We start from the raw sequence: 115,000 nt of genomic DNA, 5'->3' as shown, positions 1-115,000 counted from the left end.
CTGTCTCCTCCTGTGCAGCCTCCTATCTCCTCCTCTCTCTGTCTCCTCCTGTGCAACCTCCTCTCTCTGTCTCCTCCTGTGCAGCCTCCTCTCTCTGTCTCCTCCTGTGCAGCCTCCTATCTCCTCCTCTCTCTGTCTCCTCCTGTGCAGCCTCCTCTCTCCTCCTCTCTCTGTCTCCTCCTGTGCAGCCTCCTCTCTCCTCCTCTCTCTGTCTCCTCCTGTGCAGCCTCCTCTCTCCTCCTCTCTCTGTCTCCTCCTGTGCAGCCTCCTATCTCCTCCTCTCTCTGTCTCCTCCTGTGCAGCCTCCTATCTCCTCCTCTCTCTGTCTCCTCCTGTGCAGCCTCCTATCTCCTCCTCTCTCTGTCTCCTCCTGTGCAGCCTCCTATCTCCTCCTCTCTCTGTCTCCTCCTGTGCAGCCTCCTCTCTCCTTCTCTCTCTGTCTCCTCCTGTGCAGCCTCCTCTCTCCTCCTCTCTCTGTCTCCTCCTGTGCAGCCTCCTCTCTCCTCCTCTCTCTGTCTCCTCCTGTGCAGTCTCCTATCTCCTCCTCTCTCTCTCCTCCTCTCTCTGTCTCCTCCTATGCAGCCTCCTCTCTCCTCCTCTCTCTCTCTCCTCCTATGCAGCCTCCTCGCTCTCTCCTCCTCTCTCTCTCTCCTCCTATGCAGCCTCCTCGCTCTCTCCTCCTGTCTCTGTCTCCTCCTGTGCAGCCTCCTCTCTCCTCCTCTCTCTGTCTCCTCCTATGCAGCCTCCTCTCTCTCTCATCTCCTATGCAGCCTCCTCTCTCCTCCTCTCTCTCTCTCCTCCTATGCAGCCTCCTCGCTCTCTCCTCCTCTCTCTCTCTCCTCCTATGCAGCCTCCTCGCTCTCTCCTCCTGTCTCTGTCTCCTCCTGTGCAGCCTCCTCTCTCCTCCTCTCTCTGTCTCCTCCTATGCAGCCTCCTCTCTCTCTCTCTCTCCTCCTATGCAGCCTCCTCTCTCCTCCTCTCTCTCTCTCCTCCTATGCAGCCTCCTCTCTCCTCATGTCTCTGCCTCCTCCTGTGCAGCAGCACCAACAGTAATGACCTCCCTGTGCTTGCAGAGCACCTTCAGCCTGGCCGTGGGCTGAGGCAATCTGTCGCTTGTTTGTCAGTGACATCTGCTCCCATGGGGACCCGGCGGATTACTTCTCTCTTTTCCATGCCTCAGTGTGTATCGAGAGAGAGAGATAGAGAGAGAGAGAGATAAGAGAGAGAGAGAGAGACAGAGAGAGAGAGAGAGAGAGAGAGAGAGACACACAGAGAGAGAGAGAGAGAGAGAGAGAGAGAGAGAGAGAGAGAGAGAAGACACTTATATAGCTGTTGTCAGGTGAAAATTACAATTTGAACAATATGGGTTTTCATTCTTGCCAGAAGTGTAAATATAATGCATAAACAGTGTGTGTGTGTGCGTGTGTGTGTGTGTGTGTGTGTGGGGGGGGGGGTGTATAGATGTGTATAGATGTCAAATGTGTGTATTAGTTCTTCTGACATGTGGTGTTGAAGAGCTCCCACTGCTTGTTCACACTGAGAGCTAATTGGCTGATGTGTCACTCGATTCTGATCCAATTGCATCTGTGGAGTGCGATCTGCAGTGACACAGTTTCACATCAGCTGTTTGACTCACGCATGTTAGTTTGGCTGCTTTTCACAGTCACTGAAAATAAACTAAAACTAGAGACCATCTTGTGATGGGATCACACCAGCTGACTTAAAACAAATGTGGGCCAGGGGCATAAAGTGTGTGTGTGTGTGTGTGTGTGTGTGTGTGTGTGTGTGTGTGTGTGTGTGTGTGTGTGTGTGTGTGTGTGTGTGTGTGTGTGTGTGTCTGTGTGTGTATTCGAACACTGTAACGTGAGTGATGTCTTTAACTTCTTTATAGATTCCTTGTTTACAGCTCCTGAGTCTGGCTCATTCATGCACTGACTCACACGACGACCGCAAGAGGACGCATTCGTAAACATCGGTCGTTTTAACCACCTCGAATATTGACCGGTGTTGGAATGCCATGGTCATGAATGAATGAATGAATGAAGTCATATCCATTCATGCTTTATTTACATTCCGATGAGTTCCATTCTGTGAAAAACACTCTGAGGTTTGACTCTGTGAGCTTATTTCTGCTGCAGAGAAAGGTTTGTTGAACTCAAACTCGCAGTCTGCTTTAGGAAATGCAAGGAAATGCATGCAGCCATGAAAGCCTCATGGAGAGGATGATTACCGAAGGCTCAGCAGGAGCACCACACATGAAGACAACAAACAGATTGGAACGAGTGTGAGCAGGAGGAAAAGTGTGAGTTACAAGGATCCCTGTCTGTAACAAGCAATGTGTTGAGTAGAGGGAAGAAAAACTTAAGTGTATAGAGACCCGAATGTCCGTCCGTCCATCACTGAGTGAGTGATGGAGTTACACGATTGGTCGGCCGTGCCCATGACACGTGGTTCAACCATACACGGTGTTTCGTTTGCATGAGTTGGCACATGTACACAGGTTTTTGTACACAGGTCAACTATTTCAGACTATACTACTCCCCTGCTTTACAATATACTTGTTATTGTATTGGATTCATGAGAGAGTGTGCTGTTACATCTTCTATGAAAAATGTATTCGGTCATTTCCAGGTCTTGAGTAGTTTGGGAATTACAAAAAAATTGCCCGTACATTTTCTTTTTGGAAAATGTTGTGGATCAGGTCCGATACACGCATAATTCTAGCTTTTATGTTGTCGTTGCAGAGCCACTTTGAGTCCACAGTTTTTGTTGATGTGAAGAGTAATGTTCAGATAAGAGCTCTTATGACCCAGCCGATGTCAGCATGCATTATATCAAATACCCACCAAAATCAAATCAGTCAAGAACATGGACACGAACCAGCCTATCTCGCTGCGCGCTCTCACTTGAAAGACGAGGAAGTTACCAGTTAAATACCATACCCTAAAAGTCTAAAAATAAAAAGTAGCCCTCTGAAGGACATTTCCAGTGGCTGTTTTCTGTGCAAAGCTAACTGAATCTCACGTCATATTTAATATCCATCTGCAGATGGTCCACAGACTTCCTGACGAACAGGAAGCAGCACTTACGGCTGGGGAAGCATGTCACCAACTCCCGGACCATCAGCATCGTAGCTGCCCAGGGCGGCGCCCTCTCTCCATACTTCTTCTTGCTGTATACACCATCAGCTGCACCTCCAGCCATCAGTCCATCAAGTTCCTGAAATTTGCAGATGACACCACCCTCATAGGGCTCATCTCTGATGGAGACGAGACTGCGTACAGGCAGGAGATCGACCACCTGATGACTTGGTGCAGTTGGAGCTCAATGCTCAAAAGACAGTGGAGATGGTTGTGGACTACAGGAGGAACACAGCCCCACCTCCCCGCTGGGTGACTGACTACCCAGTCAACACTGTCCTTTCACTTCCTGGGGTCCATCATCAGCCCAGGACCTGGAATGGAAGCTGAACATTAGAGCTCTCCCCAAGAAGACACAACAGAAGATGTACAGTATGTGGACAGATGTATAGCACATCATCCGCAGTGCTGAAAAGGTGATCAGATGCAGCCTGCCATCCCTTCAGGACTTGCACACTGCCAGGATGCTGAAGCGGTCTCGGAAATTCATGGGCGACCCCTCCCACCCAGGCCACAAACTCTTTGAGGCAATCCCCCTTGGCAGAAGACTAAGATCTGGCAGAACCAGAACCTCTCGTCAGAGGGAGAGTTTCTTCCCAACTGAGTCTTCAACCATACCCGAAAGCATTTATCACTCCTGGGAGAGCGCCAAACGATGTCTGTCTCATCGTCTGTCATCGTTTTTGTCTGTCGAGCATTAACGAGTAACAGTAACAGTAACAGCAACGAGCCTGTTTTGAAAATGTAAGGAGTAGAAAGTACAGATATTTGTGTTCAAATGTAGGGAGTAAAAGTAAAAATTTGTCAGGAAAATAAATACTCCGTAACAGATACTTGAAAATTCTACTTAACTACAGTTACAAAGTATTTGTACTTGGTTACTTCCCATCTCTGAAAGCACATATTTTCATTTGTATATATGATATAAACGAGTGAAGCTAAAAGAGATGCTAGTGGGTTCCTCAGGCAGGGCTTATGAGTGAGTCTGGTCTGCTGACAACACGCTGGCTGCTTGTTTGCTGTTTAGCTGTGATGACGGCGCCCGGCGCCCGCGACTTGCAGGAATTTGTTTTGAAGCTGGAGGAGTAATGGAGCAGAGGAATGAATCTCTTCAGTTCACACAGATCCAACAGGGCCTTATCAGCCTTGTGTTCAGCTACGCATGACACACGTTGTTCTGCACGACTATGCTGAGGGCTGCGGGGGGAGGAGAGGCCGGTACCACTTGTTACTGTCTCGGAACACAAACAAGATGGACACGGCAGGACAGAGATAGCCTAACAGCAGACGGGTTAGTTAGACCGATGTATTCGTTTGGTGGTACAGCAGGTCGACACTGGCCTTTTATTAAGAATCAGAACAAGTCCGTGTGGTCCAGTATGACGGCGGTTCCTCCCTGACCACAGCCAGTGAATATGTTCCAATATTAGTATTTTATTTCAGATAGGCTATCTGACCACAGAACTCATTCCAGTGTGCAGCCGGCGGGAGGATTTTACTCAACAGTCTGCAATGAAACCTGCCTCACCCTGCCTTTAACGGATAGCCTAGACCAGCGGTGTGCAAACTTTTTTGAATGGGGGCCAGATTAGATCATGTGAAACTACCATATCATATAAAAAAAAGATCACATACAATACAATTGTAACATAAGGATTTTGTTTACCATCTGAAAACATTAGTTCTGCCTGTGTTGTTCCTACTTGGTGCTTGTCTACAAACTGTATGATAGTGCTGTCATCGTTAGGTGAATAGAAATTATGAATTGAACTTGCTTGATTAACCAATACTGTGTGGAGGGCCACATAAAGTATGTTTTGAGAGACAAGCCGAGGGCCGCTTAAAATCAGTCCGCGGGCCGCAATTGGCCCCCGGGCCGGACTCTGGACGTACCTGGACTCTGGACGTACCTGGACTCTGGACGTACCTGGCCTAGACAACGTTTTAGAAGATTGTCCTATTCGTCAACACAGCCGTTAAATCAGGGGTGTCAAACTGGATTTAGTTCATGGGCCACGTACATGTGACCCAATTTGGTCTCAAGTGGGCCAGACAAAGAAAATCAATGCATAACAAAACCTCCAAATGTTCCTTTTCTTTTAGTGTAAAGAATTACAGGTAGGCTAGCCTACATTTTAAGAACGTGTTTTCACAAAGGGTTAACTCTCAGTTACTACAGGTCTGCAGCTGTGCGTTACAATTGATGCCAACTGTGCAATTCTCTATAGTCAAGGGTAACGAAAATAGTTTAGTGGTAAATACAGACAACATGAATAGGCTACTTATTATTTAACTTTCTCCTGAATCCTCCTGATACCTCTTAGCCTTCAAGTGCATCACATTGGACTGAAGGACTTCTCAGTGCAATTGTCACACTTTGCAAAAGTTATCCGGTGGGCCGGATTGGACTCTCTGGTGGGCCAGTTCTGGCCCCCGGGCCATACTGTATGTTTGACATCCCTGCGTTCAATTATGAGAACTAAACACCAAAATCATCCGCATGTCCTCGGTATAAATGGCTCTGGTGCTCCATGCTAGCCATATTTTGCATATTTGCACCAGCTCAGTGGCCTTGTGGTCTGAGTGTCCGCCCTGAGACTGGGAGGTCGTGAGTTCGATCCCCGGCCGAGTCATACCAAAGACTATAAAAATGGGACCCATTTGCCTCCCTGCTTGGCACTCAGCATCAAACGGTTGGAATTGGGGGGTTAGATCACCAAATGATTCCCGAGCGCGGCGCACGCTGCTGCTCACCGCTCCCCCAGGGGATGGGTCAAATGCGAAGAACAAATTTCACACATTGTGTGACAATCAGTGGGACTTTACCTTTACCTTTATTTCATGGCTGGTATTAGCGCTCGACTCGCTCTTTTGTCTCATTCCACCGGTCAAAAACCAGGACAGCCCGGGTTGAGTCGTGCTACTTTTGGTACCACCTCTGTCGAGGTTCCAGCCGGTACCATACGGTGACCACTGCAGACGACTGATTGGTCAGGCAGAATCGTGTCTACTGTGTCTACCGTCAATGCTCGACACTAGTTCAGTGGCACTTACTTTTGTCTTATTGCTGCCTTCAGCTAATCTGCAGCCTTCACCTCTCTCTCTCTCCACTCGCCTCTCATGGATCTCAGCTGTTTTCTCCGGCGTCCGCTGTGGAGATGAAACATTCTCCACATTCCTGGCTTTTGGCAGCGAAGGCGGCCGGCCTCTCTTTGAGGTCACCGCCTCCTCCTGGCCTCGCTCAGACCCCTGGCTTCATTCACAACAACAGATCGGCAGCCAGGGCCGTCGTCGTCGTCGTCGTCGTCGTGGGCCGGAGAGGCGGGACAGATGAGTGAACAGCTGGTTGCTGTGTCTGAGCCACGCAGCTGAAAACACACAGGACTTGCGTTTGCGAGGTGTTTCTTTTGGGGGAAAATCAACACAATTTCTCATCGGAGTGCGCTGCTTCGCCGAGCTGTTGCTGTGTGTGACAGAAACCAACGCTGGCCGCTGATTGGACTAACCTTCCCTCATCCGCCCCCCACCCCTCGCTCAGCCCCGCCCCCACATCAGCAAATTACAACTCAAACCCTTGTATCCTTTTACGACGCCTGTCATCCAGTATGTGCTATTTTTATGCGCTTTTTATGACTCATAAGGAAGATGCAATCAATTATGAGCTGTTCCTCAGTGGGGTGTGAAAGTAATAATCCGTGATTTGTTCATATAAATAAATGTGCGTTTTGCTGCTCTGCCGTCGCAATATAGCACTGTGCACTGTGTCCTCTGTTGTGCGTGTACTAGGCTACTCACAGCGTGTGTAGCCTACTGTAGACTATACCTCAGAGTGTTGTCTCACAGCACATGCACAGGTGTCTGTAGGTCAGGAAGTGAGGCGCTTGACGTTTCCGGTTTGTTGACAGATTTTATACAGTGGATTCTCAGCATGGGGGGGGGGGGGGGGGGGGGTTCTTGCCACATGTCTGTCAGTTCAGTTAGTGACTCATGCTACACTGTGCCTACGCATCGATCCCTCTGTTGTCCACCAGCTTTCTCTGTTTGTGTCTTCCCTCTCCATCCCTCACTGATGTTATCTCTCTCTCTCACACACACACACACACACACACACACGTAGGCCTACAGACTCACCCCCCCCCCCCCCCCCCCCCCCCCTTTAGCTAGAACACAGTATTCTTCGCCGCTGCCACCAATCTGTGGCCTGGTTTTAAAGCGATCTCCTGCCTAATTCACTCCGTTACGTAACAGACAATTATACAAGCAATCCAGCGTGCTCCTCAAAGACTAGCATGGCAAGCGCACTTCAAGCACAGCGGGGGGAGGAGGGGGAGGAGGGGGTAACGGCGAGAAGGGAAGAGCAGAATGTGTGTGAATAGTTTTAATAAAGCGATGGAATCAGTTAAAGCCTATCATGAGCTAATGATAGGAAATGAATAAGGGTGGGGGGGGGGGGTCAAATTGTCAATTAGGATTTTCTTCCTGCGGTTCAGGGAATCTGAGCCAGCCAGTAGCAACAGTGGTCCAGTGCTATATGTAGATCACAGAGTCCTGGTTTGGCTCCTCTGTAAACTGTGTGGCATACTGTATGCTGTGTTCATGTGCTATTCCCGCATATTGTATTTACCGTATTTATGGGTTGCGAGCACATGAACGGCCCTCAAATGTCGTATTTACGAGAGGGAAATTGGGAAATTTCCATGATACCCGAGTTTCAGAGTTGTGACGTTGCATCAGGCTTCGGGGACTACAACAATGGCGCAAAGTATGGAGTCCGTGTCACCAATTCACTGTAAAAAGTTATATATTTCATTATTCTGTTCATATTAGCTATATATAATTTATTTTTAGTAGTTGCACATTATGGCCAATGTAATGAACCCACCACTTGCTTTTGGTAAGAATAAAACAGCAGCCAGGAGAAAACAACCTTACTTCTGGCGTCCGTGTTTGTTGCTCTTTCTGACCAAGAGCACTTGGAATGCTGTCATGTCGTAATTACCACTTCACAAGTGGTAAGTAGGAGCGTCGGAGGAGCACATGAAGGCAGCATTACGGCTGCATGTGTATCTGGGCTGAAGGTAAACTGCAGTAGCCTGGTAAACCATCCGGTCACGTGGACTCCCGTTTTGTTTTGTTCTGCGGGATCCACGAAAGAAACGACACAGAATGTGACTTCCTGGATCCGGATGGTTGTTAACCAGGTTCAAACTGCAGCAGGTCCTGCAGCCTGACGTGGCTTTACTGGAACGGATGCAGTGTAGCGGTCAGGGACCTCTCCTCTACTCCTATCAGCAGTTATCCCAAACACTGGAAAACAGCTTGAGTTGTGTCGCTTCCTGGACATGATACAACCCCCCCTGAAATCGGCCATCCCCTGGTATCTGTTGCTCTGAGGCTCTGTGACAGCAGGCAATTGGAGAATTGCTCTCTCCATTCACTGGCATTGTATAGAGGAAGAGGTCTGAAAATCACACTTCTTGCCCCAAAAAGGCAGCAAACAAAGCAGATTCTGACAATGTACTGTATGCGGTTAGCTCTGGCCTAAACATTTCAGATTGAATGTGCAACACTGAAATCCAATCAGAGGGAATTTTAGCATTTCTATTAATAAAATAATAGGACGGCACGGTGGCTCAGTGGTTAACACTGTTGCCTCACAGCAAGAAGGTCCCGGGTTCGAACCCCGGTCCGTCCCAGGTCCTTTCTGTGTGGAGTTTGCATGTTCTCCCCGTGTCCGTGTGGGTTTTCTCCAGGTCCTCCGGTTTCCTCCCACCATCAAGAAAGACATGTATGTTAGGGTTAATACTCCTGTCAGTGCCCCTGACCAAGGTACTGGCAAAAAGAACTGGAGTTGGTCCCCGGGCGCTGCACAGTGGCTGCCCACTACTCCTAGTTCTAGGAAGGTTCCTAGTAGAGGATGGGTCAAATGCAGAGGATGAATTTCCCCAAGGGGATAAATAAAGGATAACTTAACTTAACTTAACTTAACTTAATAGGAATTGTATTGTTACGGAAGCAGGATAATAACGTAGCGTAGCCCTTTAAGACAATGCGGCGCTCCTGATTTTACGTAGCGAGTGAGTGGTGGAGCGAGAGAGAGAGAGAGCAGTAGCCACTTGGCTGCTTCCTTGTTAAGCCAGGAGGGCAACCAATCCTGAAACCAGGCCACCCATAAAGCAGGCCTGTCCAAGTCCGTCCACAGATGAGCTGGCCTGTCCAAGTCCGTCCACAGATGAGCTGGCCTGCAGGGCTCCTCTGCTGTTTTCATGCTGATGACTGTGAGGTTCCTGCTCGCTCACAACAGAGGATGACATTCCAGGGAACATGTGATTTTCCCCTCTGCCGCGCCCCCACCCACCCCCCACCACACACACACACACACACACACACACACACACACACACACACACACACACACACGGGCCACGTGACCACAGGCCTGTTACTCACTGCAAAACAGTCCAGCTGGGGAGCTGCAAGCACTGGAACTGGAAGGAGAGCACGTTGCAATGTGGAAAATGTTTACTACTAGCCTACTACAATGATCTAACTACAAATGAAATGACTACTAATACTGCTACTACCCATGGTAAGAAACCACACAAGTGCTACTGGTTTAGCCAGCCTCACCTCCTCGGGTAGGTTTGTTCCTCGTCGATCATTTACAGTTCCAAAGGCGCCATTGAAATATGGACGCTTCGGGACTGTAACAACAGTTTACTCAAACAGAAATAAAACACAAGACCTATTACTGGAGGCCGGCCGTCCAGATGGATGTCAGAATGGGTTTGACTGGGATTAGTCTGCATCACTCATAGCCACTAAAGATGGCAAATGAAACAGCTGTGGTGCACCAACACTCCAATCGTGTCCTAGCCAACGTATCCAAGAAGGTCACTAGGCCAGCTGTTAAGACTTAGCCACACATCTGCTCCTTTGAGGAAGAGAAACATACCAGCCCACTTGGGGAAGAAAAACATGAAATATGTTACAAAACTGGGAAAGTCTTCTCTGACTCTCTGTTGTTATACTACATGCCAAGGTTAAACGGGTTTTGTGGGGGAAAATAACGCACATTTTACATCCACAAATACTTCCATAGCGTTTGCCGAGGGTGGAGATGTAGGCTATTCTCCGGAGTGATGGCTTGCCAATATATCAGGATGCTACTAACATTCTGGGTGAAACACTAAAGCTGCCTTCACATGATGAGCGATCTTCTCTTCTCTCACCTCGCGAGGTGGAGCGGAGAAAGCTCGGCGGTATAAGTAGGCCAGAGTTTAAACAATTTGAACTTTGACCTCAGCGCACGGTGGGAGTTTCGAGCGGTGCGCGACGCCAAGGGTAGCGCTGCCGCATAGTTGGGAGCTCTCCCCATAGGAAAACAACAGCACAGCGGGGGCAGAGCTGTTTTGCCACTTTCAAAAAAAATACCTGGCAGGTGATTGGATGAACCATCTGTCTATCACGTCTATCACGGGCCGGCTCTCGCTAGCTGCCTCTGGAAGCTGATTGGTTGCGAACCACTGGTGGTTGGGATTGAAAGCAGTTGATTGGTGCGTGGCAAGATGGATTTGTCATGTGATCATGATCTTGCGCGACTCCAGCTGCCTCGCGAGGTTATTTAGATCCAATGTTTTAGGACATCAGTTTGCCAAATAGCATTTTTTTTATTGTTTTTATTGACAGAAGAGAGAGACCATAAACGGAGGGATACCATTTAGGAGCTTGTTCCTGTTTGGGAGAGCGGATCTAATTTTAGTGTAAACCAAGAATAAAAATGCAAGAAGAGGACGGACCCAGGATGCTTTATTCTGTTAAAAGTGGGATGTGTTGTTGAATCTGTTCTCCAACGTGTTCAATGTCAGTTTTCAGCCTATTTTCCGTGGCCTCATTCAGCCTCATTCCAGCTGCATCTGAACTTGGTAGTTTATATTCTGGTGTTCATGGTGGTCACGTGTCAAATAACCGCCATGTTAAAACTAAGTGGAATATTGCTTTAGAAGATATTGAATATCGGTACAAACAATGTGGTATATCGGCTGCCTCAATCCAAAAATAATATCTGTATCAGGTCGACCTTACTGGTCCAGTGCTCCATGGTGTTTTTTCTCCTTCAGCTGTCTCCTGCAGGGCGGTGACAGGGTACGGAGGCTCCGTGCAGCCTCGCCCTCGCCAGCTGCACAAGAGGACGAGCAGCTTTTGGGGCGTTCAGCATCGTCATGGTCAGGACCCTTGGAAAAACCCACATGAGAAAAAGCACAATCTGTCATTGGGCGGGAACGCGGACGTTGTGGCCCGCGTTCGGATACAAACGACGACACCAGGGTGTCCGGGTAGTGCACCGGTGGAGCCCCTGCCAATGAGGGTCACGGGTTCGAGCCCCGTGGGTTACCTCTGGCTTTGTTCGGGCGTCCATACAGTACAGGCACAATTGGCCGTGTCTGTGTGGGCGGGGAAGCCGGATTAAGGGTATGTGTCCTGTTGTTGCTGCACTAGTGCCTCCCTCTGGTCGGTCGGGGCGTCTGTTCGGGGGCTGCGGGGGGATTAGCTGGGGGGGAATAGCATGATCCTTCCACGTGCTACATCCTGCCGGTGAAACTCCTCGCTGTCAGGTAAAAAGAAGTGGCTAGTGACTGCGCATGTATCGGAGGAAGCATGTGCTAGTCTACAACTCTTCCCAGATTGGCAGAGGGGGTGGAGCAACGACCAGGACAGCCGAAAAGCCCCCCACACACCACACACGCCCCCCATGTGGTAAAACAGCTCTCTGGACCCGCTGGGCCGTTGTTTTCTGTGGGGAGAGCGCGCGCTGCCTCCCGACTATGCGGCAGCGCTACACTTGACGTCGCGCCCCCGCTCAGATTGTTTAAACTTTGACCTACTTACCGCTGATCTTTGTCCGCTCTACCTCGCAGGGAGAGAAGAGAAGATCGCTTATCATGTGAAGGCAGCTTAACAGGGGGAATTGGTCAAGTCCAACTGAGGAGAAAGCGGGGGTGGGGGGGGGCTTGATTAATAAAAAGAAAAGAAACGAAACCAAGGACAATGTGGACCTGCATACACCAATAACAGCCCCATACCCTGCATAATATGATGGTGTAATCCTAACGAGAGGTTGGGAGCAGCATAGGGGATAGAGAGAGACATCATCACCATGGTGTAAGACAAAGTAATGTGCCCATCCCCCTTCACAGCTCACGCGCTCGCATGTCAAGGCAGTCCTGAGCAGTGGAGCCTTGCAGGGGTTAACCCTGTCAAGGCAGTCCTGAGCAGTGGAGCCTTGCAGGGGTTAACCCTGTCAAGGCAGTCCTGAGCAGTGGAGCCTTGCAGGGGTTAACCCTGTCAAGTCGGTCCTCAGCAGTGGAGCCTTGCAGGGGTTAACCCTGTCAAGGCAGTCCTCACCAGTGGAGCCTTGCAGGGGTTAACCCTGTCAAGTCGGTCCTCAGCAGTGGAGCCTTGCAGGGGTTAACCCTGTCAAGGCAGTCCTCACCAGTGGAGCCTTGCAGGGGTTAACCCTGTCAAGTCAGTCCTGAGCAGTGGAGCCTTGCAGGGGTTAACCCTGTCAAGTCAGTCCTGAGCAGTGGAGCCTTGCAGGGGTTAACCCTGTCAAGTCAGTCCTCAGCAGTGGAGCCTTGCAGGAGTTAACCCTGTCAAGGCAGTCCTCAGCAGTGGAGCCTTGCAGGGGTTAACCCTGTCAAGTCAGTCCTCACCAGTGGAGCCTTGCAGGGGTTAACCCTGTCAAGTCAGTCCTCAGCAGTGGAGCCTTGCAGGAGTTAACCCTGTCAAGGCAGTCCTCAGCAGTGGAGCCTTGCAGGAGTTAACCCTGTCAAGGCAGTCCTCAGCAGTGGAGCCTTGCAGGGGTTAACCCTGTCAAGTCAGTCCTCAGCAGTGGAGCCTTGCAGGAGTTAACCCTGTCAAGGCAGTCCTCAGCAGTGGAGCCTTGCAGGGGTTAACCCTGTCAAGGCAGTCCTCACCAGTGGAGCCTTGCAGGGGTTAACCCTGTCAAGGCAGTCCTCAGCAGTGGAGCCTTGCAGGAGTTAACCCTGTCAAGGCAGTCCTCAGCCGTGGAGCCTTGCAGGGGTTAACCCTGTCAAGTCAGTCCTCAGCAGTGGAGCCTTGCAGGAGTTAACCCTGTCAAGGCAGTCCTCAGCAGTGGAGCCTTGCAGGAGTTAACCCTGTCAAGGCAGTCCTCAGCAGTGGAGCCTTGCAGGGGTTAACCCTGTCAAGGCAGTCCTCACCAGTGGAGCCTTGCAGGGGTTAACCCTGTCAAGTCGGTCCTCAGCAGTGGAGCCTTGCAGGAGTTAACCCTGTCAAGTCAGTCCTCAGCAGTGGAGCCTTGCAGGGGTTAACCCTGTCAAGTCAGTCCTCAGCAGTGGAGCCTTGCAGGAGTTAACCCTGTCAAGGCAGTCCTCAGCAGTGGAGCCTTGCAGGGGTTAACCCTGTCAAGTCAGTCCTCAGCAGTGGAGCCTTGCAGGAGTTAACCCTGTCAAGACAGTCCTCAGCAGCCTGGAGCCTTGCAGGGGTTAACCCTGTCAAGACAGTCCTCAGCAGCCTGGAGCCTTGCAGGGGTTAACCCTGTCAAGTCAGTCCTCACCAGTGGAGCCTTGCAGGGGTTAACCCTGTCATGGCAGTCCTCACCAGTGGAGCCTTGCAGGGGTTAACCCTGTCAAGGCAGTCCTCAGCAGTGGAGCCTTGCAGGGGTTAACCCTGTCAAGGCAGTCCTCAGCAGTGGAGCCTTGACAGGGGTTAACCCTGTCAAGGCAGTCCTCAGCAGTGGAGCCTTGCAGGGGTTAACCCTGTCAAGGCAGTCCTCACCAGTGGAGCCTTGCAGGGGTTAACCCTGTCAAGGCAGTCCTCAGCAGTGGAGCCTTGCAGGAGTTAACCCTGTCAAGGCAGTCCTCAGCCGTGGAGCCTTGCAGGGGTTAACCCTGTCAAGTCAGTCCTCAGCAGTGGAGCCTTGCAGGAGTTAACCCTGTCAAGGCAGTCCTCAGCAGTGGAGCCTTGCAGGAGTTAACCCTGTCAAGGCAGTCCTCAGCAGTGGAGCCTTGCAGGGGTTAACCCTGTCAAGGCAGTCCTCACCAGTGGAGCCTTGCAGGGGTTAACCCTGTCAAGTCGGTCCTCAGCAGTGGAGCCTTGCAGGAGTTAACCCTGTCAAGTCAGTCCTCAGCAGTGGAGCCTTGCAGGGGTTAACCCTGTCAAGTCAGTCCTCAGCAGTGGAGCCTTGCAGGAGTTAACCCTGTCAAGGCAGTCCTCAGCAGTGGAGCCTTGCAGGGGTTAACCCTGTCAAGTCAGTCCTCAGCAGTGGAGCCTTGCAGGAGTTAACCCTGTCAAGACAGTCCTCAGCAGCCTGGAGCCTTGCAGGGGTTAACCCTGTCAAGACAGTCCTCAGCAGCCTGGAGCCTTGCAGGGGTTAACCCTGTCAAGTCAGTCCTCACCAGTGGAGCCTTGCAGGGGTTAACCCTGTCATGGCAGTCCTCACCAGTGGAGCCTTGCAGGGGTTAACCCTGTCAAGGCAGTCCTCAGCAGTGGAGCCTTGCAGGGGTTAACCCTGTCAAGTCAGTCCTCAGCAGTGGAGCCTTGCAGGAGTTAACCCTGTCAAGGCAGTCCTCAGCAGTGGAGCCTTGCAGGGGTTAACCCTGTCAAGGCAGTCCTCACCAGTGGAGCCTTGCAGGAGTTAACCCTGTCAAGGCAGTCCTCAGCAGTGGAGCCTTGCAGGAGTTAACCCTGTCAAGGCAGTCCTCAGCAGTGGAGCCTTGCAGGGGTTAACCCTGTCAAGGCAGTCCTCAGCAGCCAGGAGCCTTGCAGGGGTTAACCCTGTCAAGTCAGTCCTCACCAGTGGAGCCTTGCAGAGGTTAACCCTGTCAAAGCAGTCCTCACCAGTGGAGCCTTGCAGGGGTTAACCCTGTAAAGTCAGTCCTCAGCAGTGGAGCCTTGCAGGGGTTAACCTGCAGTGTTGTTATGTGCATGTTATGTTGTTATGCATGTTTCCTGCTGGATGAGCAGGATGAGGCTCTACCCATGCACTAATATGATGGATGAGACAATGTGATGAGATTGATGTCTCATCACAGGCATCACAGGCAGCTGGATTCGCGCAAGATCACGAAATCACATTGGTGTGACGGCAGCGAGAGCAAGCCCGCCCAAACGGTTGTGTGAAAACAAACCATCTCGCAGCGTCAGGGTAAGACAATCTTGCCTATATCTCTGAAATGGGCAACAGTGCCCATTGAAATAACTTTTTTTATGAAACTATTTCAGTGGTGGGAATGTTCAATAAAACCCTTATATGTGTCATTAAGTGTTTCAAAGAAGAGTGTCCCGATCGTCTGTGGTTCTCAAACTTTTTTAGCTTGTGACCCCACTTTGACGTCAGAAAACTCTAGTGACCCCAGACATTCAAAACATTTTTTGCTAAAAATTTATTTGTGTTTGCTCATGTAATAATTACATGTCTACATTACAAGTTATTACTGCAATCGTTTGTAATACTATGGTGCAAGTAAACGTTCAATTTAAGACCACATTTAGGTTGTTTAGTGTGGAATAGCCAGGACCCAGCCACAGATTAGTTTATTTTCCCAGTGCAGGATATGTACAGGTGAGCTTGTATTTACAAGCCTGCAAATTAATGCTGAACAAACAATGACTCAAATTAAACAATGAATAACCCCAAGGTCTGGTAAGCCTGCGGTCTAAATATTGTTTCAGAGGCTTTTCCACCCTGACAGGAATACACATTATTTTTCTTTTTTTATCATTATTATTATTGTTATTGTTATTGTTATTGTTATTGTTATTATTGTTGTTGTTGTTGTGATGGGTTTAAGTCTGGCTCATGCATTTTTTTCTTTATTCTATCATCTAGAAAATACGGCGGGAGCTGCTAACTATTGGCCCAATCCCACCGCAGCTAGTAGCGCGGTCCCGCTCCGCTCGACTCGACTTTTGGTCTCATCCCACCGGTATAAACCGGCCCAGCTCGGTTTGATTTGGGGCTGAGCTGGGCTACTTTTAGTACCTGCCTCGTCGGGGTTCTATTCTGCCAACCCGGGTCCATACCGTGACGTGAAAACATTGTAGGCGACTGATTGGTCAGGCAGAATCGTGTTTACTCTCTATATCCTACTGACTGTCAATGCAGCGCTGCATACCAGTTTACCTTCTTTTCTCTTCTATTATGCTTTTCTATCAGTCTTTTGTTTTGCTGCCTTCGCCTCTGGTGAAATAAAATCGGCGCGGTGGTTTCAATTGTCCAAAAGTCCGCTGCTCTGAAGCGCTTGTGTAGTTAGTGCTGCGTCGGCTCCGCTAGGCCGCAGGCGCCTGGTGAAGCCGCGGTTTTGCCTGGTGAGAGGCCGCGGGGGTAGAGGCTTCACTCTAGCGCAACCCCCGTCCCTCGCGCCCGTCCCTCGTGCAGCGCTTGTGAGTTTTGACTAACAACAAAGTGATATCCATTCTCCTGGTCGATTGTCACTTTTGCCCATGTACACTGTAACACCCGCCCAACATGCTGTGATGCTATGAGCTGGCTGCTCAGGCCAGGATCAAGGACTGTGATCATGCCAGCACTGCTCTCTCTCTCTCTCTCTCACACACACACACACACACACACACACACACACACACACACACACACACACACACTGTAGGTAATTTAGAGGCACCAGTATTTCATAAACAGTTTAAAAGTTCTGTGTATGGATTTAATTGTAACGTTATGTTATAGCCTATTTCAGAACATGGGTGGAGGGCAGATATGCGGTCGCTGTGACGACCAGGTGTGGGCGGGGGCAGATGAAGGGCGGTCGAAGCAGAACGTCCATCGGGTTGAAGCAAGTAGAGCCGAGTGGTGACGGGCTGTGCAGGGCTGTAAAATGTGGTGGAATTGAGCCATATACGGACAGCACACAGAGCAGGCTGCTGGAGGCACGGAGGTACGTTAGAGTACACTCTGATCTCGTTCTCTCGCTAACGTAATAAGCATATGAGCCGCTGTGTGTCGGAAAATAAGCTATTTACATAAATACAGGCATTTCACATGCCCTGTTTTCCTCGTTTTCAGGTCGCAGTTCAAACTGATGATCGTTTCTGCTGATGCTAACCAAACGCAAGTTGTCAGGGTGACTTAAACATCATATTTAAAGCTGGAAATGAGGTCCAGGGTGTAAAACACCAGAATTCTCCTTTAAGGTTAGGCAAAAAAAAACTTGGTTAGGGTTAGGGTTAAGGTTAGGGTTATGGTTTGGGTTAGGCTTAAATATCAAACAAAAACAATTAAATGTGACTCACAGTTGAATGTAGACTTTGGACATGATGGGACTTGAACACGGCCCTGCGGTGTGAAAGGCAAGTGTGTTTATGACCGCCATCCCCCCTCCGACCACAACACCCTTACTGGCCACCGTGCTATTTCAATATCGGACTCTATGATGTGTATGATATACCCGTATCTAAATGTTGATATACAACATATTTTGGTTCAGAAATGCTGACACTGAATGTAGCCTATCTGTGGTTTGAAGACACATAAACTGCCAACATGTTATTCAGGCGACCAGGCTGTCATGCTGGCTCTGGCTTAGCCACCCCTGATATTGACTATACTCTTCAACATGGCCTGATTTGTAGTGATTTTCACCACAGTTAATGCTGATGGGCTCATAGAAAGCTGCGTGCTACGCTGTGCCTTGTTTGTATCAAACGGATGTAGGTGACTGTAAGTCCTGTACTGTATACTGTATACTGTACTGGATAGTAGATACTGTGAGCTACTGCAAGTTCTACCGGCTGAATTCCCCTGAAATCATGCTGAGGAATAAATAGCACTTTGGTCCGTGACATCTGTGACTTTATGCAACTGAGCCGTGTCGGGAAGTGTGCGGTTTGTAGTTTGCTTATCTATCAAGTCATCTGCAGTGAACTGGAATAAACAGGAGTGCGCCAGAGCCGGCCGGGCGGGAATGTTGTCAACTTTGGCTTCCAATTTATTCCAAACAAACTGGAAATGTAAAAACAATGTTTTCATTTCTTTTCTGCGAGGAAAGAGCTACCAGATACAAAGGTTGTTGAAAACAGCGGATGTGAAAGCTTTCATGATCTGCAGTCATGGTGGGATACATGTGACTTTAACATTGTACACTGTGCATGCATATTAACATGTACACTGCATATTAACATGTACACTGCATATTAACGCTGCACGGTGAAATCCTTGTATTTCCCAAATGTCCGCTTCTCTGGAACTCCGAAAACACAGCCTCGTTTTCCTGATTGACCGCCCTGCATTTTGGTATTGATCCAATGAGGTTTTGGTTTGTCAACACATAGGGGAAGAACCACAGAACCTCAACTGATGTTAAAAATAACATCAAAATAACAAAAAGTGATGTTCCAAGGGTTTTCACACGACATGCAATATGTTTTGACAGAAACCCAACAAACACTGACTTGTGTTGTCAATATGTACAATACAGGACATTTGGGAAGACCACAAGTTGCACTAACAGTAGACACAGATGGAATTATTGCCCAACACATCCTCATACTGAAACGACAGAATAAGCTGATTTATAACTGCTCCCAAAATGACATAAATAAAACAGAAACAGTTTGTGCAGGTGATACACCTTACACGGTTAATCGCTGGTAGTTTTACCAGTAGGTTAATTACCGGAAGTTACCAGTCCACCAATCCCTCCCCCTTCCGTCAGCGATCTATTTCAATATCAGACTGTCATTACGTTAAGAACCAATGAGAGGTTGCCGCTACTTCCTGGTTACAGCTCCCAACTCTGGCGTATGCAAGAGGTCACTTTCATAAATACGACCACAAGAGCGAGGTCGCATTCGTAAACATGACAATTATTTTAACCTCCTTGAAAATCGACTAATCTTGTCATTTTCCTTGTCAGGACGGACTGATATTGCCTTAAAATTAATGGAAGAACAACAGTCTGCTCCATCTCTCTATGCTTGTGCATTTCCAACTGCTCTCTCTCTCTCTCTCTCTCTGTCTCTCTCTCTCTCTCTCAGTCCCCACCTGCTGCTCCTCTTCCCATCTCTAATCGGAGGAAATGGCTTGTGGCGAGCAGGGGATCCAGCCCTTCTGTGGGAGTTTAATTCAATCAGAGCTCCGGTCAAAAATGAATTAAAACTCTCTCATTAAGCGCATGTGTTCCAGAGGCTGCTCACAAGTGGCGTTGTGCTGCGCCGCACACAGGAGCATCGGTCCGCTCCGCAAACCGTTATCTGTCTCTGAGTCAGGCAGCCATCAGTCACTCAGTCGATCTATTTTTTTTTAACTGTAATTTGCAACGCTAGCACTCGCCCACACAGTGCACCCATTGAACCCGATGGCAGATGATCGAAACAGCAGCAAGTGGCCGTCTTGTTGTCTAATCTGAATGAGTGGGGAGTAGACAGCTGACATAATGGAGACTGCAGCGACTCCCTGTCTGGACTTCATATTTCAGTGAGCACAATGAGGATAACATAGTGCCATCCACACATCACAGGACCATTGACCTTTCCACAGTGCATTGTAACTAACCACTTTGGACCACGGCCATTTATCATGGAGCAGGACAGCATTGAGCGCTATGTTGTGTTAGGGGCAAAATGAGGAACCTGTGTGTTGAAACCCGTCTATGTGTCTCTGCCCACTCAGTTCGTTTCCCAGCACTGTCCTACATGGTCACAGAGTCTTGACACTTGCACTCGTCTGTATGGGTTGCTTAATGGTGATGATCCAGGATAAGCGTATACATGCTGTTGTTGCAATCGTAGTAGCCTAAGTCGCTCCAGATGCTGATGAAAAAATGTGAAATGCAAGAAGACAATTTTGTGAGAAAACGAATAAACAAACCAATAAAAAACAATTTTATAAGTAAATTAATGAAATAAACCAATCAATGTTATTTTTTCCCCTCTGTGACTTTGCAATATAATTTGAAAGATACAATCCAAAAGTCATCTAATACAATCGTGTTATACTTTATGTGTCTCAAAGCCTTTATGCAGGAAAGAAATGCTATATTTATTTCTTCTTTTTTCCAGTTTCCTCAGTAACCTCCAAGTAAAAGTCAATGTAAAGCAAGAGCGCCACCTGCTGTAATAAAAAGTGAACGCACCTCTTGTGATGCTGCCTTCAAATGCTGTCGGAAATACAACAATTTGGGGGCATACTCTGCATGCATACCTATAATAATAATACATGCTGTACCGTAGCTCCCTGCACATATGCTGTAATTTACTGTGTTCACATTTAACATAATCAACCTTTGGTTGTCAGACAGTCACGCATTTGTGTGCATCATTTTACACTGTAAGTATGTTTGGTGTTGAAGGAACAGCATCTGCAAATATTTACCCTGGGGTTTATTCATAATCAGAAAGACTTTAATGACCCCCGGGGGGAAATTGGGACAATTAATTATGCTGTATAAAGGCATGCTGAATGTATACAGCAACCTCTGCTCTGGCTAATATGTTCACTTACATGCATGATTCTCTTCTTCATTCGACTGTTATCAAGTAGCTCTGTGCCACAGAATGCAGCATGTGAGATTTACGAGGAGTACCTGAATGTAGCGCAATGTTTTGCTATGTTGTGCAGTGAGTAGTCCACACACGTGTACCGTTAAGAGGAATGTGATGCCTGGATGGATGTTAGGAGAACACAGGAGTAGCAGAGTATTTGAACCTACGTTTAATCGCTCGTAAAATATCTTGTCAACCGTTTTCGCCATTGACAATCTGCTGTGAGAAGCAGTTTTGGAAAGAGATATTTTGGTGAGTTGAAATTTGATGCTGTAAGCTGTAAACAGAGAGACTGCTAGCTAGCTACCTAACCTAGCCCAAATTGCATAATGTCAAGTTACCCTGAATAAAGCAGCATTACTTCCGATTATTTATCTCCAAAATAAACCCCGTATTGAAATACTTTTCATCGACTTGTAGTCTAATTCCTGTTTTATTTTTCCAACAACGGTTTTGTTACAATAACATTCCAGAAATGACCGCGACTATTTAGATACAACAATTGTTGTTAGCGGCAGGCACACCCAATACGTAAAAGTATCGCTGTTATTTTGAATGCTAATTCAAACTTCCGGTATTACTCTCTGGGCTTCTGTTGCTAGCTTGCTGCAGGTGTTGATAAAGCTAGCGTTAAAGATGGCATGGTAGTTTTGTCCGCTTTGAACACGGCAAACAATATCACATGCGTTAATTTTGCGCTTTTCGTATAGTGACATTAATATTACAAACGGGTAGCTAAGCTGAAGGGTAACCGTGGCCCGGCGCCATTACTTTGTTCTCGCTTACTTTGTAGCCTCTTCACTGAATTAGGTTAGGAATGAAGAATTTCCCGCCTGTCGGCTTATGTTGTCTTGTTAAACGAGCGCTCTAAATGCGCCACCATGCCTCCATAAACCGGTGTGTTTTGTAAACAATAGAACACACTTTCCAACTAGCTAACGTTGCTAACGTTACACAGATGTTAGTACAAGTTATGTGGCTTTGCAGCAAGGTTCATATATTTTGAATGAGGGTTGGTTACTCAGGCTCTTTCTATGTTCGTCTCAAGACTTCACTGTAGTTAGCCCCAGGAGTGACCCTACTAACGCTACACAAGTGTACCCCATATTATATACATTCTCGTACAGTAGTTAGGGTCACATAGCGTTCTCATAGGGAATAAGGGGGGAAGGCTGTTCAAAACGTTCTCCTACCCGTCTCCGACGTCCGATTGCAGATCCGAAGATATGATACGGAAGCCAGTAATTTAGCCGGTGCTGTTAAAATGATACTGCTGCGTGAAACAACCATTTAAAATCAGTCTTTCCACAGCCTGTGCCGTATTGAGGAGAAGCTTCCTAGTGCCGACAGGAACCTTGGGAGTTTGAGTATTTCATGACATGTTTTGCTTCCCAGGTGCACTGGATTTTCCCCATGTGACTGCATTTGTTTGCTCGCCACGTGCACCATGATAGTGAGATCAAACCATGGACATAATATATAATATTATTATAAGATGGACTGAGCATTGGTCCAGTTCAGTGAAGCCGCTGCATGTTAGATCGCCGCTCTGGCGGTTGAATCCAGTATTAGGTCACAAGGCCCGCCTCCCCATGTTAGTGGATGGGAAAATCACAACCGAAATAATGACAGTATACGTCAGATAATTTTTTTCCAAAGGTGGTTTGTATCATTTTAGATAGTCATTATCATGCTAATGCCTGTGCAAGTGGTCACACCGTGCTGTAAATTCAGCACAGGCTGTGGAAAGACTGCTTTCAAATGGTTGTTTCACACAACGGTATCATTTTAACAGCACCGGCTAAATTACTGGCTTCCGTAGGAGGACTATCATATCTTCGGATCTGCAATCGGACGTCGGAGACGGGTAGGAGAGCGTTTTGAACAGCCTTCCCCCCTTATTGCCTATGAGAACGCTATAGAGACAGTCCGCATGTCTGGGAACGCCCACAAAATGTTAAACGGCTGGCGCGCGAGTGGGGTAAAACCGCCAATATATCTCATGGGCTGACTCACCAAAAGACGGTGCTGCGGCTCTAAACTACATGTTTGGGGGTTCTAGAGCAAAACACAAGGCGTCTGCTCAGATGTGCATTTACTGAGGTGGTTAAATCCCCGATCGTGTCTGCCTGGGCTGGGCTATCAGCTCAATTCTAACTTTGCTGAATGGATAGAATGGGGGAATTTACCCCACCCTGACCCCGCCCCCAGCCAGGCTGAGCCAGCTAACCCAGCGTCTATTGTGGGCATTCCTAGAGCCTGTATGGGCGTTCCCAGACATGCGGACTGTCTCTACTGTATGTGACCCTAACTACTGCAATAGTATATATAATATACGGAGTACAGTAGTAGGGTCATTTCTGGGGCTACACTGTAGTAAGAGCCCTCACACCGACCATTCATTTTTCATTAGACAATCTGTGTTGGGCATTAAACTCACCTCATTTCTGCACTTTGAAGTCACAGGTAGGGTCGGATGGGGCAAACTAATTATATCTGAAGCCTAGTTGCGCCAAAAAGTGAGCGGTTGTTCTTCTTTTTAAATGCATTGCAGAATGTATGTAGAAGACGAAGTGATGCCAGTGTGCATGCGTCTGAACCCCGTTTGAATGAAAAATGAATGGTCGGTGTGACCGCTCTTACTACAGTGAAGTCTTGAGACGAGCATAGAAAGAGCCTGAGGGCTAGGGTTCGTGTGACTTTGTCTCCATCGTATCCCGTACGTGCTGTTCTCTCCCTCTCAAGAGAACAACGTGTACTGTACTAGCATTATTTGGCAGACAACCAGCCGTTGACAAATACATCACTTTGTTGCGGAACAAGGAGGAGTCATCAAGGAGAGGAGGGGAGACTACCTGGGCAAGACAGTGCAAGGTAAGGGGAGACTACCTGGGCAGGACAGTGCAAGGTAAGGGGAGACTACCTGGGCAGGACAGTGCAAGGTAAGGGGAGACTACCTGGGCAGGACAGTGCAAGGTAAGGGGAGACTACCTGGGCAGGACAGTGCAAGGTAAGGGGAGACTACCTGGGCAGGACAGTGCAAGGTAAGGGGAGACTACCTGGGCAGGACAGTGCAAGGTAAGGGGAGACTACCTGGGCAGGACAGTGCAAGGTAAGGGGAGACTACCTGGGCAGGACAGTGCAAGGTAAGGGGAGACTACCTGGGCAGGACAGTGCAAGGTAAGGGGAGACTACCTGGGCAGGACAGTGCAAGGTAAGGGGAGACTACCTGGGCAGGACAGTGCAAGGTAAGGGGAGACTACCTGGGCAGGACAGTGCAAGGTAAGGGGAGACTACCTGGGCAGGACAGTGCAAGGTAAGGGGAGACTACCTGGGCAGGACAGTGCAAGGTAAGGGGAGACTACCTGGGCAGGACAGTGCAAGGTAAGGGGAGACTACCTGGGCAGGACAGTGCAAGGTAAGGGGAGACTACCTGGGCAGGACAGTGCAAGGTAAGGGGAGACTACCTGGGCAGGACAGTGCAAGGTAAACTACTGCAGGTCTATGAGTCAGTCATCAACAAGGAGAGGAGGGGAGACTACCTGGGCAGGACAGTGCAAGGCAAACGACTGCAGGTCTGTGGCGGCTCCTGAGCTCGATTTTTTTTTTTTTTTTTTTTCTTTTGCAGTTTGAAGGCAGATTTAGAGGAATATCTCATTTTAATTCAGCATTAGGATTAGACTGTTGTGATGTCATTATTCCGTTTTAACCATCAATAATTGTTCCTTTTCCCATTAGAGTAAATATTGTATATTTATTTAGAGATTTCTGTCAATTATTTGTGCTGTTATGGTTATTATTAGCTTAGTCACTCACTTCTACACTATCTTAGATTGTGTTACTTATGGATGGAATTATAGTGAAAATAGATTATCCCCCCTTTTTGTTGGGGACCCCCCCTTTGAAAACCACTGGCTTATAGGCTACCACTGTTAGCAAGAAGCTCGTGAATTTCCGCACATTTTCAATGCAGATTGAGGAAAAATAAGATGGATGAAACGGCTGTCATCTGGTGCATTTTTTGGCCCAGGAGAAACGGAGTTGAGGTGGGAATAATTTCTGGCTGAGTAATGCAATGCACCTTTACATTTACAGTTAGTTTGTCAGTAAAAGGTTTGATGAATAAATCAATCAAAACTACTGTACTGGTGACAGTAGCTGTCGTAAAGACGGGGAGTGACTATCAGCTACTGTCAGCAGCAGTACAACTCAACTACCAACATGCTCGTTATACTAGCGTTATTTGGCAGACAACCAGCCATTGACAAATATATCACTTTGCTGCTGAATGAAAAATAAAAATCTCCTGTCCTGATTGAACTAACGTTAAAGCCTGTTATATAATGGAATGTCACCACTCCTCATCTGCATTATAATGATTCAAACAGCTTCTATAAACCAAATGAATGGAAACCAAGAGTCCAGGAAGTGTCTTATAAAAGTATATTTAAAGCCATACATTCTCCTATAAACTGCATTATAGACCAAATCACCGTGACGTCACCATGTAAACAACATTACTTCCGCGTACCATTTGGGGAAGGCGGCAGGTTAAATGTGCGTGTTGTCAAATAAATGCTGTCAAACCCTCTCGTTGTTTTCGGCCAACTACTTTCAATTTAAATGTTCAAACGGTTGGTAAACATGCTTGTCCGACGTATCTAGCCTTTGTTCTGTGTTTGTTTTATGTAGTGTTAGCTAGCTAATGACGTTTGTTTACAACTGTCAAACTCGCTGTTTTTTTGCAGACTCGTTACAGACAGAGCTACTGACGCCACGTTAATTTAATTTAGCTTCAAGTCTACTCTGGTCTGGTCTGGTCCAACAGGTAAATGAGCTAGTCTGGTCTCCACTAACATTAGTGAAAGTGTTGTTATGAATGATATTAAACAACAACACAACACGAACGAATCATTTTTTTCTTCTTTGTCTGTTTTTGTCTTCAACACGTCAGTTTGTGCCGTTCACCGCCATTATAATGTGTGGACCTCAGGGGTACCCGGAAGTAAATGTAAACATCCCCGCTGATTTGGTCTATAGGAGTGACTGAATCTCAATGTACCATCTGATCATGTACAGTAGGGCTGTGAATCTTCACTGGCCTCACGATTTGATTCGACTATGATTATCAATGCATCTCAATGCATCTTAAATCGATGCATCACTTTTTTCCGCAATACATGATTATTTTTTTCTCACTTTCTTTTTTCTCACTGTGTGGCTACTTTTAAAATAAGTGCATTTGGAATTGCATTGTATTATGATCCATAATTAAAATAAACAACTGCATGTACTTTCATTATATTTTATTTGATTATTAAAAAAATTATAATTTAATAATCGATTTTTGACACTTGTGAATCGATGCAGAATCGTGCATGTCCGCATCGCGATGCATCTTATAATCGATTATTTTTGACACCCCTAATGTACAGAGTCCAAATATTCAGTCTTGCATTATCTATGCACTAAGGGTGTTAAGATCCTGTATTGAGGGTGAGAGAGAGAGAGAGCTACTGTTTTGTTTATCTTACAGAGAGAGAGAGCTACTGTTTTGTTTATCTTACAGAGAGAGAGCTACTGTTTTGTTTATCTTACAGAGAGAGAGCTACTGTTTTGTTTATCTTACAGAGAGAGAGCTACTGTTTTGTTTATCTTACAGAGAGAGAGCTACTGTTTTGTTTATCTTACATGTGATCCGGCTTGCTTTTTGATCCGTTGTCCGTGTGTGTGTGTAAAGTAATTTTCAACACCTTACCTTTTAGTCGATGTGGGGTTTCTGGTGACAGAGTTTAGTCGATGTGGGGTTTCTGGTGACAGAGGAAGGTTGTTATCCTGCTTGACTTGTAAGTGTTTGGGGTATTCCTGGAATTACAAACTTGGTGACAGATCAATTTGTTCAAGGGATTATTGATTCTGTATCTTGGGTATGGCTAAAATATCACTAATTGCAAACTTCCCTATTCAAATTTCCTCCTTTTAAAATTGGCTTCTTAAAAAAATCGCTTTAATTTATAGTCCAATATGAAATAGCTGTTTACTTCTTTTTGGTTGCTTGTTACATATTGTGGGAATTTCAAAAAACATATTTATTTTGGTTTTTATTAGTATGGTTGTGGGGTTCTTCAAAGACTTTGTATCAAACATATTGCCTAGGCTCTCTCACGTGCAGCTACCACTGGACAAACCTGGTCACTGCAAAATACAGTCTTAAAAAGAGCTCATCTCGCCGCAGTTTCCCACTGGACTATCCTAGTCGCTGCAGATTCAGCCTTCTGGCTTTGAGGCAATATGTGATAACGCTTCTCAGGCTCTCTTGCCGTGCAGCTAACACTGGACCATCTTGGTCACTGCAAAATACAGTCTGTCAAGAGTTTTTTTTTTTTTTTTTTTTTTTTATACTTTATTTTCAATTTTTATAGAACAATATACGAACAAGACAAACAGGCTCAGACACAGGAAAAGAAAAAAACAACATACATACATCATTAAAATTCAACAATATAACGTGCTATCAGCCGCATAAGGTTCTTATGTGTTTATAAAAGATATTGTGTACCCGGGATCCCGCCTAAGGCGTCCATGGGATACCAACTGGGCGAGCCATCCATCATCCCCAACCTCAGTCACTTATCAATTATCATTCTTAACCTCGTCAAAGTAGGTCAAAAACGGGTCCCAGATATCTGAGAACCTTTTAAGCGCGTTGGTTCTCAGAAACCGGAGTCTTTCCATCTGTAGAACAGAGATCATGTCCATCAGCCACACCTGAAAAGAAGGCGAAGAGGAGGACTTCCACTCCTTCAGAATAAGCCTTTTGGCGACAGTTGTCCCCAGTGTCAGAGATTGTTGCACAGCCGTAGGGAAGTTCAGAGAGGACTCAGAGCAGCCGAAGATGGCGATTTCTGCCTCCGGCTGTAGGGTCATTTTGTAAACCTTGGAGTACCAGTCAAATATTTTGGCCCAGAATCCCGTTAATGAAGGGCAGAACCAAAAGGCATGAGATAGTGTGCCCTCTGACGCCTGACTGTCAAGAGAGTTTTTAATGGTCCTGAGGTAATCCTTATTATTTATAATGGGGCGTCCCCCCTTGTCTCAAGAAACCCACAAGATACTAACTTAGGTTATTATATAAATCATACGTATTTACAGTTATATAAAATGTCATTTTGACACACCCACAATATGCAAACATTTCAGATTCTTTTAAAGCAGCTACGAGCAAGATTTTCGATTGTTATTAAACAGTATAATTATAATATTGATGCATCACATCTTATCTATAATAGTAGCTGAGACCAAAGCCGTGTGAATCGGAGATTGCTCTCTTGATGATTATAGAGTCTGTGTCTGTCTACCAGCGGGCAATAAACCCGGAAGTGAAACGAAACGGTTTAGGGCAGCTGCCTGCCTTCAACCGTTTCGCTCTGCCTAGCAACAGACCATAAACACGGAGAACGCCATGCAGGGGCTTGCTACTCTCGTGAACATCTCTCGTTATATTCTAACAGTTTGTTTGGAAGTAATTTTGTTATTTGTGGTTATGGCCAAAGTGGCTGCCGCAAACCGTTTCATTTCACTTCCTGATCTGCCCCGGCCGCAGACAGTCTAATCGTCAAGACAACACTGGATGATTCACTCGGGGTTCAAGCGAGACTACTCTGCGTTGGTCACGTCTACTATTAGAGGTAAGATGTGATGCATCGATATTAAATTTAGACTGTTTAATAACAATCGAAAATCTTGCTCGTAGCTGCTTTAATATCAGACGACAGCTCGGTAATGAATTATGAAATCAATTCAGACTTACCCACTCTGTCGTAGATATCCTGTTCGTGACGCCAGTTGTTATAGAATGGAATTTCACCACTCCTCATCCGCATTATAATGATTCAAACAGCTATATTTAAAGCCATACATTATCCTATAAACTGCATTATAGGAGTGACTGAATCTCAATGTACCATCTGATCATGTACAGAGTCCAAATATTCAGTGATGACTGACAGTTGACATGGATTACTTATAGAGAGAGAGGAGGAAAAGAGGGGGGGGGAGAGGAATGTATGAATAGTTTGGAATGTGCGTCGCCGCAGTCTAACTGGGAGACTGTTATCAGCAAGCGTTCCTGTCTCATGGTCATTGTCATGCTGAGTTTCTGAAGGCCAGTAGAGTAGAGGAGAAATCAAATCTGCTCCTTGGTGTGTCTACCTGTCCATATGCATTTATGACTAATAACTATTTGTATAAGATGGAGCCATGTCTGTCTATATGAGTCTGTCCTTATGACATAACTCATAGCATTAATTATGTGTATGCAATTATAGCTTATGACAGCTTATTGATTAGGAAATGCCAATGGAACTTCAATTTTCTACAACAAAGCCCAATCTAAATAGTTTCTTTCTGATGGTTGCCTAAATTACTATTTTAGATGATAAGAGTTAAGTAAGCTGCTGAAATGATCATCAGTATTTCTCTGCAGTTCTGTCAGACACTTGCTTTGACTGACCGTAAGAACATTGAGGAGGGCTCATCATCACATCAGTCCTATAAGATGCCATTTACACCTGGTTTTAAATGCGACCTGTATCCAGATAAGTTATCTCAATACAGGCACATTTAAAATCCAGGTGTACAATGGGGTGAAAGAGATCTGAACACAATGTGAGCCTGACTCCCTCCAGATGTGACCAGGCAGATCTGATCACATTCTGATCATGACGCATTTACACCATTGCATTAATATGTGTTTCCCTCATGCAGATAACTTATCTGGATACAGGTCACATTTAAAAACCAGGTGTAAACGGGGTGTAAGTGCTACTAACCATAACCCCTCTGTCTCTAGATACCACAGCAGTATGATGAAGTACATCCTGGTTACTGGAGGAGTCATCTCAGGCATCGGCAAAGGCATCATCGCCAGCAGCGTGGGGACCATCCTGAAGTCGTGCGGCTTGCATGTGACCGCCATCAAGATTGACCCGTACATCAATATAGACGCTGGCACGTTTTCACCCTATGAGCACGGTACGTCAAGGGATTGTCTCTATATCGTCACTAGGGATGTAACGATAACCGGTTTTAATGATAACCGTGATAAAATTCCTTACGATAACCATACCGTTTCAAATTTTCATTTTTGTTAAAACCGTGATTACAGTCCTTTGAAAAACATGGTAAACACTGTCCATCATCAACCAAAGTTGGCAACCATCTCCCAGATGCAAACGTGCAGCCTTGGAGACATGATTTCAGTGAGTGTATCAATCCTTTTTGGGTCTGGGTTTTCAATATAAAATTTGGTGAAATGATTTCACAGTGAGTCTCTCAGTACTTTTTCAGCAAGCAATTTTGTATGAATACCGTGATAATAGGATAACCGTGATCATTTTGGTCACGATAATCGTGATGTGAAATTTTCATACCGTTACATCTCTAATCATCACAAATGGTCATTGTTTGCCACATTAGACAGTTGCATATAGGGATGCACAATATTGGATTTCTTTCTTTCGGACGGCACGGTGGCTCAGTGGTTAACACTGTTGCCTCACAGCAAGAAGGTCCCGGGGTCGAACCCCGGTCCGTCCCAGGTCCTTTCTGTGTGGAGTTTGCATGTTCTCCCCGTGTCCGTGTGGGTTTTCTCCGGGTGCTCCGATTTCCTCCCACCATCAAAAAAGACATGTATGTTAGGGTTAATACTCCTGTCGGTGCCCCTGACCAAGGTACTGGCAAAATAACTGGAGTTGGTCCCCGGGCGCTGCACAGTGGCTGCCCACTGCTCCTAGTTCTAGGAAGGTTCCTAGTAGAGGATGGGTCAAATGCAGAGGCTGAATTTCCCCAAGGGGATAAATAAAGGATAACTTAAACTTAAACTTAAACTTAAACTTTGCCGATATGCCAATATTTTCCAACTCTTTTGGCCGATACAGATAGTATATATTATAGATATATGTTTCCACCTAATTTCAACATGATCAAGTCTCTCCTGTAGTAGAATGAACACATGATTATGCCTGCTCTTATCGTGACGATGCCCCACTACTGGCAGATGCAGACATAAATACAATGCTTTTCAAAATGTACACACTCACTGTTGGCTGCGTGTGCACTAGAGATGCGCGGATGAGCTTTTATGCCATCCTAATCCGCGTGTATGCATGAACCGTCCGCCCGCCATAAATCCGCGCAAATTATTTCATACTATTTATAGATCCGCGCCCGCCATGCACCCGACATTTCACAACGCTATAAAAGGAGCAAACTTACAGTTTCTGCTGCCGTTGGTGCGATCGCTGCAGTCCAAGACTCCAAATAAACTTCCATGCTGTATTATAATGTCCAGTCCACCACTTGCCCTCATGTAGTTTACTCGGCTAACGCTATAGCTTTAAGTTTAGTTTACTGGATTGCCTCAATGTAAAACACGAACGCGTCTTCTCTTCAAACACGTCTTCAGCGGAGACTCCTTTTTGAGGGTGACGACATTGACCATATATGGACCAAAAGTGGAGCCTAGCGACCTAGCACATGGCTATTGTTCATAGACTAGAGAACGTAATTAATATTATTTTTCCTCATTAATCATACATCGTTTCAACCGCCTGCAACCCATCCGCTATTAATCAGAATGTTTATTTTTATGATCCGGCCCGCCCGCGGGGCGGGATATCCGCGGTCAGCGCGGTTATAACTGCGGCCCGCGCATCACTAGTGTGCACCCTCACACCGGGGACATGGCGTTGAGCATTTAGTCAAGCATCGAGCGTTTGGGCATCATTCAAATCATGAATGTTATCGGCCGGTCATATCGGCAGAAATGTTCATTTGGGGAAATTGGGGTCGATTCCGATGGAACGCCTTTATCAGCCGACAGCGATGACGTGCCGACATCTTCGTGCATCTCTCGTTGCATAGTCTCTTAAAACAGACGCGTCGGCTCCAGCCTACCTGTCTGTACTTCACAGAGGAGAACATTGGGTCAAAACTGATAATAAGGCGGGCACAGCCGCTAATTTCTCCAATCACCTGTCTCGGTTTTGTTTACATGTGTCGTGATTGGTCGAATACCATCGAACTTCCTCCGGTCCGAAGCGTTTTTGTTTAGTTTTTTCCCCCCTTCCATTTGGAAGATGACAACTTCCTCCGGCCAAATTTTGACGGGCTGAAGTACAGACTGTCTCTGTGTTAACAGGCTGAAGTACAGACTGTCTCTGTGTTAACAGGCTGAAGTACAGACTGTCTCTGAGGCATTCAAAGATTGTGGAAGAGATAGACTGGCTTGAGAGACATGCCCTGTATTAGGGCTGTGAATCTTCACTGGCCTCACGATTCGATTCGATTACGATTCAGAGGGCTACGATTCGATTCGATTACGATTATCGATGCATCTCGATGCATCGCTTTTTTTCCCCAATAAATGATTTATTTTTTCTCACTGTGTGGCAACTTTTAAAATAAAAGTGCATTTGGAATTGCATTGTATTATGATCCATAATTAAAATAAACAACTGCATGTACTTCCATTATATTTTATTTGATTATTAATTTTTTATTTTTTATTTTTTATAATCGATTTTTGACATTTGTGAATCGATGCAGAATCGTGCACATCCGCATCACGATGCATCTTATAATCGATTATTTTTGACACCCCTACCCTGTATGTGTCATGTTTGCGTTGCGTCTGCCCGTCCAGGTGAAGTGTTTGTGCTGGATGACGGGGGCGAGGTGGACCTGGATCTGGGGAACTACGAACGCTTCCTGGACATCCGGCTAACCAGAGACAACAACCTGACCACCGGCAAGATCTATCAGTCGGTCATCAACAAGGAGAGGAGGGGAGACTACCTGGGCAAGACAGTGCAAGGTAAGGGGAGACTACCTGGGCAAGACAGTGCAAGGTAAACTACTGCAGGTCTATGAGTCAGTCATGAACAAGGAGAGGAGGGGAGACTACCTGGGCAGGACAGTGCAAGGTAAACTACTGCAGGTCTATGAGTCAGTCATGAACAAGGAGAGGAGGGGAGACTACCTGGGCAGGACAGTGCAAGGTAAACTACTGCAGGTCTATGAGTCAGTCATCAACAAGGAGAGGGGGGGAGACTACCTGGGCAAAACAGTGCAAGGTAAACTACTGCAGGTCTATGAGTCAGTCATCAACAAGGAGAGGAGGGGAGACTACCTGGTCAAAACAGTGCAAGGTAAACTACTGCAGGTCTATGAGTCAGTCATCAACAAGGAGAGGAGGGGAGACTACCTGGGCAAAACAGTGCAAGGTAAACTACTGCAGGTCTATGAGTCAGTCATCAACAAGGAGAGGAGGGGTGACTACCTGGGCAAGACAGTGCAAGGTAAACTACTGCAGGTCTGTGAGTCAGTCATCAACAAGGAGAGGAGGGGAGACTACCTGGGCAAAACAGTGCAAGGTAAACTACTGCAGGTCTATGAGTCAGTCATCAACAAGGAGAGGAGGGGAGACTACCTGGGCAAGACAGTGCAAGGTAAAAAACTGCAGGTCTATGAGTCAGTCATCAACAAGGAGAGGAGGGGTGACTACCTGGGCAAGACAGTGCAAGGTAAAAAACTGCAGGTCTATGAGTCAGTCATCAACAAGGAGAGGAGGGGTGACTACCTGGGCAAGACAGTGCAAGGTAAAAAACTGCAGGTCTATGAGTCAGTCATCAACAAGGAGAGGAGGGGAGACTACCTGGGCAAAACAGTGCAAGGTAAAAAACTGCAGGTCTATGAGTCAGTCATCAACAAGGAGAGGAGGGGTGACTACCTGGGCAAGACAGTGCAAGGTAAAAAACTGCAGGTCTATGAGTCAGTCATCAACAAGGAGAGGAGGGGTGACTACCTGGGCAAGACAGTGCAAGGTAAAAAACTGCAGGTCTATGAGTCAGTCATCAACAAGGAGAGGAGGGGTGACTACCTGGGCAAGACAGTGCAAGGTAAACTACTGCAGGTCTATGAGTCAGTCATCAACAAGGAGAGGAGGGGAGACTACCTGGGCAAGACAGTGCAAGGTAAACTACCGCAGGTCTATGAGTCAGTCATCAACAAGGAGAGGAGGGGAGACTACCTGGGCAAGACAGTGCAAGGTAAACTACTGCAGGTCTATGAGTCAGTCATCAACAAGGAGAGGAGGGGAGACTACCTGGGCAAAACAGTGCAAGGTAAACTACTGCAGGTCTATGAGTCAGTCATCAACAAGGAGAGGAGGGGAGACTACCTGGGCAAGACAGTGCAAGGTAAACTACTGCAGGTCTATGAGTCAGTCATCAACAAGGAGAGGAGGGGAGACTACCTGGGCAGGACAGTGCAAGGTAAACTACTGCAGGTCTATGAGTCAGTCATCAACAAGGAGAGGAGGGGAGACTACCTGGGCAGGACAGTGCAAGGTAAACTACTGCAGGTCTATGAGTCAGTCATCAACAAGGAGAGGAGGGGAGACTACCTGGGCAAGACAGTGCAAGGTAAACTACTGCAGGTCTATGAGTCAGTCATCAACAAGGAGAGGAGGGGAGACTACCTGGGCAAAACAGTGCAAGGTAAACTACTGCAGGTCTATGAGTCAGTCATCAACAAGGAGAGGAGGGGAGACTACCTGGGCAACACAGTGCAAGGTAAACTACTGCAGGTCTATGAGTCAGTCATCAACAAGGAGAGGAGGGGTGACTACCTGGGCAACACAGTGCAAGGTAAACTACTGCAGGTCTATGAGTCAGTCATCAACAAGGAGAGGAGGGGAGACTACCTGGGCAACACAGTGCAAGGTAAACTACTGCAGGTCTATGAGTCAGTCATCAACAAGGAGAGGAGGGGAGACTACCTGGGCAAGACAGTGCAAGGTAAACTACTGCAGGTCTATGAGTCAGTCATCAACAAGGAGAGGAGGGGTGACTACCTGGGCAAGACAGTGCAAGGTAAACTACTGCAGGTCTATGAGTCAGTCATCAACAAGGAGAGGAGGGGAGACTACCTGGGCAAGACAGTGCAAGGTAAACTACTGCAGGTCTATGAGTCAGTCATCAACAAGGAGAGGAGGGGAGACTACCTGGGCAAGACAGTGCAAGGTAAACTACTGCAGGTCTATGAGTCAGTCATCAACAAGGAGAGGAGGGGTGACTACCTGGGCAAGACAGTGCAAGGTAAACTACTGCAGGTCTATGAGTCAGTCATCAACAAGGAGAGGAGGGGTGACTACCTGGGCAAGACAGTGCAAGGTAAACTACTGCAGGTCTATGAGTCAGTCATCAACAAGGAGAGGAGGGGTGACTACCTGGGCAACACAGTGCAAGGTAAACTACTGCAGGTCTATGAGTCAGTCATCAACACGGAGAGGAGGGGAGACTACCTGGGCAACACAGTGCAAGGTAAACTACTGCAGGTCTATGAGTCAGTCATCAACAAGGAGAGGAGGGGAGACTACCTGGGCAAGACAGTGCAAGGTAAACTACTGCAGGTCTATGAGTCAGTCATCAACAAGGAGAGGAGGGGAGACTACCTGGGCAGGACAGTGCAAGGTAAACTACTGCAGGTCTATGAGTCAGTCATCAACAAGGAGAGGAGGGGAGACTACCTGGGCAAGACAGTGCAAGGTAAACTACTGCAGGTCTATGAGTCAGTCATCAACAAGGAGAGGAGGGGAGACTACCTGGGCAGGACAGTGCAAGGTAAACTACTGCAGGTCTATGAGTCAGTCATCAACAAGGAGAGGAGGGGAGACTACCTGGGCAGGACAGTGCAAGGTAAACTACTGCAGGTCTATGAGTCAGTCATCAACAAGGAGAGGAGGGGAGACTACCTGGGCAAGACAGTGCAAGGTAAACTACTGCAGGTCTATGAGTCAGTCATCAACAAGGAGAGGAGGGGAGACTACCTGGGCAAGACAGTGCAAGGTAAACTACTGCAGGTCTATGAGTCAGTCATCAACAAGGAGAGGAGGGGAGACTACCTGGGCAAGACAGTGCAAGGTAAACTACTGCAGGTCTATGAGTCAGTCATCAACAAGGAGAGGAGGGGAGACTACCTGGGCAAGACAGTGAATATACATTCTATGATTTGTCTCTGTTTGCTTTGTCGTTCCAGTGGTGCCACATATCACAGATGCCATCCAGGAATGGGTGGTGAAACAGGCCACGGTACCCGTCGAAGACGACGACGTAGAACCTCAAGTGTGCGTGATCGAGGTGAGGCTGTGATGTTCCCGCGTAACTCGGTCTGTACACAATCACTCTTGCGAGTCTCATCACATGCCGTTTTCTAAGAACGGCTGGCATATATATATATACCGTAAAACCTCTAATAGTAGCCCAGGCATTTATTTACCAAAATGTGCAGCCAGACCCGGCGTCTATTTGGGACCGGCGTTTAATTATTTTTGCACAAAATTCTTGCTCAGCAAAGATTGGAAATAGTAACAAATTGTTTATTTAAACCGGTGATTAATAATCACACAGGCTAGAAACACAGTCGCTTACTTTGAACCAAACCAAACTGCTACCGTGTCACACATGAGGCGAATTGCAGTCTTTCTGGCTGAGACCTGTAACGTTAGCATTTAGCAGCAGCTAACGTTAGCTCAGTAACCAGCTGCTCAGCGCTTTCATCAGACAATACAGTGTTGTGCAACAAGCAGACTTACCAAATATTTCCAATACATGTCCGTCCGGTATAATCCATACTGCCTCTATGATCGCTGTTCCACTGACAGAAATTCACTTTTACAACGCCAAACTAACGTTACCGATAAGTTCTCCACCGCTCCCCATGTTCTCGTTATGGAAACCAGACAGCGTCTCCAGGCCAACACGTTGACTCCGCAGCTGAGTTTTGAATGTTTATGTTGTGCAGTCCGTAGCATCAAACAATGCAGTATGCATACTTGAAACATGTCTGTTATGTAGAAACAACGCGTAAAACTGTTTGACAGGGGGGAGAAAGTAGCCGACTCGAATCTCCAAACCAGACTGACTTACACCAAAAACACACACAATGCCCACGTCATTACCGTAAGTTTCTGTGAATTCAGTCTGAGGGCAACACAAAAACATACCATAATAATAATAAAAAAACTGTGTTTATTTACCAAAACATGTAGAGTCTACATTGTAGACAGACCCGGCGTCTATTTGGGACTCGGCTTTTATTTGAAGTTTAACGGTATGGCACATAATTCAGTCTTCTTGTATTCAATGCCATTATTGTTACTCTGCTGTTAATGTTTGACTTTGTGCCTGTTCACAGTTAGGAGGCACAGTCGGAGACATCGAGAGCATGCCGTTCATCGAGGCCTTCAGGCAATTCCAGTTTAAGGTGAAGCGAGAGAACTTCTGTAACATCCACGTCAGCCTCATACCACAGGTAAGAAACCTGCAGCTTCAGGCCTCCCTGTGCTCCTCTAAGGCCTCGCAGCTCTTAGATGGTGCATTTTCTCATGAACAGATCTCGACAGGTGAGAGTCAACAAGATGCTGTCTAGCATTCTGACAACCGGCTCGCCTCAGGGCTGTGTTCTGTCTGCTTTCCTGTATATCCTGTGTACACGAATGAGCCGCCATACCGACAGATTCATTGTCAAGTACGCTGATGACTCTGTCATCGGGCAGGAGGCGGAGCTTGTAACCAATTATAAATACCTGGGTACTGTAATTGACAGCAAGCTGAAATTCGACATGCTGTCCAAGAAAGGTCAGCCACGTCTTTTCTGCCTAAGGGAATTGGCGAAATTTAATGTTGATAAGTCCCTGATGAAACTGTTCTACAGTACCTTTATCAAATCTGTAATTTCCTTCTCAATTATCGAATCTGTAATTTCCTTCTCAATTATCTGTTGGTGGTACGGCAATCTATGTATCAAAGATAAGAACTCCCTTGGGAGAATTGTGAAAATGGCTTCTAAGATAACCAGAGTCCCACTTAGTAGCCTGGACCACATTTTTAATAAGCAGGTGCTCAAGAAAGCTCTGATGGTGCCCACCCTCTCAATTCTGAGTACAATCTGCTTCCATCCGGCCTCCGTCGAAGCGTCCCATTGGCCACAAAGAACAGGTATAAGAACTCCTTTGTCCCCACCTCCATCCGAGCTTTGAATGCCGTTGGGGGAAGGAAGTAATGTACTTACGTTTTATTCATTTGATCTATTAACTCATTGAGTGCCAGCCACTTTTGGAGAACGGACGCTCCCAGTGCCAGAGCCTCATGCACCCAGCGTCTATTTTCGGAGTGCTTTTTGTGCGCCGCCTCCCAGGCAGCGCGACAAGGAGCATTTCCTTGTCGCCCTGCCGGACTGCAGGGAAAGGGTTGGCACTTCGGCGTCGGGTGCTGCCTTTCTGGCGGCTAATCGTGTGAAGAAACTATGCAGACAGACAGACAGAGGCAGAGGAGCTCAGTTGTGTGCGCGGATTGACTGCTGTTGCCAGGCACCGTCAGTTGCAGCCAGAGCAATCTACATGGCTCTGGGCTGCAGCATGAGCGCTTTCTCTTTGATCAGGGGGCTTTTTCAGGCTATATTTCGGACATTTCTCTAATCTGGAGAGCACTGTCGCCACCTAAGGGTTCTGTAAAATAGGTTATAGACCTCCAATAGCTACAATATTTGTACAGGAGATGCAGAAGGCTTTGATCGACGTCCCACCGTCAAAAAACGCATTGGACGTCGATCGACGTCCTTGGCACTCTACGTCACTATTTAATTGGACGTCGAAAGACGTCCATGGCACTCAATGAGTTAAGGCATTACTTGTCTGCAACCTTTTATTCATTTTATTATTTTTTATAATTTTTTATTATTTTATTGATTTTATTTATCAAGCGTTACTTGCACTACTGAATTTGAGACACATCTGCACTTTGTAGCAGTCACTAGTGATTAGCCGATAGGCTTATGCTGAGGGGTTTATGGTGCACACTTAACCTACCTACTCTGAAAACTGCTATTATGTTACTGATGTCCAACATGTTGTCTGTTTCTATGTTTGATGTTGTTCTACGCTGCTGCAACACAATTTGCCCATCTGGGATTTGAATAAAGTTGAACTTGAACCTGAAGCAAATCGAAGTCAAAGCAACAATCCAGCTGCTCTTGTACAACAACTGACAAAGCTGTAAAGCGGCACTAGGCGAAATTTGTGTGCACAAAAACACCTGAAAATAGTTGTTATGGTTTTAACCCATTGATACCTGATGCAGCATTTGTGTGTGTATCCCTTTAAGACCGCGAACCGCGTGACGCGGTTTGCGGTCTTAAAGGGATACACACACAAATGAGGGATATACATGCAAATGCTGCATCAGGTATCAATGGGTTAAGTGGTGCACTACATCTACTGTGTGTGTATCATTTGCTGATCAATAAGGCAACATGAAATTGGCAAGAGAATTGGACGCATCGGTCTGGTAGCCTGCCGTTTGTTAGCTAACCACATCCAATACTCCACCGCTTCAAGTTTATAAAACAAACCTGTCCAAAGTTCTCTCCCTCCCCCTCCAAAAATTATCTATCTACAAAATAGACGTGTGTATGATGAAAACGCGTTTAGATCACCAGGAACATGCAACTGCTTTAAACATCTGCACATGTGTAAATCTAGGACACAGGTGTGTAAATATTGTCTGTGAGTGAAAATATGCAGGGGCAGCTGAATGTTTTTTTGTAAGTGCATATCATTGTCCATTTGTCTTAGAAGTTGTGTGTTGCAGGTAGGGCTGGGTCGGTTTGAAAATTTTAAAACCGGTTCGATATTGCCGTCTAAACCGGATCGAACCGGTATACCGATTTTCTTTGTAATTAATTTATTTTTTATTTTATTTTTTAAGCAGGGCTCCCGAGTGTGGCCCATAACTGTCTGTAGTGCAACTTCAGTCCACCTGATAGCGATAATACACCTCTAAGCTGGTATTGTCAACCAGCAATGATACTGAATAAAAAGAAGCAGGACACCTGTGTAACAAACACACCCTGTATTTATTTCTCATAACTATTCAGCTCAACTTTTCTTCTAAACATCAAAATAATAAATGAAATAAGACTTCTGCCTATAGTGCAACTTGAGAAAAGGCTAATACGAACAATAGTGCAATCAGAATGGACTGGCAATTTTCTTTTTTTTTTTTTAGGTTTTTTCGGTTCGCACGTGATCAAACCAGTTTCGGCTCGTACACCGAACCGAACCGGTAAAACCGGAAATCGACCCATGCCTAGTTGCAGGTTGTATGGGGATGGGGACAGTAGGTTAGTCGTCTGTTTACAGTCACTTTAATGAAGTTGATGTTTCCTGGTCATCTCCAGCCCAGTGCGACAGGAGAGCAGAAGACCAAGCCGACGCAGAACAGTGTGAGAGAGCTGAGAGGCCTGGGCCTGTCCCCTGATCTGGTGAGCCATTACAGGGATGACTCCTCAAACCCACAAGTGCAGTAGCATGGGTTCCCTTAAATCTGGTTCGGGTTAGATGCCTGAAATAAGCTCTGTGGTTAACAAAAGTTTATGTACCGTAGATGTTTTTTTTAGCAAGATAATCTTCACAAATGATCACCACTTTTATGCTTTTTGAAGCGTTTTCCGGCGATGGCTATTTGACGATCGCATTTACACTTCAAAACTCATAAAAGTGGGGTTTGTTTGTGAAGATCAGACCAGACGAGGGAACCCCGCGCGATGCTAACTTCCAGGTTGGCGCTCTATTCGCATTCAGTATGACCTTTTCGCTCATTTCATAATACCGGTACATTAAATGTTTGCTATATTTTCATTTAGTGAATCTTTTTCCATCTTTATTTCTCTCATTGTGATCTGTCATTATTGCTGTACACACTCATAATGCTGCACTTGATATTTTTAATTCTTAGATTTCTAAGGAATACATGTACATATGTTCTTGGCATGTTGAAATTGTCGTTTGTGTTTAAAGGGTGATTCCAATTATTTTTAAGGTGACTTGCTTCACTGTAATCTCCTTAAATAATCTCCTGTTATTCTACTGTTATGACCCCATTTCCCAGATCATGTGCCGCTGTACCACCGTTCTGGAGAACTCTGTCAAGGAAAAGATCTCCATGTTCTGCCACGTAGAGCCTGAACAGGTACATCACCGCACCGAACATCACGTCATCTTTACAGGGTTCCTACGCACGTCTGGAAAGTCTGGAAAAGTATACAAAATTAATTTGATCATTTCCAGGTCTTGAATAGTTGGAGAAATGAAAAAGAATGCATGGAAAAGTATGGAAAGTGTTGTGGTTCAGGTCCGATACACACGTAATTCTAGCTTTTATGTTGTTGTAGAGCCACTTTGAGTGCACAGTGTTTGTTCAGATAGAGCAGGGGTCCAGTCAGAACATAGAGTCTGCACCAAAATCACAGGAGTGAAAAACCACTCCCGTGTCACCCTCTAATACAAACATCGTAACAGCTCTGTTATTGTCATCATGTTATTGTTATTGTCTGACCTGTTTGTCCTTTATGTCTCTGTCTCACTCGTATAACTTCTGTGTGACTCCCTTTAGTTTTGTTTGTAATGTTATTTCAACAAAAAAACATCTCTTGTGGTAAAATGTCCAAATCGCAATATACTTCAGTAGCACAATACTTAGAGCATCAAATACCATTAAGATTCAAATATAGTGTTTATGAGAAGAAGAAGGAAAAAAGAAGAAACAAATGATAAAAAAAACGTTGATTGTGTCTGGTCCCTTCCAGGTGATCTGCGTGCACGACGTCTCGTCCATCTACAAAGTCCCTCTGCTGCTGGAGGACCAGGGGGTGGTGGGCTACCTCAGCCGGAGACTCAACATGCCCATAGAGACCCGGCCCAGGAAGATGCTGGCCAAGTGGAAGGAGATGTCTGACAGGTGGACGAGACAATGATCTGTGTTCCCCACACTGATGTTCAAGGGAGTCGATTTTCACTCTCCCATAGTAAAAAATGGCCATAATATACAGCATCATGGCGGTTGATGTTTTTTTTTTAATCAATACCAATGACTCATGGATATTGTAGTTAACTGAAATGGCATGACAAAACATTTTAGGAAACCGAAATAAAGATAGTAACAAAAAGGCGGAAAGTAAAAATCTGCCTCCAAAACTAACAGATAAAATAAAAATGAACCTCAAACTAACCTGAAACTAAACCTGAATGGAAATCAAATTTCCAAAATAATGTTATGATTACCTGGCCAGCTCCTGTGATTTCTGGCTGTCTAAACAAATTTTCCCAAACTCCCCTTCCACTGTAATGTCAAGACACCCCTGTACAATAGTAAATCGATATATTTGTTCCCAGGTCAGACAGACTCCTGGAGCATTGCTCCATCGCGCTGGTTGGGAAGTACACCAAGCTGTCCGACTCCTACGCCTCTGTCATTAAGGCTCTGGAGCATTCGGCCCTCTCCATCAGCCACAAGCTGGACATCATGGTACACACACAGTGTTCAACCCACACTCCTCACACTGCTTATGATCACCATTTGAACCAATGTCTCGTTATTGGCTAGTAGAACGATAGCGTATGAGTGACACTAGATATACTAACTAGATGCAGCAAACCTTGCAGACACAGGTTGTCTTCATATCATACCCCCCACCTCCTCGACTCGTTCGCTTCCTCAGTATATTCACCTTATGTTGCCCCGCCCACTTTTTCTCTTCCTCAGTATATAGACTCTGCCGATCTGGAGCCAAACACCATGCAGGAGGAGCCAGTGAAATACCACGAGGCATGGCAGAGACTCTGCAGCGCTGAGTGAGTCCTGTGGGGTACACTACAGGGAGGGGCCAACAACAGTCTGCTCAGTGGTCAAAGTGTTAAAAGGGACAGTTCACCCCAAATCAAAAATACATGCTTGCTATTTATCCACCATAGATCGTTTTGGTGCGAGTTGCCACATTTTGGAGATATGGCCTGTAGAGACGTCTGCCTTATCTCAAATACAATGCAACTGGACGGCACCCAGCTTGTGCCGCTCTCAGCGCAAAAAGGAAAAAAAATAAAAAATAAAATAAAAACTTAACAGCAATGTATCTTTCCAGAAATGACTCAAGTTAATCCACAAACATTGTTGTGAGCAGTTTCATGTAGGCACTATATTTCCTTCGAACAAACTACACCTGCTAGCTGCTATTTTCTAGCCTGGGTGACCCCAGCCTTCAACGTAACATTACAGACTATGCCTGTAACGTAGGTTTCTTCGCGAGAGCCTAGAGGTCACGTGGAGGCTGGGTTTACTAGCTATTTTCTAACCGGGTCGTGATTTCTGGAACGAGACATTATTGTTGAGTTCTTCAAATGTATTTATTTTTCTTTTCTCTCTTTTTTTGCGCTTTGAGCACCACGGGCCGGGTGCCGTCCGGTTCCATCGTATTTGATAGAAGGCAGACATCTCTACTACTATGGCCGATATCTCCAAAACCTGGCAACTCACACCCAAATGATCTATAGCGATAAATAGCACTACAGGTAAGAGATTTTGAGGTGAACTTGTTTCATGGAAAAAGGTGTTTTCCTCCATCCATAGTGGCATTCTGGTTCCGGGAGGGTTTGGCGTCAGAGGAACTGAAGGCAAGATCCTCGCCATCAACTGGGCTAGGAAACAGAAGAAACCATTTCTAGGTACAAGATGGCTGTCATGATAGCATGATATTTGACCATATTTAACATCATGTCACTACGCAGGCCTATTTAAAGGAATAGGTCACCCAAAAATTAAAATGAGGACATTATCTATTATCTTAGTCATTATCTATTCAACACTATCTCGCTGACTTTTCATGTCTCTGCAGGGGTGTGTCTTGGTATGCAGTTGGCCGTATGTGAATTTGCCAGGAACATGCTAGGCTGGAATGGTAATATGAATTCTTCCCTGTGGCAAAAAACCCTAAACAGTACTACTGTATGTTGTGTCGTGCATACACCTGTTGTGTGTTCTCATGATTCAAACTAACAGTACTACTGTATGTTGTGTCGTGCATACACCTGTTGTGTGTTCTCATGATTCAAACTAACAGTACTACTGTATGTTGTGTCGTGCATATACACCTGTTGTGTGTTCCCATGATTCAAACTAACAGTACTACTGTATGTTGTGTCGTGCATATACACCTGTTGTGTGTTCTCATGATTCAAACTAACAGTACTACTGTATGTTGTGCCGTGCATATACACCTGTTGTGTGTTCTCATGATTCAAACTAACAGTACTACTGTATGTTGTGCCGTGCATATACACCTGTTGTGTGTTCCCATGATTCAAACTAACAGTACTACTGTATGTTGTGCCATGCATATACACCTGTTGTGTGTTCCCATGATTCAAACTAACAGTACTACTGTATGTTGTGCCGTGCATATACACCTGTTGTGTGTTCTCATGATTCAAACTAACAGTACTACTGTATGTTGTGCCGTGCATATACACCTGTTGTGTGTTCCCATGATTCAAACTAACAGTACTACTGTATGTTGTGCCGTGCGTACACCTGTTGTGTGTTCCCATGATTCAAACTAACAGTACTACTGTATGTTGTGCCGTGCATATACACCTGTTGTGTGTTACCATGATTCAAACTAACAGTACTACTGTATGTTGTGTCGTGCATATACACCTGTTGTGTGTTCCCATGATTCAAACTAACAGTACTACTGTATGTTATGCCGTGCATATACACCTGTTGTGTGTTCCCATGATTCAAACTAACAGTACTACTGTATGTTATGCCGTGCATACACCTGTTGTGTGTTCCCATGATTCAAACTAACAGTACTACTGTATGTTATGCCGTGCATATACACCTGTTGTGTGTTCCCATGATTCAAACTAACAGTACTACTGTATGTTGTGCCGTGCATACACCTGTTGTGTGTTCCCATGATTCAAACTAACAGTACTACTGTATGTTGTGCCGTGCATATACACCTGTTGTGTGTTCCCATGATTCAAACTAACAGTACTACTGTATGTTATGCCGTGCATATACACCTGTTGTGTGTTCCCATGATTCAAACTAACAGTACTACTGTATGTTATGCCGTGCATATACACCTGTTGTGTGTTCCCATGATTCAAACTAACAGTACTACTGTATGTTGTGCCGTGCCTACACCTGTTGTGTGTTCCCATGATTCAAACTAACAGTACTACTGTATGTTATGCCGTGCATATACACCTGTTGTGTGTTCTCATGATTCAAACTAACAGTACTACTGTATGTTATGCCGTGCATATACACCTGTTGTGTGTTCTCATGATTCAAACTAACAGTACTACTGTATGTTATGCCGTGCATACACCTGTTGTGTGTTCCCATGATTCAAACTAACAGTACTACTGTATGTTATGCCGTGCATATACCTGTTGTGTGTTCCCATGATTCAAACTAACAGTACTACTGTATGTTGTGCCGTGCATACACCTGTTGTGTGTTCTCATGATTCAAACTAACAGTACTACTGTATGTTATGCCGTGCATATACACCTGTTGTGTGTTCTCATGATTCAAACTAACAGTACTACTGTATGTTATGCCGTGCATATACACCTGTTGTGTGTTCCCATGATTCAAACTAACAGTACTACTGTATGTTGTGCCGTGCATATACACCTGTTGTGTGTTCCCATGATTCAAACTAACAGTACTACTGTATGTTATGCCGTGCATACACCTGTTGTGTGTTCCCATGATTCAAACTAACAGTACTACTGTATGTTGTGCCATGCACATACACCTGTTGTGTGTTCCCATGATTCAAACTAACAGTACTACTGTATGTTGTGCCGTGCATATACACCTGTTGTGTGTTCTCATGATTCAAACTAACAGTACTACTGTATGTTGTGCCGTGCATACACCTGTTGTGTGTTCTCATGATTCAAACTAACAGTACTACTGTATGTTATGCCGTGCATATACACCTGTTGTGTGTTCTCATGATTCAAACTAACAGTACTACTGTATGTTGTGCCATGCATATACACCTGTTGTGTGTTCTCATGATTCAAACTAACAGTACTACTGTATGTTGTGCCGTGCATATACACCTGTTGTGTGTTCCCATGATTCAAACTAACAGTACTACTGTATGTTGTGCCGTGCATATACACCTGTTGTGTGTTCTCATGATTCAAACTAACAGTACTACTGTATGTTGTGCCGTGCATATACACCTGTTGTGTGTTCCCATGATTCAAACTAACAGTACTACTGTATGTTGTGCCGTGCATATACACCTGTTGTGTGTTCTCATGATTCAAACTAACAGTACTACTGTATGTTGTGCCGTGCATATACACCTGTTGTGTGTTCCCATGATTCAAACTAACAGTACTACTGTATGTTGTGCCGTGCATATACACCTGTTGTGTGTTCTCATGATTCAAACTAACAGTACTACTGTATGTTGTGCCGTGCATATACACCTGTTGTGTGTTCTCATGATTCAAACTAACAGTACTACTGTATGTTGTGCCGTGCATATACACCTGTTGTGTGTTCCCATGATTCAAACTAACAGTACTACTGTATGTTGTGCCATGCATATACACCTGTTGTGTGTTCTCATGATTCAAACTAACAGTACTACTGTATGTTGTGCCGTGCATATACACCTGTTGTGTGTTCCCATGATTCAAACTAACAGTACTACTGTATGTTGTGTCGTGCATACACCTGTTGTGCGTTCTCATGATTCAAACTAACAGTACTACTGTATGTTGTGCCATGCATATACACCTGTTGTGTGTTCCCATGATTCAAACTAACAGTACTACTGTATGTTGTGTCGTGCATATACACCTGTTGTGTGTTCCCATGATTCAAACTAACAGTACTACTGTATGTTGTGTCGTGCATATACACCTGTGTGTGTTCTCATGATTCAAACTAACAGTACTACTGTATGTTATGCCGTGCATACACCTGTTGTGTGTTCCCATGATTCAAACTAACAGTACTACTGTATGTTGTGTCGTGCATATACACCTGTTGTGTGTTCTCATGATTCAAACTAACAGTACTACTGTATGTTGTGTCGTGCATATACACCTGTTGTGTGTTCTCATGATTCAAACTAACAGTACTACTGTATGTTGTGCCGTGCATATACACCTGTTGTGTGTTCTCATGATTCAAACTAAACAGTATTACTGTATGTTGTGCCGTGCATATACACCTGTTGTGTGTTCTCATGATTCAAACTAAACAGTATTACTGTAGGTTGTGCCGTGCATATACACCTGTTGTGTGTTCCCATGATTCAAACTAACAGTACTACTGTATGTTGTGCCGTGCATATACACCTGCTGTGTGTTCCCATGATTCAAACTAACAGTACTACTGTATGTTGTGTCGTGGATATACACCTGTTGTGTGTTCCCATGATTCAAACTAACAGTACTACTGTATGTTGTGTCGTGCATATACACCTGTTGTGTGTTCCCATGATTCAAACTAACAGCACTACTGTATGTTGTGTCGTGCATACACCTGTTGTGTGTTCCCATGATTCAAACTAACAGTACTACTGTATGTTGTGTCGTGCATATACACCTGTTGTGTGTTCCCATGATTCAAACTAACAGTACTACTGTATGTTGTGCAGTGCATATACACCTGTTGTGTGTTCCCATGATTCAAACTAACAGTACTACTGTATGTTGTGCAGTGCATATACACCTGTTGTGTGTTCCCATGATTCAAACTAACAGTACTACTGTATGTTGTGTCGTGCATATACACCTGTTGTGTGTTCCCATGATTCAAACTAACAGTACTACTGTATGTTGTGCCGTGCATATACACCTGTTGTGTGTTCCCATGATTCAAACTAACAGTACTACTGTATGTTGTGCCGTGCATATACACCTGTTGTGTGTTCTCATGATTCAAACTAAACAGTACTACTGTATGTTGTGCAGTGCATATACACCTGTTGTGTGTTCTCATGATTCAAACTAACAGTACTACTGTATGTTGTACAGTGCATACACCTGTTGTGTGTTCTCATGATTCAAACTAACAGTACTACTGTATGTTGTGCCGTGCATATACACCTGTTGTGTGTTCTCATGATTCAAACTAACAGTACTACTGTATGTTGTGCAGTGCATACACCTGTTGTGTGTTCCCATGATTCAAACTAACAGTACTACTGTATGTTGTGCCGTGCATATACACCTGTTGTGTGTTCCCATGATTCAAACTAACACTACTACTGTATGTTGTGCAGTGCATACACCTGTTGTGTGTTCTCATGATTCAAACTAACAGTACTACTGTATGTTGTGCCGTGCATATACACCTGTTGTGTGTTCTCATGATTCAAACTAACAGTACTACTGTATGTTGTGCAGTGCATACACCTGTTGTGTGTTCCCATGATTCAAACTAACAGTACTACTGTATGTTGTGCCGTGCATATACACCTGTTGTGTGTTCCCATGATTCAAACTAACAGTACTACTGTATGTTGTGCAGTGCATACACCTGTTGTGTGTTCCCATGATTCAAACTAACAGTACTACTGTATGTTGTGCCGTGCATATACACCTGTTGTGTGTTCCCATGATTCAAACTAACAGTACTACTGTATGTTGTGCCGTGCATATACACCTGTTGTGTGTTCTCATGATTCAAACTAACAGTACTACTGTATGTTGTGCCGTGCATATACACCTGTTGTGTGTTCCCATGATTCAAACTAACAGTACTACTGTATGTTGTGCCGTGCATACACCTGTTGTGTGTTCCCATGATTCAAACTAACAGTACTACTGTATGTTGTGCCGTGCATACACCTGTTGTGTGTTCCCATGATTCAAACTAACAGTACTACTGTATGTTGTGCCGTGCATATACACCTGTTGTGTGTTCCCATGATTCAAACTAACAGTACTACTGTATGTTGTGCCGTGCATACACCTGTTGTGTGTTCTCATGATTCAAACTAACAGTACTACTGTATGTTGTGCCGTGCATATACACCTGTTGTGTGTTCCCATGATTCAAACTAACAGTACTACTGTATGTTGTGCAGTGCATACACCTGTTGTGTGTTCTCATGATTCAAACTAACAGTACTACTGTATGTTGTGCCGTGCATATACACCTGTTGTGTGTTCCCATGATTCAAACTAACAGTACTACTGTATGTTGTGCCGTGCATATACACCTGTTGTGTGTTCCCATGATTCAAACTAACAGTACTACTGTATGTTGTGCCGTGCATATACACCTGTTGTGTGTTCCCATGATTCAAACTAACAGTACTACTGTATGTTGTGCAGTGCATACACACCTGTTGTGTGTTCTCATGATTCAAACTAACAGTACTACTGTATGTTGTGCCGTGCATACACCTGTTGTGTGTTCTCATGATTCAAACTAACAGTACTACTGTATGTTGTGCCGTGCATACACCTGTTGTGTGTTCTCATGATTCAAACTAACAGTACTACTGTATGTTGTGCCGTGCATATACACCTGTTGTGTGTTCTCATGATTCAAACTAACAGTACTACTGTATGTTGTGCAGTGCATACACACCTGTTGTGTGTTCTCATGATTCAAACTAACAGTACTACTGTATGTTGTGCCATGCATATACACCTGTTGTGTGTTCCCATGATTCAAACTAACAGTACTACTGTATGTTGTGCCGTGCATATACACCTGTTGTGTGTTCTCATGATTCAAACTAACAGTACTACTGTATGTTGTGCCGTGCATACACACCTGTTGTGTGTTCCCATGATTCAAACTAACAGTACTACTGTATGTTGTGCCGTGCATATACACCTGTTGTGTGTTCTCATGATTCAAACTAACAGTACTACTGTATGTTGTGTCGTGCATACACCTGTTGTGTGTTCCCATGATTCAAACTAACAGTACTACTGTATGTTGTGCCGTGCATATACACCTGTTGTGTGTTCTCATGATTCAAACTAACAGTACTACTGTATGTTGTGCAGTGCATATACACCTGTTGTGTGTTCTCATGATTCAAACTAACAGTACTACTGTATGTTGTGCAGTGCATATACACCTGTTGTGTGTTCCCATGATTCAAACTAACAGTACTACTATATGTTGTGTCGTGCATATACACCTGTTGTGTGTTCTCATGATTCAAACTAACAGTACTACTATATGTTGTGCCGTGCATATACACCTGTTGTGTGTTCTCATGATTCAAACTAACAGTACTACTGTATGTTGTGCCGTGCATACACCTGTTGTGTGTTCTCATGATTCAAACTAACAGTACTACTGTATGTTGTGCAGTGCATATACACCTGTTGTGTGTTCCCATGATTCAAACTAACAGTACTACTATATGTTGTGTCGTGCATATACACCTGTTGTGTGTTCCCATGATTCAAACTAACAGTACTACTGTATGTTGTGCCGTGCATATACACCTGTTGTGTGTTCCCATGATTCAAACTAACAGTACTACTGTATGTTGTGCCGTGCATATACACCTGTTGTGTGTTCCCATGATTCAAACTAACAGTACTACTGTATGTTGTGCCGTGCATATACACCTGTTGTGTGTTCCCATGATTCAAACTAACAGTACTACTGTATGTTGTGCCGTGCATATACACCTGTTGTGTGTTCTCATGATTCAAACTAACAGTACTACTGTATGTTGTGCCGTGCATACACCTGTTGTGTGTTCCCATGATTCAAACTAACAGTACTACTGTATGTTGTGCCGTGCATATACACCTGTTGTGTGTTCTCATGATTCAAACTAACAGTACTACTGTATGTTGTGCAGTGCATATACACCTGCTGTGTGTTCTCATGATTCAAACTAACAGTACTACTGTATGTTGTGCAGTGCATACACCTGTTGTGTGTTCTCATGATTCAAACTAACAGTACTACTGTATGTTGTGCCGTGCATATACACCTGTTGTGTGTTCCCTTGATTCAAACTAACAGTACTACTGTATGTTGTGCCGTGCATATACACCTGTTGTGTGTTCCCATGATTCAAACTAACAGTACTACTGTATGTTGTGCCGTGCATATACACCTGTTGTGTGTTCTCATGATTCAAACTAACAGTACTACTGTATGTTGTGCAGTGCATATACACCTGTTGTGTGTTCTCATGATTCAAACTAAACAGTACTACTGTATGTTGTGCCGTGCATATACACCTGTTGTGTGTTCTCATGATTCAAACTAACAGTACTACTGTATGTTGTGCCGTGCATACACCTGCTGTGTGTTCCCATGATTCAAACTAACAGTACTACTGTATGTTGTGCCGTGCATACACCTGCTATGTGTTCCCTTGATTCAAACTCAGTCTGAACTTCCTCATTTCGTTTGGATCCATTCAAGCAGTGCATGGAATCACTGTGTATTCCACTTTGTGGCCGTTTGTCCCATTTTTGCTAAAACACTCACATCGATCTGGTTTGTTGTTTTTAATCCTGCCGAAAGTGCCGACCAGCTAACTGGTATAACTGACTGCATGCCGTTGCCTTTGTTTTGCCCTTTCCTAGATGCCAACTCCACTGAATTCGACCCAGAGTCAAAGCATCCTGTGGTAAGGTTTCTAAAGTGCAGAAATGCTCCAGTCGTGAAACGTCACTTCCTGCTTCAGCACTGTACCAGAGATTTTCGTCCGTCATTTATTTTCCCCCTTAGACATTTCGTAAAATGCTTATAAAAAATAGTTTTACTTGTTCAAACCAAACGGTACAGATATATTTAGAAACGGGAGAGATCGCATAACATTTCACTCGGACCAAAACGTGAAAGAATGCGGGTTTAAAGAAAATATTTGAACTGTTTTTCTTTTTTGTTTTGGTTCGAGTGAAATGTTCTATATGGTCTCTCCCGATTCTAAATATAGCTGAACCGTTTGGTTTGACCGAGTACAACTATTTTTTATAAGCATTCTACGAAACGTCTATGGGAAAATGAATTGCGGAAGAAAATCTCTGGTACAGTGCTGAAGCAGGAAGGGATGTTCACTGTGCCCCTCTAAATCAAGATTATTATTTTTTTTACCTTGGCAGGTGATTGATATGCCAGAGCACAACCCCGGGCACATGGGCGGGACGATGAGGCTGGGGAAGAGGCGGACTATTTTCAAGAGCAGCACCAGCGTATTACGTAAGAAAAAATGCTAATTATTAATTCATCACTTTCCCACCGACTCGTGTGCTCCACCCTTGGCTTACGGCCGTGTTGCATTCCAGGCAGGCTTTACGGAGACGCAGAATACGTGGATGAAAGGCACAGACATCGCTTTGAGGTTGGTTTGACTTGTCAGCGTGTCATGTTGACAGTGGAGTTTGTCTTCTCTTCATTGATCTTTGTCTGTCTGTCCTCGCCCAGGTCAACCCTGAGCTGACGAGTCACTTCGAAAAGCAGGGCTTCCGCTTTGTAGGCCACGACGTCGAGGGGGAAAGAATGGAAATCATAGAGTTGGACGGTACGTAGGAAGGAGCAGGGAATTGGCTTTGTGGACGGTTCTTCCGATATGCAGAGTTCCTACGCAGGTCTGGGAAGTCTGGAAAAGTAGTACAAGTGAATTTGATCATTTCCAGGTCTTGGAATAGTTTTGGAATTTGAAAAAATGTGTATGGAAAATGGGGTTCAGGTGCGATACACACATAATTCTAGCATTTATGTTGTAGACCCACTTTGAGGTTTTGTTGATGGGAAGAATAATGTTCAGATGGAGGGATGCTCTGTCAGCATGCATTATATCAAATACCCTGCACCAAAATCACATCCAGTCAGAACATAGGGTCTGCCTGGAAAAATATGGAATTTTAACATGGAAAGCGTGTAGGAACTCTGCCAATCACCTCACATATTCTGATATTTGTGGCTGTGGAGAACAATCGTCATCTATAGAGCTCAACAGATTCGACGTTCCGTGACATCTCCTGGTCCGGAAGAGAATTCCCCATTCATTTTCTCCAGAGACATTTAGAAAAACCCTTCTATAGTTTTACGCCTGTAACAAAGAAAACCAGCGATTTGTCCATTTGTTTTTGTTTTTGTAACTGGCCAATGCCCTAAGAACCTATTTCTGTTGGGGTTTTTTTTAATCCGACATTCTCTTCTCAGATCATCCATATTTCGTCGGGGTACAATACCACCCCGAGTTCACGTCTCGCCCCATCAAACCATCACCCCCCTACCTCGGCTTGCTGCTGGCCTCCGCCGGCAAGCTGCACAGCTACTTACAGAAGGGCTGCCGCCTGTCTCCACGGTAAGCAGGCCGCATCACTTTACATAACAGCACAAATCTATTTCATCCATGCACAAAGAGGATGCAGAATGGCATCAGGCCAGATATTTAAAAAGAGGATGCAGAATGGCACCAGATTTAGCATTCTGTTCTTTCACAGGGACACCTACAGCGATCGAAGTGGCAGCAGTAGCCCGGACTCTGAAATATCAGAGTTTAAATTACCTTCTATCTCACAAGAATGACTTGTGTAAAAGGTGAGGCAAACCTTCCATCTTCAAATAAATGACAATACAGTTAGGTCAGGTCGTAGGCTGAATTGCAGGATTTTATATTGATATTCTCCACTCATAACCAACAATTAGTAATGTATTTGTTTCTACAATCTTGCAGGAGAAGAGGACTATGGATGGACTATCTCTGACAAGAGTTGAATGTTGAGATTTTTTTTTTATTATTGAGCAAATAAAAACGGGAGCTGCTAATCAGTGTGCGGACAATTCCTTTATTTTTTGATTTCACCTATTTGTCCTGCACCTGATGCCCAATGTGGTTTTGGATGTGCGCACAGTTTTCCTACTTTAATTGAGATTTTTTTTTATGCCATTATGAAATAAGTTTCCTTCAGCGCTCCTGTTCCCACAGGCAGCTGCAAATGAACTGCTACTCAGGTCCTTCAGACAGTAGTCCTGGGATGTACTCGTCAAGTCATAGAACAGTTTGTCTTGTATGCTGAAGTCTACCTCCGCTATGGGGCGGGGTCAGGAATGAATTATGCATTGTTAGCCGCTTGGCGTACAGATAAAATACTGTATTAAATGTATACCCACTTCTACAACTAGCATTTGCCTTATTGTAAAGTGGTGACTGCGACATTGTCAGGTTCAATGCTGCAGCAGCTATGAAGGTTCTCTCAAAGTGTGAAGGTGGCTCACCTGTTGAGTGAGAGTTTGGATCTGACCTGTGGTTCTTTGCTGTATCCTCCCCACTTTCCTGTTTATAGAGCTGAACAGTACGTGACGTCTCCAGCCCCCGGAAGAGAGTTCCCCATTCATTTTCTCCATAGACATTTAGAAAAATCCACCATAAAACATTTGAATTGGAGCAAAAATAAAGACGGGAACACATTTAATTACACCCCCCCCCCCCTCCAACTATTCAAATAACCAGTTTTGTGAGGTTCCCCCTTTTTTTCTCTTAAATATTTTTTTCCCGATTTTTTTTATCCCCTTTAGTGCTAATTTTCTCTTATTTATCCTGGTTGCTACTCCACCCTCTGCCGATCTGGGGATCCTCCGAGACATGGGCAGTTAGCCAGCCGCTTCTTTTCAGCTGACAGGGGAAGCTTCACCGGTAGGACATAGCACGTGGGAGGTTCACGCTATTCCAACCGGTTCCCCTCCCTCCGAACAGGCGCCCTTAACCACCAGAGGAGGAACCACATTAGCAACCAGGATATTGCATGTTTTGGTGAAGGGGGTTCCTATATGAAGGAAACCCCCGGGAGGCACGGGGAGAACATGCAAACTCCACACAGAAAGGCCCTTTTGACGACCCCACCCGACAGGCACGCATTCCTTCAGCGTTCACAGCGTCCCAGGTGAGAATCGAACCCAGGACCTTCGAGCTGCACCACCGTACCCCCTGTGAGTTTCCCCCTTGTCAACATTGCACACCTTTTCAGGTCTAATTCCCAGAGCCAACACAGCATAGTGATAGGCATAACAAATACACATTTCCAGTCAGAAGCTAAGCACACTTTTCAGATAGACTTCATTCAATAAGGTTTTGTCTGATTTTGCCAAAGATGCAACACTCAGCCATTCAAATTGTAATAACCAGTACCATACGGAAGTGCATACTTGGGGAAAGACGACATTCAAGCAAAGATTCTATGTATCATATTCCAGCTCAATTTCTGTGCACTTAGTTTGAGTCCCTAATATAAGTTACTCCACCCTTGCCAGTGTTTTTCCTAAAACCAGGCACATCAACTAGACAAGTCTGAATATGAAGCCAACTTTCACTGAGGCATAAAAACTCAAATTTGGGTCAATCAGTAACATTTAAAATCATGTTTTGCTTGTGTTTAGATGACCTCCAAAGATCCCTTTGGGGAAACATTAGTGTCCCATATTGGATTGTTTGAAAAATATTTGCATTGGGTGCCAAAGTTAATTTAATTCATATCTTTTAATACCAGATTTTATTTTTAGGTTTTAGCTGCATATCTTTTCAGGTCTAAAAATAAAGTTAAATCAGTGCCTAAAGTAGACTGAATAAGAAGTGCTTGATTTGATATATAGCACAAGTGCTAACTTTATTGAACCCATAAAGTTTAAAGTGTGGCGTACATAAGTATGAATTTATCAAATATGGTATATATAATTGTGACCTGTAGTTCTGCTTCATAATCAATAGCCTGCAGTTTAACTCACTTTGCCCACATGAAATGGTCAACAGCAACTGACACTTCCAAATTTCTTACTTTTATTTAAAAAAAAAAAAAGCTCAGACAGGAAAATAAATAAAAAGGACAAAAGAATACATCGACATTCAACATTACAAGGTGGTGCCATCAGCAGGTGGTGCTACAAACTACTGACACTTTTCTAAATCACAAGCATTGAAGTGGTGCAACTTCCTGGACGGCCATGCCGCAGCCGTTCACCACAGGAACCAGACACTGTTCACCACAGGATCCAGACACTGGCTGGTTAGTGAGCTCCTCAGCGAGGCTGTTGCTGGACCTGTGAAGGAGACTCCTTTAGTGTAGTTCAAGGACCTTCTAAAAATCACATTAGGAAGGAAATGGCTGATCTCAGTCCCATATCCGCAAGTTTCATCCAACAGTCACCTGTAAAGTACTCATCATGGATCAGATCAGAAAGCGGGTGCAATGATAATTATGGCATGTTACATACCTTAAGAAAAATGACCTGAGGGCGGCACACCAGTGGGTCCCTGGACATTTGAATGGTAGTGCATGCCTGTGGGATAAATCAATTAGAAACATGAAGCACTGGTGCCAAGTCACAATTGCATAAGGTCACTGCTCGTTCAAGCCATGCAATTGTAGGACAGTTGAGTGGCTGAAAATGGCAAAGAGGGGCCACAACAGTCAAAGACCACCCCTTTTTTCTTGCACGCATTTGGAGAACGTTGGGCTACAAACGGAGCCCACGTCCTTAGGATAGCATGCTTCCATTTTGACATGTCAGAAATTCTAGATTCCACAGCTTCAAGAGAATGTTTTAACCAGAAAGGCAGACTCTGACTCACCTCAACATCCAAGAAGCAGCCCTCATCTAGCCTTCATCCTTGATTGTGCAGGAGTGTCACCTATGTGGCAGACAGTTTATACAACATTTTAATCTGCAAATGACATCTCAACAGCTCCAATTTTATTCAAGTGTGGCTCAGAAAAATATGAGTACAAAGGAGTTCTCATTATCGAGACCGCTCTCTCAGTGAGGGCAAGTGTGTCATCACAGCCAGGATTGTCTGATCCAAGTTGTAGAACAAGCAATTACCTGCACTTGTGCTTTTTTTAACCCCCCACCTCCATCTTCAACGTTAACCAACACCTGCAGAGATGGAGAAAAGGTTTAAGTTCCAACAGATCGTCCATTTGTCTTATTCATTAACCATTTGTCTTATTGATTAACCGTGATTCTATATAGTCAATACTGTCCTTTCCCAAAATGTTGCTGGGAACAGTTACTTTAGAACTGAACAGCGACCGTCGGTGAAAGTGTTCATCTCGGCATCCTGTTGACCGCCCACTGCTACAGAAGAGCATGAACGGCTTCGATAGGAGCCTGTGAAATGGGAGCTATCCAGCATGGAAGTAGGCTACTACCGCCGACATACCTGCTTTCTGCACCAGTGTCCATGACACAAAGATGGGCATCCCTCTCAGATTGCTGGTTGAACCTGGAGATACAAACAAAAAAACAAACATGGTCTTTAGTGCAACTGTGCAAGGTGTTGAGTCCCAAGTGCTGCATATTCATTCATTTATATTATCTATCTAGTAAAGTGGTAAACCGCTACTTGCAGCACATCTCAACAGCTTAATTTTATTCATGTGTGGCTCAGAGAAATATGAGTACAAAGGAGTTCTCATTATCGAGACGGATCTCTCAGTGAGGGCAAGTGTGTCATCACAGCCAGGCTAGTCTGATCCAAGTTGTAGAACAAGCAATTACCTGCACTTGTGCTTTTTTCCCCCACCTCCATCGTTAACCAACACCTGCAGAGAGATGGAGAAAATGTTTAGTTAAGTAAAACAGATCGTCCATTTGTCTTATTAACAGTGATTGTATACAGTCCGACTCAACTCTCCCCAAAATGTTGCTGTAAACGGTTACTTTAGAACTGAACAGCGACCGTCGGTGAAAGTGATCTACTCGGCATCCTGGCTGTCGCATAAATTGCGATTAAAAACTTTCAATCACCACGATTCTACCTTAAGATTCTACCAAGCCCAAAATCGAAGTAGGGGCTTACGAGGAGCACGTGAAGGCAGCATCTGCTCAGCGACGCGTCGGGCCTTCTATCGTTGACACACGTGGCTAACTAGCCACTTTCTTAGCACAGCTACCACCCGTAAATTAAAACGGTGTTTCGTTAATGTGAGCATTTGAATTGATGGTTTGATAAGGACCATTAAGCCATGTGGTACACGCACTAACGTGCTAACAAGTAATGAAGCTAACTAAATGCAGCCTTACCGATACTGCCGCTAGCTGGGTCCAGTCCTCACGGCTGTACAGTGACTGGTCTGGAAGATGAAGAGGGAGAAAAGCGGGCCCTGTGCGCTTATATACAGCAGCGGCGTCCAGCAGCCTTCTGATTGGCCCCTACAGGTCACATGGACGACTTGCATGATGGGATTTCATGGACGACTTGCATGCTGGGATTTGTGGTTCGGTGTGCCTGTTAAGGCAGGCTGTTTTTTGTCCCTTCAGAGACAAACATTGAATAAGACATACAAATAATAGAGATATCAACATTTTACATAATCCGCTATTTTGCAAAGACAGAGAGCCAGCCTGAGTTTGAAAGGGAGAATGAAATATTTCATCCAGAGGGAAGAAACAGTTGAAACCACACTAAAACTACATATTTTCACCAACGTCTCTAGTAGCGTTCAGAACCACGGACAGCAGCCTGCTTATTTATTGACCCAGCATTGCAGACTGCCACCACACCAAAAATAAAATATTGCCGCCTAGCTGTGATATTGAGTCTTGACGCCAATTTAAAGGCATGGTTAGAATCTCACATTCACACAGTGTTGAAAGAAAGAAAAGCCTGTATGGATGCATGCATGTCGGATCAGTTTTGACGGCCCATTTCAAATGCAATAACTAATCAGTCGACTTATCTGTAAGATGCAGCTTATGTGCTGAATTCCTGTTTTCTTAAGCATGGGGCAGTAAAACCCCAGTAAGCTTCTCTCTCTGTGTGTCTCTCTCTCTCTCCCTCTCTCTCTCTCTCTCTCTCTCTCTCTCTCTCTCTCTCTCTCTCTCTCTCTCTCTCTCTCTCATAGGCTATATATATTATTCTCTTCCTCTACCAGTACAATCAGTTTCATTTAATTAGAACGGGAGATAAGTTTGGAAAGTTTATTTCTTCATGTTTAGGGGGACATTCAAACAAGAAGTGCGTGATTCAGTCTCTTTCACTTCTCTCTCGATCCCTTTCGCTCTCCTCCCCGCAGACAATTGTCCCATTGACTGCTTGCATGGTTGGTTTATGGTTTTAACATTCCGTGTAGTAGTAGAGCATAGGTAAATCTATCACATGATTGCAGTCAGTCAGTCAGTCAGTCAGTCAGTGAGTGAGCAGCCTGCCCTGAGCAGAAGGCAGCAGCAGCAGCAGCGGGCAGAGGGAGACAGACAGCGGGGCAGCTAGCCAGGGTCTTCATATGTAAACACGGTGGTCGGTCTTTGTTCCACACGCACCGGAGCTCCCTCCTCTCGTCATGCCATCATGGATATTTTGTGGCAATACCAGTTGAGGATCATCTTGCTCGGGGACTCCACGGTGGGCAAGTCGTCGCTGCTGAAGCGCTTCACAGACGGCATCTACAGCGACGTGGCCGACCCCACGGTCGGCGTGGATTTCTATGCCCGCTCGCTGGACATCGAGCCCGGCGTGAAGATCAAGCTGCAGCTCTGGGACACCGCAGGACAGGAGCGGTTCCGGTGAGAGAATGGAACAATAAACCTATTATAGCGCTCACTAAAATACATGTGTTGATGATTCACCGACTATAGTAGCCTGGTTGTTAAATAATGGCGAGGCCTTGTGGGTTGGCAGCCGCATTTGACCGTTATTTATCAAATGAACGTCTCTAAATAAAATATAGATGAAAATAGGCATATCACGTGTTTTATTTAGAGACGTTAATTTGAAAATAACAGAACCAGAATGGTTCTAAAGAAAACAAAGGTAGGCACATTTATTCTCATAATAATGCCTACTGTGTGTGACGTTAGACAGTGGGGCAAATGAGTCGAGAGGACGGACCTATAATAGGCCTACAAACACATCTAGCTACATTTAGCCTGGCCTCGTATGAAAACAGTCCAAATCGTTGCGCATATTGCATTTATTCATGATGGGCAATCTATCCATTTCCCGGTATTATTATCATCACTTTCAATTGCATTCTTTTATTTTATGTTTTATCTTGTTTGTTGTGTTGTGTTGTGTTGTGTTGTGTTGTGTTGTGTTGTGTTGTGTTTTGTTTTGATGCAATATAGTGTATTTCCTATGTAAGAGACCTTTAAGCCCATAGGGACCACTTAGGCTCCTTTTATTTGTTGATTGGACTTTGTGCAAATACAGATACACCTGTTCTAATCTGTACAGGCACAACACAGGGATGACAATAAATACACATTCTTTTTTTTTGCATTCAGTATCCCTTGTGTCCTCCCTCAGCGGTTGTTCTGTCACAGATGAATTGGTTGAAGCTTCCGTGTCTGAAGTGGCTCTGCTCTTAGATCTGCTTTTCCCTTTGAGGCTCCTGCACACTTCTCAGATTGTTTTTTTCTCCTTCAAGCAGTAATGTTAGTCTGCCATGTCTGTCTCAACAGGTCTGGATGGACCTGTATAACAAGTGTTTGTGAAAACAAGCATCAATGCAATTATGTTGTATGTGTGCAGGGATGCCATTCAAACCACAGTGTGCACTCATCATGGTATGGGTATAGGCTACATGTAGCCTATGCTCTGTGTATCCATGGGGTGCCATGTCTATCAGTGAATGGGATCTAGCATTTTAAGGAGCGGTTTAACCATTAGGCAAAGGTAGGCACTGCCTTGAACTATCATCTGGAGAAACTAGTGCAGTGCCCCTTCACCCCACTGCTCAGGGTTGCCAAGTCAGCCCCAATACCAGAACTCAAAATATGCCTCTCTCTGCCAAAACGTATACACTGCTTTTAGAGTCGAACAGCATTGCTATCATTGGCAAATGATACACCATAAATGTTTAGTGTGCCAGCATTAAAATGTGTTTCCCCTAAACGGCTGTTTCACCTAGGTCGTAAAATGGCCCCGTAGATACATAGGTATATTATCATAAATAAAACAGCTCTTTGGTGTAGAGCAGTTCTCAACCTTTTTGTAGTCTCAAGGATCCCGTCTGATAAGATTTAGTTTATATTAACTGTGAGTGTGAAACCTATGAACAGAATAGTCATCATCAGGCTATTATACATTCTCTCAATGGGCTAAACTTCTAGTCCAGATCTGACAACGCTTCCGTTTTCCCCGGGTCTCTCCCATATTTTCACCCCCTCTCCTGACATGCTCCTGTTTGGTCAGTTACACTATACATTTCCCATATCACAATTTTTTTATTTTTACATAGGCTATACAGAGAGAGAGAAAGAGACAGGTGCGACGCTGTCATGGTACCGAGGCGCCAGAAGTGAGCTGCCTCGCTCTGCAGTTTGTTGCGCTGTGAGGCTGTTTGCTGCAATCCAGCGTCGCGTCCGGGCAGCTCTTAGTCAAAGAATATTAATATTGAATGTGTCGTATGTCCAAATTTGCACTTCCTCAGGTTCCCGGCAGCACACTGCCCATGTGTGAAGTCGATCGGACGAACGGTTGTGGAGATATGCGATAAACACACATACAGATAGTCCTGCAGCCTCTGCTTGGTGGCGTGTTTGTCAAAGTTGATCAGCCAAGGCGATTTCTTTTGGTCATTACTAACTTATGATGAATCTTATCTACCCAACAGGTCCATCACGACCTCATATTACCGTAACTCCGTGGGCGGACTGCTGGTGTTCGACCTGACCAACCACAAGACCTTCGAACACGTGAGGGAGTGGCACAAGGAGGTGAGCGAGCACATCCTGCCCCACCACATGGTCTACATCCTCATCGGCCACAAGAGTGACCTCAACAAGGACCGCAAGGTGAGCCGCGACGAGGCGGAGCAGCTGGCGGCCGAGCTGGGAATCCGCTACGTCGAGACCTCGGCCAAGTGCAACAGCAACGTGGACCGGGCCTTCGAGCTGCTCACCAGGGACATCTACGAGCTGATGAAGATGGGCGAGATCGTCACCCGCGACGGCTGGGACGGCGTGAAGAGTGGCCTCACCGCCAAGGTCCTCTACCCGGCCGACGAGGAGGAGGAGCTGGCCGCCGCCTCCGCCGAGAAGGGCTGCCAGTGCTGACTGAGCCCGGGGCCCCCTCGTCCCCGTCCCCGTCCGCGTCCGCGCGTCCGACACCGTCCTGCAAACACATCACCTCGTCTCACAGACGTCTCGGGCCGGGTATCAGTTACTCGATACCTTTTTAAGAGGTATCGACCGAAACAACCCAGTACCAGGTACTGTCCAAACTTCTCCAGTCAAACGATACGTGCATTCGATCCTTTTTGTACGCTGATCTAGAAAAAAATTACGGTGTGGTTTTGCTCGAAAGCCAATCACCGCAAGCGTTCTTGGATTGAATGCGGCGTGTGATTGGCCCGCTATCGCAGCAGCTACAACCCATACGGTGGTGGTGGTGGTGGTGGTGGTGGTGAATCGAGCGCGGTGTACTATGTGATGGAGTTGGTAGTTCAGCGGGCCGAGATGCCACCGAAACGTTCAAAAGAAAGTCTGTACTACACAAAAAGGTATCGAATGAAATACTCTACTGGTATCGGTATCACTTTAAGGCTACTGGTATAGTATTTTTCTAAACGATACCCAGCCCTACAGACTGAATCCCGCGTCACCGTCCGAAACGAGGCTCCGTGCCCCGTGTGGTACAGTACAGTACCGCCATCCGTCACCCGCCTTCACCTTGTGCGTCACGTAGCCGGACCTCTCTCTGTGTGTCAGCTCTACTGAGACCCGGGTCCTCTTCTGATGGCGGCGCTGCTTTGGGCCCAGTTGCGTTCAGAAGACACAGATGGTACAGTAGCCAATACTGCTTCTCACAGACACAGTTATTGGACTACCGAGCACTAAGAAGAAGGCCCAGATAGACTCGAGGGGCAACACACATTGCTGTGGTCTGGCATCACCTCCATTCCATAGGTGCACCATTGTGGGTTTCTGCCTGTCCGGCTTAGTTTGTGCGATGCTTTGCCTGCAGTCTTTTGTGCTTGTACATAATGTATAGGATAGTCAAATCTATTGAATTTCAATCTAAAAACGATCAGCGAAAGATATTTAATTGACAGCGTGCACAGACACAGTGCGCTCTATACACTATATGTGTCACCATGATAGTGAATCAATGTGCTCCTCCCGCTACTGTCATCTGTATACGTGCACTAATGCCAAAATGACTTAAACTTTTGACCATTTTATGAATAGATTATGAATAGATATGTTTTTGTAAGATAAATATATCTATTATTTCTACTAGTTAATGTGTACACCTAAAGATCATAGAGCATTGTAATTAAGGTAGCTAGTCCCATTTAGGTATTTGTATTATAGCATTGACTGTCTCATCTGTTGCAGGGACAAGCGATCAAGTGTATAAGAGATGGTTCATTTCTCATCGAGCAGACCTTCACTGACTCTTTCTGGCACGAGTAGTACACATATCTCTAAGAACAAAATGACGTTTGTGTTTGAAGTGATCACAGCGCCTATAACAGCTGGCTCCCTCTCTTTCAAAGATCATTTGCCACAAATCATATTCCTTTCAGACTAGAACTAATCACAGAAAAGGAAGAATCTGGAGCACACGGGTCACTGGTGTGATGGTTTCTTTTTAATAGGCTAAGTGCACCAACGTTTCGACGCAACGCGTCTTCATCAGGGTTTTAACCCTGATGAAGACCCTGATGCGTCGAAACGTTGGTGCACTTAGCCTATTAAAAAGAAACCATCACACCAGTGACCCGTGTGCTCCAGATTCTTCCTTTTCTGTGATTATCCTCCTGTTCTGAGAAGCACCGTCCTCCCTCTGCGGGGGAGCTGAAGCGCAAGAGATTTCCTTTTTCACAGACTAGAACTAATGTTTGATGCCAACTCCTCAAGTCCATTGGCATGGATGTGTGTGCAGCTTTGGTGGGCTTATGCTGCTTTGCAGACATGTCAGTGTGGGGAATTCTGACTTCTTACTCTTAAAAAAAAGGGGGGGGGCAATGGAAGAGCCCTTCAAGTCACAATTCCAAGTAGGAAACCCGCATTTCTCAACCGTGAGGTTTCAGAGATGCTGTTTTCTGACTTCACGCTGACATGGCGACGTTATACAACTTTACTATTCACAGGTTTATGATCCTCAAGATACACAGCAATGCATGGCAGGAAATCTATCAAAACAGCTACATGATAAACGGTTAAACATATACATTTAAAATGTAAGCACAAAATCCTATGCGAACTAGTTAACTAAAGTTGCCAAATCTCATTGACATAGTATTAACTGCTGCATGGGAAACAGTTTTATGTTTGGCAAAGAAATGGTCTACTCTACCAACTTGGACTCACCCACTTCCGACTGTGAATGGAACGTAGCAGTAATACCACCTTTAAAGAGTCATTAAACCCCAAACCCAAATCTGTGCAAAACCTGATATATAATCATAAACTAATCATAAAAAGCATGCTACTGAAATATTTGGTGCCATATGATGTCACCACCTGTTGTAATCTATAGACATCACACATCACATGTACACATGGTTTCCAAATGTAGAAATGCCATTGACTTGAATTGACTATTTTGGTATAGATATATAGGCCATCTTTGATTTGCCTGTTTGACCCCTGAACCCAGCTGTAAGTTCAGTGTTGTATTGCTGCCAAGTGGCTATACAGTAGCCCCCTCCCCTTTGTATTTTTTTTTAAATCAGAATAAGATTAAGGATATCTCAATTCAGCTTTATTGATAAAGCAATTATACATTAACTAGGTTTAGATACATTGCTGCCCCCCCCCCCCCTCCCTTCACCTTGCTCTGGGTTCATGTATGACAGTCATGTCTGCATTTCACATTCTGAGTGAAGTCTCTGTCTTCATTGTACACCTTTCAAATGAGCTACATGCCCTCACCTGGGATTGAGGAACATAAAAAGAAAATCCACTTGTTTTGTCTTGAATTGTCCTGACATTAAGTGCTGTATATTGAATACCTTCACTTATCTTGACAGCCAATCTGATTGTGTCACTCACTCAATCGACCTATCTCAGTTGTTGTGTCCGTCATCTAAACAGGGTTAATTTGTGTACATGTGTTTTAGTCTGTGCTTCGGTGCATGCTTCCCATTGCTGAGCACTGTATATTTTGAACAGGGCACATTGCGCTGCTTGAGGTGAAGCTGGAACGGTGACACTCAACTCAATCACACAAAAGAAGAGATCACTCTGTAGCAACCGAGTCGGTCGGAACATCAGCGGGATTTACTTTACAGGAAGACGACTTAAAACAGGGTTCCTACGCAGGTCTGGAAAGAATGGAAAAGTATTTCAAATGAATTTGATCACTTCCAGGTCTTGAATAGTTTGGGAATTTGAAAAAAATCTCTGGAAAAGTATGGGAAATGTGGTTCAGGTCTGATACACACATAGTTATAGCTTATGTTGTTGTAGAGCCACTTTGAATCCACAGAATTATGTTCAGATAGAGGGATGCTCTTATTACCCAGCCGCTGACAGCATGCATTATATCAAATACCCAACAAAATCACATCCTGTAGGAACCCTGCCAATCATCTCACATTTCTGATATTTGTGGCTGTGAAGAACATTCTTCATCTATACAGTCTGATATGACCTAGTTAGCAGGGGCAAGATGTCTATCTGCGTAAATCACATTGAACACCAGACAAAATAACAAATCAAGGTCTGGAAAAAGTATTGATTTAATTGATTGATTTGATTTGATTTGATTTTTTTACTGAAAATGTGTTGGAACCCTGTAGGCTATTTAGATGGATAGTGAAAAGTCTGTGTGATGATGATGAAGATGATGATGTTAAGGCTTCTAGACCAGACAACGGAAGCAGCTTTAGGCAGACAGCACATCCTTTAGCACAAAACTGTACAGCTTCTGATCGCCATGATCACATTTCACAGCTTTCTTGAATAAATGTTATTTATTTTATATATTATGTACAAGGGATAATAACCCCCTTTTCGTTAGTGTGATTTTATTGATTGGTTAAATAAATGGATGTCTAATGCATATAATGTTTGAATTGGTGGTCTTTTTTAGAAAGGGTTTGGCGCCCTCATGTGGTAAACTGATGAAGGAGCATGATGACCTAGATTGGTTCTTTATTTTATTTTATTTCATTAATTTATTTTATGGACAGGATAAATATTGTTGTACTGTTAACCAGTGACAGCCAAAAATACTGTCCACCTTTGTTTTCAATCACAAATACAAATTTACAAATATAATGAGGGATCAGCCGAGCAGCATTTTGGTAAACAAACTGCGTTTCCGGAGGGAAACGGCAATGGGAACCTATGGAGCTACCTTGAATGTCTCACTCTAGCCCCGGCTATGTTGTTTACATTTAAAAAACTGTAACAGTTCACACAACTTTAACACCACATGCTATATTATACATCAGACTCTTGGGCTATTTCTGCTCTCACTCAGAAAACTCGAAATATAAGCGATGTCATGTACTATAGTTTTTGAGATATGGACGTTTGTTTGGCACAACTCGTACTAGTTAACAGCCGCGCTTCCTTGGGATTTGCGGTGTCGTGACGTCACGCTGATTCCTCGTTTTAGTCATCGTGATGTCCTATGCATTGTGATCACGAATCATGATCACAATCATGCATAGGACTATTTGCTGTATTGTGTGCTTTGTGTTTTCCAGGTCTCTTGGTTTTCCTACACGCCTTGAACACAGCAGCACTCGTTGGACACGTTGCCCCACCTTCTTTCTCTTTTTTACCCATCATGCTTTACGTTGGTCTAAAATGGGAAGTAATGTGTGTATTTCTTTTCTATGAGGTTAATCGTCTAAATGAATAAATTATTGCCCTGATAAAGTGGTATACATGTGTATTATACCGTAAATCAGTTAGCAATACTGTATAACTTAAACTGAAACCCTAAGTGTAGTGCGTGTTCCCTCGGGCCAGGACGTGGCCTTGGTATCTACACCGTTAAAAAGGGCTTCTGCTATGTTTGGCACAGGAGGGGTGGGGAATATCCACTCCTCTTGCGGAATCTAAATCAAGAGATTTCGGAAGCATAATTTTTAACACCCGGGGCTGCTAGTGACCGTTTGTCTTGGCGCCCCAATAATCTGTTGAAAAATAATAATGACGCTGGTATGAGTTTAGTTTCCAAGCTTACAAATGTTGCAGGATTTTTTTTTTGCAGACAGAGCACGTGCGAACCTTTCATTATACGAATATATGAATTAAAATATGTTCTATCTGCTTAAAATGATCGTTTTCGCGTCTCATGTAATTTCTATTGACTTGTTGCCATCACACAATATGCCAAGACGTGCACAAGGGTCAACTGACAAACAACTGACAAACGTCCTTGTTTGTAACTGATGCAACTACCCAGCTAATGAAAATTGGCGTATAGATTATTATAGAGCATTTGAATACCTGCGAGATTTGCTCAGGGATTTCAGGCTATTTCGATGCTGATGCTGCTTTGGAGGTAGACTGCCTGATACTGCTACTGCTGTATGCTTCAGTCTGAAACCTCTTGAATGGTGCATTGAAAATATAAATGTCATGTCATTACATCGATTACAATGTAAATCATTGAAAACACTAGTAATACATAAACATGTGCACAGAGGGGCGTCACTCTATGAACATTAAATATAAAACTCCGCTAGATATCGGGGTTTTTACCGTTCTTACACGAGTGTGGACTGTGTGGAAACTAGTGGAAACAAACAGCGCTGTTTAGCAGGAAGTTCAGCTATGTCAGCGAAGTGCGCATGCGCCGCAGCTCTCCACAATATAGGGATGTGTTTCGCCTGATAAAACGGTAAGCGGACAGCTGTTTATATAAAGCGCGTGGTTATAAATATGCTTTGTTGTGTCATGTCGGCCTCTTCGCTGGTACAAACGGCGGTTTCGGCCGTGGTCCGCCGCGGGGGCACAGCCACAGCCGGGCAGGCTCGGCAGAATGGCGGGCAGCAGCGCTGCAGCGTCGCCTCGCCGTGCCGTTGTTTGTTGCTGTACGTGCCGTGCCGCCGCTCCGCGCAGGGAGACGTCATTTTGAGGGGAGAGGTAACGTTAAAAATGCAGTTACGCACAAGGCACGTAACCCGTAACCGTCACGCACGCTGTAAATGCACAGCTTTTGACAGTCGCTGACTTTATAGTTGACTATACTGTTCAATTTCCAAACATACAGTGATGTTACGCCCTTCCATTGGCCGTAATGGCTACCGCCAAACCTAGCCTGTGAGCCTCCACTCCAAAGCAGACACACAACTGCGGGTTTCTTTAGCGTCGAGCCGCTGTCTTGTGCGGGTAGAACAGCACGCCAAACTCCACTCAGAAATCTCAACATTTAATGTCACTCTGGTTATCTGCAAAGGCATTATGCATAATGACTGACCCACCAAGCAGCTATTTATTTAAATAAAATGGCAACTTTGTGGATTGGTCCGCATCGCTCAGCCGCTGGTTTGGATAGAAATAGCATGTGGGAAGAGGGCGATGCTTTTCTAAAAGTTGCAATTTTATTGAAACAAGCGCTGTTTGGTGTTGCGAAAGCATGCCGAATTGAAGAGAGGATGCTAATAATTCGTATAGACGTTAAGGCATATTGCATCGTTGCACCGCTAAGCAATGTAGCATTAAACTAACACATTTCCTAATGGAATTTGGGTCGTCGTTCTTCCCATACAAGAGAGGGAATGAACGTATTTGGGATGTGAAAGCAGATAGAGGTGCTTGTCCTCAGATGACCTAAGGGCTGAGATGTAGGCTGTGGTGCTTATGTTGCAGTAGTAGGATGTGCAGATAATTAAACAGATTAAAAAAAGAAAGAATTAAGTCCATCCAATTATGAAGGTCTTGGATGTGGTTCAGTTTTGGAGTTTGAATCTCATATTTTTGAATAATAATAATTTTTTACACAAACCTGTAGTCACATATCTTAATTAAGGAACTCCAGTGATTTGCTGGGCCAACTGCATGTAAAATAACGTGCACATCAAGTCTTTTCCCTCCTCTCTTGTCTGTCTTCTTTCAGATGAATAGACTGTCGGAAAGCTGTCGTTATAAAAGCTGCCTCCCTCTCTAGTCTACTGCGAGTTTGATGGCGACCACTGAGGAGGTGACGGTGTCCATGGGGGAGGTGGTGATGGTGAAGGCGGAGGGTGATGGCGACCCCGATGACCCCAGTAAGACCCAGGTCATCCTGCAGCTCCAGCCCATCACCACACGGTCGGTACTGATTCCAGGGTCAGCCTCATTTTTACATTACTACATCATACTACATCACTACATCATACAAAATTTACAGTAGAATTACACAACTACATTGATCACCGATGTAGTTGTGTAATTCTACTGTAAATCTTGTATGATGTAGTAGCATAATTCTACTGTAAATTTTGTATGATCGTGTCACAATTTTTATGTTTGCACTTTGTTTAGATTATGTTTTTTATTAGAAAAGCCTACCTAGGGACAGGGATTGCAAATTAGCCTTGGCTAGATATCCTATATGCATCGCATATGTTTCATGTTCCTGTAACTTGTTACAATCATTCTTGCATTGTACCTGACAAATAAACGAATAAATAAAATAAAATAAATAAATTGTAGATGTAGGCCCGATCACGTCGCGGTGATTCGGTCTATATCGGATCCCATTATAAAGGTTGAAAAAGTATCAAACTTAAACTGTAACTGAATAAGAGCAATTAAGTACTAAAAGTGTTGACCTGTTTAAAGTTGGAATGGCGTTTGTAGAATATTGGAGAATATGTGGCATCATGGCACCTTTATTTGCTGATGAGGAGCATTGAGAAAACGCACAGTGTTTCTTTTCAGAGATGAGTCAGAGGAAACAGATGCAGCTGTCATGGCTGTTGAAGCACATCCAGGTAAGAAGAATCTTATAGGAGGAGATACATCAAGTTTTCACATTATGAACAATATAGTCTTGTCTTTCTTTCTCTTTGCCAGCCACCTCTCATGTTAAAATTGTGTGTGTGTGTGTGTGTGTGTGTGTGTGTGTGTGTGTTTTCATTCCTTTTAGAAGTACACACTGCAGTGGAGGGGGAGGAGGTCGAGCTCGGCTATCCGATAACATGTGGCGAGAGTAAAGCACTGTTGCTGGTCAAGAAGTTTGTGTGCCCAGGGATCAATGTGAAATGTGTGAAGGTTTGTAATTCTACAGAGAATCTATCTAACCCAGCGGTGCCCAAACCTTTTTAGGATGAGAGCTACTCCTTTTCCCCTTGTCCCTCCCAAGTACATATTTAGCACGTTTTAACAGTATTATATTATCAATTTACCATTATTTAAGGGTGTTATCATGTTAAATACTGTAGATACTGAGTTAGCTATACATTGTGGCGATTGCCCAAAATGCGAATCATTTATGAATGACGTTTCCAGCATCATTGTTGTTTCACACACCACACACGCACCCACACACACACACACCACACACACACCACACACGCAAGTCCAGCCCATTATGTTTCCACGTCCTTTATCATGTCTGGAAAACAGTATGGGGCTGGACTTGGGTAAGTCAGCGTCATTTTACTGGCTGACAACACCAATGGGTGCGTGTGTGGTGTGTGAAACAACAATGATTTTGATTGATTGATTTATTTATTGGGTGAATGTCAACAATACAGGGAAAACACAGACAATCACCGAGGATAAAAACACAATAAAGCCATTGGCTTATTTCCATTGCGGTCCTCTACAAACAACAGAGGGACAAAAAAAACAGCACACAAATGGATATCACCTTCTATACTGATGCTGGAAACGTCATTCATAAATGATTCGTATTTTGGGCAATCGCCACTATATATATATATATATATATATTTTTACATTTTGGATTTCTTTGGCGAGCTACTTACTGATTGCCCAAGATCACAATCTTCTCAGTGGACAACCTGCGTGTGCAGTTTGATCTTGATGCTGTGGCGTTTGACCTCTGACCTCACTGTGGCTGCTTACAATATTCTCCCCGTTAGTACGAAGACGAGCTGATCAGCCCCAAGCAGTTTGTGCACATTTCTGGAAAAGCCACCCTGAAAGACTGGAAGAGAGCCATCAGGATGGGCGGAGTCATGATAAGGTGAGAGCCATCAGGATGGGCGGAGTCATGATAAGGTGAGGGGACCTGCACTCGGCTACGGAGCCAAAAGCCATATTTAAAGCTGCATTCAGCGATTGCTTACTTACTTACTTACTTAAAATAAGTGGTAAATGACTATATTCACTGAAATAGTGTTTGGTCAGTAACTTGAAACCCCCAACCCCCAGCTGTCCTCTATCTCTCTCCTGTGGTCCTGCATGCAGGGTGGACGTATCTCCACAGCCGTAAGTCGTAGAGATGTACGGATGGCGGCGTTGGATTCGGGGTGAAAAAAAAACATCGTTTTTATAACATCGCGACCTGACCTTCCATTTCCCAGAAAATGTCAACAATTCTCTGATTGGATAAAAATTGGCGTCGACCTCCCACTATCCCTCGTCCTATCTCTCACGTCCCTGACCACCTCCCGAGGTGGTTTCGGCCGATCAGATGCAATCCATCCTCAATGTGTCTTGGGGGCGTTTACACCTGTACTATCAAGTGGTCAAGCACTATCTGATTGCAATGTGCTCACAGAAAACGCATGTTATTGCCAGGTATAAATGGCCTCATAGCAACATACTTATCAAAAATGGATTGTCATGATACTTAACTCATTGAATGCCAATGACGACAGCTGTCGTCAATTCAAATACTGACGTAGAGTGCCAAAGACGACGATTGTCGTCAATTGCGTTTTTTGACGGTGGGACGTGGATCAATCCCTGATACATCTCTGGTACAACTATTGTAGCTATTGGAGGTCTATAACCTATTTTACAGAACCCTTAGGTGGCGACAGTGCTCTCCACATAACAGAAAGGCAAGGAAAAAACAGAGAAGAAGTCGTTATGGAAACGGAAATCGCATCGCATCCGTATGCATCGATATGCTGAAGCACTAGGGGTGGGGGGAAAAATCGATTCACCTAAGTATCGCGATTTTTAATGTCACGATTTTTTGGATCGATCTTTTATTCCAGAATCGATAATCGCAAATTTAAAAAAAAAAATTTTTTTTTTTTTTTTTTTTTTTTTTTTGGGTGCTTGCAGTCAGGCCACTCACTGAACAGCAGACCAGGCGCCGCCTACTGGTTTACTAGTGGTTTTATTACTTTATTAGTTAGTCTGAAGTAATAATTACACTTCAGGGTTAAAGTGGGTGCATCTCATTGTAAAATTGGACTTCAAACGGCCCAAATCTGGCTTCAAACGGCCCAAATTTCACTCGCGTTGGCCCATATCACCCTGGCCTGCTTGGTATCTAATGCCCGGCCTGAATTATGATCCCAGTCCGCCCCTGTTTTTAACTATATCGCCCAGCCCTACTCATGATATATAATATACAGTCTCTAGTGTATGATTCAACTTTTCCCATGTTCTAATCTAGTGTAAAAAAGCAAACAAACTGAAAAAATAAAAGAAAAAAATAAACAAAAATCGCAATAAATCGTAATATCGAATCGCAATAATCGTAGAATCGCAATACTTAAGAATCGCAATATAAATCGAATCGGCACCCAAGAATCGTGATAGTATCGAATCGGGAGATAAGTGAATCGCCACAGCCCTATGAAGCACGTTACTGCAGCTGTGCCTGCAGCAGCCAATCTGCTCCCACAATTGAGCCGCTCCGTGTCGGTTGCGACAGCACATCCGCACATCCACACCGTGGAGTTGTTATTATTCTCAACTGGAAGCATCGTTGCCGGTGACAAACACACGCGGAACGCTGTAAAAAAACTGGATGTTGCGCACCCTTCACTGTGCGCACAGCAAACTCAGCAGAGAGCCACCACAGACAGGAGGAGGAGTGTGCAGTTGAGGCGAGGCGGGGCGGGGGGGGGGGGCATGCAGAGCAGCACGCAACACCCAGACAGACCGGCAGCAGGACAGGATTGACAAACGCAAGCCAGAATATCCGATGCCCACCAGCAGCAAATCAAGACCAGCAAGAAGCTGCAACCAGCAGCGCACGCAGGGGCCAGCGCTGCTGGTTGTAGCTAAAAATATTATTCTGCCAAACAAAATTCCCTGGCCTAAACTGTTTTATTGAAGGAAATTATTTTTGAGGTGTGACTACATTAGAAAAGATTAGCTTCAGAGTCAGTGATGTGCTTGAAATGTTTAATTTCACAAAACGCCAATTATCTCAGCTTCTAGAAAAAAATTGCTGTTTTTGGATGAATCAAGCTATCTTCTCCGGCTCATAACTAAAGAACGGAAAATGGGATCAATAAACTTTTTTTTGCAGATGATAGAATAGAGTCTCATCGTTCTTTGTGCGTGTTCAGTGTTTACATAGTAATATCACACAATATTCTGTGGGCCTCGAGAAATCACTGAAAACGCTCTGAAACTCTGGCACTGGGAGCGTCCGTTCTCCAAAAGTGGCTGGCACTCAATGAGTTAAGGATGGGGAGGTTCTGTAGTGAGACGAGGTGTTTAAATATTATGGGAGGAAAATAATTTCTGTCTCCGACACTGGTGCCAGCGTTCTTCTCCTCACTCTCACTCAGCATACATATAGAGACACTGCGGAGCGCGTCATCATTCAGAAACCACGCCCAAAACGGGGGTAAACACAAACTCCCGTCCAATCCTGGCGTTCTCCTATGTCGCGTGCATGGCCGGGTGTTGCACAAAAAGATTGTATATACGGAAGATGAACACTCCAACTTACTTCATTGACAGCTACATCCACATTTTTCTTCTCGCCAATTCTCAACGGCTTCCTTGTTTTCCTCGGGCATACAGAAAAACTTTAACTGGCGATTTTTTACATTTGTTGTCTGCGCAGCCCCACCACACAACAGCTTTTAGCTATGTTTAATTCAAGGAAAATGACGCTGGTGTGTGGAAATAAACGGAGCTTTTCCCCCGTGATGGGCGTGGCCTATTTCATGCAGTGTCTCTATGGAAGCAGGAAGTGTTGCCTCAGCTCTACCTCAAAATCTCTTTTCCCCTTCCTGCATTTGACTGTTTGCTGCCCTTCCTCGTCTCTCCTCTCCAGGAAAATGATGGATTCGGGTCAGCTGGACTTCTACCAGCACAGCACCCTGTGCACCAACACGTGTCGCAGCACCAAGTTCGACCTTCTCATCAACAACACGCGCTTCCCCCCCGACGGGCTGACCACACCCACCTCCTCTCAAGGTGACACACTGGTCCTCTCATGAAGAGCCAGCCGCTTCCAATATGTTGGATATGATGCACTTTGTTAGATTCCTTTTATCATAAGATCGATCAATACTACACTCGCTTGTCTTCTAGGCCTTTAACTTCAATTCTTATGTGACATTTTGATCAGATTCCACAAAAATATGCATGCTTATTTTTAACAGCTAATCAAAAAATAAGAATACACTAAGTAGTTACTGTGGTTTGCCTTGGTTTCTCTCCGGCCTTTTGCAGTTACTGTAAATACGACCCCCTATATCTTCTCCAAAATACAACCTGTTAGAGATAAGATATTTGTCCACATAACAAAGGGTGTCTTTAAAGTCGGGCTGAAATGAAAAAATACTTTTTTTCTATTTTAGATCACATCCCTGGCTATTCAGTGCACCTGTTTAATAATGTATGCCAAAAAAATCAAATGTCTTTACTTTTTCACATCAAAAGTTCATTTTTCAGGATTTCAGCTATGCTCAGTGGCGTATTGAGCCCAGAGTTGCTTACCTGTAGCCTAGTGTACTTTGACTAAACCTGCACTGCTTACTTCAACACCTGGGTATGATTGTTCATACTCTGAATTAAGGCCAGAGACTCCTTGTTAGAACACAAACTTTATGGACAAATGTGTAATTTCTCCCTTGTAATATGACCCTCATGAATACGTTTCTAGTAGAAGTTGTCTCTGTTTTAAGCGTCATGGTGTCTGTCTCCTGTCTGAATTGCAGCCCAGGTGGTTCTTGGTAACGGCGCTCTAGTGGGAGACGACAGACAGGACGTTCTGACCGGGAAGGTGGACTGGAGCTTGAACACACTGGAGTCTACAGACAAGAAGGAAACTAGTGAGATATCAGGTTAGAGAGACCAGATCTCCGGTCAGAGAGAACAGATCTCAGGCCAGAGAGAACAGATCTCAGGTCAGAGAGAACAGATCTCAGGTCAGAGAGAACAGATTTCAGGTCAGAGAGAACAGATCTCAGGTCAGAGAGAACAGATCTCAGCCTCAGGTCAGAGAGAACAGATCTCAGGTCAGAGAGAACAGATCTCAGGTCAGAGAGAACAGATCTCAGGCCAGAGAGAACACATCTCAGGTCAGAGAGAACAGATCTCAGGTCAGAGAGAACAGATCTCAGGTCAGAGAGAACAGATCTCAGGCCAGAGAGAACAGATCTCAGGTCAGAGAGAACAGATCTCAGGTCAGAGAGAACACATCTCAGGCCAGAGAGAACAGATCTCAGGCCAGAGAGAACAGATCTCAGGTCAGAGAGAACACATCTCAGGTCAGAGAGAACAGATCTCAGGTCAGAGAGAACACATCTCAGGTCAGAGAGAACATATCTCAGGTCAGAGAGAACACATCTCAGGTCAGAGAGAACAGATCTCAGGTCAGAGAGAACAGATATTAGGCCAGAGAGAACAGATCTCAGGTCAGAGAGAACAGATCTCAGCCTCAGGTCAGAGAGAACAGATCTCAGGTCAGAGAGAACAGATCTCAGGTCAGAAAGAACAGATCTCAGCCTCAGGTCAGAGAGAACAGATCTCAGGTCAGAGAGAACAGATCTCAGGTCAGAGAGAACAGATCTCAGGCCAGAGAGAACACATCTCAGGTCAGAGAGAACAGATCTCAGGTCAGAGAGAACAGATCTCAGGTCAGAGAGAACAGATCTCAGGTCAGAGAGAACAGATCTCAGGTCAGAGAGAACACATCTCAGGCCAGAGAGAACAGATCTCAGGTCAGAGAGAACAGATCTCAGGTCAGAGAGAACAGATCTCAGGCCAGAGAGAACACATCTCAGGTCAGAGAGAACAGATCTCAGGCCAGAGAGAACACATCTCAGGTCAGAGAGAACAGATCTCAGGCCAGAGAGAACACATCTCGGGTCAGAGAGAACAGATCTCAGGTCAGAGAGAACACATCTCAGGCCAGAGAGAACACATCTCAGGCCAGAGAGAACAGATCTCAGGTCAGAGAGAACACATCTCAGGCCAGAGAGAACAGATCTCAGGCCAGAGAGAACAGATCTCTGGTCAGAGAGAACAGATCTCAGGTCAGAGAGAACACATCTCAGGTCAGAGAGAACACATCTCAGGTCAGAGAGAACAGATCTCAGGTCAGAGAGAACACATCTCAGGCCAGAGAGAACAGATCTCAGGTCAGAGAGAACAGATCTCAGGTCAGAGAGAACAGATCTCAGGCCAGAGAGAACACATCTCAGGTCAGAGAGAACAGATCTCAGGTCTCAGGCCATGACAGGAAAGAAGATGGCGCCGGGAGAAGGCGACTCGCTAGGGAGCTCTAGTGACTTCATAGACAAATAGGCTTGTATTCCAGTGTAAACGCGTTTTGTTTTGATTTCGTTGCTTCGACTTGCTTTGTAAATATCTATTGTATATAACAGTGTAACTGAATAGTGTAGATAGTGGCGTCTTCGCACTTTTCTTTGCAAGAAACCGCGACGGCGGGGACCCGCTCTGCCCGCTTTGTCCGCTCGCACGCAAAAAACAACAACAAACAACAGCCCTGCGCCCCCGCCATGGAGGCAGAGAACGGAGGCACGGACACCAGCGGATATAACATGGAAATCAGCGTCGGAATAAAATACAACAGGGACGCGCTGATCAAAATCAGGAAAGAACGGATATATCCCAACAGCAACTGGCAAGCTCCAGATCTTACGGATTTTCCTGAACTCAAAAAACAACGCTGGAGGAGGGGGAAGAGAGGGGGGCTTCTCGCCCGCTTGAGGAAGCGCGCGGATAAACCACCTCTCCCAAGCATACTGCTGGCAAATGTTCAATCGCTGGAGAATAAACTTTGTGAACTAAGAGCGCGTGCACAATACCAAAAAGACATAGCGCGATGCAATGTTCTGTGCCTAACGGAAACCTGGCTTACTCCTGACACAACGGACCACTCTATCGCGCTACCAGGATTCAGTGTATTCAGAGGAGACAGAAACGAACAATCCGGTAAGAAGAAGGGAGGGGGCGTATGTCTTATGATTAACGAAAACTGGTGTGTAAACACCACAGACATTGGGAAACACTGCTCAGCAGATCTTGAATATGTAATGGTACAATGCGTGCCGTTCTGGAGTCCGAGGGAATTCACGACAGTCACCATCATGGGTGTATACGTTCCTCCACAAGCGAACGTGACTGTCGCACTGAAAGAGCTGCAACGCGCCATCAGTGCACAGGAGACAAAACAACCCGAAATGGCCCTGGTGGTGACTGGGGATTTTAACAGGGCAAACCTGAGAGGCAGAATGCACACATTGTACCAGCACATTCACTTCCCCACGCGAGGCAGTAACACACTGGACAAATGTTACTCAAACATCCGACATGGCTACAAAGCCGTCCCTCGCCCCCCTTTCGGCAAATCGGACCACGCCTCCATCCTACTTGTACCCAGGTACAAACAAAAACTAAAAAGACAACCCCCAGCATTCCGAACCGCCCACTGCTGGTCAGACCAATCAGACGACATCCTGAGGGACTGCTTTGACCAAGTGGTGTGGGAGGAGTTCAAAGCTGCAGGAGACCTGGGCGAGTATGCAGATACGGTGTCATGCTTCATAAAGAAGTGCACCGACGACATAGTCCCCACAAAAAAAGTCAAAATAATGCCGAACCAAAAGCCTTGGGTCAACAGCGACGTCAGGGCTGCCCTTCACGCCAGGACCACCGCCTTCAGCTCTGGCACAACTGACCAATACAAGCAGGCACAATATGCCCTCCGGACCGCTATAAAAATAGCACGTAGAGATTATGGAAGGCAGCTGGAGTCAAAACTGGACACTAACAACCCCAGACACCTGTGGAGAGGGCTCCATGCTGCCACAGACTTCAAAGAGGTGAAACGACAGAACCCCAGCACGTCACCCACCCTACCGGACGAACTCAACGCGTTCTACGCTAGGTTCGACCCCTCTGCCAGAGCGCCTCCCCTCCTCCCCCCCCCCTCTCCCACCCCTCTCCCCCTCTCCTCCCCCCCATCACCCCCCCCTCCCTCCTCCCCCCCACCACCCCTCCCCTCCCCACCCCCCCTCCTCTCCTCCCCCCCCACCTCTCCCCCCCCATCACCCCTCTCCTCCCCTCCTCCCCCCCCTGCCACCTCTCCCCCCCCATCACCTCTCCCCCTCGCCGCCCCCCCACCACCCCTCCTCCTCTCCCCCCCCCAATCACCTCCCCTCCCCCCTTCCTCCCCCCCACCCCCCTTCCTCCCCCCCACCCCCCGATCACCTCCCCTCCCCCCTTCCTCCCCCCCACCCCTCAGCACCCGCACCCCCCCCCATTCCCACCTAACCACCAACCCCACCCACCCTCCACCCCCCACAGACCACCCCCTCACCATCACTGAGGATGAAGTGTGCCGGTCGTTCCTGCGTATCAACCCACGCAAGGCGGCCGGCCCGGACGGCATCCCTGGGCGGGTCCTCAAGGCCTGCGCCCACCAGCTGGCAGCCGTGTACACAGACATCTTCAACCAGTCCCTCTCCCTCCGACGAGTTCCCTCCTGCTTCAAGGCAGCAACAATCATCCCCATTCCCAAACAGAAAAAAGTGACCAGCCTCAATGACTGGCGCCCTATAGCCCTCACACCAATAGCCAGCAAGTGCCTTGAAAAGCTGGTCATATCAAAGATCCGTCCCACACTCCCCCCGGACCACGACCCGCTGCAGTTTGCATACCGCCCCAACAGGAGCACAGCGGATGCAGTGGCACACGTGCTCCACACCGCCCTGTCCCACCTGGAGGGGAAGGACACCTATGTGAGAATGCTGTTCGTGGACTACAGCTCAGCATTCAACACCATAGTACCCTCCAGGCTGGTAAGCAAACTCAGGGACCTGGGACTAAACACAGCGATGTGCGACTGGATCCTGGACTTCCTGACAGACCGCCGCCAGGTGGTGAGGGTGGGCAACCTCACCTCCTCCCCGCTGACCATCAGCATAGGAGCACCCCAGGGGTGCGTCTCCAGCCCCTTCTGGTACGACCTCTACACCCACGACTGCGTGGCGACTCAAACTTCAAACACCATCGTGAAGTTTGCAGACGACACAGCAGTCGTGGGGCTGATCTCGGGGGGCGACGAGACGGCCTACAGAGAGGAGGTGAGGGTCCTGGAACAATGGTGCCAGGACAACCACCTCTCTCTGAACGTCTCCAAGACCAAGGAGATCATTGTGGACTACAGGAGAGGGGGGGGCACACACCCCCCAATCACCATCAACGGCACAGTGGTGGAAAGGGTGGACAGCTTCAAGTACCTGGGAGTCAACATCCACCAGGACCTGACCTGGGCCGGCCACACCGCCACTGTTGTCAAAAAGGCCCAACAGCGAATACACGGACTCAGGCGCCTGAAGAAGTTTGGGCTAAGGAAAGAAATCCTCAAGGACTTCTACAGAGGCACCATTGAAAGCCTGCTGACTGGCTGCTTCACCGCCTGGTACGGGAACTGTACCACCATGGACCGCAGGGCGCTACGGAGGGTGAGGCGCGCGGCCCAGCACGTAACAGGAGACGAGTTGCCAGAACTGCACGAACTGTATAACCAGCGGTGCCTCAGGAGGTCCCTGAAGATCATCAAAGACACAAACCATCCCCACAACAGCCTGTTCTCCCGGCTACCCTCAGGGAGGAGATACAGGGTTCCAAAAACACGCACAAATCGCTTGAGGAACAGTTTCTTCCCGCAGGCCACGAGACTCCTAAATATGCACAAATAGTGCAGTAGTCGTACCGCAGTACCGTACTGCAGCTGCTACTATTACGGATGCCTAACGTTTAATTGTAAATTTAAGTGTATGTTTAATAAGGTGCCTAACGTTTAATTGTAAATTTAAGTGTATGTTTAATAAGGTACATGCTATTTGCACATGTATGTATAAAACGTCGAATTTGGAATGTCTGAACACGTCTAACGTATGCACATGACATGTGCACCTATGTGCAATGAATATGCCACTGTCGTATAAGCCACCGACTTGTCTTATTGCTTATAAGATGCCTATTTCTTATTGCCTTATTGCTGTCTTATTGCTTATTGATGCCTATTTCTTATTGCCTATTACTTATTGCTGTTGCCTATTTGTACTATGTCGTAAACGGAGTCCACTGCACAAGAATTTCACACGTGGTACTTGTACCATGGAGTGACAATAAAAATCTTGAATCTTGAATCTTGAATCTTGAATCTTGTTCTCTCTGACCTGAGATGTGTTCTCTCTGACCTGAGATCTGTTCTCTCTGACCAGAGATCTGTTCTCTCTGGCCTGAGATCTGTTCTCTCTGGCCTGAGATGTGTTCTCTCTGACCTGAGATCTGTTCTCTCTGGCCTGAGATGTGTTCTCTCTGACCTGAGATCTGTTCTCTCTGACCCGAGATGTGTTCTCTCTGGCCTGAGATCTGTTCTCTCTGACCTGAGATGTGTTCTCTCTGGCCTGAGATCTGTTCTCTCTGACCTGAGATCTGTTCTCTCTGACCTGAGATGTGTTCTCTCTGGCCTGAGATCTGTTCTCTCTGACCTGAGATCTGGCCAGAGAGAACAGATCTCAGGCCAGAGAGAACACATCTCAGGTCAGAGAGAACACATCTCAGGCCAGAGAGAACACATCTCAGGTCAGAGAGAACACATCTCAGGTCAGAGAGAACACATCTCAGGTCAGAGAGAACACATCTCAGGTCAGAGAGAACACATCTCAGGTCAGAGAGAACACATCTCAGGTCAGAGAGAACACATCTCAGGTCAGAGAGAACAGATCTCAGGTCAGAGAGAACACATCTCAGGCCAGAGAGAACACATCTCAGGTCAGAGAGAACACATCTCAGGCCAGAGAGAACAGATCTCAGGTCAGAGAGAACAGATCTCAGGTCAGAGAGAACACATCTCAGGCCAGAGAGAACAGATATCAGGTCAGAGAGAACACATCTCAGGTCAGAGAGAACACATCTCAGGTCAGAGAGAACACATCTCAGGTCAGAGAGAACAGATCTCAGGTCAGAGAGAACACATCTCAGGTCAGAGAGAACACATCTCAGGTCAGAGAGAACAGATCTCAGGTCAGAGAGAACACATCTCAGGCCAGAGAGAACAGATCTCAGGTCAGAGAGAACAGATCTCAGGCCAGAGAGAACAGATCTCAGGTCAGAGAGAACAGATCTCAGGTCAGAGAGAACACATCTCAGGCCAGAGAGAACAGATCTCAGGCCAGAGAGAACAGATCTCAGGTCACAGAGAACACATCTCAGGTCAGAGAGAACAGATCTCAGGTCAGAGAGAACACATCTCAGGTCAGAGAGAACAGATCTCAGGTCAGAGAGAACACATCTCAGGTCAGAGAGAACAGATCTCAGGTCAGAGAGAACAGATATTAGGCCAGAGAGAACAGATCTCAGGTCAGAGAGAACAGATCTCAGCCTCAGGTCAGAGAGAACAGATCTCAGGTCAGAGAGAACAGATCTCAGGTCAGAGAGAACAGATCTCAGCCTCAGGTCAGACAGAACAGATCTCAGGTCAGAGAGAACAGATCTCAGGTCAGAGAGAACAGATCTCAGGCCAGAGAGAACACATCTCAGGTCAGAGAGAACAGATCTCAGGTCAGAGAGAACAGATCTCAGGCCAGAGAGAACAGATCTCAGGTCAGAGAGAACAGATCTCAGGTCAGAGAGAACACATCTCAGGCCAGAGAGAACAGATCTCAGGTCAGAGAGAACAGATCTCAGGTCAGAGAGAACACATCTCAGGCCAGAGAGAACACATCTCAGGCCAGAGAGAACACATCTCAGGTCAGAGAGAACAGATCTCAGGCCAGAGAGAACACATCTCGGGTCAGAGAGAACAGATCTCAGGTCAGAGAGAACACATCTCAGGCCAGAGAGAACAGATCTCAGGTCAGAGAGAACAGATCTCAGGCCAGAGAGAACAGATCTCTGGTCAGAGAGAACACATCTCAGGTCAGAGAGAACACATCTCAGGTCAGAGAGAACAGATCTCAGGTCAGAGAGAACACATCTCAGGCCAGAGAGAACAGATCTCAGGTCAGAGAGAACACATCTCAGGCCAGAGAGAACACATCTCAGGCCAGAGAGAACAGATCTCAGGCCAGAGAGAACACATCTCAGGTCAGAGAGAACACATCTCAGGCCAGAGAGAACAGATCTCAGGTCAGAGAGAACACATCTCAGGTCAGAGAGAACAGATCTCAGGCCAGAGAGAACACATCTCAGGCCAGAGAGAACAGATCTCAGGCCAGAGAGAACAGATCTCAGGTCAGAGAGAACACATCTCAGGTCAGAGAGAACAGATCTCAGGTCAGAGAGAACACATCTCAGGCCAGAGAGAACAGATCTCTGGTCAGAGAGAACACATCTCAGGTCAGAGAGAACACATCTCAGGTCAGAGAGAACAGATCTCAGGTCAGAGAGAACAGATCTCAGGCCAGAGAGAACAGATCTCTGGTCAGAGAGAACACATCTCAGGTCAGAGAGAACACATCTCAGGTCAGAGAGAACAGATCTCAGGTCAGAGAGAACACATCTCAGGCCAGAGAGAACAGATCTCAGGTCAGAGAGAACACATCTCAGGCCAGAGAGAACACATCTCAGGCCAGAGAGAACAGATCTCAGGCCAGAGAGAACACATCTCAGGTCAGAGAGAACACATCTCAGGCCAGAGAGAACAGATCTCAGGTCAGAGAGAACACATCTCAGGCCAGAGAGAACAGATCTCAGGTCAGAGAGAACACATCTCAGGTCAGAGAGAACACATCTCAGGTCAGAGAGAACAGATCTCAGGTCAGAGAGAACAGATCTCAGGTCAGAGAGAACAGATCTCAGGTCAGAGAGAACACATCTCAGGCCAGAGAGAACAGATCTCAGGCCAGAGAGAACACATCTCAGGCCAGAGAGAACAGATCTCAGGCCAGAGAGAACACATCTCAGGCCAGAGAGAACAGATCTCAGGCCAGAGAGAACACATCTCAGGCCAGAGAGAACAGATCTCAGGCCAGAGAGAACACATCTCAGGCCAGAGAGAACACATCTCAGGCCAGAGAGAACAGATCTCAGGCCAGAGAGAACAGATCTCAGGCCAGAGAGAACAGATCTCAGGCCAGAGAGAACAGATCTCAGCCTCAGGTCAGAGAGAACACATCTCAGGCCAGAGAGAACACATCTCAGGCCAGAGAGAACAGATCTCAGGTCAGAGAGAACACATCTCAGGTCAGAGAGAACACATCTCAGGCCAGAGAGAACAGATCTCAGGTCAGAGAGAACACATCTCAGGCCAGAGAGAACAGATCTCAGCCTAGAGAGAACAGATCTCAGGTCAGAGAGAACACATCTCAGGCCAGAGAGAACACATCTCAGGCCAGAGAGTACAGATCTCCGGTCAGAGAGAACAGATCTCAGGTCAGAGAGAACAGATCTCAGGTCAGAGAGAACAGATCTCCGGTCAGAGAGAACACATCTCAGGTCAGAGAGAACAGATCTCAGGCCAGAGAGAACAGATCTCAGGTCAGAGAGAACAGATCTCAGGTCAGAGAGAACAGATCTCAGGTCAGAGAGAATAGGGGCTGCAGATCTTTACACCATAAAGGCCAGCAGACAGGCTGCAGTGGATTGTGACGTGACAGTTTTGCACAGTAGCTTGTGTTAGACTGATAGATCAATATTGGTCGAAGCCTAATCATTACTCACTGCCTCTGGGTCCAAAATCATTAATTGGATCGATTTGCCCAAATATAGATGATGTTGATATTGTTGGGCACGTACTGTAGGTAGGTGGTGGAATCCGTATTTCAGGTGAGAGGTATAGGCATGGAGTGAAGCTTACTTGACCGGCGTAATACACTAGAGGCAGATTGAGGCAATTTTACAGTGAGTTATTTCATTTGATGATATTTCATAAAAACTGCGTTATCACACTATCACACATTCTCTGATAGCTGTCTGTATTATGGCTATTCATGTTCGACTGATATGTATTAGAGTTAGACTGATATATGGGGCTGATATTGCCTTTTTTATTAAAACTAGGAATCTTGCGCGCTCGATTCCTAGGCCATGGCTGCAATTATGGAAATCGCCCACTCATACTACATCATAGTTGCTCGAGTGACATCACTGATGACATCACAATTGCTCAAGTGACATCGAGGATGACATCACAATCATGACAGACACCGCCACGCACTTAGCCAATTTGAACTGGGAGAAGAAGTGGATTTGATGCAGTTTGGGTTTGTCTATGTGGCCACAGAGGAGACGTTGAACTTCTGGAAGGGCATCGCTGACGTGGGCCTGCTGGGTGAGGTGGTGACCAACATCAGCAGCGAGCTGCTGGAGCTGCTGAACGGGGTGCAGCACCGCAACGAGTCAAGTGCCATCCAGGATGCTGGTGTGTAACAACACTGACACACACACACACACACACACACACTGGCTGCTGCCATGCTGGTGCGTAACAACACTGACACACACACACACACACACACTGGCTGCTGCCATGCTGGTGTGTAACAACACTGACACACACACACACACTGGCTGCTGCCATGCTGGTGCGTAACAACACTGACACACACGCCTGGGACCTTGTTAGATTGACTGACTGTGTGGTGAATGGATTGATTGACTGACTGTGTGATTGCATGTGATTGCATGTGATTGCATGTGATTGCATGTGATTACATGTGATTACATGTGATTGCATGTGATTTCATGTGATTTCATGTGATTGCATGTGATTGCTCTATTTGCCGCCTGAGTGAACGGAAAATAAAGCTGTCGTTACCTTGCCTTATTACAACCAACGTGCATGAACTAGATCAAAGTAGAAAGGAAGAACAGCGGCTGAGTGATCTTCAAAATAAAACATCTTTATTGATACAGACAAAATGGTGCAAAGCCTTTATCAGGGTTACTTGCTTACCGCATTGATGAGTTTGTTTTTCTGTAGCAGTAAAGACATTTTTCTCCATGAATCTCCATTCATTGGCCTCCCAAGAGAACGACTGGCCCATGGAGGACAGAGAGATGGGCGAGAGGCCGGTGAACTGCTGGGGCTGTAGGGTGGCCTGCTGGCTGATGGAGGAGGTGATGAGGGTGGTGTCCTTTATCACAAGTGTCATGTGGGTGGGCAGGCGAGAAGCGGGCAGTGCAAAGCGAGCAGAGCAAAATTAAGCACCAAAAAGCAACGTGTGGGACCCAGAGTCAGAGGTGGACACACCTACATGAGAGACCTGGGACCCAGAGTCAGAGGTGGTCTACATGAGTGAGAATGTGTTGAATGCTGTGATTGGCTAGTTTTAGATAACTGATTGGTTGCTTTGGATTTTTAATGAGGGAGAAGGAGGGGAAGTCATTTTAAGGATTTTAAACAGATAATTTAACCTTTTTTGTGGAGGGAACCATCAGACACAAATTATGATTCAAAAGAGAGTATTTTATACACATCTTGAAACATGACTTTAGGGGGTCTTTAAATAAAAACAAGTAGACTGTCCTGTCTGCCATGTGAGGAGTAAGGTAGGCCTGTCCTGTTTATTTTATTTTAGGATTTGTTTTGTTGGCTGTTTTCACCATTATTTGCATATTAGCCTATTATTTTAATACTATATTCGCATATAGCCTACAAAGTCTAATATTCAATATCTAGTATTTATTTTAATACCGGAAGTTTAATAGGCTATTTTTCAACACATAACTATCTCCGGTAGCTATGTCTGTTTTTTCTCCCTAATTAAAGTGCATTGGATGTATTTTTTTATTTATATAAAAATACAAGAAAGATGAATGGACTAATTTCATTGTTCCAAGTAGGCCTGTTCATCTGTGCCGTGTGCCATTAGGCTACTGTTAACACGTTCACTGCCGTTGGCGAGTTGACTCGTCAAAAAAAATCCAACGGTTGACTGCCGTTGGCGAGTTAACTCGTCAAAAAAAAATATATATATATATTTTTGACGGTGGGACGTTGATCTAACCCTTTTACATCTCCTATAAAAATATGGGAGCCACCGAACATGTACAACCCATTCCACCGACCCACTAAGTGGCGACAGTGCTCTCCAGACTATTGAAAGCCGAGCCAAAACTGCAGGGAAAAGCGTGAGGAAGCCATTCTCATACTGTAGGCGAAAACGCTTTCACGCTGGAGCACAACGGTGGCGCACAACGGTGGGGGGTTCCAAAAATAGACTGGGTGGAACACACTTTGAAACACGCAGCATAAAGCCCAGAATCGCAAAAGCTTCATCAAAGCTCTCAACCGAAACCCCAAGAAACGAGTGAGCCCATCCAGACTCGCCCGACGAGGGGCAGCCAGGCAGCACAGACAACAGAAACTCGCTTGTGACACGCCCGCTGCAGCCACGGAGGGAGGAGGAGAACAAACACGGAGGGAGGAGTTTGAAGGAGAGGGGGGTTTCCTGCTGTTATGGAGGAAATTACTGTTCAAAACTATTGTTTAGATGTCTGACGTCTTACTGATGCCAAAAATAAATGGTTAAAGTGACTGTTCTATCGAATTTCACAAAAAGGCATTTTTCTCACCTTTCATTTTCAGACGCTGAAACCATGCTGTATTCAACTGCTAATGCCTACATAACTACTAACTCTACAAACTAACTCTTTTAGACAGAGAAAGCACACATTCTATTAGTTCTTTTGAGATATTTTGTGTTCACAAAATCCTAACAGAAAAGAATCCTCGGCTCTTGAAAGATGAGCCAGAATCCTCAAAAAAAAACCTTGGCAGAAGCTACTTACAGTATTGAAAAAACGGCTGGCAGTGAATGTGTTAATCAGCATATAAGCGGTATCGGAGGAATGTTTTTGTTTAGTCTGCTGGAAGATTCAACTTGTGTTTTTGTTTTGTTAATCTTTATTAATCAGTTTATTAATGATATTTTTCATTTTGTTAAATTATTTTTGTTCATGAGAAAGACCGGCTACCATTTATTTAAACATTTAGGGCGGTTATTTAGTAATATTCTTCATGTCGGCCATCTTTATTTGATTCCTATGACAGCAGGTATCTCGATGTGTGAATCCTCATGTTGCTGCTTGCAGATGTACAAAAAAAACCTTTCTAATGACAAAATAAAGTATTTGTTGTATGGTAATTGTTTAATGTGCTGCACACAGTCAAATAGTGCATCTTAATCTTCTCGGTTAACCGATTAATGATCGGTTAATGAGGGTTGGTTGTCAGTCCCCCCCCCCCCCCCAAAAAAAAATCATTTTGGCCGTGACTATTTCTGACTGACTGAGTGACCATTTGATTGATTGCCACACTGATCTCAGATTCCTGTCTGGTAGAGGTGGCGGTGCTCAGTAACCTCGCCCAGGTGTTCGGCCTGCTGGATTCAGTCAAGAAGATCCTGGAGAGGAGAAGGCAGCAAACAGATCCCAGCCAGCTGCAAGTCCTCAGCACCCTCGCCAGTGAGTACAGACCAGATCGAGATTCTCTTTCACCTCCATTCCACTTCAGTTACTGCTTGTATTTTGAACTGTTTCATGCACAAATGTGCTCAAAATGATACAGATTTCACAGTATCAATATTAGTAAAAAGTTTGCCAAGTTATTACAAACTCGTCGTTTTAGTGTTGTGATACATGACTGTTTTTTGTGCAGCATGCACAGCAGGGCCCTTACATTCCACTCTGTCGCCGGCTCACGGCATTTGAGCACGGATTCAGGGCGAGGAAATGTCTTTCCACACTCCAGTCCAATAGGTGCCGGTAATGCACCTCTGGCTAATATTGTGGCTAGCTCAGAGAGTTCCACAAGAGCCGGTCGTCGGACATTTCACCGTCTGGTGCCTCTCTCGATCCGACTAGGAATTTATTGATTCGATTTTTGAGGAGTTGACATGTATCGTCTTTTTTGTCCTAATGTAAAGCAGCTGTGAATGTGAATAATCGTTTGCTCCTCGGACTAGGGCTGTCCCGGCGAGTCGACGTAATCGATGACGTCGACGCACGCTACGTGCCTCAACGCGCCCCAATCGTCACAAAACAAAAATAGTGTAGCTCATGTTAGCGGCTAACTGTTAACACGTTGACTGCCAACAACGAGTTGAGTCATCAAACACAATCCAGCTGTTCACTGCCAACGACGAGTTGAGTCGTCAAAAAAAAAAAATATTTTTTTTTGACGGTGCTACGTGGATAAATGCCCCCCGCGTCTCCTATGGAGATATTGGAAGTATTGAATGTGTATAATCTATTTTACCGACCAGCTAGGTGGCGACGGTGCCCTCCCGACAGAGAGAAAGTCAACCAAAAGCAGCCGCCTCCCGCGGCTGCTTCCTCCATTCAAGGAAATGGCTTGCCGATTTTACAGTCATCAGTCACCAGACTCGCCGCTCTCGGGCCGCGCCAGCAGCAGCACACGGGGGATTGCAAATTTGCATAAGCCTAGAGTCGCACGGGGCTTCATCAGGACTCTCAAACCCAAGAGACGAGTGAGCCCTATCCACACTCGCTGCCAGGGAGGGAGGCTGCTCAAACTCGCTGCCAGGGAGGGAGGCTGCTCGAACTCGCTGCAGCAGCAGCAGCAGCAGAGCACTCGCTTGTGACAAACGCAGGCTGAAAGCCACTAGACACGCCCACGGAGGGAGGAGTTGAAGGAGAGGGCGTTCGGAACTATATTGTTTGGATGTCTGATCTCTCACTGATGCCAAAAATAAATGGTTAAAGTGACTGTTCTGCCTGTTTGAATTTCACAAAACTGCGATTATCTCAGCTTTCACTCTCAGACAGCTGAAACCATGCTGTACTCAACGGCTAATATCTACATAACTACTAACTCTACAAACTAACTCTTTTAGACAGAGAAAGCACACATTCTATTAGTACTTTTCTGAACTTTGTGTTCACAAACTCCAAGCAGAAAAGAATCCTCGGCTCTTTTAAAATGAGCCAGAATCTTCAAAAAACGGCCTGGCAGAAGCTACCTACAGCAAAAAAAAAACGTCTGGCAGTCAATGTGTTAATTGTCGTTACTTTACATGGCAGTAAAATACCACTGAATGACCAAATTGATTTAACTTTTAACCATTTCGATTTCCACTTTCCATACGGACCGCCAGCATTGGTTAGTTGTTAACGTCGTGACAATTTATAACGTTTATAACGTACTCCGACCGGTTTGCGGTGTTGCGCAATAGCTCCAACCCCTGGCTGTATTCAGACTGATAGTATAAACCGGAAGCTGGAGCACGTTATAAACATTATAAATATAGTCACGTTATAAACTAACCAATGCTGGCGGTCCGTATGGAAAGTGGAAATCGAAATGGTTAAAAGTTAAATCAATTTGGTCATTCGGTGGCGTTTTACTGCCATGTAAAGTAACGACAAGTAACAGTTAGCCGCTAACATATTAGCCACATTACCCATCAGCGGAGCGTCATTTGACGTCAGCACACTCTTCCAAACAGGTCGCGTGCCTCATTCCAGTCGATTCCAGTGGGCATTCCCCTCCTTTCACATGGACCCATGTTGGGTGTGGATGCTACTAACAGTCTTGTGTCTGGATGATGTGTGTACAGTCCAGTGTGTGACCATCTTACATGGAGCATTTTGTCTTTCTCCAAAATTAAGAGCACTGTTACTGAAAATTGCACACCATTGTACTGTTAAGATGATGATTTTATGTTGGACTGCTGCTAAACTCAGTTGACATTGCACAAGGTTTTTGGTATTCCTCCTGAAAGTGACTTGAATTTTATTTATTCTACTATTTTATTTTGAATTGCACTATATTCATTTTATTTGAGGACAAGCTCTTGCTTTAATTTTATTTGATAGATTTTATGTTGGACTGTTAAAGAGAATGAGATGGTTAAATAATATAGACATCAGCAGGTGGTGGTGGAGGTGAGTCAGAAAATATTAGTGTTTTACCTATATGGCTACATCTGGCCAAGAGCAGTGCCACTCACTCAGCAAATTGATGGTTAAGACTGAAAAACAGTAATGTAAATGGTCTTCTAATCTGGTTTCAAGGGGCCAAAATTTTAGACTGAACACAAATGACTCCATACACCTTGGCAGAGTTCTGCACTTTACTGAGCACACAGGCTCTATGCCAGGTTTCGACCTGGCCTTGTTTTATATGAATTAGCAGCCAAATTCAGGGAAGAAATTGATTATTTCCAGCCATGTTATTAGTCAAATGAAATGTGAACAATGCAGACTTGTTTGTGTTGTCTGTGTTTGGTGACGAGAGCTCTAGTGAGTTAAACTTAAAGCTGGGGTAGGCAACAGGTTAGTCAAAGTAAATGCTTCATTATTTTGGTTTTGATGACGGTCCTGTGGACCTACCAACTTGACTCCACTGTCCTATCAGACTTTTATAAAAGTGGAAAATGTCATCTGTGATGTATTGGTCGTAATGTATTCTGGTGTATGTGTGTTTTTCTATTAGCCAGCCAGCTCTAGTTTTCAGCTGTAGTGTTGAGTCCTTGGTGGTGTTGCTCTGTGCTCTGTGCAGATCTGGAGCTGCAGTTGGAGGAGCAGAGGAAGCAGCAGCAGGTGCGAGCTCTGCTCTCGAGCCCACAGCCCGCCAAACACAAAACCCCCACCAAGCGGCAGAGCAAGCGGCCTCGCCTCCAGAGGCCCGCCTCCACCACCACCCTCATCACCTCCCCCATCAGCCAGCAGGCCACCCTGCAGCCCCAGCAGTTCACCGTCCTCTCCCCCATCTCTCTGTCCTCCATGGGCCAGTCGTTCACCGTGGCCGGCCTGCCCATGGCCTCCCTGGCCGGGTCGTCCAACACGGTCACCCTGCTGCCGGCCGGCTCACAGCTCTTCACCCGCTACATGTTGGCCGGAGATGGTAAGACTAGGATGAGAATAACAAATAGAGTAACTCACCATACAAAGTGCTACTATGTACAATAATATAGAGTAACTCACCATACAAAGTGCTACTATGTACAATAATATAGAGTAACTCACCATACAATACGTGCTACTATGTATAATAATATAGAGTAACTCACCATACAAAGTGCTACTATGTATAATAATATAGAGTAACTCACCATACAAAGTGCTACTATGTATAATAATATAGAGTAACTCACCATACAATACGTGCTACTATGTATAATAATATAGAGTAACTCACCATACAATACGTGCTACTATGTATAATAATATAGAGTAACTCACCATACAATACGTGCTACTATGTATAATAATATAGAGTAACTCACCATACAATACGTGCTACTATGTATAATAATATAGAGTAACTCACCATACAAAGTGCTACTATGTATAATAATATAGAGTAACTCACCATACAATACGTGCTACTATGTATAATAATATAGAGTAACTCACCATACAAAGTGCTACTATGTATAATAATATAGAGTAACTCACCATACAATACGTGCTACTATGTATATAGAGTAACTCACCATACAAAGTGCTACTATGTATAATAATATAGAGTAACTCACCATACAAAGTGCTACTATGTATAATAATATAGAGTAACTCACCATACAAAGTGCTACTATGTATAATAATATAGAGTAACTCACCATACAATACGTGCTACTATGTATAATAATATAGAGTAACTCACCATACAATACGTGCTACTATGTATAATAATATAGAGTAACTCACCATACAAAGTGCTACTATGTATAATAATATAGAGTAACTCACCATACAAAGTGCTACTATGTATAATAATATAGAGTAACTCACCATACAAAGTGCTACTATGTATAATAATATAGAGTAACTCACCATACAATACGTGCTACTATGTATAATAATATAGAGTAACTCACCATACAAAGTGCTACTATGTATAATAATATAGAGTAACTCACCATACAATACGTGCTACTATGTATAATAATATAGAGTAACTCACCATACAAAGTGCTACTATGTATAATAATATAGAGTAACTCACCATACAAAGTGCTACTATGGCGAGCAGGATAGGAAGGCAGCACAGGCTGAGGCAGGCTTCAAGTTCCCCGCAGATGGTTTATTGTGGAGAAACCAGGCACTTTTCACTTGAGTTGTTGTTGCAAAACAGATCAAAAATACTCAAAATGTAAAAAAAAAAATAAGATAATGAATCAAGAGAATTACAAAACTGAACTACTGACAAAGAAAATAACATAACTAAACCGAAATCCTACACATAGGCTAAACCCATGAATCACTTGGGTCCTATGTAAACAGGCCAGCGGTCCTGGTCTCACATCCATGGGTGAAGGCAGAGTGAGCAGGCACCCAAGGGTGCTTGCCTGTTAAAATACCCCCAAGCCCCGCCGACAAACACAGAACAGATAATCAGTGTAACTGCACAAACGGATCAAGGTGTTTCATTTTACACAAATGTTTGTTAAATTGGCATCACCGAATAACTGGATGACTGAGCCAATATATTACAATGTCCCGATCGTCCTTCTAAGACACTCAAAATTAAGATTTATTCATTTTACTTCACTCAACCACACTTGGCACGTTCCACTACCCCTCTCTACAAATGAGGGTGGACTCCTCCGCCTCTGTTTCACACACCAGGCCTGAATGAGGAATTGCCCAGTGCACGAGTGTTAATTAGCCTACAATGAATCAAATGTCCAACAAGCAAACAAACACAACAACACTTAAGAGTGTATTCCTATATGGCACGGGTATCCCTGTGACAAATACTATCACAATACTTGACCCGGCCTTGATAACGATGGTTTGCTACATTGCAAGATACATCATCATATCTGTAAGTGAAGAAGAAAAAATACCAATGAAAAGGCAAAAAGCAGGAATTATTTATTCACAGAATTGACAGGAAACAATGTACACAACAAAGTGCAGACTGCATAGTGCTTCTTTAACACACTGAGTGTTAAAAATAGTGCCTCACTCAAATCTTTTCAATCTGTGCAAATTAAGTTTACAGACGACTTTAAAAGAAAGGCAAAAGAAAACGCATTTCAGTGCTTAACAAGCATAATCAACTTGTTTTATGTAAACCTGGAAACATTTCCGTGCCTGCATGTTTTAGTAAATATATTGATATTTGATGGCAGTGCATCATATGGTGTCAATATGGGTGCTAGTGTATCGATAATGTATCACAATAGGAAGTTTCACAATGTATCGATTTTTCTCCCCCCCCCCCCCTCATCCCTAGGTAAGACGGACACCATCACTCTCCACCCCTCCTCGGGCCTAACGCTGGTGCAGGACTCGGGCCAGCTGGGCACGATGATGAGCCCCATGGAGCTGGTCCAGCTGACCCAGCAGGCGGGCGGCGCGGAGCTGATGCCCTTGGAGGCTCAGGTGGTGGAGGGCAGCATGCTGGTGCAGCAGGAGGTGATGCAGGGCGAGGGCGAGGCCGGCCAGGAGCACACCGTCATCGAGATCAACCCCGGCTCGGTGGAGCTGCAGCTGGCCGGAGAGCACCAGGGCCCAGACGAGCAGAGCGCGCTGACAGAGATGAGCATGATGGCTCCAGAGGGGGAAGAGACACAGGAGGCTCAGACTGAGGGGGGCCAGGGACTACAGCTGGACTCCAACGGGCAGCTAGCAGGCGTACAGATAGTGGTGATTGAAGAAAACACTCAGGAAGAAAACGCAGTCAAATGAGACACATCGCCCTTTTTACGAATGGACTCATGTGCCGCGCTATCACGGACTTGTGAAATTGTAAATACACAGACTTTTCAAAACCAAGAATGAACTGCCTTGGCCTAACACCAAGCATTAGAGTAGCCATTTTCCTTTTGGGGTGTTCATACATGTCATTCACGTCTCACTGATATTTCGATCAGAACAAAGAGGCACTGCAGCCAAGCATAATGCTTCTATTTGTTTTGTAATTCATTTGTAAGAACACAAGCCACCCACGGCCAACACAATGCACTAATGAATCTGAAGTGGTATAGATGCAGGGCTTATATGGTGCTGATGATGTGTCGCGTCACATCGTCTTAAGTGCAACACACGTTGGAAGCGGCGCATCATGTGACGCCGTCGCGTGGCGTCCCGCGCACATATTGGAAGTGTCGCACCGCAGTGCATCAGGCTGACCACACACAGTGTGTCCAGTGTGTTTTGGACTTTACTGTCTGGGCCAGGTCAATACCAGGTGGCTGTCAGTCATGGCTTTAGACTTTACTGTCTGGGCCAGGTCAATACCAGGTGGCTGTCAGTCATGGCTTTAGCCCTCCACTGCTGATTGTGACTCACAGCACTAATAGGGTGGCTGTTACTTGAGGTTGGGATTAATTGCACTTGTGTGTTGTAGTGTTGCATCCAAGCTGGGGTTTTTTTTTTTTTTGCACTGTGTGTGTGTGTGATGTCCTTTTAGGATTACAGGAAGATGTTTGCAACAATGCCTAGTCCCTGAACATTTCTTTAGAAATAAACTTTTGCCACACACACACACACACACACACACATGCAGGCTTTTGGTCTGCTTAGTTAAGTGGAACATGACTGAAAGAAAATATTGCACAACTTGTGCACTCATCGTCACTCAAGGTGGTTTCACTGTCTCGGATTTCATTTAACACAATCCCCCTTCCCCCCCTCCATTTCATCTCAGTATTTATTTCAGTATCATTAGGTTGTGTAAGCTATTGGACTGATTGTTTAAGAATATATATACATATATATATATATAATATATTATCATCATCAGTATATAAATGGGAGCTGGGGCTCTGTTTCTCTGTCCCACTGTGATGTCATAAATCCCACTGTGACATCATCTGTGATGTCATAAATCCCACTGTGACATCATCAGTGATGTCATAAATTTCAGTGATGTCATAAATCCACTGACATCATCAGTGATGTCATAAATCCCAGCGATGTCATAAATCCCACTGTGACATCATCAGTGATGTCATAAATCCCACTGTGACATCATCAGTAATGTCATAAATCTGACATCATCAGTGATGCTGGTCTCATTGGCCACACAGCAGCCGAGCTGCAGGGCTCTAGAGATCCCTAGTATAATATACACACACATACACACATACACACACACACACACACACACCTTTATTTTACAGTTGTAAGCTAGTGTCATATTTATTTGTTTTAACCAGAAGAAACAGGCTTCTCTGGTGTTTCAGGTGCAAGAGACATGCCACCATCTTTTAATTTATGATCCTGGCTGGTTATGAATAAGATCAACACGGACATGTTCAATAGGCCTAATTGTGCATTCTCAAGAGTTGAATTTAACAAATGAGGGTATTTGCATACTGACTTTGTAATGTGTTTAAATATCACATAATAAAAACGTGAATTATTTAATGGTTGTGTTGGAGTTTGGCCACTAGAGGACACTAGATGCACACATGCACCTGCAGCCATGGGCTCGCATCCAGTTAACCACAGCACAGCATTCAGGGAAGTAAACAGCCCCACAACTAAACCATAGCACTGCACCACACTCTGCAGTAAAGCAATCACGAATGTAGTGACGGTAAACCCACCAAATGTAATTTACCCACTTTTTAATTAGAGTTTACTCCCCTCTCTCAGGCTGGCATAAATCTTTATCAATTTACATTACGCATCAAACTGCTTTACGTTATACAAAAATTGGGCTCTTTCAAAGTGGAAAAAGCATAAATTGATGCTTCAATAAAATTGATTTTTGTGGTTGTTTGCCATCATCATCTGGAGTTTTGCCTTTATATTTTCCACTCCCATCACTGCTGGCTACACACACACACACACACACACACACACACACACCAGCTGACAAGAAATGTAGCAGAATTGATATCACAGGCAAATTGATTGGTTATGTAATATGCAATATAACTACTTCACCAGCAAGCTCATAATGTAAGCCGGAGGGAAGTTATTTGATTTGAAGGGCATGTGGACCACTGCATTACTGACACCAAATATCAACATCTCCCAACAGTTTCAAAGATTATTGTAGCCTGAGAAATGAAGTACACTGAAATATGCCACCAAATAGTTCCCTGACAGTAAAAGCCCCTCGGCTAGCAAATCAAGGTCCATGGTGGCCTCGCCTGCCCTGCAGCTCGCCCACTACGCGGCCTCGCCTGCTCTATGACATCACTGATGACATCATCACTGATGACATCATCACTGAACTTATCCTCAGCCAGGAAGGATGACATCACTGATGACATCATCACTGATCACATCATTAGGTAGTTAGGGCAATCACCTGCTCTTTACACCCGAGTTTCAGCCCGATCGCATGTAAAACGGCATATTGATTGATGCTGCATTGTGCCAGCTGCAGAGGACTAATCCTATGCCCCTAAATATGAATACAATACAAATAAAATAAAACACATTCATAACTGCAGACTGATAACCTTACTAGATTTTGATGTGAGTTTAAAGAATAGGGATTAAGACTATCAAAATTGCATTTTTGCAGTTTTACTTATTTTTCAAATTGTATTTATTTATGATATATTATTAATAATAAATTATTATTATTATTATTATTATTATTTATCTTGGCATATTCTTTGAAAAAAAAAATATGAGTTGGTCTAGACCTCCCCCAGGCCCGGCAGAACCATCATGAGGGCTGGTTCTGGCTCCCAGGGTGCATAATAGGACAGTGAAAATGAATTTCCCTTCCGGGACAAATAAAAATAAGTCTAAGTCTAAGTCTAATGCCCAGAGGTCTGCTCTATAGATCCATTTCACAGCAACCATTTTGAGGTGGTAAATCAGAAAGTAAAGCAGGTGTAACCAACACCAAACCAATGATGGTCCCATTGCATTTAGGTGTTCCAGTGCCAGGGCCCTCGGTAATGTTATTGGTTACACCTGTTTTGGTTCCTTTACCATCTCAAAACGGTTGCTGTGAAAAGGGCCTATTATTGTCTTGGCTGTGATATGCTGAGTGACAGATGATGAGGTAAAGTGCAATGCCAGCTGTGTGTGTGTCGGCTGTCACTGTCAGCATGTCAGTTAGTAGCTAGTGGATCTGGTCTTTCTGCACACTGACAGGCGACTTGGAAACTTGACTTGGTTTTTGTGTAGCAGAGTCTGTCCTCATGGCAGGTTCAATGGTAGTCTGCTACTTTTCCTCAAGTGCAGTCCAGACAGTGTAATATAATATCACAACGGGGAGGGGGGGGGGGCACGGACGCTAATTGTTCTGTCTGTAATGCCATTGTATTATAAATGAGAGTAGATTAATTGGCCTTATATTGAATGCTGCAATCTCTCTCTCTCTCTCTCTCTCTCTCTCTCTCTAAGATTTTTCTAAGAAGTGATCCTGCATTGATTTATTCTTGCTGATTTATAAGAATGTTGCCTGCATGTTAATATGAGTGCTGGGACATGACTCTGTCATAGCTGTGAGTGTGACATGAAATGATTTGGTTGACTGGTTCACATGTAACTAAATCAGCCCTGAGAGCCACTTGTGGCATGTTCTCCCCGTGCCTCCGGGGGGTTTCCTTCATATAGGAACCCCCTTCACCAAAACATACAATATCCTGGTTGCTAATGTGGTTCCTCCTCTGGTCGTTAAGGGCGCCTGTTCAGAGGGAGGGGAACTGGTTGGAATAGCGTGAACCTCCCACGTGCTATGTCCTACCAGTGAAGTTTCCCCTGTCAGGTGAAAAGAAGCGGCTGGCTAACTGCCCATGTCTCGGAGGAAGCATGGAGCCAGTTTCCGCTCTCCCCAGATCGGCAGAGGGTGGAGTAGCAACCAGGATAAATAAAAGTAAATTAGCACTAAGGGGGATAAAAATGGGATAAAAAATCGGGGGAAAAAACATTAAAAAAAACACACACAAAAACACACCTGTTGTATCAGCCGTGCAGCGGCTGAGCTGCAGGGCCAGCTTGGTGAGCTGCAGGGGCAGCTCAGCGAGCTGCGCAGCCTCGCCAGCAATAGGAATCGAGTGCGCATAGCGCGCGAGATCCCTAGTACTAGTATATAAAAGGGGCAATGTGGGCAATGTTTGTTTATTCATTTTTGTCCGACTGATGATGTCATCAGTGATGTCATAAATCACTGATGATGTCATAAGTGATGTCATCAGGCATTATGACATCATCAGTGATGTCATAAGAGCAATTGGGATGTCATCAGTGATGCGAACTTGTGACATCATCAGCATTTTGAGTGCTGGCTTTTTCCTTCTGTTACAAATAATTTGATGATGCCAAAAGCGATTTCTTTTCAGGTCTATCTCCCTCCCTCTCTCCTCCCAGTCTTTTCCCTCTGCAGCTCCACAGTTTGTTTCCCTCAAAGTCCCCAGTGTCACTAATGTAGAAGGTCATCTTTCTAGCACAGATAAATTGCTGAACTACAAACCCTCTCCTCCTTGTATCTCACCATCTGTTCTGGTAAAGGAAGGAAAACTAGAACGACCGCAATGCGGACTTATGCCTCCGCCATTAGCTCATTCTACAGTCCAAATCGCCATTTGAGGCAAATTGGAAGAAATTCCGTCAAGGCGCTCGTGAGATGTTGCGTTACAGAGCTTGAAAATTGGGTGTGTGAGGTCACAGTGACCTTGAACTTTGACCACCAAAAGGTCCTCGAGTCCAAGTGGACGTTTGAAGCAAATTTGAAGAAATTCTATCAAGACATTCCTGAGATATCGCGTTAACAAGCTTGAAAATAGCATTCGAGAGGTCACAGTGACCTTGACCTTTGACCTTTGATAACCAAAATGGAATCAGTTCATCATTGCGTCCAAGTCGATGTTTGAGCCAAATCAGAAGAAATTCTATCAAGCCGTTCTTGAGATATTGCGTTAACCAACTTGGGAATAGCGTTCATGAGGTCATAGTGACCTTGAAGTTTGACCACCAAAATGTAATCAGTTCATCCTTGAGTCCAAGTCGATGTTTGAGGCAAATTTGATGAAATTCCATCAAGGCATTCCTGAGATATCGCGTTAACAATCTTGAAAATGGCGTTCGAGAGGTCACAGTGACCTTGACCTTTGACCACCAACATCTAATCAGTTCATGCTTGAGTCCAAGTCGATGTTTGAGGCAAATTTGATGAAATTCCGTCAAGGCATTCCTGAGATATCGCGTTAACAAGCTTGAAAATGGTGTTCGAGAGGTCACAGTGACCTTGACCTTTGACCTTTGACCACCAAAATCTAATCAGTTCATCCTTGAGTCCAAGTCGATGTTGGAGGCAAATTTGATTAAATTCCGCCAAGGCATCCCTGAGATATCGCGTTAACAAACTTGAAAATGGCGTTCGAGAGGTCACAGTGACCTTGACCTTTGACCACCAAAATCTAATCAGATCATCCTTGAGTCCAAGTCGATGTTTGAGGCAAATTTGATTAAATTCCGTCAAGGCATTCCTGAGATATCGCGTTAACAAGCTTGAAAATGGCGTTCGAGAGGTCACAGTGACCTTGACTTTTGACTACCAACATCTAATCAGATCATCCTTGAGTCTAAGTGGATGTTTAAGGCAAATTTGATGAAATTCCGTCAAGGCGTTCCTCAGATATCGCGTTAACGAACCTCGTACGTACGTACGGACGTACGGACGGACGGACAACCCGGATCCATAATGCCTCCGGCCTGGCTAAAACAGAAACATCTGAGTGATAGGGAGCGAGACCCGGGGTGTGCAGGTCCCTGGGTAGCTGTAGATATTCTACACTTTAGAAAGTGATCAAACCTGTGGGCCTCTGAGTGTCCCTGTGGTGGCAGGAGATATTAAAAGTTGAAGGGAAACTTGTGAGGGGAAAATGAATATGTGGCGTCTCTTATGAGTGAACAAGGGCACTGCAGCAGCTCAAGGTGCTTGGTGGTGCTGAGCCTCCTGTGCACAGCGGGGGGTTATGCAGCGTAAACAGCAGCACCTGTGTGTCTGCTCTCCACACACACGCCATCAACAGCTTCTTCACCTCCTCTAACCCTCCTCCTCCTCCTCCTCCTCCTCCTCCAGATTCTGGACATGCAACATGTTTGCCGTGCTATGTTTTGACATGCTGCCGACATAAAGTGTCTCTCTTCCTGAATCTCTGCAGCCACGCCCCCCCGGCTTCATTAGCCAGTCTAATGATATGCACAGGAAAGTAGGTTATGTATTGTTTTCATACCTCTATTTTACCATGGACTTGTGTGGTTTATATCTTTTGTTATGCCTCCGCCAGCGATAGCCAGGTCGGAGGCATTATGGATCCGGGTTGTCCGTCTGTCCTGATTTATAGGACCAGGCCATGTTGGAAATAAGTGTTCACACTTTTACATGTCTGTCCCTTGGATTTGGTTCTGCTATATCCATAAATAAAATCAATCAATTAATCAATCAATTTGGTGAACATTAGAGCCAATGTTTCTCTGGTCATAAGAACAGAAAAGAAAAAAGGAAGTTGGCTCCTTGTTTTCTGCACACACATGAATCACAACAAGTCCTCTATAAAATATTTAAAAGGATACTTATTCTAAAAGATTGTTATAAAAAATATATATATACTCTTCCAGTTCCAGCCATCGTCTCGATGATAAACATCTGTAAAATCAGAATCAGAATTGTCTTTATTGCCAAGTAAGTTTACACACAGGCTACAAGGAATTTACTTTGGTGTTCAGTGCATAGCATCAATAAACATTTCATTTCTTTATTTATCTCGAACAATAAAACACAAAACAGTAAAAGATCAATCATAAACAAACAACACATTCGAATAATACAAAAATATATGAAAGACAATAGTTATGTACGAGAAGAAGCACAATGCTTATCTTATCCTGCCCCTACTTCAACAATGAGATTTTAAATCTTATATTTAAAATAAGTAAATAAAATAAGAAGCAATTTCACAAAAGCATTTACATTATCACCACCATCATGGTTATAAAAATCTACATGTTGTCATCATCACCAACATCATGACCATGATCACCAAATGATCACCTTCATCCCTCATTTCTGATATAATACTCTTACTAATAAACATAGTAAGAGAACTTACGAGAGTAAATGTAAAAGGCAAGTACTGCAAGTCAAGAAGCATCAAATATAAAATACACATGTTCAAAGTAATCTATTACCGCCGCCTGTCGTGACAGTAAGTGTTGTTCTTCGGCTGCTAGTTCAGTGAGTTTAGCTTGTAGACTGATCAGACTGATACTGTTGGAATCTGTGGATTCAGCTTTCATAACAAGATGTCAAAACTGGAAACTGGTGCAAACAAACAACAACAACCATTATTACTGCGACCACCACGACATGTACTTTTGTAACAAGGGGGTATTTCGAAACAGGTACTCTGCACAAATATCAATAATATCAAATATCAAATAAAAACATTTAGCCTACACAAAGATTAATATGTACATATCTTTTATAATCAAAAGTCAAAGCTTGAGGGAGTGAAGGCTTTGCCACCTCAATGATGTGTTTTTGAGTCATGCAGATGCATCACTAATGCACTTTCCTCTGTCCAGATTTTCACTCCTCAAGAATTCAAAATAAATCACATTTCTGTCACACGTGTGCTTCTGCTTCTCCAACACAAAACCAGCATGCTGATCAGTTTTAGGGTGTTGTACCTCGAGGAGAATGTACAATTGTTGTATTGTAATAATATGCCATAAAGATTTATTGAAATTTTGGGGAGAGCAATTAAAAAAATAATAAAAAAAAAATCATTTTTTCATTTAAAAATAAATAAATCAAGGAAATATGTTTTGGCAATTTTCTTTCTGGCCTGGCGGGGGCGCCAGGCCAGAAACTCTACCAGCCCACCCAGGCTCAAGTCTACCAGCCCACCCTAATATAGTAGACTCAAGTCTACCAGCCCACCCTAATATAGCAGACTCAAGTCTACCAGCCCACCCTAATATAGCAGACTCAAGTCTACCAGCCCACCCTAATATAGCAGACTCAAGTCTACCAGCCCACCCTAATATAGCAGACTCAAGTCTACCAGCCCACCCTAATATAGCAGACTCAAGTCTACCAGCCCACCATAATATAGCTGACTCAAGTCTACCAGCCCACCCTAATATAGCAGGCTCAAGTCTACCAGTCCACCCTAATATAGCAGACTCAAGTCTACCAGCCCACCCTAATATAGCAGACTCAAGTCTACCAGCCCACCCTAATATAGCAGACTCAAGTCTACCAGCCCACCCTAATATAGCAGGCTCAAGTCTACCAGCCCACCCTAATATAGCAGACTCAAGTCTACCAGCCCACCCTAATATAGCAGGCTCAAGTCTACCAGCCCACCCTAATATAGCAGACTCAAGTCTACCAGCCCACCCTAATATAGCAGACTCAAGTCTACCAGCCCACCATAATATAGCAGACTCAAGTCTACCAGCCCACCCTAATATAGCAGACTCAAGGTATTTTTAGAACAAAAGAGAATAATATGTGTGAATAAATCGCACGGCAAAAAGGGAAAAAAAGAAAAATCCGCACAGCAAATTTTGATTTTGTGTGAATAGTTCCATAGAGATAAATGTTTGTTTGTTTGTTTGTTTGTTTGTTTGTTTGTTTGTTTGTTTGTTTGTTTGTTTGTTTGTTTTTAATCACCATGCAATTCATTCACACTGATTATTCACTTTTGGTCTGAAAAGATTAAAACTGGCCTTACTCGACACTAGCGTATATTTGGTTCTGATCCATGGTAGCTGGATTGAGGCCCTGGTAGGTGGAGTCTGGCTGGGATCTGGAGGCTGGAGGACAGTTGGCATAGGTGACATTCTGTAAAAAAGAATACAATATTAAGTTCAGTAAGGTTACATGGCAGGAGAGCAGGAGAGGTGGCTGCAAGGTGAACAAAACAGCCTCTGCAGAAAAGCACTGCAGTGCAGCCAGAATTTTTTTCTTCCTCAAACATTCTTCAACCAGGGAGAGACCATAGAACCATACAACCAAGTGGTTCTCAAATGGGGGTCCGTGGCACTTTGCCAGGGGCTCCGCAAAAAGTTTTCAGGAAAATAGAAATAAAAACCTTTTTTGTGTGCAAAAGCTTCATAGTTCAATGAAAATATTTTAGGCTTTAAATCTAAAATGGTTCATGGATTACATTCTAATCTAACAAACCTATCAATTTAAAAGTCAATCACGTTACAGTGGAAACTGTTATAATGTGAGCATTATATTAATGTATTGCTAATGGTAAATATAGCCGTGCGCCCGCTAGGGGTAGCTGTTTGTAAACGGATCCTATTTTGGGGATACGGGGTTGACTTCCGCTGTTCTGGGATCTGCAGGTCCGCTCCCTGTATATACAAGACGTGCCACTGTCTGTGTATAAATATACTTTCTGCCGTTCTTATATAAAATACAACTGAGCACACTAAGTTGTTAAGTGGTCCTTTCAAGCTGAAGTTACCACATATTATTGGCGACGAGGTGAAACTGGTTTTCGGGCAGGAAGACCCGAGCATCGCGTTTTTGTTGTTAGCATTAGCTAAGAGCAGTGTGCTAGCTAGCTAGGCGGCTACCTATGAGCGGTGGTGAAGAGTCGGACGACACGGAGCCAGCAGACGGGCTTCGCGCTCCGATGGCTACGTATGGAACTATCGGTGAATATGTGGAGGGAGACGAAGATTGGACTGAGTATGAGGAGAGGTTGGGACACTTTTTCCTGGCAAATGGGATTGATGAGGAGGCTAAACGGCGCTCCATTCTCCTGAGTGTGTGTGGGGCAAGGACTTACAAGCTGATAAGAAACTTAGCCACACCGCGGAAACCGGGGGATATCCCATATGATGAACTGGTCCAACTCATAGCGAACCACCACAACCCAAAGCCTTCTGTGATCGTCCAAAGGTTTAAGTTCCACAGCCTTTTCAGGAAGCAAGGTCAGTCCGTGGCCAACTTTGTGGCTGAGCTACGGCAACTTTCAGAGCACTGTGATTTCGGGGCAGTGCTGGACGACATGCTCCGTGACAGGCTGGTATGCGGCGTCAACAATGACGCGATACAGCGCCGCCTGCTGGGGGAAGCCCCGCCCTTGACTTTCAAGAAGGCCCTGGAGATTTCCCAATGTATGGAGATGGCTGCTAATAATGCCAGAGATATTCACAGGGGAAATGGGGGGTCGCAGATGGCGACAGTGCACCAAGTCTGGAGAGAGACTGGTAAAGAGAAAAACATGCAGCAGACAGAGCGGGTGGAGTGTTATCGGTGTGGGGGGACACACTATGCAAATGACTGCAAATTCAAAGACAGTGTCTGCCATGCTTGTAACAAAAAGGGACACCTAGCTAAAAAGTGCAGGAGTGCAAAAGAAAAAAACAAGCCTTGGCAGCAGGGGCGTATGCAGAAATTGAATTATAGGTGGGCCTGGATGAAATTGGGTGGGCCTGGATAGGAAGGGGTGCAGATGCCCGGCCGAAGGCCGTGTTATTTTACTAAAAATAATGCATTTGACCATCATTTCAAGTAGAATGATACCACCCAAGCAAGAATATTCCAAGTGTTTCAAGTGCTTTACTGAAATATTTGGACCATATAATGATAATACAATTATCTCAACCTTAAAAGGTTACATATAGGTGCCAAATGTTGCATACATGAATGCTTATACTTGTGTGTATACTGTTACTTTATACAGAAATTAGAACCACTGATCCATATACTGCTGTGTGTTTAATAAATAACTTCAATCATGAGAGGCCAGTCGGTAAGATTTAACAAACTTTATTTAGCAATCGGCATGCATGGCAAATACTTTGGCGCATGACTCCATTAGCCAGTGGCGCTGCTCTTGAGGCAAGAGGAGGGCATCTGCTTAGGCTAGGAGATCCCCCCCCCGTGGGGGATCAGGAGTCACGACTCGTTGGTGGCGGACTGGGGAGGTGGGTGGGGCAAAACAACGCTCCGGAGGAGGGCTCAAGGGAGATGGACTGCTGTGAAGCTGCTGCTGTCATGATCGGCCAGAGAGAGAGAGGTGACGTAGAACCCTTGCTATATATATGAGAATTAACTGACGTCATATCTGACGTCATTACGGACGTCATACTAAGACTTTGACTGACCACGTCATACTAGAACTTGATTGACGTCAGGGGTGATCGGATTAGATTATGCACGAATGGCCTTCTGCTTGAACTATGGTCTAGAGACCTCACTTCAATCATGAGAGGCCAGTCGGTAAGATTTAACAAACTTTATTTAGCAATCGGCATGCATGGCAAATACTTTGGCGCATGACTCCATTAGCCAGTGGCGCTGCTCTTGAGGCAAGAGGAGGGCATCTGCTTAGGCTAGGAGATCCCCCAAAAGGAAGATCTGATTACCGGAGGTTAATTGAGATCTGCGGGCACCGGTAGTTGGTTGTACTTTTCTGGCCTTCGACCTTTTTTAACGACTTATGGCTACTTGCGGCTGGCGCTTCCCAGCTCGGTCGGGCCTTGCGCGCCGCACGACTTGGCCTTCTGACTGACCCTGACTCTCTCGACTCTCTCTCTCCCCCAAAAATGATCCGGGAGATTTACTGCGCCTACTGGGCGCTGTGCTTTTCGGGGAGCCACCACCAACGAGACATTTTGGCACGGAGCCCGGGACACTGTTTGTTGCCATGCTCGCCGATTGAGGAAGGAGGGTTCTTTGGGCCACGGTATGGCCGCCTGCTCCGGGCGGGTGTAGCTGGAGAGCTGATGAAGACCAGCTGGAGCGTCCTCTTGAGGTGCTGGATGACTTAGGGGTTGGTGACTTAGTGACTTAGGGGTTCCCAACTTGGCCTGGGTGACTTAGAGATTTCCCGACTGGGCGCTGGACTTGGATGACTTAGGGGTTGGTGACCCGACTTGGCCTGGGTGACTTAGTGGCTTCCCAACTTGGCGCTGGGGCCAGTCTGAGGCCTGAGCCTGATGTAGCGAGCCATGGGGAGTAGATTGTTTCCAGGAGTTAGGATGACTTACGGGTTGGTGACTTAGTGACTTAGGGGTAGGTGACTTAGTGACTTAGGGGATGGCTTAGGGGTTGGTGACTTAGTGGCTTAGGGGATGACTTAGGGGTTGGTGACTTAGTGGCTTAGGGGGTGACTTAGGGGTTGGTGACTTAGTGGCTTAGGGGGTGATTTAGGGGTTGGTGACTTAGTGGCTTGGGGGATGACTTAGGGGTTGGTGACTTGGTGGCTTAGGGGTTGGTGACTTAGTGGCTTAGGGGGTGACTTAGGGGTTGGTGACTTAGTGGCTTGGGGGATGAACTTAGGGGTTGGTGACTTGGTGGCTTAGGGGATGGCTTAGGGGTTGGTGACTTAGTGGCTTAGGGGGGTTGGTGACTTAGTGGCTTAGGGGATGACTTAGGGGTTGGTGACTTAGTGGCTTAGGGGTGACTTAGGGGTTGGTAACTTAGTGGCTTAGGGGATGACTTAGGGGTTGGTGACTTGGTGGCTTAGGGGATGGCTTAGGGGTTGGTGACTTAGTGGCTTAGGGGATGGCTTAGGGGTTGGTGACTTAGTGGCTTAGGGGATGACTTAGGGGTTGGTGACTTAGTGGCTTAGGGGATGACTTAGGGGTTGGTGACTTAGTGGCTTAGGGGGTGACTTAGGGGTTGGTGACTTAGTGGCTTGGGGGATGACTTAGGGGTTGGTGACTTGGTGGCTTAGGGGTTGGTGACTTAGTGGCTTAGGGGTTCCCAACTTGGCCTCGGTGACTTAGTGACTTCCCGACTTGGCGCTGGACTTGGATGACTTAGGGTTGGTGACTTAGTGGCTTAGGGGATGACTTAGGGGTTGGTGACTTAGTGGCTTAGGGGATGACTTAGGGGTTGGTGACTTAGTTTTTTTTTTTTTTTTTTTTTTTTGTGTTATTACTATTGTTATTAGTGGGCGTTTAAAGATGGGATGATCGGATCGCAGACCAGGTAGATTGTCAATCAACTCGCTTTATTTAATCAAACACGAGGGACACCTACAGTACATGTGGTGTTTTCAAAGCAATGTAAATCAATATTTCTTGTTTGGTGGGGGGCGGGTCCTTTGCGGGCAGCGGGAGCGGGGGTGGGCGTCCCCGCAGGTGCTACATGCGTGCATGAAATTACATTTGGGATATGTGCACACGTTTTCATTGAAATATCTGCAAAGGTAGTCGGGGGAATGGGCATGCACCTGGGAGGACCCACTGGTGTCGGGCACCCAGGAGGGGGCGGGGCTGGGGGCGGCGCCGGACTGAAAGGCCGCCTTTGTGCAGAATTGTGCAGAGTGCCCCGGTTCGCCGCACGAGTAGCAGGTGTTCACCGGCCGCCCGCTAACCAGCGACATGAAGATCTGCATGTCCATAATGGACCAGTTAAGCCGCGTATTAGCCCGGGTGATCATCAGGGCGGCTTTAGCGGAGAATGCTTTATGATACTGGTAGAATAATTTACCGTGGTTGGAGTAGAGGTCCACTATTAGCGCTATATATAAATCTAGCTCGTGGCGGCGCTCTGGGTACACCTCACAGATCACGTCGCGGTAGACGCCGAACGTGTTCAGGAAGTCACATAGGGAGAGGTCTTTGGACAGGCGGGGGTCGGACGACTTTAAATAGACAGGGCCATCTGGGTCACCCCCGACCTTCCTTTTGCACTCGGGGGATGGCAGGAGTATGCTAACTAAATTGATGTCTCTGCCCATCAAAATCTGGGATCTCAACCTGGGAGACACATCGGCACAGGGAGAAACAAAAGGCATACCAAATGAGATGGCGGGCGTGGCGGACGCCAGGGTGTTCATCTGGGCGGGTTGGGCGGTGGTGAGGAGCACGTCGGCTTGCTGCGTGGGCGGGGGCGGGATCGGCTGCTGCGCTGGCTGGGCTGTGGCGAACGTGGGGGGAAAGGGGGGGGGGGTTTCCAGGGCCCTCAGACGAGCATCCACTGATCTGCTAGCATCTAGCAGGGACAGCAGAATGGCTCTTGACGACCCCTGTCGGCTCGGCGGAACTGCGAATGGTGCCGTTTCCGCTTCCGGGACGGCGGCCTGGAGGTCAGTGCGACCAGGAAGGACATGGCGTCTCGCGGTGGCCCCGCGGCCTGTATTTCCCCGGCGTCTCCCCGCTCTCGGAGCGGCTGCCTCTGCTGATCTTCGTCCGCGGCCTCTCGCACGTCCGCGCCGAGCGGCCTCCCCCTCTGGCACGCTCGCGCGCGTTCTTGGGCGACCGGGCGCACGCGGCACTTCGTCATCTGCTCTCCTTCCAAGGGCCGTCGCAGTGGCGCGCCCCGTGCCACGGGAACGCGCGCCGGGCCCTTTCATCGTGGCTGCGTTGGCGGCCTGTGGTCCGGCCGCTTCGCCAACGTCTTCATCAGACTCTTCATCAGATCTCGGAAAGCAAGAACGCACCGTGGCCGATCTGGAACGGGGTCTCGTTGGCTGAGCTGCTGTCGCTGTCCATGGACTGCTCTGGCTCGGAGCTCGACATGCCGGGAATGGAGTGGGAAGCGTTGAGGAATATGCGGGGAATATCTGCGTTGGATTTCCACGGGTAGAGAAGGCTTGAGGGTGCTGATTCGGTCTCCGGATATGGTGCAAAACAACGCTCCGGAGGAGGGCTCAAGGGAGATGGACTGCTGTGAAGCTGCTGCTGTTATGATCGGCCAGAGAGAGAGAGGTGACGTAGAACCCTTGCTATATATATGAGAATTAACTGACGTCATATCTGACGTCATTACGGACGTCATACTAAGACTTTGACTGACCACGTCATACTAGAACTTGATTGACGTCAGGGGTGATCGGATTAGATTATGCACGAATGGCCTTCTGCTTGAACTATGGTCTAGAGACCTCACAACACTGAGGCTGCTTCAAGTTTGAACAAGACGCCTTCTGGTTTATTTATCCACAGAGAGAACAAAATTCCTAGATGTCATGAAGTTGTCATGCATTAGACTCTGGAGATGATGTGCCCTGCGTTTTTACAAAAGTAACAAAACCATTGGCTAGCAATGCAGCAGCAAGTTTGCCTCTAGAAAACAACCAATTAAAAAAAAAAAAAAAAAAAAAAAAAAAAAAAAAAAAAAAAAAAAAAAAACATTTTTGGGTGGGCCAGGGCAAGAAGTGGGTGGGCGTGTGCCTACCCAGGCCCCCCGTAGAAAGGCTAAACCGTCTCGGGCAGACACACATCACCTAGAAGAGGACGATGAGGGAGAAGAGGCTAAATGCTCTTTTAACATGTTCGGAGTGGAAACGGATGAGGAGCCACCAGAGCCCTATTATGCCACAGTCACTGTCGGAGGGCAGGACATTAAGTTTGAGGTTGATTCAGGGGCTACTGCATCGGTCATCAGTGAGGAGACCTACAGGATGACATGGGGGTCTGACCTGCCTCCCATCAGCCCGTCAAAGCTCAAACTCAGGACTTACACAGGGCAGCCCATACCTCATTTAGGGGTGCTATATGTGAACATAGCAGCTGAAGGCCAGAAGGCACGCGCCAGGCTGGTGATAGCTAAAGGCAGTGGGCCCAGTCTTATGGGCCGTGATTGGCTCCGCAAAATCCGAGTCAACTGGCATGAGTACGCAAGCACGAAAGACACGATCGAGGACATGCTGCAACAGTACAGTGATGTGTTCAGGGACGAGCTGGGCACATTGAAATGGGTCAGAGTGAAACTTCATGTTGACCCTGAAGCAAAGCCACGGTTTTTCAAGCCGAGGCCAGTGCCCTATGCCATGAAGAGCAAAGTTGAGGATGAGCTGGAACGTTTACAGAGGCAGGGAGTCATTGAACCTGTCAAGTTTTCAAAGTGGGCGGCTCCCATTGTTCCAGTTTTGAAAGGGGACAAATCAGTAAGGATTTGTGGGGACTACAAGGTTACGGTGAACCAGGCCTCTGAGCTGGAGGAGTACCCCTTGCCACGGGTGGATGACCTGTTTGCGTCCCTCTCAGGGGGGAAGCATTTCACCAAGCTGGACATGAGCCACGCCTACCAGCAGCTACTACTCGACGAGGATTCAAAAGAGTATGTCACCATAAACACTCACAAAGGCTTATTCAAATACAATCGCCTGGTGTTTGGAGTGGCGTCCAGCCCCGCCATTTTCCAAAGGACAATGGACACTCTGTTGCAGGGGATTCCACAGGTGGCCGTATATCTGGACGATATTTTGGTCACAGGGGCCACAGAGGCGGAGCATGTGGCTAACCTACAACAGGTGTTGAAGAGGCTCTCGGAGGCGGGGCTGCGACTAAAACGTGACAAATGTGTGTTCCTGGCTCCGAGCGTGACCTACCTGGGACACAAGATCACAGCTGAGGGGCTCTGCCCACTGGAGGATAAAGTGAGAGCAATCAAGGAGGCCCCCAGTCCCATAGACATCCATGAGCTCAGGTCATTTTTGGGCATAGTGAATTAATATGGCAAGTTTCTGCCTGACCTCTCAAAGGTTTTAGCCCCTCTGTACAGACTACTTCACTGTGACACGAAGTGGCAGTGGGGTGTGGAGCAGGAGGAGGCGTTCCAGAATGTAAAAGGGCTCCTCCACACAGACAACCTGCTTGTCCACTATGACCCAGACAAGGAGATCGTGGTTTCATGTGATGCGTCGCCCTATGGAGTCGGGGCAGTTCTTTCACATGTAATGGAGGACGGGGCAGAGAGGCCTATAAGCTTTGCTTCACGTACCCTGTCCGCGGCGGAGAAGGGTTATTCACAGCTAGACAAGGAGGGTCTAGCTGTTGTCTTCGCTGTGAAACGCTTTCGTCAATATCTCTATGGTCGGGCATTCACAATTGTCACGGACCATAAACCGCTGATGAGCCTGTTCAGTGAGACCAGATGCATCCCAGCGCTCGCCTCAGCCAGGATACAGCGTTGGGCTCTCACACTGTCAGCCTATCACTACACCATAGTGTACAGAGCGGGTAAGGATAATGCTAACGCCGACGCGCTGAGTCGGCTACCTTTGCCTGACGTACCCGCTATGACATTTGTGCCTCCAGAGACTGTGTTTGCATTAGAGTGGTTGTCAGAGACACCCGTCAAAGCGACTCAGATTAAGCAGTGGACTGAGCGGGACCCAGTCCTGTCCCGGGTCAAGACGTTCCTTTTGCAAGGCTGGCCCAGTGTGGTAGAAGGAGAGGAACTGCTGCCTTATGCTAAACGTAAAACAGAACTCAGTCTGCAGGATGGCTGCATTTTCTGGGGCACAAGAGTCGTTGTGCCTCCCCCTGGCCGTTCACAGATTGTGGAGGAAATACATGAGACGCATCCAGGTGTGTCACGGATGAAAAGCCTCGCCAGAGCATACGTCTGGTGGCCAAAAATGGACCAAGAGCTGGAAGAAAAGGTTAAATCATGCACACAGTGTCAGACCAACCAGCATATGCCAGCACCAGCTCTGTTGCACCCATGGGAGTGGCCAGACCGCCCCTGGTCTAGGCTGCATTTGGACTTTGCTGGGCCTTTTATGGGCCAAATGTTTATGATAATGGTGGATGCGCACTCCAAATGGATAGAAGCCCACATCATGAGCAACATCACCGCCCCCATGACCATAGACAAGCTCAGGCAAGTGTTCGCAATCCACGGGTTGCCTGACTCTCTGGTCACTGACAACGGCCCGACGTTCACCAGTGAGCTGTTCAGTGACTTCATGCAGCAAAATGGTATTCACCATATCCGGACGGCTCCTTTCCACCCGGCCTCAAATGGTTTGGCAGAGAGGGCTGTGCAGACTGTCAAAGAGGGGTTGAAGAGGATGGCAGGTGACTCATTGAGCATTCGTCTGTCACGCTTCCTATTCAAGTACCGCCTCACGCCACAGACCACCACGGGACGCACACCAGCTGAGATGCTGATGGGGCGTAGGCCCAAGTCCAGGCTGGATCTGCTGCGGCCAGATATCAAGGCGAACGTGGAGAGGAAGCAGGAGAAACAGAAGGAGAGACATGATCAGCATGCACGAGCCAGACAGCTGAAACCAAATGACAAGGTTTACGTGAGGAACTTCAGCAACAACAACCAGCAATGGCTGCCGGGAGTTATCCTCAAGCAGAGTGGCCCGGTCTCGTTTGTTGTTAAGCTGGAGGATGGACGTGTGTTCCGCAGACATCAGGACCACGTGCGCCTGCGCTATGATGCAGGCTCGGACCAAGAAAAATCCATGGAATCGCCAATGGAAAGGCAAGCTGCTGTGGGGGTATCTACACCAGTGGTTACACCAGAGAGAGACTCACTGGAAGAACTGGGGTCTGCAGAGCAGGATGGACTTGGCCACATGGAGGTACAGGCTCCTCTCATGCCCCCAGCTCCAGAGCCACCCAAAACACCCTCACCGGTGGTGCCTGGGGGATCACCGGGGCCCGGGGTGGTGCGCAGATCGGGGCGCGCTCGCAAACCACCGGACAGGATGGATGTGTGATGGACAGTTGAAAAAAAAAAAAAAAAAAAAAAAAAAGAGAAAAGCACTGTCTATCTGTTATTATGCTATGTTTTCCAAGTGTGATTTAGTAAACTGTGATTGAGTTGGCACAGGGTTTGTTTTGCACTGAATTGGGAAATAAGAAAAGAAGACGCGTTTAAGTTAAGTCACCACTGTGATTGTTTTTGCTCTTTTTGTATGTGGGGAGATGTTTGGAATTTAAAGGGGGAGAAGTGTTATAATGTGAGCATTATATTAATGTATTGCTAATGGTAAATATAGCCGTGCGCCCGCTAGGGGTAGCTGTTTGTAAACGGATCCTATTTTGGGGATACGGGGTTGACTTCCGCTGTTCTGGGATCTGCAGGTCCGCTCCCTGTATATACAAGACGTGCCACTGTCTGTGTATAAATATACTTTCTGCCGTTCTTATATAAAATACAACTGAGCACACTAAGTTGTTAAGTGGTCCTTTCAAGCTGAAGTTACCACAGAAACAATTAAGCTTAGCCCAAAATCACAAATCAGAATGAGGGGGTCCCCGGTATATTTTCCATCTTGTAAGGGGTCCTTGGCTGAAAATCATTTGAGAACCTCTGCCATAGACCACAGAACATTTCCCTGGAACCAAAACGTAAAAACAACATTGAAAAAATATTTTCTTTAAATCCGCAATTTTTAAGTTAGTTTTTAAGTTAAATGTTATGGTCTCCCCTGTTTCTAAATATATCTGAACCTTTGGTTTGAAGAAGTAACTTTAATTATAAACAAGCTAATCAGAAAGATGAGCACTTGAACATACATCAGTGTGATAAGAACTACCTAAATGACAGAAACCATCAGCCAGACACCAGAGGGCAATCAAGGTGTTTTGGCTTCACTTTTTGGGAGCTGACATGACGTCCATATATTATACCGTCAATGGTGGAACTGGAAACTAACTATGAGAATAAACAGAGATACAAAGAGTTAAAACAATTCACCTGCAGGTTTATGGAGCCTGAGTTTCCCCTGGTGTTCGAACCTGTGGAACAGACAGTACAAAGATTGTTAATTGTGTGTGTGTGTGTGGGTGTGTGTGTGTGTGTGTGTGTGTGTGTGTGTGTGTGTGTGTGTGTGTGTGTGTGTGTGTGTGTGAGATGTGAGATAGTTTACACGGTTGAAAGCAACTCACCATCACTTTCTCTCTTTCTCTTCCATCTGTAGAGCAGCCGCAGACTGACAGCCAGCAGCACCAAAACAACCACAACAACAACAGTCACACACACAGCCACAACCAGGAAGGCACCTGGGCGAGAGAGATAGAGGGAGAGTGGGGAAGAAGGGAGAGAGAGGGAGTGAGAAAGAGAGAGAAGCAGGGGGTGCAGAGCCAAAAAGATGAAGGAATAATATAAATGAGAAAATCATCCTATTTTATGTGACTATCAAATAGTTTGTTATAATCAACTAAAAGGAGACAAACTGGAAATCATATGTCAGATGTTTTCTGAGTGACAGCTGATTCATCTATATCTTAACTTGTACTTAGAAACAATGTTAACATGTGTATCTTGTGTTGCTGTAAACTCCTCTAAAAATATGTCATTTTTACATGTAGGCTTAATGCATGTATAAAACATTTTACATTGTGAAAAATATGATATCGTTTTTACAACATGTGTGAAATTGTCTTACTTGTCTCAATTGGAGAGGAGGAATCAGCTCTAGTTGTTGTTGCAGGCAGGTCAGCTGGAGGAGTGGTTGTTGTTGTTGGACGAAGAGGAACTGGTTAAAGGTGAAACACATTCTGTTATATGTTTTTAAAGGTTTTTCTACCTTTAACTAGGCAGGTTTTAACTTAAATTAATTGGTGCTTGAAACACTTAGGCCATGTTCACATTACAGGCAAATCCGATTTGCTGATGAAGTCATTAATCATCATCATCTTGATTGGTTTCCCAAATCTGATTTGGGAGTGTGTCCACACTGCCACAAATCTGATGTTCAAGTCGGATCTGTGTGTCCAGACGTAAACAGCCTATCTGCATGGGTTGCTATGGTAACGACGTGGGCATCAGTAAATATGTACGTTGGTGACGTGGTTTTCCTGCGCAGAAGCATTTGATGACAACTTGCGAGTGATGTTCAAATCAGATTTGGTGGATCTGCGCGTCCGCACTGAAGACACATCAGTCAAAAGCACATTTGAAGCAGATTGGAAACTACCTCCATATGTGGTTTGGGACAAGTGACACAAATCAGACTTGGAGCATCCAAACTCATAAAACCAATCTGGATAAAGTCATTAAAGGAGAATTTAGTTTTTTTTAACCTGGAGCCCTCTCCTCACATTAATTATTATCTGACGACTCACCCAGTGTTCTCCGCAGCGTTTTTGTGCCTCCTACGCGTTGTTTGGAGATCAATAGTGTCCAAGCCAGTCCTAGAATTGAGCTCCGTCTGGGCCACATGGCAGCGTGCTGTTCCTCCATGTAAATAGTTTTATTCCCGTTTTCAACCCATATCGTGATTATATGATCCCTAAAGAAACATCAGACTGCCAATCTCCCCCGGGCTATTTACAGCAGTCTTTACAGGGATCCCATTTCCTCATTTCGGGTCAGTGTCACCAACTCTCGTCAAGTCAGTCCACAGCATAGACTGTATGGTCCACAGGCCAGCGGCAGGAAAATCTCGCGGGACTTGATGAGAGTTGGTGACACTGACCCGAAATGAGGAAATGGGATCCCTGTAAAGACTGCTGGAAATAGCCCGGGGGAGATTGGCAGTCTGATGTTTCTTTAGGGATCATACGATATGGGTCGAAAACGGGAATAAA

At 45.5% G+C, this 115,000-nt stretch overlaps 3 protein-coding genes and 1 long non-coding RNA gene across 6 annotated transcripts; 3 read left to right on the top strand and 1 right to left on the bottom strand.

The window, feature by feature from the left end:
- Positions 1 to 20,795: 20,795 nt before the first annotated feature.
- On the top strand, positions 20,796 to 53,415 carry ctps1a (CTP synthase 1a). Of its 3 annotated transcripts, XM_083646264.1 has the most exons (20): positions 20,796 to 20,933; positions 23,505 to 23,555; positions 29,533 to 29,714; positions 32,386 to 32,556; positions 35,781 to 35,881; positions 36,939 to 37,055; positions 39,981 to 40,064; positions 40,691 to 40,771; positions 41,388 to 41,539; positions 41,974 to 42,106; positions 42,344 to 42,432; positions 43,205 to 43,299; positions 43,470 to 43,532; positions 51,208 to 51,251; positions 51,727 to 51,823; positions 51,910 to 51,965; positions 52,049 to 52,145; positions 52,790 to 52,934; positions 53,074 to 53,170; positions 53,307 to 53,415. In XM_083646264.1, exons 3-19 carry the CDS (start codon positions 29,546 to 29,548, stop codon positions 53,156 to 53,158), a joined length of 1,779 nt encoding a protein of 592 aa, XP_083502390.1. In that variant the 5' UTR covers positions 20,796 to 20,933; positions 23,505 to 23,555; positions 29,533 to 29,545; the 3' UTR covers positions 53,159 to 53,170; positions 53,307 to 53,415. The 3 variants fall into 3 exon arrangements, with proteins under 3 accessions (XP_083502390.1, XP_083502391.1, XP_083502392.1); XM_083646265.1 differs by lacking the exon at positions 23,505 to 23,555; XM_083646266.1 differs by lacking the exons at positions 20,796 to 20,933; positions 23,505 to 23,555; positions 29,533 to 29,714; positions 32,386 to 32,556 and adding an exon at positions 35,628 to 35,665.
- A 2,020-nt stretch (positions 53,416 to 55,435) lies between these two features.
- Positions 55,436 to 57,695, bottom strand: LOC310785245. Its single transcript, XR_014553155.1, has 7 exons — positions 57,650 to 57,695; positions 57,125 to 57,168; positions 56,787 to 56,849; positions 56,447 to 56,500; positions 56,196 to 56,255; positions 55,838 to 55,903; positions 55,436 to 55,663 (listed from the first exon to the last, which is right to left on the bottom strand). It is a non-coding gene; the product is annotated as an uncharacterized lncRNA (long non-coding RNA).
- Positions 57,696 to 58,913: 1,218 nt separating this feature from the next.
- rab42a (RAB42, member RAS oncogene family a) lies at positions 58,914 to 61,621 on the top strand (the record flags this gene model as incomplete). The annotated part of the gene is made up of 2 exons (XM_083646560.1): positions 58,914 to 59,128; positions 61,180 to 61,621. 2 exons carry the CDS (start codon positions 58,914 to 58,916, stop codon positions 61,619 to 61,621), a joined length of 657 nt encoding a protein of 218 aa, XP_083502686.1.
- Positions 61,622 to 67,578: 5,957 nt separating this feature from the next.
- gmeb1 (glucocorticoid modulatory element binding protein 1) lies at positions 67,579 to 93,637 on the top strand. Its single transcript, XM_083646549.1, has 11 exons — positions 67,579 to 67,621; positions 68,595 to 68,788; positions 69,401 to 69,453; positions 69,609 to 69,733; positions 70,570 to 70,673; positions 73,686 to 73,828; positions 74,575 to 74,700; positions 84,120 to 84,257; positions 87,167 to 87,304; positions 90,363 to 90,707; positions 93,048 to 93,637. The coding sequence occupies exons 2-11, from the start codon at positions 68,661 to 68,663 to the stop codon at positions 93,500 to 93,502; spliced, it is 1,755 nt and encodes a 584-aa protein (XP_083502675.1). The 5' UTR covers positions 67,579 to 67,621; positions 68,595 to 68,660; the 3' UTR covers positions 93,503 to 93,637.
- The last annotated feature ends 21,363 nt before the right edge of the window (positions 93,638 to 115,000 follow it).

This window comes from Poromitra crassiceps (genome assembly GCF_964638095.1).
Source record: "Poromitra crassiceps genome assembly, chromosome: 11".
NCBI classification, from domain to species: Eukaryota; Metazoa; Chordata; class Actinopteri; order Beryciformes; family Melamphaidae; genus Poromitra; species Poromitra crassiceps.
This window is presented reverse-complemented; position numbering and strand designations above follow the sequence as displayed.

What these genes read in the sequence shown, in the direction of transcription:
- ctps1a (XM_083646265.1), top strand. Translation starts at nt 29,546, where the DNA reads ATGATGAAGTACATCCTGGTTACTGGAGGAGTCATCTCAGGCATCGGC. An exon ending in CTCAAGTGTGCGTGATCGAG is followed by an intron (nt 35,882 to 36,938) that starts GTGAGGCTGTGA and finishes GCCTGTTCACAG; the next exon opens with TTAGGAGGCACAGTCGGAGA. An exon ending in TGGGCCTGTCCCCTGATCTG is followed by an intron (nt 40,065 to 40,690) that starts GTGAGCCATTAC and finishes CCCATTTCCCAG; the next exon opens with ATCATGTGCCGCTGTACCAC.
- gmeb1 (XM_083646549.1), top strand. Translation starts at nt 68,661, where the DNA reads ATGGCGACCACTGAGGAGGTGACGGTGTCCATGGGGGAGGTGGTGATG. An exon ending in CACACCCACCTCCTCTCAAG is followed by an intron (nt 73,829 to 74,574) that starts GTGACACACTGG and finishes TCTGAATTGCAG; the next exon opens with CCCAGGTGGTTCTTGGTAAC. An exon ending in AGTCCTCAGCACCCTCGCCA is followed by an intron (nt 87,305 to 90,362) that starts GTGAGTACAGAC and finishes TGCTCTGTGCAG; the next exon opens with ATCTGGAGCTGCAGTTGGAG.